The sequence below is a fragment of the Lepisma saccharinum genome, chromosome 3, assembly GCF_977018435.1.
Source record: "Lepisma saccharinum chromosome 3, izLepSacc3.1, whole genome shotgun sequence".
NCBI lineage: Eukaryota > Metazoa > Arthropoda > Insecta > Zygentoma > Lepismatidae > Lepisma > Lepisma saccharinum.
Genome location: NC_139231.1, coordinates 101,087,755 through 101,231,933, shown reverse-complemented (window position 1 = coordinate 101,231,933; position 144,179 = coordinate 101,087,755). Strand labels below are relative to the sequence as shown.

Sequence of the window (144,179 nt, the reverse complement as noted above, 5' to 3'; positions counted from 1 at the left end):
TCTTCATGAATTAAGTAATGATAATGGTATAAGGTTGATTACTTTTGCAACCACAAAGAATTTAATTGTGAAAAGTACCACTTTTAAACATAAAGATATCCATAAATATACCTGGTCTTTTCCAGATGGTAAAACTCATAATCAGATAGATCATATTCTCATTGATAAGAGACGGCATACTAGTATAATTGACGTTCGTACACATAGAGGTGCTGACTGTGCCAGTGACCATTATTTAGTAATTGCTAAATTAAGAGAAAGACTCTCAGTGATAAATCATAAGCAACAAAATCTAAAAGTTCTAAAATTTGATACAGGAAAGTTTACTGATGAAAGAATTAAGAAAGATTACCAAATTAAACTGTCAAATAGATTTGATGTTTTGCAGGATTTAAATGATGATGAAAATATAAATGAAACAGACGTAAATAAGAATTGGGAGCACATACGTAATGCAATAGAATCAGCAGCTAAAGAAAGTATAGGATACCATAAACCGAGAAAAAGTAAGCCATGGTTTGATAATGAATGTCATAATCTAATAGAAATAAGAAATCAGGCTAGACTTAGGTGGTTAAATAACTCTGATGATACAAATCTAAACAATTATAATAGAATAAAGCGAGAAGTTAACCGCATGTTTAGAAGTAAAAAAAGAGATTACTTGAAAAGCAAAATTAACGAAATTGAAACAAACAGCAAAAATAAAAATATCAGAGATTTATATAAAGGTGTAAATGAGTTTAGAAAGGGGTGGCAACCTAAAGTAAACTTGATAAAAGATAAAGACGGTGATTTTCTAGCTGACCCAAGCGATATTCTAAATAGATGGAAGAACTACTTTAATGACCTTTTAAATGTCCATGTAGGAGATAAATCAGAAGTGAATGAAGTACACACAGCAGAACCTTTAGTTCCAGAACCTAACTTGACTGAAGTTAAAGATGCTATTAAAAGGCTAAAGAATAACAAAGCACCTGGCATTGATTTAATACCAGCTGAGTTAATTAAATATGGTGGAAATTCATTAATATGTCAAATCCATAAATTAATTTGTTTAATATGGAATAAAGAAGAAATCCCTCAACAATGGAAAGAATCCATAATTGTTCCTGTGTTTAAAAAAGGTGATAAAATGAACTGCAATAATTACCGTGGAATTTCTCTACTCTGGAGAAGGTTACATAATTTAGAAGTACATAATTTGTATTCATGTCCAGATATTATTAGAATAATTAAATCAAGAAGACTTAGGTGGGCAGGCCATGTGGCACGAATGGGAGAGGAAAGAGGAGTTTACAGGATTCTTGTTGGGAAACCTGATGGTAAGAGACCAGTAGGAAGGCCAAGACGAAGATGGAGGGACAACGTTGAGATGGACCTAAGGGAAATCGGTAGGGATGGAAAAGAGTATATAGATCTTGCTCAAGATAGGGACAGATGGAAGGCCTGTGTTGCTCCAGCCATGAACCTTCGGGTTTAAGAAGGCTAGAGAGTTAGTTAGTTAGTTAGTCATAGGATGCAGACTCGAGGAGCCAGGGGATGCTGCATTCCTGGAACACGAGTCCATTCATATCCAACTATTAGAGTAAGATCAATCCAATCTTTTCTTTTAGGTCCATCTGAACATTATTCCTCCATCTTCGTCTTGGCCTTGCCTTCAGGTTTCCAAACAAGAATCTTTTAAACTCTTCTTTCGTCTCCCGTTAGTGCTACATGGCCCGCCCAAAATTATCATTGTTATTAAAATTATTTTTTATATAATTTTGTGTTAAAATATATATTCTAGGACAGTTCTACTAAAAGCATTAAGGTAACACCACTATGATAATGCATGTCTCAAAATTAGTGACATTACTAGTGGGATGTAATATGAAACGTTAAGATTTGCTTTCACAGAATATAGTACTGTAATTATTCATTCCCTACTTAATGTTTGCTCTCGTATTAATATAATAGGCTATAGACTACTTAGAAATTTGAATTGACACTTACTTATATTATGATAATTCTTCTAGCTTCTAAGAAAGGTTTTTGCTTGTTGTAAGCCTGCCAACTCTGGACAAAACTGGAGATATAACTTTGGAAATAATGTCAAGATCTAGGTCGCACTTCGTTGCGTGCTTAAAATTTACATATCTTCCGCTATCATGCAGCCGAATTTAGCCTGATATTATTCAAGTTTATAACGAAGCCAGTATTTGAAGTCAGCGTTCAGCTGGTAGTTGTCATCATAACAAGATACACCATCTGGTCCTGGTGTATAAATACGCACACTTACGTGCAGTTGTCTTGATTTGTGTGGGAAGAGACAAGGATCACAAAGGTGCGTGACTTATTGCCAGAATCCGCTCGTGAGGAGTTCGGAGAAATGACCCCTCCCGTACTCGCTATTTTGTTGGAAGAGAAGAAATGAACTCGAGTTAAGAACCCGTTAGAAAACGGCTTACGTCACGATTCGTGGTGAATGGAATGCCACCTGATTTCACTTGTCAGTTATCGGATTTTTTTAAAAGCCTAGGTTTATGTATGTACAGATACAAGGGTACCAACTTTTGAAAAACATTGGGTAGGCTCAAAACACTTGAGTTACGAATTCACACACAAAATAAATCATCAACCCTCCCTTCCCAACACTAGGAGAGTATTATTTCCGACACTAGGAGGTTTCAGGGGAACTGAATTTTCTTAAAAAACATGTTTCCAGTTGGAAAAGCCATAAGATATTAAACAAGGGTCCCCTTTTTTGGTGAAGAAAAAACTTGATAGTTGTTTACCATTAGCTTCCTTGCATACTTTACATAACACCCCATTTTTTATTTCCATCGTAAAAAATAATCTACAGATGTTTGCCCTGACTTCCATGAATTTTGAGAAGTTCTCTCACCAGGATTCTTTGTTTCCTGTTCATATTATAGAATCAGATCCCCCGAATTATTTTAAGACGAACTTGAAAATCAGTAATAGCAACTTCCGAACCGAATATATGTAGATCTACAGTATCGGAACACTAGGCGAGGGTATTGTCCACCTGCGGGAGTTTGATTACAAATGTATACGTGATAAGAAACATTAAGGAAACTATTACCTTATTACACTCTGCCAATGTTCACGCAAACCAATACTTTCTAAAACTATTTCATTCCATGTGAGTTGTGTTTGATAAAATCCACCACTGCTTCCTCACACAAGAAAATCGACAGTTGCTCATTGTTGCCGTCTCGCCTCAGATCAACTGGGCCGACGAAAACGACGAACGCAATGAATCAAGTGCACACCAAAAATACATCCTTACTTTTTTAAAAAAACAATGTTATTTACTGATTTCAATGGCAATCCATGAATCACGATACCAAATATATTTTAATAATAATAATAATAATAACACGATAAATTATTGAGTGGACTTGTGACCAGGGACGGCGACAGGGGTGGGCAGGGGTGGGCAAGCGCCCACCCAAAAATTCCTGTGCCCACCTGATTGCCCACCCAATCAAATTCAATAAGTACATATACTTGGGGATATATGAATGATTCAATAAATTAGTGTATTTTGGTGTTCAAAACATGTATATTTTACTTGTGAATATTATCTATGCCGAAATGTTCACATGTTATCAACCCATAAAAAGCCAATTTTGTCATTAAAAAGTGAAAGTAATTACTAGAGCTATTGAAACAAAAACTGTGATCAAATGAATACTTCCATGATTAAAAGCCGCTAGTAGGCTTAGGAGGCTCAAAATCATGCAGGGTATGATCAAAATTAGATCAGAATTTAGGGTGAACTTGAGGACTGCAGCTCCGGGCCTCCACATACGTATATAAATCCCGGCCTGGGTTAGGTTTATAAATCTCCAAATAAACAAATAAAAACATCATCTTAGCGTTACTGCCTTCAGCAACACAATAAATAATTTCGACTTTTTAATTATTATTAGAATAATTTAATCAAGAAGGCTTAGATGGGCAGGCCATGTGACGTGAATGGCAGAGGAAAGAATAGTTTACAGGATTCTTGTTGGGAAACCTGATGATAAGAGACCAGCAGGAAGGCCAAGACGAGGATGGAGGGATAACGTTGAGATGGACCTGAAAGAAATCGGTAAGGATGGGAAAGATTAGATTGATATTGCCTCGGATAGGGACAGATGGAAGGCTTGTGTTGCTGCAGCCATAAACCTTTGGGTTTAAGTATGCTAGAGAGTATAATAAAAAAGTAATGTAAAGTGCTCCCCTGTGCTCTGCATCACACCATGAAGGCGTATAGGGGATGTGGAGTAAGGGCCCATACTTTCTTGTTCTCGGACGAATCTGGAGGTGATGTGATCAGAGTATAATATAGTTTTAATTAGCTTTGCATTTAAATTCCAGAAGTGTCCATTTTTTTATTTCATTACAATTTTTATATACCTGTCATCTTCATATATCAATATGGTATGCGAAACATCAACTTTATATTCGTTCTACTAATAAGTAGGAATCACAATAATCACTACAATACCTAAGTAAATAAATTTTAATAAACCAATTATGTGTGGAAAAAGCTATAGAATTATTCAATTGCTAATGAGTGGTTTATCTTATTTAGAAATCCTCGTTCCACACATAAATTTTGCCATATGAATGAGCCGAAAATGTCGACAGAATCTGTATATGCAGCTGAAGTAAAGAAAAAAGTTATGTCACGAAGTATCCAGAAGACGTTTTTGTGAGTTTGTTTTTAAGCCCACTTTTATGCTCAGATAGGCTAATCAGGACTAAGCCTACAGTTTAACGTGTAGTCCGAACCAGTGTGCATTGTGCTTCCACCAGAGGAGGGGGAGTCGAACACAGGACCTCTGTATTATAACGACAGCGTTATGCAATTGGGAAAAAATATATACAGAAAGAATTCGCACCAAACGTGTCATTTTATCACCACAGAAGATGTGTCCATTTTAAGAGGGTGATTGCCTGAGACAAATATTTGAGACTTTAGGAAAACAATGTAATTGTTCACGTAATTAGCTGCCTTGATCCACTAATGAAACGCTGTGCAATTGAAACTACCACCTCAACTTTCTAAGAGCTATGGAATAATGAAACTCAATTTTTTGAATAGTAAGTTGTGGTTGATTTGTTTTATTTTAAGTCATTTTTCTGCTAATTTTGATAATGACGACGGTAAGGTTCAATGGTGATTAGATGAAAGTAACGAAGGGGCGAAAACAAACACACGCTGACACCCAAAATACAAACCCTCATAATATATTACTTTGACAGTGGTTTCAGGCGCCAGGGACTCGTTGCCCTGAAAGAATAAAGTTTCCAGGGTATGCTGCACAGGATAGAGGTTGACATTCTAGTGGGTTCGAAATGGTCATGCCATTCAACCCAAGACATCTATGAAAAATAGATGAATTATTACTGGTACGGTGATCAACTTCGATGAATTCCTTGTGTCCTAAATCATTTTGTTACCTCAAAAAATATGTTCATGTAACCATACGTGTATTGTTTCTCCCACATTAGTAACATGACTGTTCAGAAAACGAATAGCAACTTAGCTAATAATCTCTTCAATTCTGAACAGATTTTTCAATCTTACATGTTTATTACTTGAGTGATATTTTGTCAAAATAGCCTTTCATTAGCCTAGGAATACTTCATGGACAATGAACAAAGAATTGGTTTTCCGTGTGTGTTTTAAATCATTCCTAATAAAACGTTCATTTTAATCCAAACCTTCAGTGGCGGCGATTAGGAGGACCGGGATGTGGGGGATGTAGTTCCCCAGCCACATTTTGCCACTTTTTGCCTCAGCACTATGGCCTCTTTATGCTACCAAGAAAACGTATATTGTCCTTGCCCCTCAAATGTTGGCACCCAATCGCCGCTACTACAAACATTCAGATAGATTTGTCAGTTGTACAAACCTTGTATGCTAAGAAAAGTGACCTCCAAGGAGTAAGAAAACTCTTTCAGTCAAAAACGCATACGATGCTCAGGAACATGCATTTAAATTACGAGAAACTTCACGATTGTCTATCATCACACTTTCTATCACTTTCGCCGAATAGATAAAATCAAGTATGTGCCTTGTATTTGCAACACAAGCTTAATCCTAATTCACATTTATTTCACTGTATTAACATCCATGAAGGAATGTGATTAAAATGTATGGGTAAACACGTCCTTGAAATAATTGTGTCCATCAGAGACAAAGCGAAAGGAAATGGAACAAGATCAGAGAATAGATTAGAAAATAATAAATAGGAAAACAAGAAAAGGAAGGAAAAAGAAGTAAGAGGAAAATCGGGAGTGTAAGAGAGAGGAGATACATACATACGTCTTACATACACATGCGTATATACTATGTATGGTCATACATTTGTACTGCCCACCCTAATTTATCAATGTGGAGCTTCTGCCCACCCGGTCGAAAATTTCTGGCGCTGGCGCTGCCCCTGCTTGTGACTGACCAAAACATGTTCATTTATTTCATTTATTACACTGGGGAACAGTGCAATTGCGGCACAGTGTTTGAGAGCTAATTTAGGGCGATTTCATGCTGCTGAATAAAAAAAGTAAAGTAAAAAGTAAAGTATTTCCCTGTGCATAGCACCACGCCATGAAGGCGTATAGGGGGTGTGGGGGTAATGTGCTGCTGAATAATGATATAATAATATATTTCCTGAATTGGCTCTAATTTATGAAATAAATGCAACTAAACCAAAATGGCGGAAACATAAGACATACATATAAATGAACTTCCAACAACAATTTAATATTTATTTTTGTGATTACAATTATTATTATAAAAATAAATTTATATAGGCCTATGATCATAATAATTAAGAAAATATGTACACAATGAAGTAACAAACTATGTGAAACGTTTTCTATACGATTTCATGCTGTATTACTTTTTAGGACAATCCCTCTGTAAGCTCCAACAGTAGTCGGCCATCATGTGGCGATCCCACCGTCCCTGGTACCTTTCATCCATTATCCTTATATCCTGATGGAACCTTTCTCCCTGTTCTTCACTAAAATCACCAAAGTTCTCAGGGAATGTGTCAATGTGGCTATGTAGAAAATGTATCTTCACACTCATATTAGCTCCCAATTTCTCAAAAATTTTCAACATATTTCCAACTATATCGCGGTAGTTTTCTGCTCTGTGATTCCCCAAAAAGTTTTTGACGACGGACACACAGCTCAGCAAGGCCTCAGATTCGATGTAAGACATGTAAGTTGTAAAATTGTCATAATTTATAAGTGTACGAATTTGTGGTCCGTCAAAGATTCCTGCCTTCAATTTTTCAATACTTAGTCCTGGAAAAGTGTGGCATATATATTTGAAAAAATCACCACTTGTATCTAAGGCCTTGACAAACTGTTTTATCAACCCAAGTTTAATATGCAGTGGCGGAAGGATGATTTTATCCCTATCTATCAGCGGTTCATGAATGATATTAGCTTTCCCACTGTAATATTTTTCCTTGGGGGCCAAACTTTTATCGTCCAATGCTTTTCTCTAGCACGACTACCCCACAAACATAAGAAACAGGGATGTTTTGTGTACCCACTTTGCTGTCCTAGTAAAAAATTCACCATCTTCAAATCCACGCACACGAGCCACTTATGTTCAGCATATTCATTTTTTTCTAAAACCATTTTTATGTTTTGGTATTCTTCCTCAAGCTTTGTTGAGTGTCCGATAGGAACTGAAGGATGTTTATTACCATTGTGTAGTAAAACACATTTCAAACTTCTTTTAAAACCGTCCAGAAATAAACGCCAATCCTCTGGGCGATATGTTGATAGACCTAACAGCAGCAAAATCTCAGGAATATTGTTACAATACACAAGATCATTGTCTTCGCTAAAGTAAGGAAGAATATTGTGTTCTCTTGTTCTATATGATGTTACAGTAACACCAGGCTGAAGACAGTGTTTTTCTCTTAGTCGCGATGCTAGAATCTGAGATGATTTTTTGATAAATTTAGGTCACGAATCAAATCATTCAGTTCGCTTTGGAGAATGCTTGCGGTGTAGAACTACATCCTTCAAAATCACTTTCGTTTTTATTGTCACTAGCACTGTCATCTGATATCTCAACGTCATCGTCGATATTTTGCGAAAAGGTACATACTGGTAAAGGTAAATTTTCACTGTGCAGTATTGGCGGCTTTGCTGACTCTACATTAGGGTACACCCAATTACGCTTTTTAAATCTATTCATGCCTTTAACATTCACAACACAAAAATAGTAATCATTAACATGATTTTTTGGTTCACTCCATGTCATGGGCACTCCAAAATTGAGTCCCTTTCCTCCGCCTTGGCCCCAATAACGAAGTGATTCCAAACAAGTTTTGCAAACTATATGTGGGACCCATTTTTTATTCTGTTGTCCCAGATTTTTGGCAAAATAAGCCTGCTACAAATCTCTCACTACATCCGTGATATTTCTTCTCTGTGATGGTAGACAATATATTCCACATACGTAGCAAAAAACATTTGGGTTATTGAAACACTTACTACGTGAGGAACTCATATTTCCAATGTATTCACATTAAACGCATTTCGATTAGTTATACTAATCTGTGTTTATCTGTACTACAAAATTCAACATTAAAGAGATATATTGCCTAGCAATGCTTCATAAGTTGCCTAGCAATAATTTACAAATAAATAAATAAGTTTCTATGGGAATTTCAGCCCATATCAAATTTTGATATTACCGAGAAAAGCGTGGAGTAATTTTACCTCCTACATTTTCCATGGTGTGTTTATTTTTATAACTGGAGTCAATTCAACTGAACCAATCATACAATTGGCAATCCCAGCTGTTTTGTGTGCTGAAACTGTTATTAAACTTTACGCCACAAAACAAAATCTTTTTTTTCCCCCCAGTGTTACTTATTGTTTCATTTTGTGTTTCATATAATTAATTATTGATAATGTGAAATTGCGATGTATAAATTTCTATACACATTTTGAGCATAGCTACGAAAAAAAGACAGTAGATCAATAAGTGATAAAATATATGGAGATTTGAAATATTGACGTCCGAGTTTCATTGAAGTTATAAAAATCCTAATTGCTATTTCGTAAAGTGAATACTAGGATGCTTCGTTGAAGTTCAAGTAAAAGGTTTGCTTCAATAATTTGGCGCCTACAGCCAGGATTGAACAAAGAAAGGACAATCTTCTGATGCGTGGTTTGAAGTTTGCGCAATGGTAGTTATAGACTTTTAAATTTTATTTTGACTTGGATTTGCAATTTGTTGAACATGTTGCGAAGACAAAATTGGCGACCCTAAATATTTTTTTTCTTAAGTTTATTATTATTCTGTGCAATCATGGCAGATAAATCTAAAGAAACGAAGTCTAGACATTCACGTAGGCTAAAATCTAATGTTGCTTATGAAGGAACCTATTTAAATAGTAGTAATTTGTGATGTACAGTCAGGTAATATTGAAGGAGTGGCGTGTTGTGATAAGCTAGATAATGACCTGAGGTATGTGCAATGTTTTGATTGTCATTCGTGGTTTCATGTTTCATGTTTGAAGCTTTCCGTCACACATTGGACAATATATTCTACCACTAAGGAAAAATACTGTTGTAACAAATGTGATTCCAGTTACGATCCTTACCAATTGCCGGTGTATTTGGAAAGTATAAATCCTAATTTAAATGACATACTAAACAGCATTAGAAGCATACAATTAGCTGTTGTAAGTACTAACCAAGAACTTAAGACTCAGTTTGAACAGTCTAATCAGGAATTTAAACAATCTAATCAAGAACTCGAACAGTCTAATCAGGAACTTAGATCAGAATTAAATCTGTCTAATGAAAATATTCAGGTTAAACTTGACGTTATATCTTTAAAACAAGCTGAATTATCTAGTGCACATACACAGTTATCTTCACAGCTTGATGTTAAATTTGAAGCTGTTAATAATGATATTAGTCATGTTAACAATCGGCTCAATATTTTAATGTCTGAATTTAAGGACAAAATATACGCGGTTAGTACAGCATGTTTACAAACAACTGAATCTGTATTTGATAATAAATGTCTTAATGTTGATAACAAACTATCTGAATTTGAAAATGTGCAAGGATCATTGAAAGAACACGTTCTTGATTGTGACGAACGTCTAAAGGATGTTAATAACAAGTTTAATGATTATGATCAAAGTTTAGATAATATCAAATCAAATTATAATGACTGCTCTTCTAACATTGTTGATCTTATGTCTAGAGTCACTATTTTAGAAAGTAAAAGCAATGTTAATGCTGATATACATAAGCATATTTCTGATTGTACAGAAAAGTTCCAACAGTTTAATTCCAGAATTGAAGGTATGGAACAAAGTAGCATAAACCTTTAATCTGATGGCAAATATTTAACAGCCGAAGTTAATTAATTTAAAAATATTCTGGAATATATGTGATGTATGTGATCACGTACCTGTTGAATATCGAACGAGGCTTCCCCAGCATGTTGTGCAACTTGCTAATTCTAATGCTCGTATATTTAATATTATATTTTCGGGAAACTTGTCACTTAACAAAAATTACATTAAATATTGGATTACAATCATATAAAATTAAGGGTCTTGTCGATTGCGTAGTGTAAACGCTGTCACCTTGTTTATCCTTGGGTCCGTGGTGGACGCACATTGTATACAATTGTAGTGGATTTTTTTTAATTTCCAAAATAGAGTCCAATAACCACTTTGGCGCAGGAGGAAAAAGTTGGTGAAACCACCCTGGCAGTTAACGTGTTTTAAAGTAACCCTAAATATTGGAAATCTCTACTATTCAAATTTACAAGACCAAAAATCATTAATAATAATACTATTATTATTAATAATAATAATTAGGAAAAATCCTTAATATTACGATAATATGTTACACGACATCTAGTACTTAAGTGTTCAATGCATAATAATTGAGTTGGTGTTTTAAGTCTACTTTATGCACAGTAAGGCTAATCGGGACTGGACCTACAATTTAAAGTGGGTTCCGAACCACTTGTGCCTTCACCGGGTATCGAACCCGGGACCCCTTGATTACAAGGCAATGACGCTACCACTGCTCCATGGGGGAGGCCAAAATGCATAATAATAAGTGTTCAATGCATAATAAACAATATTAGCTCATTTACTTCCTTGGACTTCATAAAACAATAAAACGTAGTCTATTTAATAACCTTCGCTGCTTCATTTCTCGTGAAATTCTAGCCTGATTTGATATATCACATCACTCCCCTTCCTTTGAAATTTTTGCGTTGAATTCAATATGGCAGTCAACAATATGCCGGACCTGCGCTTGACACACAGAGCTAGGGATCTTCCTGTGCACAACCTATTTCTTTCATGACCAGGATAACTCCTTCATATTTTGTAGGGGGTGTTAAAGGACTTTTGACTCGTCATAGCTCATGTAATGAGGCTTTTATCAGTCACATAGTTACACATATTATTTTGTATCTTCTAATCCCATTGCAGTCCCAGAATGATTTTTTGATATGTTTTATAGTATGGCATGAGGGACCAAATATGTTTTTTTCACGATTTTTGGTGATGACATTTTTTGAGATATTCAAGGTCAAAGGTCAAGTCAAGCGACAAAATTATATTTTTATCCAAAGGTAGACTTGTTATATATCACTGGAAAGCTTGTTCAATTCCCTGTACAATAAGCTTTATTTGAGCTTCCTAGGCGAAATAGGGGCGGAGTTACAGCAGATTTAGTATAGCTAAGCGGGCTCAAAAAAGGCAATTTCTGCAAACTTTGACCTTGAATAATTTAACAATTACAAAACGCACGAAACTAAAAATTTTCATAGTTACTAAGTTCCATTCATAGTTTCAACTCCCCAAATTTCATGAAAATCGGAGATGGTCAGGTTGGAAATTGCATATATCTGTGTTGATTTGGCATGGAATGACTCTTATATTACATGGTCAAGTGGAAGAAAATACTCCACAGTCTTAACTTCGCCATGTAAAAGAAGACGAAATAAATAAATAAATTGCCATCCTTGATGTGTTTCTACCTTCTTGTGTTTTAACACTTATTCTATGCAAAAGAAAAAAATACAATATCTCTTACAACATAGGCAATATTACATGTAGTTATATTTTGCACTGAAATTGGACTTATTTCTAATTTGATCAAATCTATTCCCATATTTCCAATCTTATTGGTATAATAGGAATGGCTCGACTCAATCAGATTCAAGAAAAAAATATTTACATTTTAGAAAAATACGAATGCTTTAATAAATAAATAAATGTAGATCGTATTATGTGTTGACTCTCCACATATTTTATTGTGAATATTTAGATACTTCTTCTTATTCTTGAGGCGCTACAACTTCATGTATTGAAAGTTTTGGCCTTCTCAACAACATCTCTCTACTTTTTCCTATCCTGGATGCTCTTCGTCCAATTCTTTACTTTCATGTCTTTCAGATCTTGAATTATTTCATCTTCCCATCCTTTCTTTGGCCTGCCTAAGGCTCGTGTCCGAAGTGGTTCCCATTTATATATTTCTCTTACTAATCTTTCACAGACATTCTATTTACGTGCCCAAACCATCTTAGTCTTTGTGATTCTATGAAATTTATGATACGTATTTTCATTCCTGATTAACTTGTTGAGTTCTTCGTTAATTTGTATTCTCCAGTTCATCAGGTTCTTTCAGAGGTCCATACATTCTTCTTAGGATTTTCCTTTCAAATATTGAGAGTCTCTGTTTACAGGAGTCTTTGAGGGTCCAAGTTTCGCATGCATATGTGGTTACGGGTCTTAAAGTCTCAGTTTCGCAGATTTCGATATTAGTTTGCTCTTAAATAGAGCTAAGTTGGCGAAATATGCTTTATTACCCAGAATAATTCTCTTCTTAATTTCTTCTTCAATAGATATTTAGATACTAGACTTTCACAGATTACTCTCTATGTTCCTTGGTCCTAAATTAATTACTGAACAAGAATACAAAAATTCAGCAAAAATCGTAACACTTTAACACCCTTCAAATGAAATGAAGCTTCTATTTCCACTTTCTTTATTGTGTTCTTGGAAAGTGGTAAAGTGCTCTCCAGAGCACCAGAAACATCAGAATTGCAATATTTCCATGATTAAAGTAATGCAATTTCAGGCAATGTACTGAGTCAAGATCATGCATGGTATGAGAAAAATAAACAATCGTACAAATGAACGAAACATTTTTGCGTACAATAACATCATGTAGATACGCACGAAATTATTGTTCCAGTATTAGAATACCAGGCAAAACGTGGATATTTTGATGTGCCCCTTCCTTCATTTCATCACAAATAGATAGCTATAATTAGTTGGCGTCATCCTTAGATAACGAAAGGGTTGAAATATAGTATGGAAACCAACTTAGATCAGTGAAAGATTTTAACGTTTAGAGTGAATTTACTTTGTTCGCGAGCCAATTGTCACGCACAGTCCTGTGTCTACTATTTTCCTTCTAAAACTAAATTTCGTTCTGTGATTTCTATTCTAATTCCATTTCTTAAGGTGCAACTATAACACTTGAAAGTGACTAATTTTGAGATGGCCAGGGACGTACGTAGAGGAATCAAAAAGTAATGCCTCCTTGTATAATTTTTTGTAATGTGTAGCACGTTGTTTATGTGTTATTACTATGTTATATATTAGACCTTGACTAACACTTGTGTACTCTATGTTTCAGATTGACTGAAGGAAACCATGGATTTGAGGCATAAACAAAGAGCTCTGATTGAGTTCTTGGCAAAAGAGGGTTGCACCCCTGTAAAAATTCATAGGTTAACAAATGTATATGGGGACATTGTAGTGGACGTGAGGAATGTAAGACGTTGGGTGATGAGGTTCAACGAAGGAGAGATCGATATTGCACATAAACAGCCCAGCGGACGTCCATCAACATCACTGACGGAGGACAAGAAACGCCGGTCAGATGAATTGATTCTTGAGGCGTTAATCTATGACTTAGGATACCACAACGTGTGTGCTAAGTGGGTTCCCAAAGAACTGACCGCAGACATGCGCACTAGGCGTGAGGAAGTGTCGCAAGAGCTCCTGGCCGCGTTTGAAGCACATCAGAACGACTTTTTGAAAGATTGGGTAACTGGAGATGAAACATGGGCGTATATGTATGACCCAGAGAGTAAAGTGAAATCGATGCAATGGCGCCATAGTGGTTCTCCACATCCCAAAAAATTCAAGTCTGGAAGATCAACACAGAAAGTGATGACAACAATCTTCTGGGACACGCAGGGTGTTCTTCTTATTGACTTCTTAGAATGGCGTGGCACAGTCAAGAGCGAATCCTACATCGCAACACTAAAGAAACTGAAGAAGGCAATCAGGAAGAAGCGACCCAGTAAGACTTTCATTCCATTCAACTGCATCACGATAATGCACGACCACACACGTCATTTGCAACAACACAGGCAATTGACAAGATGGGCTAGTCCGTGGTTCCACATCTACCATACAGTCCCGATTTGCCACCATCTGACTTTTACCTCCTTGGGCCTCTGAAGGACCACCTCCGTGGAACAAGGTTCGACGATGTGGATGGGGTGAAATCAGCTGTCAAGACATGGTGCAGACAACAAACTCCAGAGTTTTGCCAACATGGATTTGACACTTGGGTTCAAGCCAGCGGCGTATACTCTGGGTCATCTAGGTAATCGGAGATGACCCGGCTATAAAGTTTAAAAAAAGTTGTTTTTTTTTTATTTCTTCGCCGCAATATTCTTCCGAACCAATCTTTGATTCATACATTTATTTGCTTCTTTCCTTTTCAACCGTTTGCCGCTGAATGTCCGACAGGCTTTCTCTAGCTGGTGGAATCTCGGCAGGGTGAGATTCCACCGGCTCCCTTTAAATTACTTGGCGAGGAGGGAGGGGAGAGGGGAAGGAAACACTGCTTTTGAAACGCGGTGAATCCGTGGCCAGGGTAACCTCCTTCTGGAGAGAGTCCACCGGTCGCACTCTCCACCCCAGAGCCTTTGTCGTTTCCTATTCCGTATCCGTGCCATTCTTCACCGATGCCCTTTGTGTCGTAGGAGCTGTGTTGTCTACGACAAGGATATTTCTCAAGAACGGGAATTCTGGGTTCACAAACAACGTGCTGAAAAGTGAAATAGGGAAAATATATGTGAAAGTGCTCGAGAAACAGGGAAATCTGAATAACATTTGTAAACCAATTCCTTTACATTTGCTTCTTTCGGTCTTCCTCAACTCTGCTATTTCAACAGAATTGGTCAAAGCGAAAGGATTAAATATTGAAGATGAAGATAATTAAAGAAATTAAAATTTAAAATAAGAATTCGAGAAATTACACCGACCTCCGTGGCGGAGTGGTTAGCACAGCTCCCTACGACGCCAGAGGTCCATGGTTCGAATACCGGCCTGGGCGTTCTTTGTAAATGTCCCTTCATCAATTACATAATATCATCACTCATCGCGATTAGCCAAAAGTGGCAGAAAAGCGACGTAAAATAACCTAACTCAATCAATCCAACAGCGTGGATTATTTCACTAGCACATTCCTTTCATATTTCATGTTACAGGTTGTTTTCTTATAGGTTTATTATTTGAAATTCTAAACATAGATTAACTGCAATCACAACAATTAATTGATAGTGATCTCAACAATAACGTAAAATTTTCCACACATATATTCATAAATCCTGCTGAGGTAAATTTGCAGGGAGACTTCAAGAGTGGCTGGATGAATCAAGGGTCGGAGATTACCCACTCGATAAAACCGGAATACCTCACTGGTTTTAACGTTGGCGTAGATGCATTGAACTGAACGGTGGTTATGTGGAACAGTAGGCATATGTACGTAGAAGAGGCTTGAGGCTTCACTATGATGTATAGTTTATCTTGATTGATGCATTATTAAAGATGTGGGATGGCAGCAGGCATTACTTTTTGATACCCCGTAGTACATATTTAGCATGGGATCATTTAACAAAACATTAAAATAGTAACTCATCTTTCTCAACCGTTCTAATTTTTTATTATCTTTTAGGGACTGTTACTGTACTTGAAATTTTTGTTCCAGAATAACTTTACTGTTTTTGTAGAAGCAACGTTTAGATTAACTTAACATTTGTTGTATCTCTATATATGAATTACCAAGCTCACAAGCTCCATCTTCTTGCATAAGCATTTAATGTGGGAATGACGAAATGGAAAGTTTTGCGATTATGTTCATTTTCTAGTTGTTTTTTTTTTATAAAATAAACTTATTACATTTATTTATCATGTTTTTAGCCAACGGTAGTAAATACTTGAAATATTATTGGATATTTATTGATTATAATCTGAGTACACATTGTCAGGTTCACAATAGTCAGTTGTGGTGTAGGCGAATCACACTAATGACATTTGAACTTACGAAACGATACTCGCTTCATAAAGAGTAGAGCAGTGTCCCGGGTTCGCAAACCGAAAATGGGGCTCGGTGGGGCTCGCAGTGTTGCCAAACTTTTACTCGAAAAAATCACCAAAGTTTTTCTTTTTCGATCTAACCTAACCTCAAACAAGAAGCTGGCAACACTGCTTGAGGCTTTTCTCGCAGTGTTGCCAGCCGAAAATGGGGCTCGGTGAGGCTCGCAGTGTTGCCAACCTCTTACTCGAAAAATATCACCAAGGTTTTTTTTTGGGTCTAACCTAACCTCAAGCAAGGAGCTGGCAACACTGCTTGAGGCTTGTTTTAATGGTCTGCTCTTGTAAGGCATAAGCTCTATTTTCTCGCAGTGTGACCAATATCTTACTCGAAAAAATCACCAAGGTTTTTTGGTCTAATCTAACCTAAAGCAAGGAGCTGGCACTTGTGTGCTCGCAGTGTTGCCAACATTTTACTCGAAAAGTCACCAAGGTTTTTTATTTTGGTCTAACCTAACCTAAAGCAAGGAGCTGGCAATACTGCTTGAGGCCTTACAGTGCATAAAGCAATTTGCCAACCTACTGGTTTGCCATAGTTTTTTACAAAAAAAAAAAGAGGAGAAAAAGAGAGAGAGGGAATAGTTAAACAACCGACAGTATTACCAACACCTATCTTCAGCTTTTTTTTTCTTATTTGACAAGGGTTATCTTGCTTGAGACTTAACTAATTTATATACTGACGTAACATACATACACTGGGCAATAGAGCCGACAACAAACACACACAACCGTAAAAGAGAGAGAGGGGTGGATGGATGGATGGTAACATAGTATGTGTGTGCGTGTATAATATGTAGCATTATTAACTAGAGTGTGTTGGCAACCCACCTCCAACTAAAAAAATAGAGATACTAATACTGCTGTAAGATGAAGAGAGAGACTAAGCTGGCAACAGTGGTGAGCGAATATGCATTATTTCCAAGTCCCCGGCGCCAATGTATCTAACCTAACCTAACCTAACCTAACCTAACCGACAACAAACACACACTGCCGTAAAAGAGAGAGAGGGGTGGATGGATGGATGGTAACATAGTATGTGTGTGCGTGTATAATATGTAGCATTATTAACTAGAGTGTGTTGGCAACCCACCTCCAACTAAAAAAATAGAGATACTAATACTGCTGTAAGATGAAGAGAGAGACTAAGCTGGCAACAGTGGTGAGCGAATATGCATTATTTCCAAGTCCCCGGCACCAATGTATCTAACCTAACCTAACCTAACCTAACCTAACCGACAACAAACACACACTGCCATAAAAGAGAGAGAGGGGTGGATGGATGGATGGTAACATAGTATGTGTGTGCGTGTATAATATGTAGCATTATTAACTAGAGTGTGTTGGCAACCCACCTCCAACTAAAAAAATAGAGATACCAATATTGCTGTAAGATGAAGAGAGAGACTAAGCTGACAATAGTGGTGAGCGAATATGCCTTATTTCCAAGTCCTCGGTGCCAATGTATCTAACCTAACCTAACCTAACCTAACCTAACCTAACCTAACCTAACCTAACCGACAACAAACACACACTGCCGTAAAAGAGAGAGAGGGGTGGATGGATGGATGGCAACATAGTATGTGTGTGCATGTATAATATGTAGCATTATTAACTAGAGTGTGTTGGCAACCCACCTGCAACTAAAAAAATAGAGATGCCAATATTGCTGTAAGATAAAGAGAGAGACTAAGCTGACAATAGTGGTGAGCAAATATGCCTTATTTCCAAGTCCCCGGCGCCAATGTATCTAACCTAACCTAACCTAACCTAACCTAACCTAACCTAACCTAACCGACAACAAACACACACTGCCGTAAAAGAGAGAGAGATGGATGGATGGCAACACAGTATGTGTGTGCGTGTGTGTGTATAATATGTAGCATTATTAACTAGAGTGTGTTGGCAACCCACCTGCAACTAAAAAAATAGAGATGTCAATATTGCTGTAAGATAAAGAGAGAGACTAAGCTGACAATAGTGGTGAGCAAATATGTCTTATTTCCAAGTCCCCGGCGCCAATATATCTAACCTAACCTAACCTAACCTAACCTAACCTAACCTAACCGACAACAAACACACACTGCCGTAAAAGAGAGAGATGGATGGATGGCAACACAGTATGTGTGTGCGTGTGTGTGTATAATATGTAGCATTATTAACTAGAGTGTGTTGGCAACCCACCTGCAACTAAAAAAATAGAGATACCAATATTGCTGTAAGATAAAGAGGGAGAGACCTAGGCCACGTCCGAATCGGCAGCAGATGTCACCTAGAGCACTGTTCTATCTGGGGACTTAGCCAACCTCTGTTGTCCGAATTCGCGACAGACGTGGAGTCGGAGGGGAGAGCAGAGAGGCACGACAGATGCACGCTTAAACTCGCTGTGGCCCTGCGCTTGGCAGCCATATTCTAACTTTCACTTTGTACAGACAATATTTACTGATTAGACGATGTAAAACTCAGTGATACTTTAACATTTTATCGATAATACTGAATGTAGAAAAATTGTAAATGATGAAATAGCATGTTATATTTTTAATATGAGTAGTAAATAGGTGGAAATCATTGTGATGTTTGTTTGGCGTTTGCCTTCTGCTTCTGTGCAGTGCGCCTGCGCCCCCAGAGCGCGGTGGGTGAAGTTTGGGCTGACACCTGGCGGGAAAAGTGACAACCGTACTACAAGGGGACATGTAGATTCGGACGACTTGGACGTGACTTCGACGGCACGCGAGAGCAACGGGAGAGAACGGGACGGAGCTCTTGCCAATCCGGACACAACCCTAGAGCTGGCAACAGTAGTGAGCGAATACACATTATTTCCAAGTCCCGGGTGCCAATGTAAACCTCTCTCGGGGGAACACGATGTGCCACACGCGCGCGCGTGCCTCTCATTATTTCCGTATTGTGACGCAAGCAAACAAATAATAATTGTTTTTTTTTTTTAGGATTTCTTAGGTTGTATGCTTTGTTCTGGCGCAGTTTTTTTGACAAACTTTTTATTTTACGACGTTTTACGGAATAAACTAACCTACAATGAGAGAAAAGTGGACAGAAAAAAAAGCTCTGGCATTACTTTTTAAGCTAATTTTTTACCTCCTGCAAAATTTTGCTCTTATGCTAACTTGTTTTTTGACCTACACTTTTGAAATGACTTACGACATTTTTCTATAAGGAGGCTGTCTTCTCTCACTGTAAGGTCTCTTAGTGTAATCTACTACGACCTGCTAATATAGGCTTTTGCTCTCAGTGTAATCTGTTTTACGGACTAAACTAACCTACAATGAGAGAAAAGTGGACAGAAGAAAAGCTTTGGCATCACTTTTTAAGCTATTTTTTACTTCCTGCAAAATTTTGCTCTTATGCTAACTTGTTTTTTTTTTACCTACACTTTTGAAATGACTTACGATATTTTCTTATAAGGAGGCTGTCTCCTCTTACTGTAAGGTTTCTCAGTGTAATCTACCACGATCTTGTGCTCTCAGCGTAATTTGCCACAACCTAATACGATGTTTTTTAAACTCATGTGTGATCTTCTACAATGTGTGGCCCCTTGCTACGACCTAACGGGACCTCTTCTACGATGTTTTGGGCCCTCTGCTACGATGTTTTTTTTCTTCTTATGATGCAAAAATTGTATTGTAGCGGTATTTGAAATCGACTGTGCTGTGTAATAGACCAATCAACCCGGTTCTATGCCCGAAAGTGGGGCCCAGTGGGGCTCAACCCACCCTAAGAAAATTTTACTATGTGATTTTTTACAGGCGAAGCTAACCTACCAATAGGAGTTGGCAACACTGACTAGTTGCTTCACAAACCTCTTGTTTTTTAAACATATGATATTTTCACAGGCGAGGCTAACCTACAAGTTACAAGTTGACGGCGTAACCTTCTATAAGATGAAGAAGATGCTAACTGGCAATAGCGGTGTTAATGTTTCTAGCTCTCTACCCCTACCCCATATGGTGCAGTGGTATTCAAGGGTTTGATACTTGCACAAGTGGTTCTTGAAACTGTAGGTCTAGCCAATATTTTGAATTTACGGCTTAATTAATCTGCATGAATGCTTAATATTTGATTTTTTTATTATTTTCTAGTTCGACATGAGATACACACAATTTTATTTTTGAAGTACAGTTAATATTACCTAGTTTGGGTTAAGCTGTAACATACAACTAGCGATCGACACGACACACAGACAGAGAGAGTGTGAGCAAATTCAAAGTGTGATCTATTGTGAACTAAACTAACCTCACTCACCCACCGACTTATAGTTTTACAGCTAACTCAAAAAGCAGAAAGTAGTACATAGCATGACAGGTCGATCTATCGTAAACTAAACTAACCTCACTCGCCCACCCATATATAGCCTTACAGGTGACTCAAAGGCAGAAAGGCAGCTATATCACTTGTAAGGGTCAACACACAAGATCTATTGCAAACTAAATTAACCTACGACATAAGCTATGGACACATCTTCTAGATAGGGTATAAGCAACTCACCTCTTGCAATTGTATAACGGGGAAAATTAACCTACAGCTGGCAACACTGTTTGAGTTGCTTTCGACGAGCAAAACTTACACTTACTTTGCAAATAGGCCCTACAGCTAGAAGCTTGAAACATATACCCTCGCAGAGTATGCCAACTTACCTCATGTAAAAATATTACCTAGTACGGTTAAGCTGTGACATACAACTAACGATCGACACGACCACCTGACACACATACGGAGAGAGTGAGACAGCTTATACGTATTATATTCCTACACATGTACTGGGTTTAAAAGGTAACTTGTAACAACTATTTCACTCACTCCCTATCAAAATCTCCTAATCACATGTTTTTGATACTTGTTGCATGATGCTTGCATTTGGAATATTTAATTCTTGGCATACGGTATTTTTGCATGCTCCAGTAACCTTGTGCTCGATTCACGGAAGCTATGACGTGTATTTCCTGTTTCGCGAACATGCGAGAATTTTTCACAATAGATAATATATTGCAAGAGCGAGTTGTTTGTGTATATAAATCTAGTTTTGGAAATAGACATGAATATAATGTCAAAAATTATTGCACAACTTAAAAATATTGATATTTATTGCACTAGCAAAGGTAAATGTGGAATGCCCTGGCCCCTCAGCTGTTAGGTTAAACAGCATAAAAATTTCATTACTGATAGCAAGCATTGTCATATGGACAAAACAGATCTAGTAATGAGCTGTCTTGCAAGTTTCTCGAGTGAAGGAATATGATGCCACTATAAACTGTAAACAAGATATGCAGTCGCTGGCATGAGATGCACGAGGCTAATGAACCTCAACCTATAGAGTTGTACAATGGATGTTTTTTTTTTTTTTTTTAAGCATAGCGGTGTGTTTTCGCTTATTTCAATGTCATCGAGTGTGTATGTAAAGAAGGGGAGAGAAAAAAAAAGAGGAGGAGGGGTTATAACGGATAATTTATATTTCGATTTCAATACTTTTGCTAGTCACGATTTACCTGCTATCTAGAAGGACACTGGACGATGGCTAAAAGCGGGGGAAGGAGAGAAATGTTATTTTTTATTTTTTTGATTGTGTGTGATGAAATAGTTTTAGATAATAACAGCAGGCTAATAGAATTGTAGAAAACGGTTGTATTGTGATGCGAGGCTGAAAGCAATTTCGAAAGCAGTCTCGGGCATCTTCGCGTTCAGCCAACAAGGAAAATGCACATGGAGGGCGCAACGGTATTGTCTATGGATAGTTTTTCTGAATAAACATACATATAAGTTTTTGCAGTCTCCAGATGGGACCGGAGCTTTTGTTTTGCTTGGACAAGGGGGTTCGGATAAATGCATGGACATCAAAATAAAAGAAAAAAAATTACTCCACTGCTCACATGTATTGAGTCTTTCAATAACACACCTCGCGGGGCGTACCTACATGTATGCAAAATATAGTTAATGTTTTATTTCTCGAACCTGTGGTCTGTAGATTTGCTTTTGTTGGCAACAGAAACAGAAAAATGGCACTATGTTATTGTATACTGATATGGGTGTACTGTAATCATAACAATTTTCTAGTTAAAAATCTATGTCGAAAAGCAAATGTTGGGGTGTCTTGTCTGTGTTGGGTCTTATTAACAACTTCACAGCTGTACCTGCACAACTCATTGACTACAAGGCAACAATGTTAGGAAATGTGTGCATGGCTCCGAGAATACAATTTAAAATCACTAATGTGGCATGAACCCCCTTCACTTGTGTGTATTTGAATATGCGAAAATTAGACACTTTGAATAATCGAGGAGAACAATCACAAAAACAGCTTGCACCGGTATGACGTGTTCAAACTTCAGACAATTTTTGTTAATTTACAAAAGCCAAGTGCGAACGGAGATCACTACGAAAATTGTGAAAAAAAAAAAGAAGCTAGGCTATTTTGGCTAATGGCAACGATGAGAATGAATAATAGTTGTTTTGATAAAATTGACGAAGTGGGGCACGTTGAATATGCCTAGCCTAATATAAAATTCAACAATTAATGTTAAACATTTGCCACTCTGAAATGGCGACGGCTATTATCATAACATCACTTGTTTCTAACCTGTCCATATTGACCCTCTCTCTACCCCTCCATAAATTTGATTCGAAAGGCACAATTATTCCAATTCTTGAATAAGACTTGCATATGCCCTCAGAAAAAAAAAGAGAAAAAATAAATAAATCAAGTCATGTATATTCTTCATCCCCGAACTTTCTTCCACAACATCGCACAAAGCCTCGAGTTTCGGATATGTTGTTGTGCGACAGGATAGGATAGATGAACCGTATGTTTACCGAGGACCAGAACGTTTCAACGTTTTTAAACGTATAAGAACGTTTACCGAAACGTTGAAACGTTAAACGATAAAAAACGTACTGTGATACTCACCTTCACGATTAGTCAAACGTAGTATTCATTCGCAGTTCATATTTTCCGTCCTTAAATTCTAATAGTAACAAAAGCCTTCCATCTCTCATTTCTATATTTAATTCTGTGCAAATCACATGCCTGGAAGCTTGCGTGTATCACCCTCACTGTTTATTCAGATTTTGACCTTAACTATTGATCATGCATTTTTTTATTGCATATTTCCCATGTCAACACAAAATATATATTTTCTCTTGGATTAATTTTAACTATGATGATGAAAATTAGAGAAAAAGTAGAGAGAGAGAGAGAGTCCTCCTCGTAGCTGAACAAGTTACGGCGTTCACTCGTCTTGAGATTGTTCGCTGCGAGACGGCATAGGTTCGAATCCGACTCTGGTCGGAATTTATTCGGCCTACGTATAGGGCCGGTAGCAACCCACCATCGTGAGAAAATTGGGGGAGCTACGAGTGACTGGTGTAAGCTGGTTTCAGATATCTTCTATAACGGCTGAGGGTTCATCGTGCTGACCAAGGTCACCTCGTTGCCAGTTAAAAATAAACCCTTCGAGGTTTTAAAAATATAAAAACTATTTATTCCACAAAATCTAAAATTTCTCGTCATTGTCACGTGAGATTTCTTTTCAATATGACTTCTACAATACTAACTAGTTCCTAAGTAGGATAATAAGATGGACAGAGAAATATTAAAATATGAAACCAAGTGGTAATGTATCAACGTCTTGTAATCAGTGTGTTCTATTCCGAGTTCCAGTCAGGTCGCATAATGTTTCAGATTCCATTTTTTAAACATATCCCGAGTCGTGATTAGCCTATGTGTGCAAAAAAAATAATGTTAAAACAAACTTTTGACCTCAATAATACAAGTTGTGTATTTTCTTTCAGCTGTGGTTCTCTTTTTGCGAGAAATAACAAATTAACCTAATCATTAACTCAACAAATAAAAATGCATCTCTAAATTAATTAATAAAAACTGTTATTACACCCAAAACCTCTATTTTATCGTAAATGTAAATAAAATATCATCTCACGTAGTGAAAACAATATGAAAATTGTTCTAATAAGTGATATATGATTGTCAAACACATACATGAATACATTATGTTACAGATTCCACCTATGTAGTTTCCGGTGAAGTGATTATAGTGAAATAATTTTCCGGTTCTCGTCAGTGAAATTTTTGATCGCACACCAGACACGTTTCAATGTTATTGCGAGATTGAAGTTCATCGCTGGATAATAGAAGCATTTGGTTTCGATTTGCGTAAGAGGCTGCCAATGGTTTCAACCTCTTCAACTATCTTTTCAAAAAAATGTTTGATTACGTCTGGTCCTCGGTAAACATACGGTTCATCTATCCTATCCTGTCGCACAACAACATATCCGAAACTCGAGGCTTTGTGCGATGTTGTGGAAGAAAGTTCGGGGATGAAGAATATACATGACTTGATTTATTTATTTTTTCTCTTTTTTTTCTGAGGGCATATGCAAGTCTTATTCAAGAATTGGAATAATTGTGCCTTTCGAATCAAATTTATGGAGGGGTAGAGAGAGGGTCAATATGGACAGGTTAGAAACAAGTGGTTATGATAATAGCCGTCGCCATTTCAGAGTGGCAAATGTTTAACATTAATTGTTGAATTTTATATTAGGCTAGGCATATTCAACGTGCCCCACTTCGTCAATTTTATCAAAACAACTATTATTCATTCTCATCGTTGCCATTAGCCAAAATAGCCTAGCTTCTTTTTTTTTTCACAATTTTCGTAGTGATCTCCGTTCGCACTTGGCTTTTGTAAATTAACAAAAATTGTCTGAAGTTTGAACACGTCATACCGGTGCAAGCTGTTTTTGTGATTGTTCTCCTCGATTATTCAAAGTGTCTAATTTTCGCATATTCAAATACACACAAGTGAAGGGGGTTCATGCCACATTAGTGATTTTAAATTGTATTCTCGGAGCCATGCACACATTTCCTAACATTGTTGCCTTGTAGTCAATGAGTTGTGCAGGTACAGCTGTGAAGTTGTTAATAAGACCCAACACAGACAAGACACCCCAACATTTGCTTTTCGACATAGATTTTTAACTAGAAAATTGTTATGATTACAGTACACCCATATCAGTATACAATAACATAGTGCCATTTTTCTGTTTCTGTTGCCAACAAAAGCAAATCTACAGACCACAGGTTCGAGAAATAAAACATTAACTATATTTTGCATACATGTAGGTACGCCCCGCGAGGTGTGTTATTGAAAGACTCAATACATGTGAGCAGTGGAGTAATTTTTTTTCTTTTATTTTGATGTCCATGCATTTATCCGAACCCCCTTGTCCAAGCAAAACAAAAGCTCCGGTCCCATCTGGAGACTGCAAAAACTTATATGTATGTTTATTCAGAAAAACTATCCATAGACAATACCGTTGCGCCCTCCATGTGCATTTTCCTTGTTGGCTGAACGCGAAGATGCCCGAGACTGCTTTCGAAATTGCTTTCAGCCTCGCATCACAATACAACCGTTTTCTACAATTCTATTAGCCTGCTGTTATTATCTAAAACTATTTCATCACACACAATCAAAAAAATAAAAAATAACATTTCTCTCCTTCCCCCGCTTTTAGCCATCGTCCAGTGTCCTTCTAGATAGCAGGTAAATCGTGACTAGCAAAAGTATTGAAATCGAAATATAAATTATCCGTTATAACCCCTCCTCCTCTTTTTTTTCTCTCCCCTTCTTTACATACACACTCGATGACATTGAAATAAGCGAAAACACACCGCTATGCTTAAAAAAAAAAAAAAAACATCCATTGTACAACTCTATAGGTTGAGGTTCATTAGCCTCGTGCATCTCATGCCAGCGACTGCATATCTTGTTTACAGTTTATAGTGGCATCATATTCCTTCACTCGAGAAACTTGCAAGACAGCTCATTACTAGATCTGTTTTGTCCATATGACAATGCTTGCTATCAGTAATGAAATTTTTATGCTGTTTAACCTAACAGCTGAGGGGCCAGGGCATTCCACATTTACCTTTGCTAGTGCAATAAATATCAATATTTTTAAGTTGTGCAATAATTTTTGACATTATATTCATGTCTATTTCCAAAACTAGATTTATATACACAAACAACTCGCTCTTGCAATATATTATCTATTGTGAAAAATTCTCGCATGTTCGCGAAACAGGAAATACACGTCATAGCTTCCGTGAATCGAGCACAAGGTTACTGGAGCATGCAAAAATACCGTATGCCAAGAATTAAATATTCCAAATGCAAGCATCATGCAACAAGTATCAAAAACATGTGATTAGGAGATTTTGATAGGGAGTGAGTGAAATAGTTGTTACAAGTTACCTTTTAAACCCAGTACATGTGTAGGAATATAATACGTATAAGCTGTCTCACTCTCTCCGTATGTGTGTCAGGTGGTCGTGTCGATCGTTAGTTGTATGTCACAGCTTAACCGTACTAGGTAATATTTTTACATGAGGTAAGTTGGCATACTCTGCGAGGGTATATGTTTCAAGCTTCTAGCTGTAGAGCCTATTTGCAAAGTAAGTGTAAGTTTTGCTCGTCGAAAGCAACTCAAACAGTGTTGCCAGCTGTAGGTTAATTTTCCCCGTTATACAATTGCAAGAGGTGAGTTGCTTATACCCTATCTAGAAGATGTGTCCATAGCTTATGTCGTAGGTTAATTTAGTTTGCAATAGATCTTGTGTGTTGACCCTTACAAGTGATATAGCTGCCTTTCTGCCTTTGAGTCACCTGTAAGGCTATATATGGGTGGGCGAGTGAGGTTAGTTTAGTTTACGATAGATCGACCTGTCATGCTATGTACTACTTTCTGCTTTTTGAGTTAGCTGTAAAACTATAAGTCGGTGGGTGAGTGAGGTTAGTTTAGTTCACAATAGATCACACTTTGAATTTGCTCACACTCTCTCTGTCTGTGTGTCGTGTCGATCGCTAGTTGTATGTTACAGCTTAACCCAAACTAGGTAATATTAACTGTACTTCAAAAATAAAATTGTGTGTATCTCATGTCGAACTAGAAAATAATAAAAAAATCAAATATTAAGCATTCATGCAGATTAATTAAGCCGTAAATTCAAAATATTGGCTAGACCTACAGTTTCAAGAACCACTTGTGCAAGTATCAAACCCTTGAATACCACTGCACCATATGGGGTAGGGGTAGAGAGCTAGAAACATTAACACCGCTATTGCCAGTTAGCATCTTCTTCATCTTATAGAAGGTTACGCCGTCAACTTGTAACTTGTAGGTTAGCCTCGCCTGTGAAAATATCATATGTTTAAAAAACAAGAGGTTTGTGAAGCAACTAGTCAGTGTTGCCAACTCCTATTGGTAGGTTAGCTTCGCCTGTAAAAAATCACATAGTAAAATTTTCTTAGGGTGGGTTGAGCCCCACTGGGCCCCACTTTCGGGCATAGAACCGGGTTGATTGGTCTATTACACAGCACAGTCGATTTCAAATACCGCTACAATACAATTTTTGCATCATAAGAAGAAAAAAAACATCGTAGCAGAGGGCCCAAAACATCGTAGAAGAGGTCCCGTTAGGTCGTAGCAAGGGGCCACACATTGTAGAAGATCACACATGAGTTTAAAAAACATCGTATTAGGTTGTGGCAAATTACGCTGAGAGCACAAGATCGTGGTAGATTACACTGAGAAACCTTACAGTAAGAGGAGACAGCCTCCTTATAAGAAAATATCGTAAGTCATTTCAAAAGTGTAGGTAAAAAAAAAAACAAGTTAGCATAAGAGCAAAATTTTGCAGGAAGTAAAAAATAGCTTAAAAAGTGATGCCAAAGCTTTTCTTCTGTCCACTTTTCTCTCATTGTAGGTTAGTTTAGTCCGTAAAACAGATTACACTGAGAGCAAAAGCCTATATTAGCAGGTCGTAGTAGATTACACTAAGAGACCTTACAGTGAGAGAAGACAGCCTCCTTATAGAAAAATGTCGTAAGTCATTTCAAAAGTGTAGGTCAAAAAACAAGTTAGCATAAGAGCAAAATTTTGCAGGAGGTAAAAAATTAGCTTAAAAAGTAATGCCAGAGCTTTTTTTTCTGTCCACTTTTCTCTCATTGTAGGTTAGTTTATTCCGTAAAACGTCGTAAAATAAAAAGTTTGTCAAAAAAACTGCGCCAGAACAAAGCATACAACCTAAGAAATCCTAAAAAAAAAAAACAATTATTATTTGTTTGCTTGCGTCACAATACGGAAATAATGAGAGGCACGCGCGCGCGTGTGGCACATCGTGTTCCCCCGAGAGAGGTTTACATTGGCACCCGGGACTTGGAAATAATGTGTATTCGCTCACTACTGTTGCCAGCTCTAGGGTTGTGTCCGGATTGGCAAGAGCTCCGTCCCGTTCTCTCCCGTTGCTCTCGCGTGCCGTCGAAGTCACGTCCAAGTCGTCCGAATCTACATGTCCCCTTGTAGTACGGTTGTCACTTTTCCCGCCAGGTGTCAGCCCAAACTTCACCCACCGCGCTCTGGGGGCGCAGGCGCACTGCACAGAAGCAGAAGGCAAACGCCAAACAAACATCACAATGATTTCCACCTATTTACTACTCATATTAAAAATATAACATGCTATTTCATCATTTACAATTTTTCTACATTCAGTATTATCGATAAAATGTTAAAGTATCACTGAGTTTTACATCGTCTAATCAGTAAATATTGTCTGTACAAAGTGAAAGTTAGAATATGGCTGCCAAGCGCAGGGCCACAGCGAGTTTAAGCGTGCATCTGTCGTGCCTCTCTGCTCTCCCCTCCGACTCCACGTCTGTCGCGAATTCGGACAACAGAGGTTGGCTAAGTCCCCAGATAGAACAGTGCTCTAGGTGACATCTGCTGCCGATTCGGACGTGGCCTAGGTCTCTCCCTCTTTATCTTACAGCAATATTGGTATCTCTATTTTTTTAGTTGCAGGTGGGTTGCCAACACACTCTAGTTAATAATGCTACATATTATACACACACACGCACACACATACTGTGTTGCCATCCATCCATCTCTCTCTTTTACGGCAGTGTGTGTTTGTTGTCGGTTAGGTTAGGTTAGGTTAGGTTAGGTTAGGTTAGGTTAGATATATTGGCGCCGGGGACTTGGAAATAAGACATATTTGCTCACCACTATTGTCAGCTTAGTCTCTCTCTTTATCTTACAGCAATATTGACATCTCTATTTTTTTAGTTGCAGGTGGGTTGCCAACACACTCTAGTTAATAATGCTACATATTATACACACACACGCACACACATACTGTGTTGCCATCCATCCATCTCTCTCTCTTTTACGGCAGTGTGTGTTTGTTGTCGGTTAGGTTAGGTTAGGTTAGGTTAGGTTAGGTTAGGTTAGGTTAGGTTAGATACATTGGCGCCGGGGACTTGGAAATAAGGCATATTTGCTCACCACTATTGTCAGCTTAGTCTATCTCTTTATCTTACAGCAATATTGGCATCTCTATTTTTTTAGTTGCAGGTGGGTTGCCAACACACTCTAGTTAATAATGCTACATATTATACATGCACACACATACTATGTTGCCATCCATCCATCCACCCCTCTCTCTCTTTTACGGCAGTGTGTGTTTGTTGTCGGTTAGGTTAGGTTAGGTTAGGTTAGGTTAGATACATTGGCACCGAGGACTTGGAAATAAGGCATATTCGCTCACCACTATTGTCAGCTTAGTCTCTCTCTTCATCTTACAGCAATATTGGTATCTCTATTTTTTTAGTTGGAGGTGGGTTGCCAACACACTCTAGTTAATAATGCTACATATTATACACGCACACACATACTATGTTACCATCCATCCATCCACCCCTCTCTCTCTTTTATGGCAGTGTGTGTTTGTTGTCGGTTAGGTTAGGTTAGGTTAGGTTAGGTTAGATACATTGGTGCCGGGGACTTGGAAATAATGCATATTCGCTCACCACTGTTGCCAGCTTAGTCTCTCTCTTCATCTTACAGCAGTATTAGTATCTCTATTTTTTTAGTTGGAGGTGGGTTGCCAACACACTCTAGTTAATAATGCTACATATTATACACGCACACACATACTATGTTACCATCCATCCATCCACCCCTCTCTCTCTTTTACGGCAGTGTGTGTTTGTTGTCGGTTAGGTTAGGTTAGGTTAGGTTAGGTTAGGTTAGGTTAGATACATTGGCGCCGGGGACTTGGAAATAATGCATATTCGCTCACCACTGTTGCCAGCTTAGTCTCTCTCTTCATCTTACAGCAGTATTAGTATCTCTATTTTTTTAGTTGGAGGTGGGTTGCCAACACACTCTAGTTAATAATGCTACATATTATACACGCACACACATACTATGTTACCATCCATCCATCCACCCCTCTCTCTCTTTTACGGTTGTGTGTGTTTGTTGTCGGCTCTATTGCCCAGTGTATGTATGTTACGTCAGTATATAAATTAGTTAAGTCTCAAGCAAGATAACCCTTGTCAAATAAGAAAAAAAAAGCTGAAGATAGGTGTTGGTAATACTGTCGGTTGTTTAACTATTCCCTCTCTCTCTTTTTCTCCTCTTTTTTTTTTGTAAAAAACTATGGCAAACCAGTAGGTTGGCAAATTGCTTTATGCACTGTAAGGCCTCAAGCAGTATTGCCAGCTCCTTGCTTTAGGTTAGGTTAGACCAAAATAAAAAACCTTGGTGACTTTTCGAGTAAAATGTTGGCAACACTGCGAGCACACAAGTGCCAGCTCCTTGCTTTAGGTTAGATTAGACCAAAAAACCTTGGTGATTTTTTCGAGTAAGATATTGGTCACACTGCGAGAAAATAGAGCTTATGCCTTACAAGAGCAGACCATTAAAACAAGCCTCAAGCAGTGTTGCCAGCTCCTTGCTTGAGGTTAGGTTAGACCAAAAAAAAAAACCTTGGTGATTTTTTTCGAGTAAGAGGTTGGCAACACTGCGAGCCTCACCGAGCCCCATTTTCGGCTGGCAACACTGCGAGAAAAGCCTCAAGCAGTGTTGCCAGCTTCTTGTTTGAGGTTAGGTTAGATCGAAAAAGAAAAACTTTGGTGATTTTTTCGAGTAAAAGGTTGGCAACACTGCGAGCCCCACCGAGCCCCATTTTCGGTTTGCGAACCCGGGACACTGCTCTACTATAAAGAAACTTGCTTGGATTTTTTGGGGAGGGTGGGGGAGTTGATTTCCTCATCCTCCCCATCATGCTCGACGCCAAATAGTACTGCTATCTTTCCTTCTCATAAGACTAAAATTAAAATAGACCTAATAACTTTATCTGGAAACGGGAATATTTACTGAAATCCGAGTAAAAATAATTAGTTTAATTTACTTATTCATAGTTGCATTCAAAATGTTTTCCAATAGTTTAACTCTCCTTTAAAAAAATCCTGGGTGTGGTAATGATTAGGGTCCTGGTTCTTGCATTCTTGGTTACAACGAAAAGGGAAAAAATGAAACTTCGTTTTTGGATATATAGTTATTTTTTTCAAAACTGGCAAGATATATCTGTCAGAACAACAAAAACTTACATTCAGAATGTCATACAAATAAATATACAAATACAGAAATACAGACGAACTAGATACTAAATCAGTAGACACAACATAATTTAATTTCATAATTGCTGTATGAATTTTACATGGACGCTGCGCTAAAACAGAGATAAAATTGGATTCCAGTACAAATAATCCAGACAATTGCCAGTGTAGTAAATTACAAATTGACTGAAAGTACACAATATTATTTGTTATATTTTCTTTAATTTTATTGTGCGTAAACAAACATAATTTCATTACACAGGCAGTTCAATCTGAACTGATTTTGCATCATGGTCATTGGATATAAAAGATCATGATCATAGGATATAACAAATGGTCAGGCCTCAAAGCCCCCTCCCCCCAAGAAAAAATAATTAAATATAGAAATAATTATTAGAAAAGACTTGCTTGTGGCAGAACGAGATAATTCTCATTTCGTTTCGGACTTCAACTAAAAAAGATAAATATTAAAAGTGTACAAATATTTTAATCAATGCTGAATGGTATCCATTAGCCACAGTGTCTCAAAGAAGAATATTTGATTTCCAAAAGCATTTTAATTTCGATTATCTTATTTGTCATTTCCAAAAATATGTATCAACTTCCAACATTCATAGAATGTATTTCGTATTCGAATTACGTGGACCAATGAAAAATATACGTTCTGACATCCAGTGCGATTTATGATATAAAGTAGTAAAATATAAAATGAATTACAATTTTATTTTCATAATAGTACATTTTTAATAATAAACTTTAGCAAATTGTGAATGAAGTAGTTTTTCTTTCTAAAATGGCAATTTACTCGTATATCCTTTTGTGATCTTAGGTCTTATATTTTTTTTCCATGCTTTTGAGAATTAAAGGATGTTTTGAAGACATGCACATACATACAAACTGAATCAATCACGTGATGGAATGAATACTGCATCTTCCTGCCTCTCTTGCTTTCTGTATGTTTATATATTATAGTACTGTAGTTCATAGAGGCATCCAGGTTTTTGTAATTTATAATCTTCTTACAGCAAATATTCTACTTTGTGGTCGAATTTGTTCCTTAATTGGCTGATATGTGACTATTATTATTTTTTATTAATATCACAACTATTGACCATGAATGAAGCAGAAATTTAGAAAGTATCCTTGGAATCTCACTATCTCGTAAATTTACAATTCTACAAACTTAAGAAAATGCAATGTTGAAATAAGCAGGGCGCAGTTACAATTCTGATTAATACGTACACTTCAAAATGAAAGAAGAAAATTTTCACGTCAATAATACTACAAAAACATGCATTAATTTTCCCCGTTGCACTGAAAACAGACCCGGTCAGAATTGTTCGTTGGATCAGATGTACTAACTTAGAGATATCATCTATCCTTGCTCTCGTAGCATACCCTTATGAGTGTTCGGTTGGCAGTGGGTCTACTTCAGGGCGACAAGAAAGCACCTGAGCTTGTGGCGAATAGGGGAAATGCCCCAATACTGGTTACCCTGTCGATAATGAAGATACACTCTTATGTGGAGTGAATTAAGTTCATCCATTTGCAGGGAAGACGCACAAATTCTATGTCAAACAAAGTATACTATATAATTGTATATTTTGTCAAAAATACTGATATTTCCTTCGTGAGGAATTAAAAGTAGAAATTGATGCAATTTCTACATGCAAAGCAATGTCATGTTAGTTCCGAGGAACTATTTCTTGTTAAGGTACTCGAAGATGTAGTTTTACTACTCATACAGCTACAATAGGTTTTCCTCCGCACCATTCTGGTGTGCTTTCATTAGTTCTTCAGATTCTCTTTTCCTCTCTATTATTGGAATAAACACCCAAATCGCAGCTCCGCACAATAATGTTACTCCTAGCGTGGAAAATATAGGCACGTAAGATTCCAATTCTTGCAGCAACAGACCGCATATGGGAGGTCCAAATAGCTGAAGAATTCCGTTAACAAAAAGTGAAATCCCGAAGGATGAAGCTAGCCTCTCAATTCCCAGCATATCAGCCATGATGACAGCCGTGATTCCGACGTAGGTGCCCGAGGACAAACCAAAGATGATGCAGCACACGATCAGCTCGTAGTAGGTTTGTGCGATGGGCAAGAGGGCCAGGGTCACTCCTGAGACGGCCAGGCCTCCTATGTAGTAATACTTCCTGGGCATGAGTTGCAAATCCGACAGAGCAGATCCACCGATTCTACCAACCAGGTCGGCTCCGGCGACGAAAGACAGCAAGAGGGACGCCTTGGACTTGTCGAACCCCATGGATTTGGCATAGGCTGGCAGAAGAATCACGAAATTCGTGTACCCGATGGCGTTGGTGGAATTGGAGATGAGGATGATCAAGTAGAGTGAATCGGTGAGTAGGGAGAGGTCGAACAGCTTCTTCTTCTCCGGTGACTTCTGCTTCTCCTTGCAGAATATGGAAGAAGATTTGACTTTGCTCCAACAGGCCGAGAACCAGCTGACGGTGCGATTCACGGACCGGATGGTGAGGGTCGATGCGAACTCTGGGACGCTGGCCGTGTGCTGCAGGGTGGTGAAGGTGTTACCGTGGTGAACGCTGCTCACGTAGCGGAAAGAGGAGTTGGACATGTTTGATGCGGAGCTGAAGGTGCGCGAGATCTTCTGGTTGCTGGGCTGCTGCAGTGACATCCTTAGCAACCGCTGCTTAGCTGGTGGGAGTGTGTTGAAGAAATCCCAGTCCACCTTCTTTGGCTTACCCGAAAGTTTTGTTTCAGAAGGGACAACCTTCAAATTCAACCTACTCTGCAGGAGACTCTCGGTTCCCTCCGCCTCGTTGGAGACCACCACGACCTGCGATCGATCCCTTCCCTCGACGTTCTGCAGCTCCTCTCTCTGGAACTGGACGGCCAAGGGACTCAAGTTCTCCACCGAGCTCTTGTCTATGGACGGCCCCATGAAGGACGAACTCTGAGCCAAGTACCATCTTTCGTCTTCCGGGATGGACGCCACGATGGAGTCCTGCTCGGGACTCTTTCCCAGGTACCAGAGAACCTTCTTCTCCGCGCTCGGGATCGATATTGGCAGTGATTGGTTGGGGCAATTGTTAATGGAGGATTTTCTGGACGGAACGTGCTCCATTATCTTCATGGCGGGAGACGCGATTCTGTCGTCTTGCTCCTCAGCCTCCTCCTCTGGTTCTTTCGGCACTTTCTTCATGTGTCGCTGGACCGGATGGTAGAACAAGGCTCCAACGCAGACATGCAACGTTATTCCCCCCATCAGCAGCACAGCGCCTCTGTAAATATACACAAGTAATTTCCTCTATTACATTTCGCCAAAAATAAAGTTTAAAATTAATAAATACATAGTAAGGAATAAAACTTATTTTCTCCTATTTTGAAAAGTTGCTGATATAAGTTGTCAAATGATACATTCTGTTTCTGCTATCGGTGGAGGTTACACCATGATTGAAGTAACTTCTGACTGACTGCTCCTAGCATTGAGGCAAGAAGCCAGTAGCGAAATAGAACATGATCGAGTTGCCAAACTCAGCGTCCCAGCGTATCGCAAGGAAAGAATTTCAAGCCAGATAACTAGTCCAGTGGCCAGAAAGTTGATCTAGTAGGAAATCTAGCTCCGTGGGATACGGGCTAAAGATACTAACTGTCAGTCTGCACATGGTATTTAATAAGATCATATTGTGCAATATTTTGAGCTTCACACATGGGACGCTTTGGTGCAAAGAGAGGAAGACAAAGCACAACAGAAATGGAAAAAGTCTGTCTGTTCTTGTAAGGTCAATAACCTTCAGTGGAAAATGGTCCAAGCATTCAGTTTGCTCTAGACTCTTAAGCCAAGACACACCTAGCAGTTAATGTGCATAATATGCTTTGTGTGTAAATAAATTACGTGGCATAAACCCTTCAAACGACCTGCACAAATATGTACTGTAATTAGCATACAATTCACAACACTTGTACAACATTAGCGTCTTCTACAAGCTGTTGCGAAACAGAGGATTGGCACAGACAACTAGATAGACTCCTTTGATTTAATCTCCAACAATGTAACGTGGGGGCTTATCAGTCCAATTTTTTGAGGTTGTGTGTGCACTGTGCATGGAATGCACAGTCAAAGAATTAAAACGCATGTGCACCCGCAGAAAACATTCCAATAGGTGGTCGATCACATTTAAGATTCCATTTTGAATTTAAATGTATCGGAGTCCGCATGATTGTATGTTCAAAGAGTTGACCCTGGACTGCATTTTGCAGACTAGCGAGGCTCTGGCTCACGGCCAGTATAATTCTTAGTGGGTCTTCTGTTGTGTGTTGTCCTTGTGTGTTTGTGATTGTCCCTTCATCCCTTTCATCTTATCACCATTCATCTTCATGTTGGTGATTAGCCAAAACTGGCAGAAAAGAAAATAAAATGAAACAAATCAATCAATTCATGCTGTTACCAGTTGGGCCTTTTTAAAAATGCCACTTTGGCAAAATAATTACAATATTATATTAATTAATAACTTAAATTTATTTTAAATTCATGATTCATGGCTTTCTTAGATCATATTTGCCAAAAGAAAGAAGCTGGCTCCTGGGACTGACGCCTGGAGTAGTTCTGGTCTTTCTACCCCTGTATATATCATTTCAATCTCACCTCCAAAATGTTCAAAGTTTGCGCAACTGCTTAATCACTAAGCAAAAATTCACGCGTAATTTTAATAAAATACACGTTGAAACATATATTGATCCTTGCTCCAACATAGTATAGTTGCTCGTATAGTTCTGTTATTTTGTAACTGTAGAAACGGTAAACTTTGAAGACCTCTATATCTAAGGATTCTGCGGTTTTCCAAGACAATCGATGGAGACTCTTGTTTGCTTACTCTCATGCATATTTGAAGACAGTCCAGTAATAAAAAATAATATTATAGTTATCTTTCTTTCTTTTGGAATACATTCCCAAACTAACTAATGTTTTGCACTTCACAGTAATATTTTCATGCTTGTTTCTAAAGTTAATAATTGTTATACCTGCAGTAACTAAGCAATACTTCCTTCTAGTACCAAAGATGTGAGCTTGAGTCATATAATTTCTTCCCAGTGTAAAAAAATCTTGTAAAACTTATAAAAATTCACACAGAGAAACTATGATAATTATTACAAGTATACAAGGAGGATATTTTTTTTACTTTATAATTGCTATTCATCATAGTACTATTTTGTATCTATGAAGCTTTTTATATATATTTAATTGCGACTGGACCTACAGTCCAGTGGGGTGCGCACGACTGTGCAATGTGACTCCACAGATATAGAACTCAAGACCACTTGATTACAAGGCGAGAGTGTTGCAACTACGCCATAGATATAATTTGTACCTAGAATTACTTTCGTAAGAATATATTCTTCATCCTGATAGAAGTAATTTAAGGGAAGCATTAAGTGGGACCAAATTAACAGGCTTCCTCTAATCATTGGCGTCATGTAGAGAAAATCTTTGGGTGTTCGTGGCCGGCCTAAATCCACAAACACAAATATACGTGGGCGCGAGCTGATAATTAATACAGCAAACAAGAATGCGAAATTTTAGTCAAGAACTGCTGGTTCTACAGTGTCCTACACTAACAAATAGATAATAGAAATTGTTGTAATCGACACACTAGTAGTTATCCCGAATATTCTTGTGGAATATTAGGAACATGACAAAGGAACAAATATGCGAGAAACTAATTGTGATCCAGTATAAACCACGAAAAGTGTGGCGATCTTTCCTAATCATATACTGAAAGTGATCTGAATAAGTGGTTCTTGCGAGGAATCGAAAAAAACAAACACTTATCTAAAAGACATATCTTGAAATGTAGTGTTTTACTGTGCTGAAAAACAAACAAACATAATTTGACTTTTGTGTTTTTCAGTAGGGGGTTCGTGTGCTCCAGTGAACCCCTTTAGTACTGTATAATGTGCTACATATTAAGAATGATCAGAGCAAAATAACAAAACCAAAAAAACATGATTTATAAATATTCACCTGTATCCATATTCGGAGAGAAGATATCTCAGGAAAGGTGGCAGTATGATGGAGCCAATGGCACTGCCGGAAATGCAGAGCCCGTTCGCCAATCCCCTCCGTCGATCGAAGTACGTGGCCACTATGAAGACTCCTGGGGGAAAGGCGAGCCCCGCGCCCATTCCGAACAGAAGGCCGTAACTGCAAAAGAGAGAGAAATCCATACTTAGATGCTGGAGTTACAGATAACAGCGAGCAAGAACACTCGAGGAATCCTCGAAGTAAAGTTTTTATACAACTCCATCACAGGGTTAGAAGTCCGCTTCTAAAAAGATATGCTCCACCATAAGTTATAGCACAGCAGTTTCTTAAGATAAGAACCATAGATGCCAACTTAACCAAGAAATCTCTAAATTTGGCTGATTTGTAATGTCTGTTGTGACCAAATACATGAAAAGGCGACGAGCAACTTTTGTACCTACTTCAGATGTTCGTGAGCGGCCAATCTGAATATAATTTACATATCTTTCCAGATGTATGTACATGTATATTATCACGTGCATATACGTGTCTAAAGGGCTGCTCAGACCATTGCAACTTTTGTTTGGATGCACTGAAGACATGTGCATAGTAATCGGTTTCTTTCACACGATGAAAATAACTCTCACCTACTTAAATTACGAAGAAGAATGCCCACAATGCTTACATCACATTTCAACGTGAAATGTCTTGGTAAACGTGAGGCAAAATATCACTATAGCGGGAATGATGAGGAGTAGCATCGTCTAAAATATTTGCTATAATATTAATATTTTCTTATTCTTTACGTTGTCAGAACATGCTAATTTGAAATAAACTATACTATAAATTTTCAGGAGAGTGATTGCCATATTGTAACACTTTCCTTGTCTGAAGCTAGAACGTTGAAATTAACCATGTAGAAAATGAATCTTAGATCAAATAGTAGATATTTTTACAGCATGAAGATGATACTGCTTTGAGGATATCTACAAATATGTTTGAGACATTAGTTCTCAAATGCACGAAAACCTATCCAGCGTTCATCTATCGATACCACCAGAAAATCTGTATCATCGGGCCCTAGGAATGATTTGAGACGTATCTATCATATATTTTTCCGATATTATATCATCCTAGCATACGCATAACGTTTCCAGTACGTGAATAATATTTCTATCAAGATGACAAGAATCCATCGTATTTGAAGATATATATGTTACAAAAATGGCATGTGATGGTATTTGTATTTTTGTTATTTTTACGTCACTTTTGGCTAATTGCGACGAGGCATGCGACGACGGACTATCGTCTACGACTTCAATCACTAACTCTTCAAAATAAAATTAGAATATTATATATTCGTAGGGAAATTACATGGATAATAGATTAGAAAATGTATGCATATAGCTTTATATATATATATATATTTATATTTATATCCAATGATACTACATGACGAAATTTATTACTGTAAAATAGAAAACGCTTTTTAAAGTACAAGTATGTTACTTTACATAAAAAAATAATTGAAGATCAAAATAAAATAAATGTAAATAAGTTATATAAGTTTAAAACCTATCAAAAACTACCCATATTATCTAATCCAGCAATACTTTTGGGGAATATGTAATGTCGTTATAATTATTATGGAGACAGATTTAGAAGTAACATGTACCCTTTTATTGGCCTTTGTATTGGTATCGATGCGTACATTTTGGGGACCAAATGCTATCAGACAATTGGAAAAATATGCATTAGGCTGTGTAGCATCGATTAAACATATAATGAGTATATTAGGTAATCGTCAATGTTCAAAGAGTGGTGATATGTATGTATTAATAGAAACGGATTTTACCATTGTGCTACACACGGATGCTGTTTCTCTAAAGATTTGCTGCAACTCTTTCAAATTGCAATTGAAGCATGCTTCAAGATATCTAATGTTCTTTCCAAGAAATATGAAAAATATCTGGAATGCAAGTTATTTCTGTGTAGTTAAATCTCATATATATTGCAAATGCTGTGTGCATTTACTCGATACATATACAGGGCAGAAATCCAAGGTATAATGTTTCAATTTTCTGGTGCCCTCCTTGTTGAGTTGAAAAATGGAATGCAGAAAGGAGTCGAGTGACACGCCGTTCAAGAGATATCTTAATTTCCTCTGTTTTTTCAGGAAATGTCTTTTGATTTGGCCGAACGTATTGGAATAGACGCCTCAAAACTAACCTTCAGTTTCAGAATGCGATTTCGTTGAACAGTAATGTTACTGAAACAGGAAACAAAGTGGACAAACATTCAACGTCGATGCATTCAAGTGCGTTAAGCCTATGCTGTGTATGGTGCAAATGGTGTCTAATTGGGTGCTACTTCACTCGGTAAAAGTAAATGTAAGCTATTATCCTTGCAGGTAATTCAAGGAATAGCTTACTTTCACCATTATTTATTTATAGGCTGCGTGAACCCTTAGAGATGCTCATGCAGAGAAATCAGGAGAGAAATTCACAGAGATCACCGATCCCGGAAGTTCGTCAGAGGCGTAACCACGAATTTTTGTCTGGCGGGGGGGCAAGTACCAGGATAAACGTACCAATAATAATAATAAGTTTAATAATAATAATGTTAATAAAAATAATGTTAATAATAATAACGTTACTAATAATGTTATTATAACGTTATTATTGTTATTGTTATTATTGACTTGCTTTATTTTACTTCGCTTCTTGTGCCAGTTTTGGCAATTTGCGAAGATGGGGATGAGTGATGACATGATGAAAATGATGAATGGATACTCGCAAACATCCATGCCCAAGCCTGGATTCGAACCCAGGAGAAACATTATTATTATTACTATTAGTAGTGGTAGTATCAAAGACGTTATTATCCTCGTAAATTACGCAAAAGGGGTAGAAGTTTGTGCTAAAGCATTTGTGTTCGAACAAACGATTTGAATATTTTTAACACGTTCAATTTCACATTAATAACGGAAAACAAGCACATAAACTATTTTTGAAAGACAGAAAAAGTTTGATAAATGCATTCCAACTATAGTTCTTTTTTACATTATCATAACTTTCATGCACGATATATGTTTCACATATATGCAACGCGGAGTGACGTGGACACTAAATTGTGTACGTATTCAAAGTTTCTTTAATAAATATTATATAGCCTACAGCATATATTATTTAAATACATTGCACAACCAATTCATCCATCTCACAATAAACCAACAGCAAAAAATATATAAATTGTCTCTCAAATGTGCATGCTCCCTTTCCTGAAAACATTGTTTATGTATTTAAAACAAATCAATTAAGAGGTTATATTATCTGTCTGGTAACTTACAATGCATTACAGAGAATAATGATGCATTGCAAGCGAAGCGAACAAGAAAATTTTTGGATCCAATTTCCTTGCAGGCTAAAATCAACATTAATTTAATAGGGCGCAAACAATTTCACGGAACGCCATGGCATTATATCATTTACAACTTTTGTGCCTCCCCGATGGTGTAGTGGTAACATCGTCGCCTTGTGATCAAGGGGTCCCGGATTCGATAACCGGTGGAGGCACATAGTGGTTCGGAACCCACTTTTAAGCTATAGGCCCAATCTAAATTAGCCTTCCTGTGCATAAAGTAGAGTTTAAAAAAAACACATCAATCAATCAATTTTACAACCTTTTTTTTTCATTTAGATCGTTCGGCGGACGGTTCTGAACTTAATAAGACTAAGCAAAGGAGACACTGCGAGCGAAGTGAGCAAGAAAATTTTACGAAAAGTATTTTCATTTGCATAAAATGTGAAGTTCTGGGCGGTAATTGTCCCCTGCAGGTACACTTGGCCGTCAATGTTTGCCCCCACCCCTAGAACTAATTTCCGATCAAGGTTGGGGGCAATGCCCCCCTGTGGTTGCGCCACTGAGTTTGGTTAATATCAAACTATTCTTGTTTCAATCTGTGTAACTGAATGCTAGTAGGCCATCAGCTGTGCATTCGTGTATGCGAAATTTTGTTCAGTTTGTATAATCTGAACAGCTGTTTCGTTACGGCTGGGCCGTCCTCTTACATCAGCACCAGAGCAAGTGGAACCACATTGTGAACGCAGGTGTAAGTCTTGACTTGTGACATGTCTGTTAACTTGTCTGGACAGGAATAAATTGCGCATTTGCTTAGTTTGGAGAAGCGGTGGGTTGGGGGAGTTAAAGCAGTCTGCTACCGCCTACTGACAGATAAGCGTCACATTTTTTTCCACAAGAAATGTTTTTTTGCGTGTGATATGTTGAGTTTCAATGGTAGGGTGACCAGATATTTGTTGACCAAAAAGAGTATAGTCTATACGTTGAAGGTGCCCAGTCACAAAACATAAAAATAAAACTAAAATAAGGGTAGCTATTTGTTATTGCTTCCATTATAGCCGCTATAAAAAAGGATTACACTTTACAGATTCAAATTACTTATGGGTCTAATGTAATTAAATTATGATTAAATCGTCCTTTATTGCCAGTCCAAACTCTTCACAGGTCATGTCCACACTGAATTTCACTTTCATTACTTGTTCGAGTGTTGACACCAGGAGTATACTTTTTTCCTCTCGGCAATAAGTTTTTATAACACTGAAGAGTCTTTCACAATCAACATTTGTACCAGGCAGAGTAAACAAGATTTTTATAAGAGGCACAACCACTTTTAAATTTGACCCAGCCTGTACTGACCTCCACTTACCCATCATTATTTCTTTTCTTTCTGTGGATTTTAACGCATTTTTAAGAGTAAAATAATGAATTAAATTAAATAGTAAGGAGAAGAGTATATTTGGGGATTTTTGCAAATTGAAAAGAGTATAGAGTATATGAACCTCTAAAAGAGTATAATACTCTTAAAAAGAGTATGTCTGGTCACCCTATTCAATGGCCTTTCCTGCCTCGTAACTTACTCTTCACTAGGAGCGACGTAAAATTGGAGGCGGACAGTTGAGCATATCAGTCCTGCCAGATGGAACAGGAAAAGCATAACTGGGATTCCAGATATGCAGAAGGGTAAAAATAAGAACTGCAGGCAGAACGTAGATTAACAAACAAAGCCGCCACAGAGCTTTTGGCTCTCGCCGCCGTGGCTAATGAAGTGAACGCACAGGCTGGCTGAAGGTCGTTCCTCTCCCTGAGGAGACCCTTCTGTTGCCATGCCAACGTACGCATCGCATCAAATGGGAAAATACAAAGGGTAGGAAGAGAGCTTTCAGTCGCACACAACTATGAAAGCCCCTTTCAGAAATCCGAGAAGATGGCAAAATCAAGTGTTACAGGAAGGGAAAAAACGTGAACAAGTGAAAAGTATTGGGAACAGTTCATAAACTACACGAAATGAATGACGTTTCGCATGATATTTGTAACGACATCAATTTATAGAGCTGTGCACAATATCTATGGCATGCCCAGGAAGTGTGATTAGGAGTTAGAAAATCCTCCGTTAGGGATGCCCATAAAAATGTTACAGGTATAACAATGTTCGCCTAAAAAGGCACCCATTACCTCACATCGCTCTTACAAAATTCCTGGGCACGTCACTGAGCTACTTGCCATTCTTTTTACAATTAAAACCCACAATTCCAGGTTAGATGGGACGTTGGATTATTAACCTCTTGTTATCGAAAAGTTCCCCCTTGTTATCACATTAATACAATTATAAATGATTTGCCCTTGTACAGTCACGGACACTGCCGGCTTTTAACGATTCCATTGAAAGTCACTGTATTCATTACAAGCCGACAGTGTCCGTGACTGTACAAGCATTGTGTTTTAATGTTCAACTTATTCCTGGGTAGAATCTAAGTCCTAACATTATTTCTAATCTAGCGTAACATGTTATCAATCCAAGTCATGAGCTCAAAGACTTGTTAAAACAATCACATTTCTTTGGGTGTATTCCATAACGTATTTCAACAATTCGTCCCCGTTCTCAAATTTACGTAAACGCAACGTAAACGAACAACGTAAAAATAACAACAAATAAAGGAATGTTCTTAAAATATTCGAAAACATATTTTTGAAATTGCTGCTCCGAAGAAATACACTTTTGGTCTGTGAGAAATCTAGAAATCCAAACTTGATTAGTCTGATAATTTCATCATCTTATTTCTATTCTTTCCACAGAACGGAAATTTTGAAATAATGCATAAAGCAGGTCATTATATTTAGGCAGATACAGTTCATGGAAATATCATTTTGATATTATCAAATAGTGTTTCGAGACGTGAGAACTATAAAGCAGTTGGCAAAGGCCTTGACATAATACAGAAGAGACTTTGCGTGAACTTCCCTTCTGGTGCATCCTGCTTTCTAGGCCAAAGAGGTTTCTGGAACTAATCAATGGCCTCATAAAGAACACGATTGGCGTGAGGGCGGCTTGCAGTATACACAGTCTGGAATTGCAGTCTTGCATGTGAGATCATGATTCACCTTTCCCTTCAAATGAATTTTTCAGTTTTATTCGGTGCTAATTTTTTATTCAGATTGTCGTCCCTATTTCTCTCTCTCCTTTATCTCTTGGTCTCTTCCTCTCTTTCCTCTTCTCCCTCTGACTCTCTCCCCTCTCTGTATCTTCCTTTCCACTGTCTCTCTCACATTTTCTCTGCACCGCCATCTCTCCGTCTCCTCTCCCATTTTATCTTTCTCTCATTCCATTATCTCTCTCCTCTTTTTATTTCTTCTTCATTGTGCTTTCAACCTCATCTCTCTCTCTCTCTCTCTTTCCCCTTCCTCTCTCGGCTTCTTTCATTTTCTCTCTGTATAAAGTTCACTAATTCCCCCATATTTTTTTTCTGTGTTTCATTATCTCTCATTTTATTTTCTCTGTTCATATCTCCTTATCTCCTCTTCCCATCTCCGTTAATACGATTATCTTCTCTCCCCTTCTATGAGAAAGAGAGAGAGGGAGAGAGAGAGAGATGGATGGAGAACAGAATAGAAACATACATGGATAAAAAAGAGAGAAAAAAGACTCCCCCTTCTCTCTCTCTCTTTCTCTCTCTCCTTTATTCTTTCCCTTTCTTCCTCTCTCTCTCTCTCCTTTATTCCTCCCCTTTTACCTTTCTTCCTCTCTCTCTCCTTCATTCCTCCCCTTTTCCCTTTCTTTCTCCCTCTCATTGTCTCTTTGTTGCTCGTGAATGTGAAGACCAAAAATGTGATCTGATACAGTCAGAAATCGTTGCGAAGGGAAAATAAAGGACTGATGACTAGGGTAAAACGGATGAACTGTGTTTCAAACGCTTCATAACAATCAAAATGTTTCTTTATCGTCGAGAACGTTCTAGCAGACAGTTCTTTACTGTTGGCTCGCGTCGCGGGTTGGATTGTTTTGTGTGCGTTTGTACGTAGAATAAGCATGGTGAAGAAGCATACATGTAGATTCAATACGGACATGTAAAAATAATTCAAAGTCCTGCGTCTTGCAAACTCAAAAGACAAATCTCGTGTTGTATGTCAGAAAAGTGGGGTATATCTTACGGGAAGTTTTATGAACAGTTGGTTGCTGTTCTCAAGAACAAGTTCTGACAAATACATCTGGTATTCTTCAACTTCAGTGTAGGACTAACATCAAAGGTTAATCGGAAGAGAGAGAGAACATAAATACGTAATATGTAAGATATGCCGAGATTATATTAATTATTACCTTCTTATTTAATTTATGTTTATAATGCATCATTCATTAATACTAATAATAATGATGATGATTATTATAACAGTATTGTTACAATCAGACCTAACCGTATTTTAAGAAGGGGTAAACTAAACTTGTGATGTCCCACTTTCGGGCCAGGATATTACGATCGCCTTACTGATGACGTAATATCAAATAACCCGTAACGACGCACAATGTGTTTGTTCTGTTTATCAAATGAGTAACAAAATTTCTTAGCTCGATTCCTTTGTTCCTTAATATTGCAGCTTTTTTTTTTCTTTCAGGACTCTAATTTCATGTTTATAAACAAAGAAGCATTCTCGGGAGAAGCATAAAGTTCAGGATACTCTGCAAAACACGCCACAGCCGAAGGCACGCAACTGGAATATTCCGCTCTGAGAAATGCTTAGTCATCATTTCCACTTTGAAACAAATACTTTGCCACTGGTACGCGTACTTCAAGTGCGGTTTTGGGAATCCACATTCCTCGGAAGCAAAGCCACAATATTTTCGCGAAACGATGGCCGGAGGGGGCGATTGCCTCGCGCGACAAGGGTAAAACTTGCAAAAAGTGGCCAATTAACATGAAACGAACTACGACTGCCCTCGCCTCTTCAAATTAAGCCATCTTAGACGTCTAAAACCAGCGTAAGAATAAATGGTTATCGCCCCATTTTGATGTCTAAAAGGGATGGTACCGAGACAAGACAAAACTTGGCACAATCTCGTCTCTTCTCGAGTTAATCGCGATTATCCAAAAGTGGAAAAAGCAAAATAAATAAACTAAATCAAATCTTCTTGTGTTGTAAATGCCTGTATCCTTTTCTACCTCCTTACGATTCGCATTGTCGGATGGTTGCAGGGGAACATTGTAGCCACCTATTTTTTTTGGAAGAAGGTACAGGTACTATTTTGTTACTAAATTGGATCGTCGACAGATCCGTTTCCTCCGAGAGTGTTCTAATTTGAAAAACCCATGTCCAGTCCTTCGGACAAACTCTAGCCGGGACGATTTTATCAATTTGCTTTTTGATAAATTACAACAGCGTTAAATATTGCCAATAGCATTAACAGTTTATGGCTGCCAAATATTTCCCATAGTTCAAACTCTTAACTATACTTGGTGCCTTTGGTGAAGCTAAATAAAAATAGCGTTTTCGTTCACTTCACTTCACTTCACGAAAGATCAACACTTTATACTTGAAAAAGTGATTCGTATATTATAATCCACACTATTGAAAAGTAATGCAACTGCGTAGCTCATTTACGCAGCCGTGGTGGTTATACAGTTCATTGCTGACTTCAGTGGTACCAGGGGACTCTGGTTTTGAATCTTGGACAAAGCATGGATGTTTGTGTTTGTCGTAAATATATGTGCAGAATAAAATGAAGAATTGAGAAAGTGGCATGAAGAAAAAGACAATAGAGATTCTCAGAAAATATTTCTAAAAATGGTTTTGTGAAAGCTCCGGGATTAAATCCTGGGACGGGTGAACTCAGATATGAGCTCTCTGTCGATGCTCTTGCGTAAACGGCTCTGGGGTTCACACTGCATCTCTTTAATTGGTACCTTGAGGGTAACGCAGTGGCGCAACCACAGGGGGCATTACCCTCCCCCAACCTTGAACGGAAATCGATTCTACGGGGCATATTAGCAATTAGCAATATTAGTGTTGGTATATTACACACGTATTTTTTTTTTAATTTTACGTCGCTCCATGTTGAGTATGTGTAAAGCACATGTTGTACGTGCAAGTTATACATGTTATGTGTAAAAAATAATTTTATTCGGAATGCATTTATCATGCATTTTCTGTCTTTCAAAAACACAGTTTGTGTGCTTGTTTTCCATTATTAATGTAAAATTGAATGTTTTGAAAATAAAATTCATATCCTTTGTGCCAACAGAAATGCTTTAGCACCGACTTCTACCCCTTTTTACGTGATTTACGAGGACAATAACGTATTTGATACTACTACTGCTACTACTACAATAATAATAATAATAATAATAACAATGTTATTATTATTATTGGTACATTCATCCTGGAATCCCCCCCCCCCGACAAAAATTCGTGGTTGCGCCTCTGGGGTAACTGCGATCGGAACGCGGTGTTAACTCCGCTAAAGCCGGGATCGAGGAACTGTGAAGTCCTACGGCTATACTCCTTATGCGCCTTCATGGTGATACACAGATAATAATTTTCCTTTTCTAAGCGAGTCATTTAACTTTTAATGAACATGTTTTTCAACCCCCAAAAATCAATATTATGCTGGCGAAAATTAGCAACTATGGCCATTTCAGCCCATGTCTGATCCTTTGCTTTGCAGCAGCACATAAAGATACTCTTGTTGATTGTCTAACTTCTGTTGCTTGCATTTCCACTGGCTTGAGAGAGAGTCCCGCTGGACAATATGTAGGTGACCACGATAAAGTGGAGTAGGACCATGCGCGCCGACTACGTGGGTGCTCCGGGGCTCGAGCACCCACATAAATAATCTTGTGGGTGCGCCGCACCCACAAGATTTTTAGTTTGATATAAACAAAATAAAATAAATATTTCTCACTTGCCATTATCAAAAAATAGTAAGCAATTAAACATTGAGATGGAAGTTAAAATTTCTAACCTCTAAAACATAATTGTTTCAAATGTGTTTGTGCAAAGACAACCAAGCAACACATTCCCCCCTTCCTTGCCTGTCTCTGGCCAAGTCAAAGGCAGTCCCCACAATAACAATGGAAGTATATTGTATTGTGAATAGAATCCCGTCTTTTCGACTTGCTTTGATGTTTCCTTACAAGTGACACACTACAATACGCCCACTCCATTCGTCAACAATTGTTTTAAAATAACTACTTGCCGATATTGAGCACTAATAAAGAATACACCGAATGGTGATTCTTCGTGAATTAATATAATTTGGAAGACATTCGCCAGAGAGGCTAGCAGTGTTTCAATCGCTACAAGAAGACAACGAAGATGGTGTTGTAAAAAACATTCCCAGACTGACTTTGCGACCATTCGGTCCCACAAGGTGGTGTGTGAGGGTAAAATCACTACAATCGTTGGAAAGTAATTATGACGTTCTCTTGAAATTTTTGGAAGGCTAGTGGATATTTTTCAAACCTACATCAATTCAGATTTCTTATTTTCCTGAAAATGTTAATTTCAGTTTTCAGCAGGATTGAACAACTTCATTCTTCTTTTCAGAAGAAATCATTGTCATACCGAGAAATCAAAACTTTGGTGGAAACTTTGTCTGCAAGTTTAGCTTCACAAAGGGATATATTTTTTGAGTTGTGGAATGAAACCATGAGGAAAGGGAAGGAATTGAACATTGATAAACCAGTTTTGCCAAGAAAAAGCAAGATGCTAGAACGCTACGACGAAGGTAGTGATCCTTATACGTATCAAACGCCGGAGGAAATGTACAGACAAATATTTTTTTAAATAATTGGCTGTGGATTTGTAAAATCGTAGATTTCAAACAAAGGTTTTGGAACTTATTTCACAACTTGAAGCTTTTGCTATCGGTCAAATTGGTGCTGATCGAATTCTGCAGTTCTATTGGACAGACTCTGATAAAGACAAGCTAACATTGCACAGGGACATGTTTCTAGATGTGTGCAGAACGAACAAAGAAAAAGTGGCCAACTTGTCAGACATTACAAATATTTTAAGTAGAGAAAACAGTGCTCGTATGCGTGAAATGCTCACAGAATTTGTGAAGTTTGTACGGGTGATTTTAACTATACCTGTTACTTCTTGTACTTCTAATCGGTCATTTTCAGCACTTAGACGATTGAAAACGTTTTTGCGGTCAACAATGACCCAAAAAAGATTGAATGATTTGGCAATTTTGCATGTTCATAAAGAAATGACTAAAAATATTGACATTACCAAAAATGCAAACAAATTCATTACCAAAATTGCAAACAAATTCATAAGTGCAAATGACGTAAGAAGGAATGTGTTTTATATTGAAAGTTAACATGTCATTATTATTATTATTATTATTATTTGGTACATAAAATTAGTCATTTTGTAGTTTCTGTTCACAACAAAATCCTTGCATAGTTCTTTCTGCAATACAATTAAAATTATTTGCATTTATGAAGTTTTTTTTCATTTTAATTTGTATGAATGTGGTATTTTCTTTTAGTAACGTGTTGATAATATCATTGCATCTTGCAATCATTGTGCATGTAAGTTGTTTAAAGTATAAAATACTTGATAATTGCAGATCTAACCGCCATTGATATGCACCCACAGAAATTTTGGAAAGTCGGCGCCCTTGAAACAGTGGTCGAATGCGTGAAATGCTCACAGAATTTGTGAAGTTTGTACGGGTGATTTTAACTATACCTGTTACTTCTTGTACTTCTAATCGGTCATTTTCAGCACTTAGACGATTGAAAACGTTTTTGCGGTCAACAATGACCCAAAAAAGATTGAATGATTTGGCAATTTTGCATGTTCATAAAGAAATGACTAAAAATATTGACATTACCAAAAATGCAAACAAATTCATTACCAAAATTGCAAACAAATTCATAAGTGCAAATGACGTAAGAAGGAATGTGTTTTATATTGAAAGTTAACATGTCATTATTATTATTATTATTATTTGGTACATAAAATTAGTCATTTTGTAGTTTCTGTTCACAACAAAATCCTTGCATAGTTCTTTCTGCAATACAATTAAAATTATTTGCATTTATGACGTTTTTTTTCATTTTAATTTGTATGAATGTGGTATTTTCTTTTAGTAACGTGTTGATAATATCATTGCATCTTGCAATCATTGTGCATGTAAGTTGTTTAAAGTATAAAATACTTGATAATTGCAGATCTAACCGCCATTGATATGCACCCACAGAAATTTTGGAAAGTCGGCGCCCTTGAGTAGGACCCACATTCCCCAGACTTGTGCCCTCCTATGCACTTCCTCATCTGGGGATAAGTGACACAGATGAGGCAAGCAAGACACATACTCCACAATAGGGCGGTAATGCTACTTAGGTTGCCAGTACGCATGTACTTTCACAGGAGACTCCAGAAATGATTGAATTCTAATGTGCAACACATTGGGAATTTATAATAGTTTGATCCTATAGAGGTGCTGGCAAGTAGAGAGATACATCAGATACAGAGAGCGGAAATGAAATATTTAAGAGTAGTTGGAAAACCAGGAAAAGATCAAATTAGGAATCAAACAATCAAGATAATACTAAACTCCAAACCAGTGGAACAAAATGTCATAGATGCACAACTGAGATGGTTTGGCCATCTAAATAGAATGAAGTATGGAAGAATACCAAAAGAAATATGGGAGGCAGGAGCAAGAGGAATGGGAAAGAAAAGGCCCCAAGAAAGACCACGGCAAACATGGAACAAGAACATTGAAAAGACCCTGACCAGAAGGGCATTAAATGGGATAAAGCAAGGAAGATGGCAATGAATCGTGACCAATGGAGATCATGCAAAACCTCAACGTAAAAGAGGATCAGAGTAAGTAAGTTGATCCTATGGACCGACCTTTTGTGGTCACCCATTTATAAGGAAAAGAAAGATTAGAAGTGATTGTAAAGCGCTTTTCGGGAACAAAGCTGCAGAAACGAAAAAGTCATGTTCAATTTTCCTACTATCATACCATTTAGAATTGCACTTCTTAGCCCGCGTGTTTATTCCTTCTTCCTGTTTGACGCTGGCTCGAAGCTACAAAAACAAATCGCTGGCACATGTGGAACATACGATAAACCCAGTCAATCGCTGAAAGTGTACGTTTTGTTCCTGTGTTATCACATAATTGGTGCTGGTTTTCCTGACTGAAACAAAAGGTGACGCAATGAACTGAAGGCCACGGCGAAGTGCAAGGAATGTACTACTAGTTGTGTTCGTTTGACAAGCGATAAAGTGCCTAAGCAAAAGTACTACTCAGGATGTTAACGGGATGTTCATACCCATAAACTAAAATTTATTTCAGCCCTTTCAATGCAGGTTTGAGCCATATGTGACCGCAGGGATGGTGGTGCCCCCACCCCTTGACTTTGGAAATTGAAAAAATTGCTTTCTTCTTCTTCCTCGGTCCTTGTCTGTACCTCTTTTGTCTACTTTTACCTTATATCTTCCTCCTAGCTTTCAATGTTGTTTTCTTAGTTTAAGCTCCTCTCTCTCTCTCTCTCTCTCTCTCTCTCTCTGCTATTTTTTTCTGTTTTCTCTCTCATTTCCTGTTTTCTTTATTCTTTCTCTTTCTGTCTTTCTTCAATACTTCTCTTTTCTCTCCACCTCTCTCGCTTTCTATATCTTTCTTTCTTTCTCTCGCTTTCCCTTTTCTATCTCTCTCTCTCTTTTATATTTCTATCTACTCTCTGGCTTCCTTATTTTTTCATTGCCTCTGCCGTATCCCTTATTTTTTCCTTTCTCTCTCTCTCTCTGTGTGTGTGTGTGTGTGTGTGTGTGAGTGTGTTGCTTCTTTGTCTCTTCCTCAATTATCTTTCTCTTTTCTCTCTCTTTTTGCCTTGCTCTTCATTTCTATTCCTTTCGCACATTCTCTACGGCTTCTTTCGTCTTCTTTTTTTACCATCTGCCTTGTGTCTGTGATATGTGTTTTACAACTCTTAACTCCCCTTAACGTATTTTGCAAGCGTCGTTACTCTGTGTGACCTTCGCCCTACTTCCAAACAAGAAAGTCCTGGTAACTATTAAACATATATTTTTATATTTTTTCATATGATAAGTGTAAAGGATATAATAAATGCAACCGTCAAAATATTCCCCCTTCCTCCAATCTCTATAATGCTGAAGACATCACTGCCAGATGTCCTATGTTTTTCAATTTTTTTCAACACTCAATCCCGTTTTATTAAGACATTTGTTTCCACACTTGCATACTGTATGATGACGCAATGGACTACTAAATTACGCTAGGATATGAACACGTTATTGCCTTCTGTGGTTGTTTTGCCACGCAGTAAAATGTTTCCCACTTGCAACTGTGTGGCTCTTTGACGTCTCCTAGCAACCGGTTTGTGGGACTGTCTGAACGTCAGCAATGCACACTGTATAATTTACTTCGTTGTCATAACCAGTATACAATTAAATACTCTAATAATTGAAGTTTTGATGTAAGACTCAAGGAATGGACTAAAAAGTGGGTAAAAACATTTGCGAGTGAATTATTTACACATGACAAAATAGCAAATGTTTGCGATAAAATTGCCGTAATAATGGAAATAAAATGAATGAAAAATAAAAATACATGTTGCTTAAAATTAAAACAAAAGTGCAATAACGATACATAAACAATAATTTTTATTATTTACACTCTTCATTTTGTTAGGGTGTAAATAACAATGAATAATTGAATTAAAGTCCGTGTAAATGAAATACGATTGTAACACCAATTACGGCATTTCATATATATCATGATGTTATTCGAAATAATGTTAATTTAAATATCCACCATTTAGTATTTTGTGAAGTCCTTGAGTAATTCTCTATGTAGATTAATGCTAATTTATGTCAATACAAGGTGCTGTAATTTAATTATGCCTGGTAACTTTTAAGTCCAGTGAGAAACTGGGGTCTCCTTCATACCTTTTGAATTTTAATAATGCATAATACGCCATTTACATTCTTGGCTTGTCGACCGAACCTTTGCTTTAAACTGTCTTCAGAATACGAAATTCAAACAGAAAGTAGGTATTTTATAAAATAAAGTGTGTATTCGGAGGAGAACAGATTGTTGTGTTTTTTCATCAGGAATATATGTTTTACCCGTCGGTTCTAGGCATTCCTACATAATGGCACATTTCCCATTATAGCATTTTTTTAAAGTTAACTAACTTCGACATTGAAACATTATAGAAATAAGATAGGCTTTTGAGATGTGGTCATGAGAAAATGAACATGAGATAGAAATTCAAAAAGTGCCCAAAACTATTAAGAAAAATTATTTGAATGCGTCACAGTAATATTTAAGAAGAATGGAACATGTAAAAAATGATAGTTCATTGAGAGGATACTTCGGAATTGAGCAAAGATAAAAGGCATAAGAATTAAACAAGATGGAGGATGTGAAATACAGGTGGTTGCAAATATGAAGAGACTAACACGTTAGAAAAAATGGAAAATGTATTTGAATAAAGATGTCGATGTCAATGAGCACCAAAACCTAGGGTCTGTACACGTTGAAAAGTGTTACTCGTTTGACGTGAATAGAAACCAATTTTGTTAATTTTGATTGCATGATAACTTGCTCTGTAAATACTTTAATCTTTAGACTGATGTATAAGTTTTAATGTAAATTCAATCTTATATAAAAAACACAGACTTTAAAGTCGTCAATATCAAATTAAAACACAACAACAGTAGAATATATAAAATGAATTATTTCAGACACAAATCAAAATAATATCTCTAAGTTTCACTTATACATAAATGCCAATTAGATGTTACATATAAGTAAGAGAGTACATTACATTGCATCTGAAGCTTACCTGATGTACAGATATGTAATAGAATCAGCAAAGTAACTAAGCATCATGCCCACGGACGCAGAAACTCCTCCCAAAATGGTGACTGTTCGGAAGGAGAACTTGTTTGACAAAATACTTGCCACAGGACCTGAGAAAGAAGAACTTAGCTACCAAAACATACGTACAGTACAAGCAGGTACACGGCACATCAACCTCATGATTGCTTTGACGCATGAAACAGAAAAATCAATTAAATACATGTTTACCTGCAAGTAAATGGAATAAATAGATCAAAATCTGACATTTTTCCCATGTGCAACAAATCAATACTTATCGCCTATTTTAGCAATTTATCTATAAATTCAAAAAGTTATCTCACAACATTAAAAAGGAAGAAATAAAAATCAGCTATTCTCCTCTGGGTCGTAGTTTAAAAAGTATATTCATCTTGGCCGTGTTTGGCTGATTTGAAATTTAAATCGTCATCTTGCATAATATTATGCACGTTAAAGACCATAAATCTTATGTAAAATATATATATGTTATACAATGACACTTATTAAATAATATAATATTTGCTGCACATACCTTAAAACTCTAAACCTTTATGATCTTTAACGTACAAAAACTTAAATCAAATGATATAATGCCACAAAAACTTAACCATTTACTACAATTTAGGATTACTACGCGCAACGTCATTGAACATAGGATAAATGTCTTTACATATTTTCCACATGCCTCTAGGTGCCTGAGATAAAGAACTAAGTTCTCCCTTGGTGTTTAAAATGCTCTCAAATGATCCATTGTATGATATTCAAAGCAACACTTTCTAAATTAGAAGTATTTTGTTTTGTAATCGTCTTTCGTGCTAATTTACTAACCGCGCCGAACAATGTGAACTATCGCAAGGGGGAAAGCGATAACAAATAAAGTAATCGAAACAAAATTTACAGTCCAGACATATTTTAAAATGTTTTTCAAATCCAAGTAAATTCATGAATGAATATCCACTTTTGTTTACAAAATATTTTAATAAAAGTTCCTATTTGAATATCACAGACAAATTAAAGCAATGTTAGAATAACATTATAATTATGACAAATTTGTACAAGCAATATTCAAGTTTCAAGTAAAAAAAAAAAAATGAATATTTCATTTCACTCCATTTGAATTTAAATACTACTTTAAAGAACAATGTATGCATATTAAATGGTGCTGTAACTATTATAAATTATGAGAATTGTGTGAAAATGAAAATTTATTTAGTAATTTCATGTTAAAATTGTTTGTTATTTCCACTAATAGAAATCTGGACTCTAAACTCGGTATAGCATACGAATCATAAATGTATGCAACCACGGTGTCCAGGCTCACAGTCTGCGTTTTTGTTTTTAGTCAGTTTATGTGCAGTAAGGCTAATGGGGAGTGGACCTACAGTTTAACGTGGGATCTGAACGACTATGTGTCTCCATCGGGTGTCAAAACCGGGACTCCTTCATTACAAGGCGACGACGTTACCGCTGCACCACCGGAGATGCATGTCCACAGTCTGAATAAATAGCAGAGTATTTTTGGTACATACTGTAGCTTACGAAAGTCTCCAACGTGAAGGAAAGAGAGTCTCAGACACTAAGAGCCATTTCGTCTCTACTTTACGGAAGTCTGTTTCGTTCTCGATCTCGTCACCACAAGTCTCGAAGGGACTGGTCTCGTTCTCGTCTCGATTATCGAAAAGGTAGTCTCGGTCCCAGTGCCATCCCCAATTGACTGGAAGAGTACAATTGCAAGTACTTATGTATAGGGTCAACGCATTCAGTAATAAGGTGTGTTTTACAGCGTATATTGATATGCTTGTAGATTGAATTGTATCTTCTACAAATATGCTGTATAAAGAAACAAACTGCCGGAGTACTAAGTGAGCTGAGTGTACGTAAGTAGAGCGAAAGTGCTAAGACCTAAGGCCTTTTAGTTGCAGGTGTCACATCTGGAAAATAGCCTGCAAACAATCAACCATGATGAAAACGGTTTCTTGGCTCAACGGTGTCAAGGCAGACCTTATTCCAGTTTCACAGAAACCCTCTCCTGTCAAGTCACGAATCAGGAGGACATGTTGCTGCCTTCCCACCGCTTCGAGCGACGAAATCGACCGATTCACGTCACCAGCAATTATTATTGCCAGTTTGTTACCTCAGATGTCCCGTTGCTACTTTCAGGACCTAAGGCATCGAAGTCAGTGGGGAGGCGGTGGCGGGGAATGTTTTTTTTAGTTTCTGAAACCTGGTGTCTTCATTTAAAAACGGAACTGATTGATGACATATTCAATTCGGTCATAGTCAAAGTACAGTTTCTTTCCTCGAGCTCCTGCGTAGCCAAATGGTTCACGCTCTCGCCTTTAGTGATAGCGACCCCGCGTTCGATTTCCCGTGGGAGCACCCGAAATATCGGCGTTGACCCAACGTCTTGAGGACAATTGGGAAAGGACGAAGTAGCGGGCTCCGATCTTGAAAGTCATGGGAGTCGATGCTCAGACCACGCGTCACCCAATGAAAGGTCCTTCTGGCAGGCCATGGCACTTACAGCAGTGTTTCTCAACCGCCGTGCCCTGGCGTCAATTATGCCGGGCCGCGAGAAGTTCCCCTGAAGTTTGCAAGATACGGTCCGAGCTGGCAACTACCCGGAAACATGACTTTTCTTCAGGTTTCCACTGTGATTGATAGATAACACAGAATTCTTCCTCGTCACTGCTGGTGAGAATTGAGAGCAGCTGAGAGATGACTGTCACCCGTGCAGCATCCAAACTTGAATTACAACATGGGGCTGCTCTCGAGTTTGGATTGGAAGCAGTGCCGGATCTACAAATCTTGCTCCCCCCCCAATTTTACCAAAGGCCCCCTCTACCTACCTTCACACACACACACACACACACCCACACACATTATATATATATATTTATATATATATATATATATATATATATATATATATATATATATATTACACATATATAATGTCTGTGTGTAATTCTTGATCTCATGTTGACAAACTCACATACGAGGGTCTACAGGGTGTTTCAAAAGTCCGTTAACACCCCGTGTAAAAGGTAAAGGAGTTAGGCTGGGTACAATTGATAGAAACAAGTTAGGCTTAGGGGGAACCACGTTGATGTGTTCCAAGTAGATGTCCACAATATTAGTGGCCGCCATATTGAATTCAACTCAATTTTTTTTTAAAATGGGAAGGGGGTGATGTGCATAGGCGCCGATTTGTTAAGAGATTTGGGGGGTAAAGCTAAGTAAAGCATACATACTGATTTCTTTCTGTTTGCGGGAAGAGGGACATTTTTCGTAAGGGGGGTGTAAATGCGGCCGGAGCGTGGTGCTGATCACATCACCTCCAAGATGTCCGGCATCGAAAATATGTGGGGTCCTGCCCCCACATATCCTAAACGTGCCTTCATGGCACGGTGCTACATGCACAGGGAACTTTAACTTTAGCTGTGGTATTGTACTCGTTTCTGTACCTCTGAGTAACTACGTTTATTTTTTATATGCGCATGTACGAACCCTCTACTATGTCAATGGCTGAGGGCCCCCTAAAGGCTTACTTGTCTCCGCCCCCCCCCCCCACCCACTGCGGAGTTTTGCGGGTTGTAGCTCCGGCACTGATTGGAAGGATGGAGCGACTTGTTACCCGAGCAGGATTTTTATTCGGGTTTCCACTGCGATAAAAGAAAATTCTTTCTCGCCAGTGCTGGTGAGAAATTATACAATATAACAGGGGGGCGGGGGGAGGGCGCCTTTGTTTCCCGCCTCCAAATTTGGAGGTTTGCGGACGGGCACCGTGGTTAATTTAGATTGCGCAGCCATTTTCATTAGCAAATACATTTTAAGTGGAAATATTTTGATTAGTTTGAATTTTTCGGTGTCCGAAATGGAACATGCCAACGAAAATAAGCACTTACTAAATTAATTTAATGATATTAGCCAGAGGAAACTAAAATATTCTATTAGATCCAGTCGTTGTCAAATAATTTAATCCAAATTTTATATTTAACTTTTATTGATTTGAATTGTTGTTTTAAGTTCACTTTATGCACAGAAAGACTAATCGGGACTGGACCTACAGTTTAAAGTGGGATCCGAACCACTGTGCCATGTGCCTCCACCGGGTATCGAACCCGGACCCCTTGATTACAAGGCGACGACGCTACCACTGCGCCATCGGGGAGGCCCCATATATAACTTTTTATTTTATATTGTTGTTGTACGTTCAGGGTCAATAAAGTTAGTAATAAGTTGTATTTTATACAGCGTATATTCATACCCTTGTATGTTGAATTGTATCTTCTGCAAATATGCTGTATAATGAAACAAACTACCGGAGTACTAATTGAGGCGAGTGTACATAAAATTTGAACAGCATGTTATCGTTTTCCTATATAACCTCATATTAGATTAGGTTAGGTATGATTAAGTTAGGATAGGATAGTTTAGGTTAGGTTACTTTTAGGTTGGGTTAATTTATGTTGGATCAACATTGTTTTGTTAAAAGAAAATCCATGACCCCATCATGGTCATCATATTAATAGATGAAGATACAGTGTAATTTTGCAATGATTGCGGATATGGCGTACACACTTCAAGAAACTGAAATGTTCCAAAACGTTTTCCACCAAGAGGAAACAGAGTATTTTATCTCTGGCAGTGAGAGAACCCCTAATGCAGAAAAAGAAAATATTTTTATCAGAGTCAAGCGCCTTACCTCATAGCTGCTCCTGTGTGTGGTTGTACACTGATAAATGATTCGTGTTGCAATCACCTGACTCACAGTTGTTTCCTTTGCTGATGCCGTTAGTCATCGACTGAAAGGTTTTTATATGAGACTTTATTATTATGGGTGTAAAAGTTGCAACGCTTGGTATCTATCAAGAAGAATACACTATAAACACAAAGACAAGCATGCGCAATGTATTAATGACTGACTCAATTATGTTCATTACTAAAATACTCACAAGAAAAAACTTACATCATTTATGTGACTGAAATGCATAACAAAACATTTTTCAAGTTACCCATAACTAATTTTACTGTAATGTTAGTTCAAAGTACTGTAAAAAACTAGATAAAAATAAGTTGGTCAATGACTAATTGAATTGTTTTACCGGATTTTTAACTTGAGTGCAAGAAAACATGTCACAATGTGGTGAACAGTCAGTTTCCAGTTAAAGTTTTGTTAGTAATTTGCACGTGCTAAATATCCAATCCGCTTGGACTGAATAGGATTAAATTGCAAAGGACGTGAAGAACAAAATTTATTTGACGCGAAGTGGTAGTTTCACTTTGTTACAAGCGATATATTACAGTTTCAGGGCACAGCTTTTCTCCACGACCAGTCAACTGTTTAAATGACGCAGTGCCTGCAGCGAATGTCTTCTTTTTTGAAGTTATTGCTCTCCGCAACCCAGAACCCCCAAAGCAAAACAGGAGAAAAAGTATCGCAAATTTGCCAACATAACTTGTTCCTCCAGACATGCAAATTTAAAACTTGCTAGGTTTCTTAAAACGACTGCAAAAAAAGGACACGTTCTCATGAACTACAGAGATTGATCTGCGAGATAACAGCTCGACTAAACGTTAACGACCAGAATGATCGAGTGCGTGTCTCCTTCCCGCTTCTGCCGTTAATTTTGGGACTAAAGAGAAATTGTGACACAATTCTCACACTCTCGCATTGAAGTTAAGTGCAGCTAAGAACAAGTGGACTCTGAAAGACGCTACCTAGTGAACTGTAGAGGAAGTAGCAGAGGGCAGGAATCCACGAAGCCTCCACGAGCGTTGCGTCGAACACTTCCAGGAACTCGACGAAGAGCACCCCAAAGGACTTCACCATTCCAGGAACCAGGACGTTCACTAGCATGCTGCCCGCCAGCACCAGCCAGCCCCAGCCACCATCAGGAGGCACCAGCATGTAGTCGTCACCTAGAAGAGAACAAACCCTTGTTAATGCTCATGTTCCATATCAGTATAGTCCAGTAATAATAATAATAATAATAATAATAATAATAATAATAATAATTAGGAACGAGGTTCAACTTATGGATGGACAGCTGCAGAACTTTTTATTCCAGGGGGGGGGGGGGGAGAAGAAATAAGGAAGACATTCTAAGGCATGGTTCACATGAAGCAATAACTTTCATTCACGAGAACAAAATATTCTTGTAGATTTGTAGCTGAATTTTAATTGAAGATTATGATGTAATTTAATATTTGTCACCTGCGTTTGTGTTTTATTAATATTGTTGAATGATTAATAAAAATTACAAGATGCAAAAGGGGTATGTTACAGCGGCAGGATCTTCTCATCGGTTTGGATTGCAGACCTTACAAATTCCATTAACTTGCTGCTGATTGTATTAAAGGAGAAATAATGTTGAAAAGTTTTTAACTACATCCGGTGGAAAGGTACCAGCCTGGACAGCCGGATCTGAAGTGGCAAGTGCAGGAATTTGTATGTCCAAGCAGGCAAACAATCTCAGGAGATCCAAATGAATATTGACGGTTATTTCTTCTTTGAGGATTGGGGCATCTAGCCACGGTGAAGAAGCACATAGTATGTACCTGGATTTTGAACGTGTGTCTCTGAGGTGCCCGGTCTGACTCGGTCACATATCAACCTCTAGCTGCTCCTCTTTTATTTATTCTTCTTCCAATATCGATATCCCACAAAGGGAGAATTCAATTTATAACGGTCAAATATTGAGTAACAGGTAATTAACCTAATTGCCCGTTATTAAGAATTAATTACAATTGGTAATATTAAACTCCGTCGCGAATAAAGGTGTCTAGCGACTGCCTTAGCCAACACTAACTTGCTCAACCACCGTTTTTCGCCCGAATCCGGATTTACATGCATTCATATGGGGAATAGCAGGAAAACAGCAACTTCTAAACCAATGGACCGAATTGGATGAGATTTTAACCAGCGGAAGACCACATCATGAAAGTACTGATTCCAAGATTTGAGCCTAATCAGAACAGAACTACGGGAGTTATGAATTATTAAAGATCCATCGCTGGATACAATGAAGACGATACTCTACTGAGATAGCGCTCTCTGTCCGTGCCTGACACAATAGCGGAGGATTTAGCCTAATCTCTGCACGAGGGGCTGCTACCAGAGGTTAAGGACCGGACTGAGCGTTGACCAGGATAGGAGGACAACGGTCAAAGCACCAGAAACAATAAATAGACACTTAAACACAGAGGCTAGAGCGTCACCACGTTCAAATCTTGAATAAAAGGGATGATTTGGAATAGCGAGAAACAGTTTGCCTAGAATCGCCACCGGAGTGTGAGCTACGCGCAACCTAGCTGCGAGTCGCAATCGGACCCGAGATCTGGATTTGTTTTTCCTCGAGTGAGTGTTTTAGAGCCATGGAGTAGAACAGAGTAGAACCAGGGGGTCGTTTTCCCCCCTCGCCGTCAACGCATCCGTGCACATACGTGTGGTTATGTGAGGATAACGCCAGACACGTCCACCTGTATCAATCGTCCGAAGTAGCAGAAGTTAATAACAATTGATAGAAAAGTTAATACCGAAGTGCATAACAGTCAATACTAAAGTTAATAACATTTAATATCCATGTGTGTCCATGTGAAACCGCGAATGGCTCATTGCGTATGTTCGTCTCATCGCCCAAGCCACGTATCTCTACTTACGAGTGACCGCGAAGGACTGACCTATTACTGCGCTAGTTGTCGTATGGAGTCGACAGTGTACGTGTACCGTTATGGACGTCCCTGCGAAGTGAACGAGTGAAGCCAGGATCCGATGATGCCAGATGGAGCTGCTGACTGATCCACTTTCGTCAACCAGGATAATCGCGAAGTACAACACTGGAGTGCGGACGTCTTCCAAAACTGTAGGACCACTTTCACCCGACCCAGGTCAGAGGGAATGCAGCGAAGATAAGATCCAACCATGTGCGTGTGTGAGAGAGATGACGCCAATCTACGGCGAATCTGCGTAAATCAAATCATTACTTAACTTAAATCAGTGCTATGGTATACCTAGACATCGTTATTCCGGCGGACTAATCAATGTTATAGATCAGAGTTTATGTTAATAGCAAACAATAGTTCATTGAAATATATTTATACCTTCAGAAAAGATAAAAGGGGGTTCTCACAAGGAACAATTATTCACGTTATACTTAAAACCATCAACGGTAAATTGTAAAGGGCAATGTAGCCAAGAAATAGCATGAGTATAGTCAAAGTATTAATTAATCTAACCTTTGTAATTGTCATATTGTCGCAATATGCCATGGAATGTGTGTATGAATGAGAGAGAGAGAGAGAGAATGAGGGCAAGATGTACTGTTTATTTATCTGTGCTTTAATATAGTATGTGTATATTCTGAACCACCGTAGTATTATGTAACGTCATTTCAGGTACTTAAAATCAAATCCTCCTAGGTTTATTCTCGGTAACTCCGACTGTAGGCACTTATCCTGACCGTATTATAATTCATGTAATGTTTAATCCGCGTGACAGGTGTCACGGGGAGCGATTCTGCGTTGTTGCGTTGCTTTGTCGTCGTTGCTTAGTTCAGTTGAGTTAATTTTTGTTTTTTAAAAAGCACGCGTAACAAATTTGTAAAGTAGAAATAAACAAGATTGTTGTATGCAAACAGCAATTTTTCCAACAATGCAAATATCAAATTTAAGAAGCCAACGAAATTATTCAGAAAATTGTTAGTCCATCCTCGTGTCCATGTTAATCGACAATCACCATTATGTTGCCTTCATTTTCGTGGGATGAACACAGTCGCAAATTCATGGAAGATGTCTCTAAAAGCGAAACCTAAGGCAGGGCAGGATATCAAATTGAGTCAACAATTGCTGAAGTTCTGAGCAACCGACAGAAATTTAGACAATCAAAATTAATGGACGTTTTCGTTCTTTTGATACATATGACGCAATGTCACAAAAAAAAAGAGGCAGTTCAGTGCAAAAAATCGTTAAACACGGCAACTTCAGAAACAGACTAGAGCACTGGAAGCAAAAAACCAATGAGTTCAGATTATCTACGACAAAGGGAATAAATGGGGAAGATAATATATTTACGTCTTTCCTGGATGTGAACCAAGAGTTTCGGAGCGTAGCTCGTTAATTGCAACCCACGTCATGGAGTTCAGCATGGCCGGTTGGGAATGTGGAGTGTCGCCACGTTGTCCAGAGAAGGTCAAACTTCCAGACAAAGAGGCATCTGGATAATATTTATTGACGTGCGTCTAGGCGTAAACAACGATAAGTCTCTATCCAATTGTAGACATTGCGACTAGCGTAGGTGTGAACAGAGGACGTTGTAGTATTCAAGTAGAATTGTCCTGCACTTCAATCGTTGAGGAATTGGGCGCTCTTCTGATCAACAATTTTTTACTAATTGTGTACAACACAATACATAAAATATTACCGTGATTGATGGGGAAGTACAGTACACTTGTGTCATGATTGTAGCTGTTTTTATCCATCTTTTACCTTTTCCTAATAGTTGATGCAAGAAAGGGAGTGCGATAATTTTGGTTACCAACATGGTAAATTCCCGTAAAAACAGCGTTGCAAATTAAATTTTGGAACAGTTTACATTGTATATGTGCATGGGCATCCGGAAGGGGGGCAACGGGGAGCCACGCCCTTCCTGAAAAAATGAATGTGAACTTAATATTGAATATTTCACGCATATACTAACTGTGTGCATTTTAAAGCACAAGTGTTCCAAGGATAAAAGTCACGCACAATCAAGAAGCTCGGAAACAACGAACCCAAGAAGAGACAGCTTTGGATATGCTTCCTACACACACTAGAGGTTTACAATGTGTGGCGCCCCGATTTCTGAGCAGCGCCTTGTCCATGCGAGTCGTTTGCAACAATAGACACCGGCCTTCAAAAAGGTCTTTTTACTTGCTCATAAACAGTATAATTGTTTAAACAAATCGGTGTCATGCATTATCAGCAAGTTAGAAGTAGAGACGGGTGCGTGGCACATGCATAGTGTTGGGAGGAAACAGATGGGTTTCTCTTATTGCACAACGCGATTCCAACCTTGCGTTCTGACGTCACCGCGGAATACTTTCATTGTTAGGCTAAATGCCTAAGTTGTTAGGTTAGGCTTGTTAGTTTTAGTTTCATGCTAAGAGAGACAAACCTAACGCACCTGGCCTAACAACGTAGGCATCCACGCTGACGTCAGAACACGAAGTTGGAATCGTGTGCGATAAAGGAGACCCGAAACGAGCACCAAAAATATGGCGAACAAGGAATCAAATCTGGAGATTGTGCTTGATATAGCGAAGTCTTTACTTACAAGGAAATCTCCAAAACCTCCCACCAGAGTCGCCATGAAACTTGCAGAATAGGACGACAATGGGACCAAGTGTGCAGCCGGACATTTCGCAACTTTCCAGAATCACTTGAACTTGGTAAATATATTATTTATTATAGGAGCCGTGCCTGCAATGTATGCAACAACATACAGACAAAGACAATGATCAGCGAAGTGTATGCACCCAGATATCTACAGAAAACAAGGAAGCAAGGTGTAGAAATATAATTATATACACGACGATAAATCTATATATCATTTGTCACCTGTCGTGAGAAAATTTAAAATGCTGCGTACTTAATGAGGAGAGGGACAATTTCAGCTGGGTCCTTCTCTCTACGGCAGCTGCCGAGCCCTGTTGCCAACTTTGATCTTTTGGAGCCAGATCTGGCTCTTTCGTGCACTCGTTTGGCTGTGAACTGTGGCACTCGCCCCTGCCCCACTATGATGTCTACGGTAGGGATGGCCAAACGGATCCGGATCCGGATCCAAAACTTACGGATCTGGATCCGGGTCTGAAAGTTTCGGATCTGGATCCGGATCCGAGAGTTCCGGATCCGGGTCTGAAAGTTTCGGATCTGGATCCGGATCCGAGAGTTTCGTATCTCAATCCCATTATAATATTACCACACCTTAAAAGGTATTATGATCTTCGATTACAAAGAAATTTTTCGTTAGTCCTACAAGATTTTGAAAAAAATTCTTGTAGTTGTTCCTAAAATACTTTGCTACGCATCGGCTAACACACTCGTGCACAAAAATAATCTTACTTGTTTAACATAAAATGTTAGAAGAGGTGATTTTGTAAATGCCATTGAAACGAATATGTATTCATTATCATTCGAATGTATTGGAAATGAAAACAAACATAAATGTGAGACATTCCATTCCAGGATGAAACCTTTAACACATATAACAAGAGAGAATTGTTATACAAAAATTATACAATTGTTCTACAGTTACAGTTCTACAAATTAAAATAAAACATTATAATATATGCAGTGTTAAATAATTACGAAGTGTAAGACTAACAAGGGAGGTTATCTAAGTATCCCCCCCCCCTCCGATTTCCATGAAACATGGCAGTATAGTGGGGCCCAAAGGAAGAATTACGTGTTTTTTTGTTTCAGCTAAAAAACAGTTTTAGGGGGCAAAACCCCCTCAAAGGTCAAGATGAAGACAAATTGAAGTGAGGATCTGACCCCTGTGTCCCCCTCCGATTTCCATGATACTTGGCAGGTGTATAGTGGGGCCCAATGGAAGAAATACGTGTTTTTTTGTTTCAGCTAAAAAACAGTTTCAGGAGGCAAAACCCCCTCAAATGTCAAGATGAGGACGCCCGACCCTGTGGCCGAGTGGTTAGCACATCGCGCTGCGACGCCAAGGGTCCCGGGTTCGAATCCCGGTCGGGCTTGGTTGTTTGTGAATGTCCATTCATCAATTTCATCATTTCATCATTCATCCCCATCTTCGCAAATTAGCCAAGAGGCACAAAACGCGAAGTAAAATAAACTAAATCAATCAATCAATCAAGTCAAGATGAGGACAAATTGAAGTGAGGATCTGACCCCTGTGTCCCCCTCCGATTTCCATGATACTTGGCAGGTGTGTGTATAAACAGGCCCAAATGAAGAAATACGTGTTTTTTATGTTTCAACTAAAAAACTGTTTTAGGGGGCAAAACTCCCTCAAATGTCAAGATGAGGACAAATTGAAGTGAGGATCTGACCCCTGTGTCCCTCCGATTTCCATAAAACTTGACAGGTGTATAGTAGGGCCCAATGAAAGAAATACGTGTTTTTTTGTTTCAGCTAAAAAACGGGTTTAGGGGGCAAAACCCCCTCAAATGTCAAGATGAGGACAAATTGAAGTGAGGATCGGACCCCTGTGTCCCCCTCCGATTTCTATTAAACTTGGTGGGTGTATAGTGGGGCCCAAAGGAAGCCATACGTGTTTTTTTTTGTTTCAGCTAAAAACGGTTTTACCGGGCGAAACCCACTCAATTGTCAAGATGAGGACAAATTGAAGTGGGGATCTGACCCCTGTGTTCCCCTCCGATTTCCATGAAACGTGGCAGGTGTATAGAGGGGCCCAAAGGAAGAATTACGTGTTTTTTGTTTCGGCTAAAAAACTGTTTTAGGGGGCAAAACCCGCCTCAAATGTCACGATGAGGACAAATTGACGTGAGGATCATCTGACCCGTGTGTCCCCCTCCGATTCTCATGAAATTTGATAGGTGTATAGAGAGGCCGTATGTCCCCTGTTTCTTTCTATGCCATATTTACGTGGTTTCGGGGTCAGATTCCCACTTCAATTTCTCCTCACCTTGACATTTGAGGGGGGGGGGTGGAATGAAAACACACATAAATGTGAGACATTCCATTCCAGGATGAAACCTTTAACATATATAACAAGATAGAAATGTTATACAAAAAATATACAATTGTTCTACAGTTACAGTTCTACAAATTAAAATTAAAGAGTTCTGGATCTGGATTTCGGATCCGCTAGGATCCAGATCTGGCCATCCCTACTATACACCTGCCACGTTTCATGGAAATCGGAGGGGAACACAGCGGTCAGATCTCCACTTCAATTTGTCCTCATCTTGACATTTGAGAGGTAGTTGCCCCCTAGAACAATTTTTTTGTCGAAACAAGAAAACACGTATTTCTTCATTTGGGCCCTGCAAGTTTCATGGAAATCGAAGGGGGAGACTTAGACCTCCCTTGTAAGTGTATTAATTAATTACAAATCGCGCACACGCGTGTGTATGTATATTATATATATATGTATATTAGCAGGTAACAATATGTTATAAGCACTTTCTTACTTTCCAAAGAAGCGCATGTGGGATGGCAAAACGGATCCGGATCCGAAAATTCCGGATCCGGATCCAAAAGTACCGGATCCGGATCCGAAAGTACCGGATCCGGATCCGAAAATTCTGGATACGGATCCGAAAGTTCTGGATCCGGATCCGAAAATTCTGGATCCGGATCCGAAAGTTCTAGATCTGGATCCGAAAGTTCTGGATCCGGATCCGAAAGTACCGGATCCGGATCCGGATCTGAAAATTCCGGATCCGGATCCAGAACTTTCGGATCCGGATCCTTAGGGAACCAACCGGATCCGGATTTTGGATCCGCTATGATCCGTATCTGGCTATCCCTAGTCTACGGCCCACAAAGACCATCTTTTGCCATGAGTATATATTTTGCACGTGATGTGATATTGTTATATTGCCTGCGTCGCTCCACCCCCTCCTATATCTCCTCAGCTGCCTTTTTATAGCTCCGTAGCTGACGTGAAGATGACATAATACTGTCATATGGGATTCCTTTATTTCCAATGTAACCATTAGTGGATTATTGAGATGGGTGATGCCGCCAGATCTAGACGGTGAAAACTAAGAATAAATTATTATCACATTAAAGTTAAAGGTTACATCAGTGCCCCCACCCCTCTGACACCTAAAATTACCCTAGGAGGCACTTTATGCATCCTTCTTTAATCTAACTCCTTGAAAGTCGACTTTAGCTCTATTTAAGGTGAAATTTAGTTCGTTTATGCACATCAGGTTTGGCAACACTGCCAGGATGGCCGTAGGAGGCAAGGAGAAAGCATTACGCTTATGGGAGCATTATTTTATTCGTTCTCTCGGAAATCTGGAGACAAACATTCTGTAAAATCTTATCGACCAATCTCTCTTTTGTCACCTCTCTCTATCATCTGTGAGAAAATAATCAAGGACAGATTGCTGAAGTTCAGATCTCCCCTTATAAATACTGCTCAGCATGGTTTCCTTCCAGGCAGCTCTTGCTTGACCAATCTATAGGTATTACTTTCTCATGCTACTCAGTCTATCTCAAACAATTCCCAGCTTGATGTTATATATTTGGACATTCCAAAAGCTTTCGATAAAATTAACCATAATCTCCTTCTTCATAAATTACAATCCAGATTTCACATCCACGCTAAACTTCTATCTTTGCTAACAGACTATCTGAATGCACGAGAGCAGCTTGTTACACTCTCTGGCTCCTCTTCCAGCTTCCTATCCGTCCTGTCCGGTGTCCCCCAGGGGAGTGTCTTAGGCCCACTTTTGTTCCTTCTTTCCGACAGACTGTCTTTTCTTCCCATAAGTGTACTTCTCTTTGCCGATGACTGTAAACTCTTCATCGGAACTCGATTCACTAATCCTACAACAAGCTCTCTTACAGAACTACTTGTGTGGTGTCGCCAGTGGAAACTTGAATTAAATCCTCAGAAATGCTCCTGCCTCACCATTTCCTTACAAAGGAACAAACTGATCTTTCCTTATACTCTCGAAAACTCTCCCATCAAAAATGTATCCTCTCGAAAAGATATTGGTGTTATCATCGATGAAAAGCTAAACTTCAATGATCACATTACATATACTACTAAACGAGCCATGCGTCTCCTTGGTATTCTGTACAGGTTCCCTGAAATCCAAAACCAATCAGCCATTAGCATATTTTTCAAATCCTTTATCTCTCCCATTCTTGAATACTGCTCCCCCATCTGGACTATGGCTTCTAAAACTAATCTTTCCAGGATTGATTCTGTCCTCAGCTTTTTCCTCGCAATTGCTCGCCATAGAATTCCTTCTCTCAGACACCTCCATAAAACAGATATTATGTCCATTTTGAAGATCCAGTCACCACACACTCGTCACGAACTAGCAGACATGAATTTTTTGCATAAAATCATTAATGGCAAAATTTAAAACCGAATTCCTTGTTAACCAATTTCATCTACGAGTACCCGCACGGCCAACCCGCAACGTAAAGCTCTTTCACATTCCCTCTACAAGGCTCTCTCTCCTACAGTGGTCTCTTTACTATAGGCTCCCACACTTATATAATAACCTGCCTGTAAATACCGATATTTTCTTGTCAGAACACAGTTTCCGACAATCGCTAAGAATGTAAGTGTAACAATTTCTTTTTTTTTCGTCTGCCATCTTGTATTGTCTTGTTTTGTTGTTGTAATTTTTATTATTGTTTTTATTTTCTTCTTGTTGCTACAGTTTCAGTATAAAATGGTCTTTCAGTACTGTATCTGAAACTTTAATTAAATAAATAAATATCAAACATCCAATAACATAGAATAGTACAGGATGTAAAAAGAACACGTTGAACTATGTCTTAGTCGTAGGAAAAGTCGAAACTCCCATTCATTAGCAGTAACTTGAAGTTGAAGTTGATTTCCCATAAGGAATACATAGGATTCTGTAAATACTTATTGATCATATTTTTCAAATATCGTGTCTAGCTTAATAATCACCTTAAAAACCCGCTTTCACGTGTAACATGGAGAGAAATTCATACTCTCTTGTATAGTCAAGGATTTTTTTTAGTAGTAGTGCCCATTCCGACGATATTGAAATAAATGCACAACTGGTGCGTAATTGTCACTCTTCCCCTTAAGCCATGCTACTTCATGGTAACGTATTGTGAGAAGACAGTGAAAGAAACACAGCTGTATCTCGCACCAGAAGCAGATAACAGCAGCACTCAGATTACAGTCAGCAACATTGCAAACTTCACATTGTGTAAAATTTACATATTCGTATTTCCAGCACACTACGGAACGAAATAAGCTTGTCTCGTGGCACTTAATATACTGATGAGTTCCATGCATAACACATCATAGGTTGATCTTGATGATATGATGCATTCAACTGTGTCGTATGTACTCTTCCATATTTCGTGCAGTTTGTGTTGTCGAAAGAAGTGGACATCAAGAAGCTTTGAATTTGAATTTGATTGATGATTAAATTCCAAAATAGGCTAATCGGGACTGGACCTACAGTTTAAAGTGGGGTCCGAACCACTGTGCAATGTGCTTCCACCACATATCTTATGGACATCAAGAAGCTGGAATAACTTGGTGGCTTTAGACGGTATGATTTTTGCATTTCTGTTTGTTTCCAAAGGCTTTGGCAGGCAAATTAATGTCGGTTTGACATTAATGAATCATGTAACAGAATCAAGTAACAGATCATTAATCAGACCATGAATTAAGTAACAGAAGGTATGGTCCTGTTACTTTCCCTTCCAGTACTTAATGCAGTGGACGGACATCTTATTCCACTGCTGTCATATTCTATATTTGAAGGTTTGCTACGCTCCAATGTTTCGGAAACACGCTTGTTCAACTTACTACCACTTCGGTGGAAATTGTCATTGTCTATATGTGGTTGCATACATGATAGGCGCGCCCTAAATATAGTCTACTGACCAATTTTAAGGGGTTCCGCTAGTTGTGAAATGTCGCAGTGCACACTTGTAACTTTGGTCTGATTACCATCCTATTCGAAAAGTTTCATGTCGATTCTCGTTGGGAGATTTGGGATTTTGGGATCTTTCTATTTTAGATCAATTAGGATTTCGAGAGAAGAGGGGGGAGGGACCGTTCCCGAATGGTGGCGCACTTGAAATTGTTTGAATACTCCATGAAAAATAAAACAATTCAATATACTGGTTCTGTGAACGCGCATGCGTACATATTTTAATCAAACCTACCAGAGAAGATAAGCGATTTTCCGCTCCGCTTACAAATTATACATGAACCATTCACGTGAATTACTCGACTACCAACAAAAACGCATCACACGCACAGTTCAATATACAGAGAAGATCCAAAGCACACATACTTAAGAAAACAAATAAAAATCACGAAATAAAAATTTACGGCATATATCGTTGAACAAACAATTGCATATGCACACTGGCACTCAGCGTACTCGAAACTCTCTGATATCAATTCACCGTCGACTTACTTTAGATGATAAATTGCTTAACAGGTGGAATGTTTGTCTCAATGAAGAAACAACTCCGTATTGACGGATGTACTTGAACTGCCAATAGACTCTCTTTATCAACTGTGAAACACCTGGCTACTCTTTACACTATCAAAAAAATAAGCAAAAAAAATATGAGGAAAAGCGAGTGCCATATTTAGAAGGAAATAATAATGATAGTCAGTGGCAGCGATTGGGTTCCAAAATTGGGGGGGAAGCAAGGTGCCAAAACTGAAGGGGGGGGCAAGGACAGTTAACTTTCCCTTGGTCGATAAGGTTTAGCATAGTGCATGGTGATATTGATATAAAAGTAATGCAAATTTGACTAGCATTATTAAAAAACTCTATTCCCCTTGTGCGCTTAGTCGCAGAATATGCTTCTGTAATATGGGAACAGCCCCTACATAAAAGTAGAAATTATTAACTCAAAATTTCTGAGATACCTTAAGTATTACAAACAAGATGCACTGAACTCTATATACACCCCATATTCTGAACTTTTGTCTTGCTTTGATTTAGAAAAGCTGGAGCATACATGTATGTGATTGGGATAGGGACGTTGCTGCGGCAATCAACCGTCGGGTTTAGGAATGCTAGAGCGTAAGTAATTATAAAATTTGTCGATGCGGGTAAAGTGGATTTGGATCTTCTCTAACTTGACACGGTCGTGCCAGGTTCAACTGTAGAATATTAATAACCATAAGAATAGATTTATCTCAATACAAATTGAGATTGACTAACATGAGACTGTATATCGGTATACACGTGATACCTCCCAGGGCACGGGAAAACATTAAGATTTGCAGTAAATTAACAAACTCAGGACTTACGTGTTAACATCTAGGTTCAGAATATATTTATCTTGATTATGCAATTAAGAACAACATTTTACATCATAACGAAAATGCACTAAAAATCATAGTAACAGCAGCACAAAAATTATCACATGAACCTCCATTAATCTCGTAACTTCTATTCCAAGATTCATATCTATCAGGCGGGATGATGTACTTCAGCAGACTGTTCATACGTCCGGGAAGGACATGTCAATCGCCCCCTCCATTGAGAAACAAAATCGACGACGACTCGTGGAAGCACTCACAGTCTAGGAGATTTTGGATTCAACCTTCTAAAAGTATTTTCCTCATGTCTGGAGAACAATTAAAAATCTTCAGGTTGTCGAAATTTACCTTGCACACTTCCTTACGAGTTTTTGTGTCCAATAACACTGCCGTGTTGAATTTCACTTGGGTAGCTATGAACGGTCCTGTCCACAAATAAAACAACTTGGAAATGGTTCGGTTAACAGCTGAACTTTGACGATGACTTCTTAGCAGCACCAGGTCATCCTCCTTCAACTGCAAAGCATGGCACTTCTGCTTCAGTTTCCGCCTCTGCACAGCATATCGTTCCCTTAACTGCACTTGAACAACCTTACTCTGCCAGTCTTTCTCACCGTCTTCGGATTCGAGCTGGAAATTTAGTACAATCTTGGATAGAACTGCACGTACAAAACAATTTGTAATTGTTATCAACCAATGAGACAATGTTGAAGAGCATTTTGAACAATATCAGGTAGACACACTGCCAATACACGTGAAGAAAACGTAAGAATATCTGCAAATCAACTGGATAGAATCTTTGACTCGCTGGAACGGTACTGGATAAATGAATACCACAGACTAAGATCTTGGCAGTGCCAGGCCTCTCTGAAAACACCTCACTATGTGCAATAAATATCTCGAACAATTCGGCTCTTTGTTCCTTAGCCAATAATTCACTGGAGTCAATCTTCTCCCTTATATCCTCTAGCGGTGTAGCCCATTTATCGTAGCTAGCTTCAATCCTCCGGACGCTCATCTGCTTATCAACGGAATCATCATCATCTAGCTTTTGCTCAATTGGCTCTCCATCCACCATTAGATACAACTTCTTATGCTTGAGATTGATCTCTGCTTCATATTTCTGCAGGAACGAATAACCCAATAATAAGTCTGAAGGCAAATCCTTCACAACAAAAATTTCTAAAGGTATGGTGCTCTCAGCAATTTCCAGCACGATTCTGCGCTTTCCCACAACTCGAGTTCGACTTTTTCCAGCGAAATCAATAAGTCGCACCTCTGGAGTAGCTTGTAACATAGCCCCTGGCAAATTTTGCTTTATTTTCTTCCAAATCTCTAGACTCAGAACAGATATTTCAGCTGCAGTGTCCACTATACAAGTTACATCAACATTTGCTACACGTGCCTTGAACTCAGGCGCTCTTCCAAAGTTTTTAGACTGACTAGCCTGACACAAATTGTAAAGAAACTCACTCTCTTCATGATTAATAACAAACACCAGCTTCAGATCATTACTTACAGACTGGGAATTATTTTCTGCAGGCCCCAGTTCTATCCGAGACCGCCCGACATCAGAAGGAGACGTTTCTATGCCAGGCGTGGGGTAAAATCCCGCACCTGGTCGAGATTTGCTCCATTCTCCCAGCAAAAATTTCTGGTCAGCTCAACGCTCTGTTGCTGCTCGTTACTAGGGTACGACACTGCAGCATCTGTTTGTAAGCCACTGCTCGCCGCTTGGAATCGTGGAGAGCTACGACCTTCCCTCAAAGGTTCACTGTGCTCCGGTGAAGATACACGGTTCTCATTTCGTGGTCTCTCACAAGGTTCGTATCTGGGAGCAGCATACTCACGTCTCTGCCTATTTTGGATTTGTTGACGATAACGATTGCCGTTTCTATATGGACCTGCAGGGCGATTTTCCCGGTAATTATTCTGCCTCTGGACCATACAAACCCTCGGGTTTCTGTTTGCCGAGTTGCCTGGACTATCTCTGTTGTTCTGGTGAGTAGGATTCTCCTTCCTCCACGCAGTTCGCCAAGCATCCTGCTCTTCCGCTTGCTCGTATCTCTTAACAAAATCTGCAAGCAAATCAACAGTTACGGGAGCGTGGGCCATACACAATTGCTTCACTCTATAAGACAATTGGCCGATTATGAGGTTTACAACCTCCTGCTCTGTGTAGTGGCTACTCAGGTTTCTGTAAGCAGAGTATACAGACCAAACATATTCTTCCAAACTGTTGTCATTGTTTTTATTGTACCGTTTGGCCCTAACAGATGCCAACTCCCTTTCTTTTGCCTCTGAAGATGCAAAACGCCTCTTAAACGCCCTACGGAAATCTGAATATGTGTGGAAATCATTCTTATGAGAGTAGAACCAATGATAAGCCATGCCCGTTAGCAAACGAGGAATAATCTCCAGCCTGTATCTATGCGGGATCTGAAGGATCTCAAGGTTGGTATCTAATTCTTTGAGATAAATCTCAGCCGAAGTGGCTATAATATTTCCGTCGAATTTCCGCATGGAATTCAGGTCAGCCATCCGGGGAGTCATCCCACCACGCGTAGCATTGGTTCGAGATTTTCTTTCTTTTCTCTTTTCCGATAAAGTCGACTCGCTGCCTGAAGAACTGGAAACGATCTCTCTGTGGCGTCTTTTTTTAAAATGTGTACGGTTTCGTTGCCCCGAAGAGACCTCAGAACGACTAGGAGACAGTAACCTTCGAAAAGGCGCGCCCAGCTGGTCCACCCGCGGTAACTCTGGTTCACCGGAGAGTGGCAACTTGCTTAAAGTGGTTGAAATTTGAGCCACTTCTTCACAAAGATTACGCATGTCTGAAGAAAGCTTCCCTTGTTTGGATTCCATATCATTTTTCCACTCTTCAGCATTCTCTCTAGGACCCTCAGTGCCTTTCAGTTTTTCCGCCACAGTCTCTTCAACTCGCAAATTCAGGTTTTCTCTCAGCTGATATGCCATATTGGTCACCTGGTTGTCCAACTCTCTGGATATTTCTTCTCTGAAACCGCTCTGCGTTTCACTGATTTCCTTTCGGAACTCCTCCTTGGTCTGCTCAGCTTCTTCCCTCAACAGAACAACTGTTTCATCGAGTTTAGATTCCAGCTGCTGGGAATTTGACTGACATGCTTGACGTAAGCTCATCATCTCAATTTCAAGGCTTTCCTTCAATTTCTGCTGTCCCTCAGACATTTGCAAAGTCAGTTGTTCGATCCTCCGTCCCATCTCTGAATTGGACGCAGCGAGTTGTGAACAACTATGGGCCAGTTTCTCCTCCATCCTTGCTTCTAGCCGGCACTCAAGAGTTCTACTACTTTCTTCTAGTCTTAGTTGTAAACTGTGCTCCAAGATATTCATATTTTCCTGAAGTTTATCCTCTAACCTCCTAGAGTTCTCATGTAACTTAGCCTCCAAGCTATCAGAATGTTCCTGCATTCTAGATTCTAGATTATTAGAATTTTCAGTAATTCTTTCCTGTATTCTAAGTTCTAGATTACTAGAATTTTCTGCCATTTTAGCTTCCAGATTGCTGGAATTTGCCGCCAGCATTCGCTGCAATGACGCGAGCAAATCAGTAGTAACAGGAACAACAGGAACTGCAAGTTTTTCTTTGCATGCGAGACATGTTAATTCACAAGGAGAATTACTTTCCTTTGGTGACTTTAGCTTTGCACAATTTAAATGAAAAGTATTGTGACACTCAGTGCAAACAAACGTATCATCAAGCCTTGATGTAGTCTCACAGCAAAACACATGAACTGTGCTTTCATCAACATTTAACGCTTTGCTTCCACTTCTTAATATTTTCTTTTCCATTGTTGCGCATCAAAAGTTCTGAGTCAACTGCAAATCTAAAACACGTTACCAAAGATTTACGTAACTAATGCACAATGTGTTCGTGGCCCCACGTTCTGTCCGCCAAATTATTGACACGGTCGTGCCAGGTTCAACTGTAGAATATTAATAACCATAAGAATAGATTTATCTCAATACAAATTGAGATTGACTAACATGAGACTGTATATCGGTATACACGTGATACCTCCCAGGGCACGGGAAAACATTAAGATTTGCAGTAAATTAACAAACTCAGGACTTACGTGTTAACATCTAGGTTCAGAATATATTTATCTTGATTATGCAATTAAGAACAACATTTTACATCATAACGAAAATGCACTAAAAATCATAGTAACAGCAGCACAAAAATTATCACATGAACCTCCATTAATCTCGTAACTTCTATTCCAAGATTCATATCTATCAGGCGGGATGATGTACTTCAGCAGACTGTTCATACGTCCGGGAAGGACATGTCAAACTGGACGGAGAATATTAATATTTCACAAACTGCAACATAGGCGGTGTGAGCATCTCAGCTGGAGACAAGACCTTCAGATAAGAAGTACGGTTGGGGCGGAATTTTCAAACTGGGCTAGGGCGCTGCGATATTTTAATTGATTGATTTGCTTTATTTTACTTCGCTTTTTGTGCCACTTTTGGCTAATTTGCGAAGATGAGGATGAGTGATGAAATTGATGAACGGACACTCACAAACATCCATGCCCAGGCCACGATTCGAACCCGGAACCCCTGGCGTCGTAGCGCGATGTGATAACCACTCCGCCACGGGGACCGGCTGCGACATTTTAAATCTGGGAGTGATAAGAAAGAACTACCCTGGAGGCATGTTTGGTGCGTGACATACAGACAACCGCAATGGTGGGGTCAAGAAATGTGACTGTATATAAATGAGTGGAATTAATCACGTACTGCAAAAACAGCACCTGATGTTTACTAGTCGTGTGATCGTCCTTTCCAATCAGAAGGAGACAGTGTGATGAAACCAAGCAGTGAATCTTTCAGCAAACATCACAGACTATTGGTTGCAATCACATTTTTTGTTTCCAGTGCCAGTGGAACATGATTTATCTCTTACGCTTAGTAGTCTCAATATGACACGTAACTCATTACGTCAAATTAATTGATTTTTGCCAGTAGAATGTTTTTAAATAAAGTTAACACATAAAATCAACAACAATAGGAGTTAAATCAAGGGTTGAAATCGACCCTTCATGATTTCGTATTCGGAAGCATTCCCAAAATTGCATTAGAGGACGGTTGTGACTTTTATTATTATTATTATTATTATTATTATTATTATACTTTTAATGGCAGGTTAAAATTAACCTTATAATATTCCTTTTTAAACAATGTAAATAAATTGGCCTATACCCTCAAACAATGCAGTTACTCAACTTAAAACTAAGGAGAGGAGGGCCTCCCCGTTGACGTAGTGGTTACCTCGTTCCCTTATAATAAAGGGGTCCCGGGTTCGATCCCCGTTGGAAACTCACAGTGGTTCGGATCTCAGTTTAAACTGATCGTCCAGTCCCGCGGTCACCAACGCGGCTGGATCAGACCATGAGAAGTTTACCTATCTACAAGTTAATAAACTATGAACTATTGAAAAGATATCCTTTCCTAATTAATTCATATCGCAGTCTTGTAGAGTCACTGACACTTCTCAGTTGTAACGATTCCATTGAAAGGCAATGGGATCGTTACAATCCAGAAGTGTCCCTAACTGTACCCAAGAGGATTGAATATGTGCACAGGGTTGGCGTCGTGTTTCCTCCATTTGGATACATTCAAAGGCGCCCGCATGATTTTTTTCTCGGGGGAATAATCAGTGCTCGAAGTGGAGGGTGCTATCCCCCCCTTAAGAAAATTCTCATAAAGCATCCCCCCACTAGGATAATTTGCATAGCCATCTCCCATCCGCTGCATTTTCTCCACCAAGCATTCCCCCCACCTTTCCTCAAACTTGGCAAAGCATGCTTGTCCTTGTCCTTCAATCAAAAAGACTCATATATCAAGTTCTGAGGCCTCCCCCATGGCGCAGTAGCCGCGTCATTGCCTTGTAATCAAGGTGTCCCGGGTTCGATACCCGGTGGAGGCACAAGTGGTTCGGATCCCACTTTAAACTGTAGGTCCAGTCCCGATTAGCCTTACTGTGCATAAAGTGGACTTAAAACAGCAACTCAAACCAAATCAAGTTCTGACTTGAGTCACTATTTAAATGGAAACTGGATTCGCCTTGTTTCCTTTTCATAAACATCTATCACTTTGTTGATAAACAGTTCTTGGTCTTTTTCAAACAGAGACCACTTAATTTCCTGTCTTTCATGGCACCCCTCATTCATGTTTTCATGCTACAACTTTATCACTTGAATCATGTGAAGTTTTTTCCCCCTGATATCTCAGGGAGAGCAAGTGCACCTCTGCCCCCTCTGCGGGCGCCTTTGGATACATTCATCTAACAAAAACTCAATATGCTGACCAAGGCAGAATTTATTTTATTTTAAAACATAAACGTAACGTTTAGTTTATGTTTTATAATAAAATAAATTCTGCCTTGGTCAGCATATTGAGTTTTTGGTTATCATGGAAACAAGGCTTAATGGTGTTATTTATCGCTACGGCGATACTAGCATTTGGACCTCATTACAGAAGTTACTTAGAATTTATAAATTGAGTTTCATAGAATCTCGACTCCATTATTTCAAAAATTGTATCTTTTTAATACACAACGTTACCGTAAATGATGTTCACGATATAAAACATACTCACGTTTAGTGGAATGCAAGTGCACAAAATGGAAACGGTTTTGTGCCACGTATGCACTGTTCTCCAGGAGCAACATTAGAGAAAATGGCTTCCGTCGAAGACAGAAGGGCTCGTTAACTCGGGCAAAAATCCATCCTGTAGTCGAATTTCTGCCATTGCACAGTGCAGCATATTATAATCGATTGTTATGATGGTTGCTCTGATATGCACTCTCATATCAAACATAGCTTGTGAGGGTGAATCTTCCGGGCTAGCTAAACCACAGAGTCGCTCCACTGTTTCCACCTCTACTTGCGTCAGTCTGTTAATTTGTTCCCTGAAATTCGATGTACCACTTATGCATTGGATTCCCACTGGATGGATATTCAGCAAACGTGGTACGAAAATGTTGTACACGAATAACAGATTTGTGAATGTGGAAGCCATTTTCTCTAATGGCCCTCGTGGCCATACTATATGGCTGCAAGGTAAACGAACAAATACGTTTTGAGTCTATCTTTCCATCCGCATCAATATTGTGCACCTGGATTTCATTAAACGTTTCAAATCTGAAACTTCATTGTGGTAACCCTCTATATCGTACTACCAATAGTTAAAGCAAAGGGTTCGTTATGACTGGGATACGGAACCAACTGTTTTGGGAGGCACTGCGAAGTTTACGGGACTCTTATTGTCACCACTTCATAGCCGTCATATGGAGATACTGAGATTATTGTGCACTTATGGCCGAGTAGTGAAGGATAGCTCTTTTCGTTTCGAATTTGAAGCTCAACGAGCTGAGCTACGAGACTGCTTGGCATTCGCGAACGTCTCCAATTTTAGATCGGTTCTCGTGCCAATGGGTGCCGACAGAAGAAGCTCATTATGAAGGAAAGATCAACGAAGCTATTTATAACAAAGAACTGAAGGAGCACATCACTTTCGTTACCTGTTCCGCATAGGTCAGCGGCAATGGCCTTCGAAATCGTTCAATCTTAGTTGGGCGATGGCCTATCGCAGCGGCGGATTTACGTTTCACCAACCCTAGGCCTGTAAAAATGCCACCCCCCCCAAAAAAAAAACATAATATTTTTGCTGTGAATTGTGCACGAGATACGTTATTAACCATAGTTTTTCTTTCAGTCCACGTCTCTCTCAGATAGTCTAATAGGGAGTGGATCTACAGTATAATCATGGTGCAATGTACCCCTACTGGTGTGGCAGCATTACCACTACCAAATGCCCACGTTATTAGTAAGGGGATGAATCCATCCATCCTTATCTTGGATCATTGCTAGATGCATTTTTTTACAAACATTGAAACATTTTGAAATAATTTCCACGGCTGTTAAGAAATTACTATTGCAATCTATTTGAAAATTCAATTCAATCATAAAATTATATATGCAGACAATATAGCGCCCTCTTTCAAATGCTGTATTTCTCGCATATATCTGATATTCTTTCTTTTAATTTTGTTTTTAATGCAAACTGTCTACTTGTACAGTATCAGAATATTAGAAAGAGAAAATTATCAGGCTCAGGCTGGGCAATACGTGATAAGTTCTTGTAGAACACACTTCTTGCAATATCTTGGTTGGTTGGAGAGAATTTCTTGGGATATCGATTTCCAGAACTGAGAATGAGCAGCCACGACTACCAAAGCAGACGTTGCGTCATACGATTGTCCACACTCTCGCCCCCAAAATCTCTATGTGAACATACTGAGACTTTTGTGATAACACAGTAAGTAAATTACAGAATCTTCATGAAAAGTAACAAGAAAATAAACACGTCACTTGTTATCTATGCACGTAGGTGTTTCCGTATCAAGCATGTTTGAAGATGTCATATATTTGGCGGAAAATCAGCAAGTCGTAAGATATCTTCCAAAAACAAATTTCAGATAAAGCTGCAAGATCTTTCCTTGTTCCTGCCGTGTAAACATTTGGTATGCGTGATTCGAATGTAAACGTTAAACAATGAGCCTTACATAAAGTTATCAGAGAAGATATACTGAAGCAGAAGAGGAATAAAGAGTTGCGTACATCGTGTGACGCATGTGGATGTTTGTAAAACCTTCACAAGATCTAGGAAGATGTTTTATAGATGTAGCGATGACGAGGAATGGAGCTCTAAATTTGGCAAGGACAAACACTTTTTGAAAATCACGAAAGGAGAAAAATGAATATAACTTTTACATACAATCTACATTCCACAAAAAAAGCTACATAGAGTATATTTATAATTAACAATCAGTGACAAAACGTTAACAATGCCTTATGAAAATGTATAAACTAAAATAAAATAATACTTGATAACATTCTGGTTTTCCAGGGTTCGTATCGTCAACACGAGGTGCCAAACAGAAAAAAAGGTATTACGAAGAGTTATTTGTATTAATGAACTCCATACGCTATAGACGTTTGTACAGTGACACTGCATATGTTCCATTTAAAATATACGTATTTATATTTCGGCACTCGAGACATAACCGAGACTACAACGAGACGGATATATATAAATCGTGGCGAGACCGAGAGAGGCATTACAATCTTAGACGAGTTGTAAACCTGCTTTCTGATCAGAAATTGAAATTATGTCAAATTTTTAGTTTACCATATGCGGTGGACCATTGTCAAAAATTATAGGGTGGGGGAGAGCGAGAGAGAATGTGAATGAAAGAGACAGAAATAAAGATATAAATTAATAGAGAAAGAAGGAAGACAAAAGGAAAGACAGAAAGACGTAAACAGATAGGGAAAAGGAAATGGAGAGAAACAGAAGTATGAATAAAGAGAGAAAAAAGGATACAAAGAAAGAGATATAAGAGCAGAGTAACAAGAAGAGGAAACGCACTATTTTATACAACATTACGTTTGTTACAAATCGTAAATTTGTAACAATGTAACGCTATTCATAATTAAGGAAATTACATTATAAATAAACTCACAGGCACTTCTGTGTTTCGTATTCAGTAATTTTTAAATCAAAAATGCGTGCTTTGATTCTGGAGCCGATATTTGACAGAAAAATGATCCCATTATATTCGACTAAATGCGGCAAATCTTAATTTCTCAATGGAACACTGGAAATATTTTTAAAATACACCCCGGACCGTACGAAATGATTTCTGCCTACAACACTGCAACACATGAAGAAAGAATGTTCAAGGGCAAATCAGTTGCGCTTCAATCTTATAAACATCCGAGCAAGCAGTGACAGCAATAAATTGGATGTTACCGATTTGCATGCAGACAAAAATCGCTGACCCGCTGCGCTGGAAAGCTGTTGACCTGCTTTGGTCTCGTTGGAATATGACGTGGAATAATAGCTTCCATTGACTGTTCCCCAAGTCCAAGGACAAGTTCTGGAAGTACAATAGTATGCCTTGGGTTTGATGCATGAATGCAGCAACAGAAAACACGCTAAGTAGATCAACACTTGTTGCACTGAGTGCATACGTTTGATTGTTGCACGAGCAGTTCACGCCGTTTGACCGTTTTATTGCCCATAATTTAAATTCAAAGTTTAACGACTTCCAATTTGAAAGAAAGAAGATGAAACTACGTTTATTGCGTCATCATGACAAGACCAAATAAACTAATCGGTATTGACAACATGGATGGGCGCCAGGAGAAAATTTTCTAGGGATATCAATTCCGAAAAATTGTATATTGACGTCATGTTTACATGTTACGATAACTATTTGTTTTTCTTATTTAGCATAGCTTTTTTTCCCACTTTTGACTAATCGTGACGATGAGGATGAATGGTGATCACATGAAATTGAAAGAATCACCAATGTGCAAGTCAGAACTCGAATCTAGGACTGTCAATAGAGATTGATTGATTGACTGATTTACTTTATTTTACTTCGCTTCTTGCGCCACTTTTGGCTAATTTGTGAAGATAGGGATGAGTGGTGATATGATGAAATTGATGAATGGATACTCACAAACATTCATACCCAGGCCAGGATTCGAACCCGGGACCCCTGGCGTCGTAGCGCGATGTGCTAACCACTCCGCAAAAGGGACCAGCTGTGAATAGAGAGGTCGTGACACTAAGCACCGAGACGACTTGTTGTAAGAGGAGAGATAAAATTAAATAAACCATACTCAGAAAGAGGGGGTGGGGAGAGGAGAAAGAGAGAGAGAGAAATAAAAGAGTGAAATACAGAGAAAGGAAGAAAGAAAAGAAAGAGATCAAAGACAACGAAACGACACACTAATCCGGCAACGATCCCATCATTTCTAACTAGATTAATACAATATTAACAAATGAGGCGCTTGCAAAACATGTAGGGTCACAATGAAAAATTGGGATATTTATTGAAAAGTGTCTGACGTCATGTTTATCGGGGTAAAATAGAATTATTGAAATTCAGTGAGGAGAAAAATAAAAGAAGAGAGAGAGAGAAACAAGATGAAAGAAGCGATGTGCAGAGAAAAGGAGAAAAGGAAATACAAAAAAGGAGAGTAAGAAAAGAAAGAAAAAGAAGCAGAGAGGGAAACAAAATAACTTTTTTTATCAAATTAGGGAAGCAACATGACGAGTTTCACTTTGGTTACAGTTATGCAGAAAAGTTACATTTACATACAAATTTTGATAAGGCATCACATGATAACAATATTAGCACAATGAGGCAATGATAACATTAAGATAAATTTCAGTTTCAAGTGGTACGCGGAAGATGTAAAAAGAACATGAATTCATTCATAGTGATATTTGTAAATTATCAGTCGTTAGCTTTGTTCGTGCAATTTCCTGATGGCTTTGCTTAATGAAGAAGCTGCGGAGCTAACTGGACTTATTGTAATAACAAATGTAGAGTGGTAGGAAATAAAACTAAAAGCGTGGGAATTTGATAGTGGATACATTTCTCGAGAAAGTTCTGTTTTTTGTTGGATTACAGTTTGCTTTTTCTCACAAACTCTGCGATTTCCCATGGGATTTTATACACTTCTTTTCCTACACGATGTTTTTACTCAGTTATCAGTTTACGTCCGCTGAAAATAAAAGTAGTCCCTGTATGCACTTGTAACATATAAGTATACTGCTGCACTTGTATTTTTCTTATTTTAACTCGATTTTCTTCTTTACGAAAATCCCAACGAACAGATTGAGTGATGATGCGCTGAAATCCATGAAGAGACGCTGACAAAGACAGAGCCGGATTAAGGTGGCTGCTATTGATGCTGCAGCATTAGGCCCATTCCTGAAATAGGCCCAGATGAAAACAGACGAGAATTTTCCGAAATCTGAACAGTTTGACTCAACGCGTTGAACCACCAAGACAGCTCCAAGTATTACTTTCCTTTCCATTTCAACTCGAACTAGAATTAACCCTTTCTCCCCGATGGCGTAGTGGTAGCGTCGTCGCCTTGTAATCAAGGGTTCGATACCCGGTGGAGGCAAAAGTGGTTCGGATCCCACTTTAAAACTGTAGGTCCAGTCCCGATTAGCCTTACTGTGCATAAAGTGGACTTAAAATACCAACTCAACAATTCTATGTAACAGTAGACTTTCAATTTCTACCTAACGTTTAGTTATATCGCCTTGTAAGAAAAAGGCTCCATGTTCGATTCCCAGTGGGCGGATATATCGATGGTAAAGACCAAACTTAAACTGATTGTCCAGTTCCAATTTGCCTATCGGAGCATAAGGTGGACTTAAAGCAATTTTCACCAACCTATCTCAATGGAATACATTCATCACCTACATTTATTTAAGACATCCTTCGTATGATAGAGAGCCGCAGTATTCCTGTCGGCATGGCGTCTGTCATGTGGAACCCCGGGGACGGTGATTCAGGTGCGATTTTTTCCAGCAATCTCCGTTCACAGAGCGGCTCTGGGGTTCACCTAACCTCTAATAAAAAATGTACCTGGGGATAATCCTAGGAGAGGGGGCTTAAAGGCGGCCCGAGCGTGGTGCTGATCACGCCATTTCCACAAATGGTCGAGAAGCGAATGTGTAGGGCCTTACCATCTGCATTTACAGCTTGTTGCTACATGTAGCGTTACCTGTCTGCAGGGACGGCGACAGGGGTGGGCACGGGTGGGCAAGCGCCCACCCAAAAATTCCTGTGCCCACCCGATTGCCCACCCAATCAAATTCAATAAGTACATATACTTGGGGACATATGAATGATTCAATAAATGAGTGTATTCTGGTGTTCATAACATGTATATTTTACTTGTGAATATTATCTTTGCTGAAATGTTCACATATTATCAACCCATAAAAAGTAAATTTTGTCATTTAGAAAGTGAAAGTAATTACTAGAGCTATTTAAACAAAAACTGTGATCAAATGAATACTTCTATGATTAAAAGCAGTTAGTTGTCTTAGGAGGCTCAAAATTATTCAGGGTATGATCAAGATTATATCAGAATTTAGGGTGAACTTGAGGACTGCAGCTCCGGGCCTCCACATACGTATATAAATCCCGGCCTGGGTATGGTTAATAAATCTCCAAATAAACAAATAAAAACATCATCTTAGCGTCACTTCCTCTGGAACACAATAAATTATTTCGACTTTTTAATTATTATTAGAATAATTTAATCAAGAAGACTTAGATGGGCAGGCCACCATGTGGCGTGAATGACAGAGGAAAGAATAGTTTACAGGATTCTTGTTGGGAAACCTGATGGTAAGAGACCAGTAGGAAGGCCAAGACGAGGATGGAAGGATAACGTTGAGATGGACCTAAAAGAAACCGGTAAGGATGGGAAAGATTAGATTGATGTTGCCCCGGATAGGGACAGATGGAAGGTTTGTGTTGCTGCAGCTATAAAACTTCGGGTTTAAGTATGCTAGAGAGTATAATAAAAAAAGTAATGTAAAGTGCTCCCCTGTGCTTGCACCACGCCATGAAGGCGTATAGGGGGTGTGGGGTTAGGGCCCATACTTTCTTGATCTCGGCCGAAGCTGGAGGTGATGTGATCAGAGTATAATATAGTTTTAATTAGCTTTGCATTGAAATTCCAGAAGTGTCCCTTTTTTATTTCATTACAATTTTTATATGCCTGTCATCTTCAAATATCAATATGGTATGCGAAATATCAATTTTATATTCGTTCTACTAATAAGTAGGAATCACAATAATCACTACAATACCAAAAAAAAAATAATTTAATAAACCAGTTATGTATGGGAAAGCTACAGAATTATTCAACTGCTAATGTGGCTTATCCTATTTAGAAATCCTCGTTCCACACATAAATTTTGCCACATGAATCAGCCGAAAATGTCAACAGAATCTGTAGATGCAGCTGAAATAAATAAAAAAAAGTTATGTCACGAAGCATCCAGAAGACGATTTTGTTAAGTTTGTTTTTAAGCCCACTTTTATGCTCAGATAGGCTAATCGGGACTAAGCCTACACTTTAACGTGTAGTCCGAACCAGTGTGCATTGTGCTTCCACCAGAGGGGGGGGGGGGAGTCGAACACAGGACCTCTTCATTTTTAATGCTACAACGTTATGCCATTGGGGAATAAATATACAGAAAGAACTCGCACCAAACGTGTAATTTTATCACCACAGAAGATGCGTCCATTTTAAGAGGGTGATTGCCTGAGACAAATCTTTGAGACTTTCGAAAAACAATGTCATTGTTCACGTAATTAGCTGCCTTGATACACTAGTGAACGCTGTGCAATTGAAACAACCACCTCAACTTTCTAAGAGGTATGAAGTAATGAAACTCCATTTTTGGAAGAGTAAGTTGTGGATGATTTGTTTTATTTTAAGTCATTTCTCTGCTAATTTTGATAATGACGACGTTATAAGGTTCAATGGTGATTAGATGAAAGTAACGAAGGGGCGAAAACAAACACATGCTGACACTCAAAATACGAACCCTCATAAATTTTTACTTTGACAGTGGTTCCAGGTGCCAGGGACTCGTTGCCCTGAAAGAATAAAGTTTCCAGGGTATGTTGCATAGGATAGAGGTTGACATTGTAGTGTGTTCGAAATGGTCATGCCATACGACCCATGACATCTATGAAAAATAGATGAATTATTACTGGTACGGTGATCAACTTCAATGAATTCCTTGTGTCCTAAATCATTTTGTTACCTCAAAAAATATGTTCGTGTAACCATACGTGTATTGTTTCTCCCGCATTAGTAACATGACTGTTCAGAAAAAATCTTACTTGTTTATTACTTATGAGTGATATTTTGTCAAAGTAGCCTTTCATTAGCCTAGGAATACTTCATGGACAAGGAACAAAGAATTGGTTTTCCGCGTGTGTTTTAAATTATTCCTAATAAGACGTTTATTTTAATCCAAACATTCAGTGGCGGTGATTAGGAGGAGCGGGAAGTAGGGGATGCAGTTCCCCCCGCCACATTTTGCCACTTTTTGCCCCCGCACTATGGCGTCTTTATGCTAAGCCTTTTCTACCAAGAAAAAGTATATTGTCCCTGCCCCGCAAATGTTGGCACCCAATCGCCCCTACTGCAAACATTCAGATAGACTTGTCAAACCTTGAATGCTAAGAAAAGTGACCCCCAAGGAGTAAGAAAACTCTTTCAGTCAAAAACTCATACGATGAAAATACTATGCTCAGGAACATGCATTTAAATTACGAGAAACTTCACGATTGTCTACCATCGCACTATCTATCACTGTCGCCGAATACTTAAAATCAAGAATGTGCCTTGTATTTGCAACACAAGCTTAAACCTAATTCACATTTATTTCACTGTATTAATATCCATGAAGGAATGTGATTAGAATGTATGGCTGCGCATGTGTAAACACTCCCTTGAAATAATTGTGTCCATCAGAGACAAAGCAAAAGGAAATGGAACAAGATGCGACAATATATTAGAAAATAATAAAGAGGAAAGCAAGAAAAGGAAAGGAAAAAGAAGTAAGAGGAAAATCGGGAGTGTAAGAGAGAGGAGATACATACCTCTTACATACACATACGTAACGTATATACTATATATGGTCTTACATTTATACTGCCCACCCTAATCTATCAATATGGAGCTTCTGCCCACCCGGTCGAAAATTTCTGGCGCCGCCCCTGCCTGTCTGCATATTATACGACATATTCAGCTAACGCAAGAAGCATATTAATTCCATCCCCCACTCCAACACGCTTTATGAACTTGATCTTACGTAAGTCTTTGTCCTCTTTCGTTTGTGCATAATATCAAGGCTGTGCTTCTCCTCAACCATTTCACTGTCGTGACGTGACACAATTTCTCGCACTTTCTTGCTGTTCCAACCTTCCTGGATTTACATATTTGTAGGATTGATTATTCACGTACATGTTACTTTCTATGGTATAAGCCACGGTACCCGAGTGTGGTCAGTACTCATGATCTCGCAAGCCAAGGTTTCGGGTTAGAGTTCCGGCCTGGTTTTCGACTAACTTAAACAGGCAAAAAAGACACAATTTTTTTAAAAAAAATCAGTTCTTTATGGCATTCTCCCGAAGGCGAAGGAAAGGCAGGGGGAAATTATTTACAAATTATCGGAAATACTTTTCAAGAACTTTAAGGTTTAGTTCGCCACCTACCCTTAAAATATTGTGCGTCCAATTTAGTCTCCTAATAAAATAAAGTATAAAGTTACCCAATGAAGCAAGAAGCAGAAATTTCCCTTCCCACATATCAAGTGAGGTAATTACTACCAAAATGTAGTATAATATGGTCACGTGGTTTTGATTATTTTGGACAGGAAGATGATGTATACAAAACAAACTTTTTTTTCGTTGAACTACTACAAACGAGATTCTTTTAATGGCAGCATCTTGCATCTCTATAATTGTTTGGAGAGGGGTACTTAAATGGAATACCAATATTATTCGGATCAAAGGATTTAGCAAGGTAATATTCCCTTCCCAAAAATATGTGAGGGGGTACAATGTAGGCCAGTACCTGCGTCACAGGCGATAACAAGTATAGTAATAGAAATAATAGTTCTAGGCAAATTATTGGGTGGGTTCGAGCCCATGTAAGTGGGCTGCACTGAACACAGATGTTATTTAACAAAGTAAGTGTATTTTACTCCCGGGTTCGAATCCCGGCCTGAGAATGGATGTTCCTTGTGAGTCTCCCTTAATCAACTTCCATCATATCATCACTCATCCGAATCTTCACAATTAGCCGGGGTGGAAGAGAGGCGAAATACTATAAACCAAATCAATCGAGCAATTGTTCATTTTACTTCGCATTACTGCCAATTTTGGATAATCGCGAAGATGAGGATGAGTGATGGTATGATGAAATTTATGAAGACACACTCACAAAGACCACCCATGCACAGGTCGGGATTCGAACTCGAGACCCCGGCGTCGCAGCGCGCTGTGCTAACAACTCCGCCACAGAAAGTCTGCTACATTGGAAAAGTACAGCAGAATGTGAATTCTACATTCTCTCTCTCTCTCTTCTATCACAGTTCATTAACCAGGAAAATCGATATCTTGTGCAGAAGTCTGCCACTGCGACTGTTTTGAACACAACGCACTCGACAAAGGTCGATAAAATGCGAATCACCTGTTAACCGATTGAGGAGCATGTGTCATGCAAGCACGACGTGTAGCGAGAAAAGCGCAACTCCGCTCGGTCAATGACCTTACGGGTTTTACCAAGGAACCTCCCCCACTTCCAAATGTACGTATTCCCAGTAACCCAATGGCGCAGAGAGTAGTTTCAGTGTTATGACTGCATGCTACTTAATCGCGTGTTTGGATTATGAGATTGTGTTTTGTTTTCGTGTTTTCTACATCGTGCAAGTACACGTTTTGTTGCTTTTCTTGCTTCTTGCCAGCTGCAAATCATAAACGTATAGTAGACTAAGTTGTAGTAAGTTGCAAGAGGTGTGATATTTCCGTCATGAACTATACTATCCACACGAAAAGCAAATGCACTGTGGGGTTAAAGAATACCAGCAGCTTCAAATGCTCCATTCCACTCATGTTCGTAGTCGTAACACAGAGGAGAAAGGAATTCTGAGGAAAGAAACCCTGTTCTAGGTATTGCACGTGTGTGTGATTCTTTTTGCCTCACCATTTTCTTCTTTGACAACACTGGCTACACGATTTTATTTTTCCGGGAGGGCTGCAAATATAAAGGTGGATAGCACTGTAGCTAAGTTCTAGGTGGACGAGGTACACAATAAGATATTTCCTATATTTAGAACTTTCCACTCTCAAAAATTATAATCGTCCCCCCCCCCCCCCGAGTTCTTTACAGCTTTCATTTGAAAATGTTGATTTTCTCAAAATTTCGTAGAAGGCTGCAGCCCTATCAGCCCCCCTCCCTCTGCGCACTCCAGTGCTTGACAACAGTGATTATATTGTACTTACGAATTATACCGGGACGACAGCGACATCGAGAGAAGATGGAAACTCTCGGTCATGTTCACTACTTTGGTATAAATTTGGAAAAAAAATTCTAAAGAAATTTCCAGTGCTATACGCTTTACTGATATGCAAAGTGGACTAGTTATTTTTTGTATGAAGTCATATATTTTGTCAAGGGCGCCAGAAAGGGGGGGGCATAGGGGGCAAAGCACCCCCCCCCCCCCGAGATAACGAGAGAATTATTTTACCAGACCTTAGAATCATGTTGGCTGACCTACCTAGGGGTGTGAAGGATGGGAAATTTTATAACCCCTATGTTCGGAACTGAAAAATTTCGCCATTTCCCAACTAGGTCGGGAAATTTTCGGGACGGGAAATGTGTAAAAATATGACCTACTTCCAAGGGTGTGCCGAGAGGGGATTGTGGATTCCAGCTCACAAAATATACTTTTTAAAATATATAACAAAGCATGAAAAATTAACGTTCTTTCTCCATTCTTTTTTATACAATATTTTTTGCATCTGAGCACACCTCTGTCTACTTTGTAACGACCGCCATGTTAGGCAGATTTAAGTTGTATATTGGCATTTATCTTATTCGTATACTTTCAAGTTAAGAACTTTTATTAAATTATTTATACTTAATTGTTTTTATAATTCATCTTATGTTATAATATTATTCGCGTATTTTTGCAACATTTATTCAGAATTTATAGGCTAATAATTAGAAAACACTGATTTATTGATAGGCTCAAAGAAGCAAACCTATAAGTATGTCAAATGAAGATTGTGCTCTTTATAAAAACTAGGTCAAATAACAATGACCAGAAAGGAACATAAATTTTGGATGAAAGAATTGTCAGACCTGTAAAATGTTTTGTTACACCAAGCTTATATTTACGAAGGTATATCTTATATTATCCAAGTCGATTGTTCATGTACATGCATATTAATTGAAATTTATTGTAACTTTCGATGATTATATGTAACCTAAAAGTCTATCTCAGTTATATGTGTCAGAAATTATTGTGTTTGGAAGAAAACTTGAATCTGTTATCAAGTAGTTCTTTCAGTGTAATCTGAGTGTATAATTTTATAATTGTTTTAATCGAATATTATTTGTGTTATGCGATAGTAAGCATCTATTTAAAAAAAAAATACTTCGATACACTCAACCATTTTTTTATGCCGACAAGGGGGGAAATTGTAACGACCGCCATGTTAGGCAGATTTAAGTTGTATATTGGCATTTATCTTATTCGTATACTTTCAAGTTAAGAACTTTTATTAAATTATTTATACTTAATTGTTTTTATAATTCATGTATATATTCACGATTCATCTTATAATATTATTCGCGTATTTTTGCAACATTTATTCAGAATTTATAGGCTAATAATTATCCCAAATAATATATGCAACGTTTTCATTGTTCAAGCACAAGTTAAATACATCTCTTCTTAATATCGATTTTTGTTCAACAATGTACAAGATTGAAGTAATTTGTCTTCGTTATAAACTAAATCTTTATTTAATCATTTTTTTATGTGCAAGGGCAAATATGATTTATTTGATAAAATCAGTTTAGTTATTTCTATATAGTTTAATATTGTAATATTATAGCAAAGTATTTCTCTCTCGTTTTCAATAAAATATCGTATTCCTATTGGCTGCTTATGTTAGGAGTGGGGGAACCACGCTTCGTGTTCTTGGCGATGTAAAAACTTCCACGTTGGCATTTTTAATTGTTGCCAACCTGAACTTTAGCTTACTATCGCTACATTGATGTGTTATATAAATTATCAGTTTTTCTTGTCCTATTTTATGTTATGAGTTTGTATTGTAAGTTAGAACAATCTGTTATGCTGCGCCTCGCGCTTGAGGTAGCAGTTGAGGTCTTGCTATTAACTGTGAAGGCGGTGCGCGGACTTTCGTGTTAAATAAATTGCTTGTCACTGCCTACGAGCGTGCATGACCCAACAAATTATAACTCTTAAATTGTGCGAATCAGTATGTACGCGCGCGATTCGTGATTAAAGATTTTGGACATTTTAATTATAAAGTATTTGGAATTTTATTTACTGTCACGTGTCGCAATTCGGTGGTTTCCTTCCTGGAGGAAGGGTGGATCGTCTTAATCCCGATCCCTGGGTGAGAACTGGTGCTCCCAACTGACCAGCCGGAGCAAGGAGCGGTGTGTTGCCAATTCGCAACTCCATACCCTGGAGTTACTTACGAGTGGTGGCACGTTGCAACTTCTACGTTGCCTACACGGCACGTTGAATTCGGATCTCTGCGCTACACTGAACACTCAGTGATGGCCGTGTGCACGAACGAAGATCAAATTTTAAACTCGGATCGGGAAAGGATCACTGGAAAATTCCATTGCACGAAGACGGTTCAACACTTGATCGCGATCTAGGAACATCAAAACGAGTTTATCTTCTGAACGGCCATTCGCCACCGTTTTGGTGGCCGATCATGGTTCACGATACTGACGCTTCGACTGCAGGCAGTTGTTTTTGAATATAAAAAGAGCGGAAAGTGATATCGAGGGCGTGCAAACGCTAGAGATGTTGGGTGTACAATGCTGATAATTCGAGAGTTGTGTAAAGTAAACTAAAAACTGCCAAAATAATAATAATAATTTGTGGTTCTGTGGTGCAAAGTCGAAATGTTTCTAAATACTGTACTTTCTATCCCAGAACACAAAACATGTGCAAGTCCAAGGTAAATTAGAACAGAGCAATGTTACGATATTGCTACATGCTGTTGCTACACATGACAATATAAATATATAAGAATTAAGAAATGAAAAATTCAAATACTTACCACAATACAGTAATAATAATAATAAAATATCTTTATTGAGCGGGCGAGTTTCAGCGTACGCTGTTCTCTCGCGAATGCATTTCGTAAGGCATTGAAGTCCCGTAGAAGAAGGTTCCATGCTTTCTCCTTATTCTTTTGTCTTATGCCGTCAGTTCTTTTTTAAGATTATTATTTCTTTACACCCTACTACATCCTTGTACTCGTCGACAAGGTTGATCAGTACATTTCTCAAATTCAGATAAGTTTGCGGCCCGAATTACTTTCTTCTCCTACACGTTGATACTTTAACACATCACACTATTCGGTGGGGTTCTTGATTGTCATTTGTTTTAGCCAACCAATCAGGTATAGCCTTACAAATTAATCTCGGATCATTTGAACGGAATCTCTTGAACGTCGTTTTTCGTTGGTGCAATGCAAATCTTTAAACCAAGTTCATTTAGAGTGGATCAAAAATGATCCCGCTCATCTGAACTTCGAAATAATCGGCGTTGGTGCACTCGGCCATGAGGAATGTAATGTAAAACCAGAGGCGTATTCTGGTCACATGCGATGCATGGGGCGCATGCGTCAATTGTGGGAAAAAAAAATATTGCTTTCTTTCACTTCAGATCCAAGAAATGTAATATAAGCTTAGTTGAGCGCTCTCGTATAAAATAAATACTTCTCCTATATGAAGAGGGCCTCCCCGATGGCGCAGTGGTAGCGTCGTTGCCTTGTAATCAAGGGGTCCCGGATTCGATACCGGGTGGAAGCACATAGTGGTTCGGATCCCACATTAAACTGTAGGTCCAGTCCCGATTAGCCTTAATGTGGACTTAAAACACCAAATCAATCCAATCCAATCCTATATGAAGAAATTAGAATGTAGAAATGCTCATTAATGTCGTCGCAGAGCAAGCTGTCGGATGGACCACATCAGCGAAGGAAGATTTTAACGTGGGCAAGCGCTGCTCGCGTGCTTCTTCCCTCCGCTTCCCCCCCCCCCCCCACAATGCGTGCATGCGGTGAGGTGACAGCTACAGAGAAGAGTATGCTTGTTGTTTCGTTGAACAAAGAGGTGCCAGCGATTGATTTTTTTCCTTGGAGGTACAGTGCAATGCACATTTAGTTTAGGCCTAAAATTTGGTTTATTTTTATTTCTGGGCCTCTTTCAAAGTTCCACATGGCTTAGTGCAGTATTTTCCCGGAATATTTTTAAAAAATGACGGAAAATGAAACAAAGGGTGTCATACATGATTATTATTATTATTTGACTTTGTAAAGCTAAAGAATGAGTTGATTGCTTTCTATTCTTCCCCAGAGTTTGTAAATGAACCTGTACATGAACTAGTACCATATATGAACACGAACAATATTCATAACATTATGAGTGAAACTTACAAGTTGGCTACACTCATTTTGTCAATACCAGCTTCAACTGAATCAGTGGAACGATCTTTTTCAGCATTAAGAAGAATTAATAATTATATTACAGCAACCCAATCGCAAGAAAGATTAAGTGCGCTTGGTATATTATACATTGAAAAAGAGCTGCTTCAGAAAATTAAAGCATTGTTCTCATTTTAGGAATATGTTATAAGAGAATTTACCACTCAAAACAGAAGAGCAGAATTTACATTTAAATTACTTTAATTAAGTCTGTTTTTTTGTTCCTGAATATCTTATTCTAATTTAGGCCTCTACTATAATGTTATTTGCATAAGCCAAACAAACCTAAATTGTGAATCTCCAATGTAAATATAAACTGTTTATAAATATCAAGTGATTTTATAATGTTATGAAGACTTCTACATCAGACATCAAACCTGGTGAGTTTTGAACTTTATTATCCATATTTCATTACTTTATACGTTATGCAATATGTAGTAATGTTAATGTGCAAATCGTCAACTACTGAATACGTATAATGCTATCCCCCATTTCATAATATATATGTTTTAAAAAAATTGTGTACAGCATGCCCTTTATGAAAATCTAGGATACGCCACTGTGTAAAACACGACTCGTATCGTACTGTGCTCATACAGATGCAAGGGGGAAGTGGAGTCAGCAGATTAAAAATATTAGTGACGATGACGAATTGTACGTACATCAACATCCTGCTGCCAAGACACGAATAACTGCGTTGTAAGGCTTTCAAAGTTCTCTCGACACAGGATGATTTTTTTAGGTCCCTCTTGAAACAAAAACTTCAATCTGTAACTTGTCGATCAAGTTTTGCGTAACTCCTTCCATTTTTCTCCTCTCTCTCTCTCTCTCTCTCTCTCTCTCTCCCTCCCTCCCTCCCCTCTCTCTATCTATATATTTATCTATCTCTATCACTATCCCTTTTATTACGTATGCATGTGTGTAAACGCAACCAGAAAGGAAGAACACAACCAGAAAGGAAGATTATGAGTGAGAGGTTCTGCTGCTGAAGAAATGTTTTTGTAGGCCTTTATGGGTAGGTGTAATTCAACGAAATAAAATAATTTGTTTCACAAAATTAAGTCGCCCTTCGAGTTGCCTACATGTAGACATATACATACATACATATTACACACACACACGCGCACGCACACAGGCACTCTCTCTCTCTCTCTCTCTCTCTCTTCTTTAGCACACACGCTGCGTATCCAGCCTTCCTACATGCCTGAAAGTAGGCTATGCCTATCTTTCATTCGAAATACTTGGTTAGTCAAAAAAGTACAATCCTTTCATTTAATCATAAGCCATGGCATTTTAAGTACACATTAAGCTAATTAACACTGAACCTACAGTTTAAACGGGATCCGATCAGAACCATTATACGTAAATTACGCCTCCACTGGGATTCAAACCCGGAACCTATTGATTACAGTGTTAGCCACTACGCCATTGTAAAGTCTCCTATGATGTAATCATATAATACTGATGAATTAAAAGAATATTTCATAAGCATTCATGTTATCAGCAACCACATTAAATACCATGAGTTGTGTTATCATTAAAAAAAAACAATTTTTCAATAATTCTCGTGGTAAATATTTCTTTATTTTGCGCAAAAGTTATTGTATATATATCATTACATAATCAATAATTCATTTTATAGGTACTACTTTAAAAATGCAAACTGATATTTCTTTTTTTTATTTTCGACAGTGTTATTTTTAATAGTATTTTGGAGTATCTCGGTGGATGTGAAGTCACTGTCTTCGTTATCTCTCCCACTATCACAGTACATTAACCTTCTCATCGTCAGAATTAGCTCTACAAAAAAAGTGAAAGCGACATAAAAAAAACGAAAATGGAAATATTCAGTCGTGTGTAACTTCAAGACAAACTCTCCCATTATGTAAAAAGAACGGTATAGTTTGGCCGTGTAAATACAGAGGGCAGCTAAATGTAAATTTGGATGATGAACGCTGTGTTACGTCGTGGCTATATTTGTAACAAAATTTGGAATGGAAATGAAATCCAATGTCACTGTGTCAAACGTGGAAGTTCTACATTCTGGCGTTAGAGGGCATCGGAGTCGGAATTGCAGTAAATCTTCTCGATCGTGAGATTTGTTTCCGATAGGATTGGACTGAAGAATTGCGGACTTGGGCGTTGACGTGGGGGATAGACAGGGGAACGGGTCTCTCAATAACATAAAAAGGTGTAATTATACGTGAAGGCTACGGCACAGTTGAGTGTTCAACTGCACCTGCTAACAAAATTTCAGTTTATTATAGACCAGGAACCCGCGGTACTGAGAAATTCGATTTTCATTCTGTCTTACAATATGTTAATCTATTTCACTCAAATGCAAGACTAGACCATTCTTCAAATTCAAAGCTTCTTATAAATCTAATTAAATTATGAGATTGGCTAATCGGGACTTGTCGAGAGTTGAAAGTGTGATCCGAACATGGACGTCGGGAAGGGGCCGTCCATCCTCCCTACCCTGGGAACTAACAGCGTTTATATCAAGTTACAAAAAAAGCAGAAAGCTTTGTTATTTTTATGCTTAATAACAGAAATAAAGTTCAGTTATCTATCGAACAGAATAGCCAAAGCAAAAATGCCTTAGATCGAAAACATTTAGATTTACAGGAACCAGGTTATGCTTTAATCAGTGAATACGCGTTTCCACAGTTTTCAAAAAAAAAATCCAAAAATAAGAGTTTTATGTGAGAGGTCAAACAACATACATTTTATGTCCAAAAATTTCCCCAACTTTTTAAAGCTTTTTTTGAACTAGGTTGTAAAAGTTAATAACAAAACATAATGCATTTCGACTAACTGTATGAACGGTAATGTTGGATATTCAGTCATGAACGGTTGTGTTGGATATTCACTCATCTCATCACAAAGAGTGGGGCACCGACTTAAACTCGAGAGGTACCAAAATGAGTCAAGACGAGACTTGGCAACGTGTAACACCTCGTCTCGAGTTGTAAATGCCAGTAGACAGTGCATACGCAAGTTTATATGTTTATCCATTTTTTTATTGAATGGAGTGTGTTTTAAATCCACTTTATGCAGGGATTAGCTAATCGAGAATGGGCCTACAATTTAAAGTGGAATCCGAACACCGGGTACCGCACCCGAGATCCCTTTATTACAAGGCGACGACGTGGAGGTCACCATTTTGTTAATGTTGTTGTTGAGCGACAGCCATCTTATAACTAGGATGATCAAAATATTTTGACCCAAAAACAGTACATCCCAAGGAGGTCACTTTTTCCCCTTCCCCCGTGTAAAATCGGTTAGGCCTAAATACAAAATTATTGTTATTATTAACGTATTGTTAATAACAGTTATTATTTATTAAAGTATGGATCGCATAAATGATACATCATAAACATTAAATGAAATATGATCTCCCGTTGTCAAGTGGTTATTAATTATTATAATCTCAGTATGACTTACACAGTGTTTTTGGTGTTTTTGATGTTCGTTCTACACTGAAGTTGAAGAGTGCCAGAAGTATTTATCAGAAGAACCAATCTTCTTGAGAACAACTTTATGCTTCACCAAGCGTTCATAAAACTCCCCACATAGCTGTCATATTTATCTTATGAGTTTGTGTCAACATGCAGGAAATTAAATTCTTGTTGCAGCTTCGTAGCGCTTCTTGTCCATGCTTGTTCATTGCTCTACAAATAACGGAACAACCCACACAAAACAATACAACTGCCTGCTGGAACATTCTCGACGGCCATAACGCTAGTTTAAAAATTCTATCAACATCTCTTTCATTTAGCATGAAATGTCTCTCACATTTAGATTTGGTTTTCAAGCTAACTCGCAGACTTTTATAAACTGGCGAAATAGTGATTTTAAAATAATATGGACGGGACGACCGGGACACGCCTCTGAAACGGGACTGTCCCGGTCCAAACGGGACGTATGGTAACCGTACTTATAACCCTTCATTTACTTATTTAATGTGATTTAAATGTCAACCTTAGTTCCACCTCTGGACTAACGAGGCTCTGGCGTCTGAATCAATATCCAGTATACTCCACTGTGGAGATTGTGTTGGGTTCTGTCCACATGTGTTTGTGATTGTTCTTTCATAACTTTCGTTTTAATCGTATTTCTCCCCCTTCTCCAAGAAGTGGCAGAAAAGGGGAAAAATCACGTCATTGTAATTTTAAAATAGCAAGAACAGCCTGGGAAACCCAGTACGCCATTGGAAACAGATATCAATAAAAAAAAAAAAGTATTAATAAACACTTCCAGGTTTACAACCTTCATAAAATACGAAAGCAATACTTCACACCAATGAAAAATTTCTTTCACAAGGAAGATCCTACCCTGTGTTGAATTCAAGCAAAATACCTTCCGCGTCCATAGACAGACTATACATTCAATGGCAACCAAAATAATTTGCTGCAAATGATGTTATTTCTTGCTTGTTATTGCTACTTCACTCAATGCTTTGAAATCTTGAACGGCGGACGCAATATTCTATGTAACTAAATGCAATCACATCCATCCCCTCCCCCTCTCTCTCTCTTTCTCTCATTCTCTCCCTCTCACACATAAAATAAATTCCTAGGTATGTATAGGGTTTTCCAATAAGAACGATATGATTTTACAATGAAATAAAATAAAAACTATTTCAGATACAACCAAACTTTTTGAAGTATAGTTTATTACATTATGTTTTGAATAACACATCATTTAAGTGTCCATCTCGACTTCGTGCACACGAGTGAATTCGATGAACCCAATTTTCGATGACTTTGTGCAATAACTCGGGCCTAATGTCACGAATGCTGCGTTCGATGTTCAATCTTAATGCATCAAGGGTTTGTGGTCTGTTTGCTTAGACTATACATTTCAAATAACCCCACAAAAAGCAATCTAAAGAAGTTAAATCACAACTTCTTGGAGGCCAACTAACAGTTGTATTTCTTGAAATTATCCTTTCACCAAACTGTTCTTGCAATACGTCGATAGTGGCATTACCAGTGTGACATGTGGCACCGTCTTGTTGGAACCACATGTCCTCCAAATCAATTTCATCTAAATTTGGCCACAAAAAATCTGTTAACATCAATCGGTACCGCTCACCAGTCACTGTAACTGCATCTCCTACCTCGTTTCGGAAAAAAAAAATGGTCCGATGGTGCCACCATGACATAAACCACACCATACAGTGACCTTTTGCGGATACAAGGGATTGTTTTCACACCAAAAACGACAATTTTGTTTGTTAACATATCCACTTAACCAGAAATTAGCTTCATCTGAGAAGATAATTTTTGCCCAAAATTATGATCCGTTTCAAGTTGCTCTAAAGCCCAAGAACCAAACGTTCTTGAAGCGTGTATTTAGCCAAGATGAATTGTCACAGTATAATAAACACAAATGACAACTAGTGACAGTTATAACATTTGAAGCCAGTTTCCAGTTCATTTCAAAATCATATCATTCTTATTGGAAAACTCTTTACAATTACTATTCATTCTCTCCCAACAGCAAATCAAAGCGAGAACAAGGTCAATGTGAAGTACCTATATAGTCAGTGGCGGATTACCAAATAGGCCCACTAGGCACGTGCCTAGGGGCGGCAACTCTTGGGGGCGGCAAATCTTTTTTCCAGAATATCAAGAATAATAAAAAGTGTCTTACGTACACAGTGACAATTTAGGTCTATGAAACCAATGTTTCAAATCAACGGATTCAACACTTTCGTTTCATACGAAAGAAACCTTGATGTATCGGATTTCCTATGTGTTATCAAGAAATGTTTCGTCTGATCTGCCTCCTCAGACGCCAATCAATTTGTTTTTAACCCGTGCTGTGGTTTTTATCGCTCACAATGACAATGCAAACCGCCCAGCCTTTGTTGGTTTGTTTTTGTAAATACATACCACTCCATCTTCCACTAAGCGTTTGTTAATGGCCAGGCAGGAAAGAAGACTGATTGTTTAAAACTCGCATCTGTAACAATGCCAGTCTTAAAAAAAATAAACACAAACACTGCTGATAAGTGAGTGAGTGAGTGCAGCTTTCGCGTGGACCGCATCTAGTTTTTGTCTTACTGTATTCTCTGGCTGGTGCATTCAGTTTGTTGCTAGTGCATTTGCGATTTGGTGTTTTTTTTATGCAGCAGGCAGCATGAAGCGAACAAAGTTAAGTAAACTTGCAAACGAAAAGCGTGAAAGAGAAGCAACCTTAAAGAAAAAGCTTGGTACAGTGGATACGTTTTTTAGGCGAAAGGAACAAGTGATTTCCGAAAGCAGTTCAAAAATTGAAGTGGAAGTGGCTACATCGAGTGAACTCTGTGAAACGCAAAATGTCGAAAATATTGTGGGTTTAGTGGAGGAAGAAAGTGCACCTGAGGTAGTGTCCCCTCAGTTCGTAGGAGTTCCTGATTGTGACAGTGACAGTGCAAATTTCGTTAGTGACGATCCTGCCGAGTGGTGTCGGAATGAGTCTACAATTGACATTCTTCTAAGACGTGGAATTAATCAGAATGCTGAAAACGAGTTTTCTAAATCGCATAGACTCATAGCAGGTAAGACAAGATTTTTAAATAATAGTGGTTTTTTTTTTCGTAAACTTGTAAATGGCGAATCAATTTTGCGGAATTATTTGGTATATTCGTGCAGCACTGGTGCCGTTTATTGTGCATCATGCAGGTTGTTCAAGGGCAAGACAAACATCTCAACTCACGGCATTTCAGACTGGAAAAACATTTCAAATATTCTAGCATCACACGAAAATTCTGAAGAACACAATAACTGCGAGTTGGCACTCTTAACAAGGCAGAAATCTGTTGGGACCTTGGAGAACCATTTTCGATCACATATTCAGACGGAACTTACGTACTGGGTCAGTGTCTTAAGTAGAGTTTTCGCTGTCGTAGAACTTATACACGAGTTTCCAGCAACCAAAGTGAGACGGAAGCGGCTTCATTTATGACTGGTGAGTGGTGAATTTAATTTCTCAATACATTACATAATTTTAGGTATAGCACATACAGAAAATGAATCGTTTGTTATTGATTTTTATCCTTTGTTTTTTATTTCAGTATGTTCACTAATTTTTATATTATCCTGTAAAAATACTCCAAATAAATTACTACTTTTCTTTTGAAAAGGGCGCACATTAAGTTTGTGCCTAGGGGTGGTGAGGAAGCTTAATCCGCCACTGTATATAGTATATATATATATATATATATATATATATATACTCTCATAATCAAGATAAGTAACCATTTATACTCTCATAATCAAGATAAGTAACCATTTATCTAATCTTTGTCTGTTTGTCAACTAAACGTGAAACTTCCTGTACCATTCCTGCTTTCTTTTCTTCCATTCCCTTCTCGAACAGAGCGAGTGGAAAATAAATTAATGAAAAGCACAAACACTAAATTCATCGTCAAAAAACTAATGCGAAATGGAAAGGAAATTCCATTACTCATCAGAAAATATTTTATGTGGCTTGCGATATAATATTGAATTGTTTTTATTTTAATGCACAATAGTTTCTTATTATTCTCGTTCGTTTCACAAATTACTGTTGTGCACGTTTCAGTCCTGGAATTACACCTAACTCCATACGCAACCCACTAATATATTGTGCTAATTGGGTTGTCGTTGCATGAGGGACTAATATTTTTCTCATCTTTGACTGCTGAGATTATGTAAAACAACACTTAAGATGGCACTGGTCTTGGCACTTCAAAAATTATCACGATTACATTTGAAACAGACACAGTCTTACACCATCTAATTCAAAATAAATTTATCTTTTAAATTTCTCCAATGCAAATGCCTGTTTAATAGTTGGGGAAACAGCTCTGTTTCGATATGATATTTAACAACCACATATCCTAAATAAGAGAGATAGTGAGTTTACGTTAACCGAACACAAACTCAAAAGAACCGTCAAAGCTTATTCCTGTAGCTGTCATACACAATTTATAATTTATGTGCATTTTCACAGATAGGATGGGTGCTGAAATAACCATTAAAAACTAGCACAGTTTTAGCAGATCATTTTGGACTTTTATGAAAACATTGGAGGGATCTGATGTTCTTTTTTGTAGGAAAGTTGTTCCAAAACCGGAAGGAGCAAGTTTCTCTGTAGGAAAGCTTAATTTTTTGTGATATAAAGTAGCATAACCACAACGAAAAAAACTTATACAAACAGGAAATGAATAATTGAAAAAAAGGTACATATAGAATGCTACTGAGAATAGCGGAAAGATAGAAATAGTCAAACCGAAAAAGGAAAAGGTAGAAATGGACAGAAAGAGAATGCAAGATAAAGAAAGAAACGATAAAAAGGGACAGAATATAAGGGCAGGGAATAAAGGATAGATACACACAGAGGAGAAAGAAAAGAGAAAGAGACACAATAAGGGAAAGTATAGAAGAGTAGAGAGAGTCAGGGAACTGTAGAAAGAGAAAGAAACGGCGGGAGAATGAAAGGACAGGGTAAGAAACACAAAAAGACAGAACAGAGAATAAGCGGAGGCTGATAAAAGGAGAGATACAGAAACAGAAACCGTGCGGTAGAAAGAAGGAAAGAAATAAACGAATGAAGAAACAATCAAAGGAAAGGAACAGAGAAAGAGGGGGAAAATATTTCGTCAACGAAATTATCTTCTATTTTTATAGAAGTGTCAGCAGTAAATTAGAGCTGCACGGTATAAGCGTAAGACAACAAACATGAATCTAGAATAGTAAAGCACCTTCATTTCTACAAATGAAAAACGTTACTTACTGCTGTGTTGTGATTGTGACAGAGCAATGTGAACCTCCTTTTCTTCATTACGACCACCGTCCTCTTTGTTGGCAGATATTGTTGCCCTTCCTCCGTCATGATTCCGATCATTGTTGTTAGCCTCTTGAGCTTTGCACTCATTGTTCACTTGCTTGGCGTGAGCGTTGTTGATGTAATTGTGCGATTGAGCTTCGTTCTTGGCATTTTCGTGACAATCGAACCTGGTCGTTTTGTTGTCGGTGACGACACTCCGAGGGAGGCTGTTGCAGCTATCGGAACCGTGAAATAAAGACTCGGTATCGTCGAATCCGGGAATTATGGGAATATCGCGCCCGGGGTGGAAGCCCACCTTCCCCCCGACGTCGCTATCCGATGGCTTGCACCCGAGGTGGTCGCCCTCTTCCAGATCGGCGGCGCTGTTGTCTTTTTTCTCCAGCATTTCGACGGAGTCTCTTCACCTGCTGAAGCGACGATCACACGCAACCCTTTGGTCTCCTGGTCCGCAGACGTTGTGGAACACTGACCTTGGCCGTTGCAAGAGCATGAGCTAGGAAATGTGGCAGCACGAAGTTCATCCCAACCCTTTGTGAGACTGGACCACGCTCAACACTGACTGCAATTCGCGAGTCAGCTGACAGTTGCCAGGTGACAGTGTTGCAAACTCCATGTGCGATAAGTCACTGCTGCTCGCGCGAAGTTTTGTCGCGGCTGGAAGTCGCCCTACTTGCCGTGGGGTGTTGCTAAACAGAGAAAGAGAGATTGGGAAACAACGGAGGGAAGAAAGACACAACGATGAAATGAGGGAAGCAGAGGAGAAGAAACAAATAAAGATAGAAAGAGATAGAGAAGCAGGATAAGAAGGAAACAAGGAAGGAAATAGAGAAACAAGTAAAACAAAGCTAGAAAGGCATAGAAGAACACAATAAACAAAGATAGAAAGTGATAGGGAACAGAATAACAAACAAAGGTAGAAAAAGGTAGAGAAACAGGAAGAAAACAAAGGAAGAGATAAAAACAGAATAAAAAACCAACAAAGGTAAGATAGAGAAACAGAAGAAGATAGAGAGGAAGATAGCAAGGAACAGAGGAGAAAAGAATGTAAAGATAAACAGAAGGTATAAAGAGGAAAAAGTTAAAAATAAACACAGGAAAAAAGAGAAAGGAAGAAAGAAGAAGAGGCGAAACTGTTACTTGGGTGATTTCCTAGTCTTGAAGTAATGCAGTAGCGCAGCAGCCTTGGATAGATAGATAAGCACAAATAATCCGAGAGAGGGGAGTAGATGTGGTTTTCCAAAAAATTCAACCAAAAGGGAGGAATGTTAAAATTTCTGTAAACAAAGCTAGTTTGGCATTTTAAATATATATATATTCCTAAACCTCCTGCGGAATTCTTAGGCATGTTAGATATCATTTACAGTCAATGAAATTCTCCATACATCCAACGAGAGCGGAAGTATCTATTCGTAAAACTTTGATGTATCATTTTTGTCTGTGTTCCATTATCCATTTTATCAATTAATTTTCCGTCCCATCGCCGCGATTACCCCATGAGGTAGAAAAGTGGCGTAATACAAGACACAGAATAGAATAAACACAAATCTTGTAGCCGAATACTTAAATAAAGGTGTATAGTCCACTACACTTCTGCACGAGCGACTCTCTCTTCCATTTTAGATTTTGTAGTTCCGCCTACCATCTATGCAACCTGGTTTAACAGAAATGTAAAATTGGCTGCATAACATCCGTTTACATTTTTTTCAAAACTTTCCAACATAGTGCTCTCTCTTCCATGTAGTCAATTTATCATTCACCTTCATGATAATAATTACGGTCCCTGCAGCAACAACCTTTCACGGCAAATTCACACACACACACACTGTGTGTTTGACACGAAAGAATTGTGTTTTAGGCCACGAAAAGCAGTGGTCGATTAAAGGCATCTGGTTGTGGACGAATTACGTTTTGCAGCTGTTTTAGTCATCATCTTCAGAATTGATTGTTTGGACGTCAAGGGGTGGGATTCGATATCCACTCATTTGTTAATAAACTATTTAAAGTGAGTTTTAGGCATGTCGGGAGGTTATCTCAGTTGAGATGCCAAAATTTCGCTTCTTGTGGAAGCCAGCGCCTTCACCGGCAAACACTGCAAATAAGTAGTTCTCAGCCTGAAATTCTTTATTCTTTCAGTGGTCAATTGACTAACTCAACTCTGAAACTTCCGAGTTCGAAAAAGGACTGGACGCTGATGTTACTTTCTAAGTGTCCCTTTATCATCACTCACCTTCATAGCCAGGGTCCGGGCCCCGTCCGAAATTTTGCCATGTTCTACAGCTCTACAGTGCAATTTGTACAGATGTTGGGCGCAGAATTCGAAAATGACATTACTTGTTGTTGATTGGCTCTTATGTGTTTTCGCGTTTTGCAGAGGGGACGCAACTAAAAGTAATCGCGAAATGTCGTATCGTATGACCTATATATAGGGAACGTATAAACTAGCTGAACGTTAATTCTTGCCGGAAATTACTTATAATGTAATAATTGGCATGCTAAACATTTTTTAAATTCATGCTAAGCTGCGATGTATCGCAATTCAGTCTGCATGATTTTTAGTGCTTCACGCGAATTTTACTACATTTTGCAGAATTTGTGAAGAATGCCATGAAAAGCGTAATTTCCTGAGTGTAATATTTTGCATAAGAATTTGGCAAAAGCATTCACAAATTTGTTTACATATTAACAGATTCACACAGAGCTGTTATTTCAGTGCTATTTTTCTCTAATACTTTTCCAATTCATTTGTTAAAAAAAAATCTGGCTACCCCTTTGGCCGTGATTAACCAGACGTAGTGTAGAAAAGTGACTCGAATTTAGAAAGAAAAGTACCACCAACTTGTTGAATGAGTCTCTCAGCTTCCAATGCTCTGAAGTACAACAGTAACTGAAATCATTAGAATTCTGTACTTTTTGTCTAGTTTTTACAAAGGTCAAAAAATATTATTCTCCTTCCTGGTTCTACGCTACATGGATTACAGGTACTGTACATCGATCGTCTCTTTATTACGAATGTTTACGTTTGGGAATGAATCTCAATCCAGGCTTTGTCAAATAAAAAAACTTTCCAACCCTTCCAGGAATCATTTTTACGATTGGTGTTAGATAAATATATTGGGAATTTTTAACCGATAGTTCTTCGATAGCGAGATCACAAAATTTTAGAAGTAGAACCACAATTCTCATAAGTTCGAAACTTTATACAGAATATTGCAGATGGTATTTATAATGCCCAGTGGCGTGCCCAAGGGGGGGTTATAACCCCCCCCCCATTAGCCCAACATTCCTAAAAAAAAGAACACCAAAGGTAGGAAAAGATCGCAAAATGAGAGCCAACTACCAGGAAAAGTGTACATAACCCCTCCCTTTCAAAAATCCTGGGCACGCCACTGATAATGCCAATATATAGATTCGTAGACAAAGTATTTTCTTCAAAAACCTTTTAACCTTCTTACTTACAGGGTCGTTGAGGCAAGTCGCAAAACAAATTTAATCATCGGAAAATTTCCAGCCACTCCGTGGAGAGTTTTCTTGACGGATGGCAACGCTGATCCACATGCTCGGGATCAATAGTAGACGTTGCGTGCGCACTTTCTTAACAGCTGACTCTCACCTAGCAACAGCCCGTCTCTGGCGCAAAATTCGCGACGGCAAGGCAAATTGGCATGACGTATGAGGAAGGGGCGCGGCGAAGAAGAAAGTTCGCTGGGTCCCGCGTTTCCTCCATTCGTAAAAGGCGCGATTTCGCACAACGTGCAGCTGGTTCTATTTACAGACACAGTGAAACTAACAATACAAGGCAATAACATATTTTCCTATTAGGCTGAAGACTTTAGAGCTTCGAATAATAATAATAATCTAAGGGCCATGTTGGTCCAATCGGTAAAGATTGGGGAAGGGAAATATAAGCCTCCGGAGCGTGGTGATGATCGCATCACTTTCACTGTAGTATATATCGAGAATGTGTGTGCAGTATGGGTAGAACTGTTTAGAAGAAGTGGACTTCCACGTGTAGCTCAGTTTCGGACACACTGAACTGAGCAGAAATAAGCTTGAGATCTTCATTAGGTCTAAATGTAAAGCAAGGAACGGATTTTTATGTAGTAAAATGTGCTAAATATATGTAAATACATATTTAGTTATTTTCACCAAAATATGGAGACAATTATGGACTTAAAATTGTCAAAATTTACGGGCTACATAAAGTACAGTTTCGGCATTATATAGGGTGGTCAGATTTTCTGAAACGAAAAGCAGGACATCCATGGATGCGTACGAGGGCGGGATTGCAGCTATAACGAAAAGAGCACAGGGTCAAGTGCACCCTCCGTCTCCTCTTTGACAAAGGAAAAGTCATGCTGCTTACATGTCTCCTGAAATATTACACAATTCTCTTTAATTTTATCTTTTCTTGATTTTTGGTATTTAACGTCGCCTTCCTCTCACTCTTGGCTAATTGCATCAATAAATATGAGTGATGGTAATTATGCTTAAATTTATGAATGGACACTCACAAAGAACGTCCATGCCCAGGCTGGGATTCGACCCCAGGGCCCCTGGCGTCCTAACGTTCAACCACTCCGCCACGAAGGTCTTCCCTTCTTATATATTTCCCTTTTCATTTCTCTCTTTTTCGTTTCTCCTCTTGCTTACCTTTTTAATTTTACAGATTAAGCTTCCTATCTCTCCCGTTCTTACTGTTTGTTTTTATTGTTTCTATGTTACCATAAATGAATAATACATTGTGAAATAATATTAAAATATCAATCAACACTGAGAATATATTTGTATCTTGCCACAGCTGTAGTAATCATCTTATCAATGCATAAAACATGCAAATCCCCAGATTTGGGCTATTTTCAATAATCAAAGCGCTCCTGCATATACTTTTGGTAAGTCATCACTCGGTACCTTGCATATCATATCATAAACAGACTGTATGCAATATCTACTTCTAAGCAATAAATATTTACAGTAAGAATAAGGTCGCGAACTCGATTTTTTTTTATATCTCCAAGTATTACTTTGCTAACTAACAATACTATTAATTTATAAGACACTATCAGTTTCACAGAGGTCAACAATTCGTCCGGATGTTTTGCATGACATTTCGCAAGACGGTATTGAAAAATAGGATATATTTGGTTTTTTGGAGTAGCTTTGCAGAGCGCAAGACATGACTTTAAAAAAAGGACTGTCCTGTGAAAATCAGAACGTCTGGTCACCCTAGCATTGTAACTATTACCGTGACTGTCTTGCAGAGAAACGTCGCTTCGAATTTTGTCAGTTATTCGCAAGAAATTCATTCAACTATTTCGGTCACACGGGGACATGTAGTTATGGCGCGAATAATGGAGTATATGTTGAGAAATGTTCTGAAATAAAGAAATAATGTGTAAAAATAACTAAAATATGTAAAATATAAGCCAAAACTTAATAATATAGGTATTTATTTAATTTATTTATTTATTACGTCCTGTTTATCATAGAGAAGTTAAGGCTTTGTAGCCTATTCTACCACTTAACCATGTTAACATCGAAATTTTAGTGCATGAAAATTAGAAAACAATTTAAACAATTACATGAAAAGGGAAATATTGAACTGTATGTGCAAATATGGAAAATTGAAACTGAAGTTTTCGAATCTAAATGACACGATGCGCAAAAATAATACAAAATATAACTGATTTGAACTTCATACATAAATATGTATTTACATACAAATCCGGTCCCTGGTAATAAGCCTACGCACTGCATTCACCACATTTACAGTTTCCTGACTGGAACGTACATCGGCGCCACTGATGAGGTTGTCATGGAGGGTGTAAAATGTGGTACTGAGTTGAACTCGACTTCATTTTGCCACATATCGCCTAGTAGATTAAACACTTTTTGGCTTTATTGTCCTTATTTAAGTCACTTTCTGCCTCCCTGTGGTAATCGCGACGATGAAGATAAATTACCGAAACAAAGGAGGAAAGAAGTTGAAGGAAACGTCTAAATTTTACCCAGGATTCGAACTCAAGATGCGAAGAACTAGTTAAGAGGCAAACGTTCTTTCACGGAGGACGGCATTCATGATCGTAATGCCCAACTGTTTACTAGAATTTCATTATTATCCAACGACGAAAAATGAACAAGCACAAAATGTTTATTACTCTTCCTTGAAGAAACGGAGTACCTTAATGAAGCCTCGTCCTTCTTGTGAGCACACAACCACTTCTGGAAAACTGATCGATTTCCTTATATCCGACGCGTTGTAATTTCCTAATGACATGCATATCGAGATGCTGTTCTCGGAAATAATGGGGACGAAATGCTAACCAACATCGGTGCCATTTTTAACTCTCTTCTGTATTGGAGAAGAATATCCTGTCAGCAGAATTCATTCTATGCCCCATTGTCGTAGTTTTTCAGGCCACGAAATAACGAGGTCGTTATAAGGTGCTCATCGTATGCATGCAAACTGACAGGACTATTGGTTGCGCTGAAGACATTTCAGAAATAGCCGATGTTTCGAAGAACGGGCAGGTCAAGCGCCCAGTTGTTGTTTATGAGTGTTAAGCCATCTTCTTCGCTCTCTCCCAAGAAATAATTAAAACAGTAAAATTGACTTTCGATCCCTTTACCGAAGTTACGAGGTTTGAGTCACGACCTGGGCATGTACTTTGTGAATATCCCTTCATCAACTTCATCCAACCCCCACTCATCCAGCGACAACAAACACAAAATAAAGTTTGAAAGTTTTGAAGAAATATTTACACATGTTATGCAACCAACCTTACATTTATGTCACACGAGGTTGACAGAAACCAGGCGTTACTACAATAACAGAGACTGTTACCACAGAAACGTTGCTCATACACACCATCGTTTGTGTTTGAATTTCTTTTGTTTTAGGCCCACCTTTATGCACAGATAGGCTAATTTGGACTGGACCTACAGTTTAAAGTAGAATCAGAAGCACTGTATGCCTCCACCGGGACTCCTTGATTGCAGAGCGACAAACGCTCATTTGGGGTTTCCCTTTGTTCTAATAATACGACACTTTCTACTTTTAGTGTATTTTCCTGCAGGAAAAATCAAGTCCTCACTTGTTTCCAAATGTTGACTTTACATCAGTCTTGCGCTTTCCTGTTTGTATTTCAAGCTACACACGCAGACCTCTTCGTCCAAATGAATTATGACTGAACGAACAGAATTGCCATGTGCTGCACGTCGCAAGGTTCTCTGTTCACACTTTCAATTCCTTGCTTGAAACAAAGACCGCGGCCATGACGCTGTTTATCGTGTCATAAAACGATTCCCCTGAAACCGCAGCAAGAGGTTGATTTGAAATGTTATAACAGGATGACGGAACAGACTCGAACAGTTTATAAATTTTGTTATTAGTATTGTTTGAACCATACGCTGTGCAACATTCACCTCACGGAAAACAAAATTTAACTAACGGCGTATCGTCTAATTTCACAGCACTTAAAGCACATCAGTAGGTACATGATTTCTTCTTTTCAGTTCACTTTCTGCAAAGATAGGCTAATCGAGACTGGATCTACAGTTTAAAGTGAGCAAGCTACTACAATTATGTTCTCTCAATCGGCATCGAACTCGGGACCCCTTCCTTATTAACATTCTCGTTCACACCTTATTAAAAAAAACAAAAAAAAACGGCATTTTCATTGTATGTGATAAAGGGGTATAGATTCAGGTTTGCCCGTAGTATTTAATTTTTCTGTAGAGTAACATACTAAGAAGTGATAATATGCTATGTAAACAATGTAATATCATCACCTCAAATTATATTAATTCTTCTTACAATATGCATTGGAACTAAGGAAAAGGTTCGTAAGCATTATCCAGAAGTGTTCGCACTCCAGAGGATAGCCTTGCCTAGAAGAGCATCACAGTCTGTAAATCAGAAAAAATCAATGCCGGATGCAATCGTGAATGTGTGTCACGTTGTTGCATACGTTTACACTGTGAAATTCTCTCAGTTTGTACCGGCCTCAGCGACGCTGTAATGCTCACACTTTCGCTTTGTAACTCAATGGCGTTGGGTTTCGTCCTCGTTAGAGCAACATTGCACAGATTAAACTGTATATTTGGTCTCAATTAGCCTATCATGACATAAAGTTTACATTAAATAAACTTGGACAAACTTTTAACACACACATACACGCACATCGAACCTGTGGCTGCTTTCAGGGAAGGTGTGCCGGATATCAGTTTAATTCCAACATTTATGTTACGAGAAAATTGTGACCATAATTAACTTAGGCTCATTTGGACTGTACCCCTCGGTTAAATTTACGTATTTCGCATTCGTTCAAGATTCAGCGAGACGCGAATTGCCAGAAATTGGTTTGGGTTTAATTGACCTGCTCGTTTGTTATTTGGCCATTCGCAGAACGCATGGAGGTAGGCCAGGTTTAATGAGAAGGCTTGTAGTACCAGGAATAGGCGGAGACCTCAGACAGCTTGTTTCCATAGCTTTCAAGGCATGTCCGGGATGAAAAGTGGCTTGTAATCACAACACAATGATAAATGTGAAACCCGCAACTCGAGAAGACACAGCCGTTAGTCACGTCACCCAATGATTATGTTGTTCTTTGCAAAGAATATAATAGGTGTCACTTTCGGACACAATGCGCTTGATTTATATCTTGCACTATTGTCCTGTTGTATGCAAATATCACATAAATATAAAGATAGAGTTTAAGTGAGTAGTTAACCCGGTAGACTCGCAATCCTGGAGTTCGCAGGTTCAAATACAACTGTCGGATATTCTGAGACAGATTTTTATGTGATTTCCTCATTGATGACAGTGTGATGGTGGGATGAAAGTGAGAATCAGAAAGAGAAACATTGTGAGATAGAAAAGGAGACAGAAAGAGAGAGAGAGAGAGAGAGAGAGAGAGAGAGAGAGGAAGGGAGGGAGGGAGGGAGAAAAGAAATGCCGAAATAGAAGAGAGAGAAACCTGGAGAGGGACAAATAGAGATAGAGATAAAGAAAGAGACAGAAAGATAGAAAAGGAGAGTAAGAGAACATCTGGAGAGGGAGGCGAGAGAAAGAGAGACAGACAGACTCAGAGAAAGAAAGAAAGATTTGTCCACACTTATGCCCACCCGAACTAAACTCTCTGATGACTGCCATGCTACTTGGTTTTGTGAACCGATACATAAGAAGCTCTTCTTTCTTTTCACTTCGTTTGCTGGTTGCTGCCCTCGCAAAGTATTTAATGTAACAAGATTTGGAAGACTTCAAAGTCAGCAGCATTGCCCACCCAGCGCCACTGCAGCAGGTGTGGTGAAAAATCGAATCTCTTCGAAGTCGTTGAACTCTGGGTACATGCTGGCCGTGACCTTCACAGTATTCGCATTATGCAATGGAAGAATGGAAGAACGCCAGACTGCTGGTCTCTGCCAATCGCCGGAAGATGGCTCTCGGCACGTTGGCTTGGTTCATGGTGGAAAGGCTAAAAAGGTGGATGCAAGCCGATCCTGAAAACTCTCCCTTCCGGCGCATGACGTCATCATCGTTCCCGGAGCGTCCGCTCGCTCTACAGTGAAGCGTTCTTCTTGAAACAAATTTCAACTACAGACTCAATATAACTTCAAAACAAGCGGAATAACCATATAATGGTGTACTGAGCGGAGGCCGTGATGGGGTTGCACCCCCCAAAGGCACGAGCCAAAAAATTGAGAAAAAATTAAAGGAAAAGTTAAGAATGTGGGTATCTTGCAAATATCAAACACAATGTTGCGAAAAAGTGTCGTTTAGTAATAAATCTCTTTTTAGCCTTACTGGTCAGCATGAGCCTAGTGCATAGCTTTCTTCTGTGTTTTCAATTAGTCTTACACACACAGGGACCTTCGTGTTCAAGCATGTTGAGTGTCAGACTTAGCGAAGGCTCCGACATCCAGTCCAGACTTGGGCACTCCTGGTTCTCTCATGGATTTCATGTATCATAATTAATTCTCGTCGTCATGATAGTCTTACCTTTATTTCTTTGGAAAATGCAAATTCAAATTTTAACCATACACTGTCACAATTCTGACTATCTCTCTTACATTTGAAAAGTAGTTTTAATTCTTTCATATTAGCGCATTGAATCCCATTAAATTTGTTTTCTGATTTTCTAAGGACTAGAATACACACAGAAAGAGGCAGACAGAGAGGATGGGGAAATTTATTCCTATTTGATAATTTTACAAGCGTTTCCTACAGGCAAAATATTCTCCAGCTTCAGCTTCCCCCAAAATATTCGGTACGCTATTGCAACCACACGAGTAGAATCGAAGGAGAAAGTATTAGAAATTACAATGGAAAAGCAATATGTAAATGGAAAATTAAGCTTTTAAATTTATTTTTCTGAAGAATTTGTTATTGTTACATTTGTTGCTTGTTCGAACAAATGTAGTGCAGAAATTTTATGGGAAATTGAGAAGCTTTTACAAATCTTTAACAGTACAAAATAACATTAGAGCCCTTTAACATTATTTACATAGCAAGAAAATATGTACAGTATCATACAAGTTTCTTTCATTTTCTTCATAAATTTGCACCTACTGACCTCCGTGGAGGAGTGATTTGCCCAGGGCGCTGTGGCGCCAAAGGTCACGGGTTTGAATTCCGGCCTGGGCATGGATGTTCTTTGTTAGTTATCCTTCATCAACTTCATCCAATTATCACTCATCCATGTCGTTGCGATTAGCCAAAAGTAACAGATAAGCAACGCTAAATAGCAACAATAAAGAATCACATTTGTATCTAAACAGAAATCAAGCACTGAAAATCTATTTTCGTGTAGTGTTACTCTCATTACAGCTGCACAAGCTGGTTGTCGACAGTAAAAGTGAGTAAAGTAAAGGCGAAAAAAAATACTATAGTCTTCACTTCACAGGCAAGAAACAGCCATAATTCGGATGGTCAAGTTGGTAGTTTCCATACGGAAAGTGGGTTCGATCCTCTTGTTACATTATCTGAACCTATGGTGGTGATCACTGCACCAAGATATGAAATAGTGGAGTCCACCTCCTGAGCATTTCTATGTGCATAATGTGCAGAATCAGTTTTTCATTTGGGGGAGTGGAAGTTGTTGCGTATCTTCGTGTACCTTATTTTCTCCATGGGGAACACAGATTATACAATATGTTTTAATAGTCGGTATGAAATCTGACTGGTACGCGGGAGACCCGGGTTTGATTCCCAGGGTGAGTGATCTAAGTTCAGAATATTTCCGGCCTTGTACCCTCATAAAGCTGCTCTGGAGCTCACCCAGCATTAAATAATGGGTACTTGGGGACAACCATGGGGGATAAAGGCGGCCGGAGCATGGTACTGATTACATCACCTCCTACATGGCCGAGATCGAGAATGTGTGGGTACCTACACCTAAAACCTCTAAAATGTGCCTTCATGGTACGGTACTATATACACGGGGAACTTGGAAATAAATTTGAGGCACGAAAGAGCATATAACACAAGTAGAAGTTGAATGAGATAAGGACGGTCGCTATTTAATATTCGCAATTAATTTGCGCGTACTTAGAACTAATTTGCACGGGTTTTAATTAATTCGCATGTACTTAGAACTAATTAGCAAGTACTTAGAGTACTTTACATTTATGTATTTGCTTATTTATAACTTTTTATGAATATATAATTATTTATTTTATGAAAAATATGTATATAGAAGGTAATTAGAGGTACTAAATGCTATGCATATGGTTTTATATTCATTACTGCAAAGTATGTAATGTATAAATCGATAATAATTAATGTTTATAATATTGAAAATAAGTTTTTATGGTTTATGAACCGCTATGAACGGTGGTAATGGGTGTAGGTACAGGTCCAATTACGAAAGAAGACGGTCCCGGTACTCGAACCCGCGATATGCAATATTATTAATTAGTACTATGTAATAATGTATGTTATTATGGTATGAAACACGATGGTCTCACACGCTAGACAGAATACTGTCTCCGAATCTCGACTCCGCTCTGAGGGTAGACGAGAAAGGAATTTGGGAGATGAGCGGTCAAGGTCAAATGACGTCACATCGACAGAACAAAGGAAGAATCTGATTCACCAATGAGAGAACGCGTCGGTAGGTTTTCAGAACCGGTTTTTCCAAGGTTAACCAGTACGCAAGAACAGGGGAAAGCTATGCAATACTGTAGGGCAGGGGAGGGATTCAACCAGACAACAAAGGATGTCTGGAAATGCGCAGCAAGGGTCAAATTTTTGAAACTGCGCGTCGCTTGCATGCTACGACATGTTTCTGTCAAAGTATGCCAAGGTTACCGAGAACACTAGAACAAAGGATGATGGGAAGGAGTTCAAGGTGAACTAGAACGCAAGAACAAAGAAAGCGTCGGTTTTATTTCAACCAATCAGAAAACGCGTCGGTTTTATTTCAACCAATCAGAGAACGCGTCGGTTTTGTTTATGAAGTATAAAAAACGCGTAAAAGCGAGAAGATGTTAGTTTGAGAAGAATTTCTGAACCATTTAGTCAGAAAAGATATCAACTTGTGATTATTGTCTGAGATTTGAAGACAAAGAACTCAAAAGAAGCTATAATTAAGGTAAGTGAATTGTTACATATATGTATGGTGCTTTTAAATAATGCGTAAATGCAAATAATGAACCGAAGCAAGAAACAAATATGCGTAATGTGAACTAGTACTACAACTATTTTTCTATTTTCTTTTACAGGTGATTCTATTGACTCTGTGCGTGCGACTGGAAGGATCTATTACTGAAAATGGCGTCTACAAGCTCCACAAACGAGGCTAACCACACTGCGGTGAGTACTTCGAACGAAATTATACATAATTTTCATTCTGGAAAGTATATTTCCCCACTAGAACTTGTTAATGCATACTATGATATGTGTGACAGAGTTATTTTCCACGACGATATCCCTTCATGTGATCCGACTTTTTTCTGCGAGACAGTGCAAACAGCAATGTGTCAATTGGGGGTGGGGACAAGTCAGTTTTCTATTGTGGATGAAAGAGAAAGATATTTTAGACGATTTGGAATGCTAGGGCGGGAGGTATCCATTGAAATGCCTAATCAGGTTGTGGGGGACCCTGAATATTTGGTTGGGTCTATGTTTCAATTTCTAATGAAAAAGATTTTTTTTGATGTGGCACCGGACAGTCAGGTTGGTTTGATTATTTTCGGCAATGAAACCAATAAGGATATTTATATCCCTTGGCGCCGCCTTTCGGCATTAAATCCCAAGATTATTCAACACTATGTAACCAAAGTGCTGAACAGCAATGAATCTTTTTTTGTAGATAACTCTTTGAAATGCATGGCGCATATTGTCGAACCCAAGCGCGGTAGAGGGAAGAACAAATACCCTCTGTACAGAAAGTACGCCCCTTTACTATCAATAAACAATGCTAACCAGAGACAGCGGGCTATCACTGTTCTGACTAACGATGACAATTTGTGCTTGCCGCGCGCTATTGTATTTGCCCAAGCTAAAGTTGAGAAGAACACAAACAAAATCAAATCCTTTCAAAGATTTGATAACAAATTGAAAGAAGCTGCTATGCGCTTATGCCATGAAGCACGCGTTGATCCATCCAATGGATGCACTGTAGAGGACATTGTTAAATTTCAGAATCATTTGGGACCAGAGTACCAAATTGTAGTGTTTTCAATGAAAGAGGGGGAAAGGGAGTATGAAGTTATTAGGTCAACACCATTCGCCCCTAAACAGATTAATTTACTGTATTACGATCAACATTTTGATATAGTCAACTCTGTCCCCACACTTTTTGTGAAAAATTATTACTGCCCCAAATGCCAAGTCGGGTTCGCTCACAAGTATCAACATACTGAATGCACTAGGTATTGTTCATTGTGTGAATACACTCATAGTGATGAATCAACTAATACTATCCCCAGAAAATGCACTGCATGTAATAGGAAGTTTCTGTCCCCGGAATGTTATGAAAATCATTTGCGTACAGAAGGGCGGAAATCAAGTGTTTGCCAAACTATACACCAATGTAACGTATGTTACAAAGTAGTGAACAAGAGAAAGCGCAAAACACCACACAAATGCGATGAATTCTTTTGTAAAAGCTGTAATGCCTTTGTTGAGCCAGCTCACAAATGCTATATTCAGCCTGTTAAGCCCGAACCAAGTGCAAAGTTTCTTTATATTTTTTATGACTTTGAGTGTATGCTGGTAGAAAGAGAAAATGACCAGAAACACGAAGTCAATCTGGCTGTTGCTAAGCAAGCCTGTCATGTCTGTAAAGACACTGATGCTGATTTCTGCGAGACGTGTGGTCCCCGTGTCCATATTTTCCCCAATACTCAAGAATTTATGCAATATATACAAACTCCGAGGGAAGGGTTTGATAAAATTGTGTGTATTGCACATAATGCAGGAAGATATGATTCACATTTTGTTTTAAATTACCTGATTACTAAAGAGAATATTACCCCCTCCGTAATTATGCAGGGCAGAAAAATAATAGAGATGTCTATTACCAAGAAAATAGTGTTCAGGGACTCGTTGAATTTCATGCTCATGAAATTGAAGGACTTGCCAGCAAGTCTGGGACTAGCGGAAGATTTGCAGAAAGGCGATTTTCCGTATTTGTTTTCAACCCCTGCAAATCAGAATTATGTAGGTCCATTCCCTGATATTCAATATTATGATATAGATTCCAAGTCCCCCAAAGAAAGAGAAGAGATGCTAAAATGGCACGAGGAAACGGTCCAAGCAGGGAAAATTTTTGATTTTCAAAAAGAGTTGCGCGAATACTGTATTAAAGATGTGGAAATTCTTGCTGCTGCATGTATTAAATTCTCTAATCTGATCGAAGATCTGAGTGGAATACAGTGCTTTGTTCGCTGCGCGACTCTTGCGTCGTTAGCGTCTTTGATATTTAGAAGTAAATATCTGAAAGAAAACACTCTTATTAAAGTTCCGCCATTTGGATTTCGGGAACAAGACCAACAGTCTCTAATTGCCTTAAAGTGGTTAAAGTGGGTAGAAAATACTGAAAAGATCACTCTAAGACACGCAGGGAATCTGGGGGAGGCTAAAATAGGACGTTATAAGTTGGACGGGCTCCATGAAGAAAGCAAAACTGTTTATAGTTTCCAAGGCTGCTACTACCATGCTTGCCCGATTTGTCTTCCTGAAAACAGAGATAAGCCTGTTAACTAGACTGGCGAGACCCTAGATCATAGGTACGAACTTACTGTTACCCGTAAAGAAATATTAGAGCAAATGGGGTACAAGGTTGTAGAAAAATGGGAATGTGAATTCAATGAGGAAATTAAAAAAGATCCAGAATTACGCAAATTTATTGCTGAGAATTGTTATTCCCTGAATAACCCACTTATCCCAAAACAAGCTTTTAATGGGGGACGCACAGAACTTTTCAGGGCAGTTTATGAAAAACAAGAGAATGAAAATACGAGCAAGAAACTGCTAGATGTAGTTTCCCTTTACCCTGCAATGATGAAGCAAAGAAAAATGCCTACAGGGAAACCAGTGATTTACACGTCAGAGTTTCCTACCTTGGATAATGTGTTTGGGGTTGTAAAATGTGATATTCTCCCCCCTAAAGATTTATATTTACCAGTACTGGGCATGTCGTGCAATAACAAATTAATGTTTGCTTTATGCAGAACTTGTGCACAAAGCGAGAATCAAGAACAATGTTCACACGCAGATAAAGAAAGATACTTACATGGCACCTGGGTATCGGAAGAACTGAAACTGGCTGCAAAAAAAGGGTACAAAATACTCAAAATATATGAAATTTGGGATTTTCCTTCGGCTCACCAGAATGATAATGTGTTCAAAGACTATGTAGACACATTTCTTAGACTGAAACAACAGTCTTCAGGATATCCTTCCGGCCGCAGTTCAGAAAATGACAAAGACAAGTATATTCAAGATTATTTCGATCGTGAGGGAATTCAACTTGTAAAAGATGAAATTGCACCTAACCCTGGACTTCGTTTTATTTCCAAAATTCTGCTGAATTCAATTTTCGGGAAATTCGCCCAAAATCCTTTAAAAACTAAGTCTATTTTTGTAAATACAGAACAGAAATTCCATGATATAGTGTTTAATCCACAGTATGAAATCAGTAATGTTGTCCCTATTTCCGAATCTTGTTTATTAGTGAATTATATTGATCTGGAAAGCAAAAATGAACCGTTAGTACTTTCAAATGTACTTGTCTCTGCGTTTATTACTGCTTATGGAAGAATGCACTTATATTCTTTTATGGACAAAGTCAAGGAAAGTATTCACTACGTGGATACGGACCCTGTGTTCTATGTAGAAAGAGAACATGAAAAACTTATTCCTACAGGCTCATTTCTTGGTGAAATGACGGATGAGATTAAAGAGCCCTACCAAATTACATGCTTTTTGGGTGGTGGTCCCAAAAACTATGCATATAAAATGGTGAACAAACATGATCCTCAGGATGAGAAACATGTTATTAAAGTAAGGGGCATTACCATGAATTACAGAACTCGACTCCAGATTAATTTTGATTATTTTAAGCAACTGGTCAAAGGGGAAATTGAAAAGCGAGTTGTTGAGAACCCCCGTAAAATTAAACGAAAAGCCAATTTTGAAATTGTTTCTGAATCTGAGCAGAAAACACACCAAGCAGTCCACACAAAACGAAGAAAAATTGAAAATTTTGAGACCGTCCCATATGGAATCTAAATAAAAAACGAGTGTTTTGTTTTATTTTTTATTGTCTTTTTACAGTCCTAAAAGCGTCTGCAAAATCTCAATTTGGCGTTCTATCCAGGGGCACTCCCCGTTGACGCGCCGCCTGGCGCAGACACTACATCTGTCAGATGTTCTTCGCCTCCGGCGCGACAGGGGAGGGGACACCGGGCGAAGGCGGTGAGCAGTTCTGACGTGGTCCATGAGGGCCTTCTTCCCCCTGAACCCAACCTCCCAGCAGATATCACATTCCCCCTTGATTTCATCCTGAAAAGAAAAGATAAAATTAATTTGTGGTATATATATGGGCCATTGTGTGTCTGCGCTTCAAGCAGAGAACGTGTGTTGTTCAACATGGAATTGCGTTTTACACACCCGTTTGCAATGATGGTTTGTGGGCCCTCACAAAGTGGAAAAACCACTTTTGTGGATAAGCTTCTATTTTATAAACATAAAATGTTTACACAAGTTCCAAAAACAGTAATATGGGCGTATGGTGCGGTTTCTCCCAGATTAAAATTAAGCCAAAATACAAATATTCAGTTTATTGAAGGAATCCCTGATGTAGCAAATATGAATATTGAAACTCCTGGATTAATTGTCATTGATGATCTAATGAATGAAAGCAGCAAAGATTCCGCTGTTGCAGATATATTTACGAAATATTCTCATCACAAAAATATAAGTGTTATTTTTATAGTACAAAATTTATTTCACAAAGGTGCTAAAATGAGAGACATAAGCCTCAATTCACACTATCTTGTGATATTCAAAAATCCACGTGACAAACACCAAATATACCATTTAGCACGACAATTCAAACCTGACAATAGTAAAAGTGTTTTGGAAGCTTTTCAAGATGCAACTGAAACACCACACAGTTATTTAATGTTTGATTTAACACAAAATACACCTGAAATTTTACGTATGAGGGCGCATATTTTCCCCGATGAACAAATGGCTATTTATGCCACTGGAAAGCATGTAAATAAACCATTTCTTGTGCGAACGTCAGAATGACATCACAACTAAAAGAACATGCTCCGGCACTTAAATTATTGTGTAAATTAAAACCTATTCAACGGAAACGCCTTTTGCAACGAGCAACACCAGGACTAGTTCGTGTACTAGGACAATGTGCAGCCAATACAGTACGCGGTAATATTCCGCTTTCAGGGGTACAAAAAACTAAGCTTCAAAAGTATAAGGCCAGTTTGCGTAAACTAGCGGCGAAGGGCACTTCGCTCAAAAATAAAAAGAAAATATTAATTCAAAAAGGCGCCGGCTTTTTGCCATTTTTAATCGGTCCGATTATATCAGCGTTAGGTAGTGCATTGTTTTCACAATGAGCGTGAGAAAAATGATTCTTGTTCCCGAGGACTTTGCCACTAATATGCATGCCTCCGTTGAGAAAGCTCAGAGACACGAATCAAGATTAGATTCTAATATTCGTACAATATTAGCACGTGAAGATATAGGGGAAAGTGAAAACTGGAAACTTTACCAACAGGCACTTCGACTATTTGTTAATTTTACTAAGCCTATTCCCACACACCTACCATTGATCGAAGAAGAAAATAAGCTGCCACAAATAAGTGAACCAGTGCAACAAGACGACCCCCCTCCTAGTGTTACTCTCAGGGAAGAAATTCTTGCTTCAGTACCGAAAACTGTTCAGAAGAAAACAGAACTTTTACTTAAAAGACTATTCTCTTCTCAATATATAAATTGGGACGCATATGGAACAGTGTACATAAATGGAAAAAGAATTCAGGGTTCAAATATCATAGATCTGATAAATGATTCTGTTCGCCCGCGTAAGAAAAGTAGAGATCCTGTCGGGAGAGATCAGTTCCAATCTATCCTTCATTCTCTAAACATACCCAAAGAATATATAGTTACACGCACGCCCCCACCCCCTTCAAGAAATAGGAAAGCTGAGTTTATATGGGAAGATATATAAAGTATGGATCTTAAAACATTGTATTATACACATGAACTACCGACTTCATTTTCCAATACTGAAAAATTATCCAAACATTCTACGCAATCACGAAAGAATATTTCTGAGTGGCTATCAAAACAAGATGCATATACTTTATATGTTCCAGTTAGAAAAAAATTCCCACGTAAACGTTACGAAACCACTTTTCCCCTGGAACTTATGCAAATGGATTTGGCAGATATGCAGAATATCGCCAAGTACAATGACGGTATGCGCTATATACTTTGTGCAATTGACGTGTTTTCAAGGCAAGCGTTCTGTATACCAGTGAAAAGCAAAACGGGTGAAATTATGGCAAAAGCAATCACTAAGATTATAAACATGTTAGAATATCCTCCTGTTTACTGCCAGACAGATCAAGGAAAAGAGTTTTATAACGCCCAAGTGAAAAAAGTGTTTGACAAGTACAATATTATTCATTATAGCGTTTATTCAGAACTAAAGGCAGCAGTAGTGGAACGATTTATTCGTACTTTAAAATCAAAATTGTATAAACACTTCTCAGCCAATAATACATATCGTTATGTAGATATTCTCCCCCTTGTAGTAAAATCATGTAATCACTCGTATCACGGTTCTATAAAAATGGCTCCTGTTGAAGTGAGCGAAAATAATGCGCTGCAGGTCTGGTCTCAGTCTAGAAACAATACAAGTCAAAAAACCAATAATATCAAATTTAAATTTAATATCGGTAACTACGTAAGGATAAGTAAAGCCAAAATGAAATTCGAGAAAGGATATCTACCTAGTTGGACAGAGGAAATTTTTATAATTAGCGATCGTATGAGTACTGATCCCCCTACATATCGTATAAAAGACTGGAGTAACGATCCTGTCAAAGGCATTTTCTATGAACCAGAATTACAAAAAATTACACTTGATCCAGACAAGCCATTTACTATCGAGAAAATTCTAAAACGAAAGGGAGACTTTGTCCTAGTAAAATGGAAAAACTACCCCCTCGCATGTGCAAGTTACGTACATAAATCAGATATTACGCGTGTTTAGGTTAGTTGCCATTATGCCGCTGGACGAATTCTATGTTACATTACCTTCCAATGTAAACTTGAACTTGTTTCCTGATAATAAAATAGCACATTACCGTACTAAGCTGAGCGAACCAATAGAATTAAATGAACAATGGGTGGTGGCGGCCACAGAGCTTCATTTAACTTGGAGTTTTTATAATATTGTTTCCGATACAAATAGCATTTCATATCAATTTAAACCGAAAAAGAAGGACCAGATTTTTTATAGTGAAAGTATAGTTCCTAAAGGTTACTACTCCAATATTCAATTATTATTAAACAATATTCCCCCTTCAAAAAGAAAACTGCTTGCTCAACATGTCCGATTTGGCTATACTTTGTCCACGCATAGTATGTATACACAAACAACACTAGAGGAAGATGAAATTGTATATATCTCCACAATTAGCTCCAGTGTTTGGTTTTTCGTTGGATACTCCTAAGTCAGAAATATCTATACATTCGGTTATTGGTCCAGGTACGGCAAAATCAAGTTCTATTTATCCTTGTAATTTAGATTATCATATCCCCCGTGAAATCAACATATGCACAGATATTGTCAAATATCAAGCAAATATAGGTCCCGTAATACGAACGGTTAGTGTGGTTGATTATGAATATGGAGCAATAAAAAGTTATATATTTGAGCCCAGGCAGTATCTAAAAGTAGAGAAGCGTTACTTTGAAACAATTGAAATTATATTAAAAACAGAGCATGGAACTTTGCTTCCATTTGAGTTTGGAGCGTCAAGCGTTACATTACATTTTAAAAAAGTGGAATAATGATTTCTGAAGGCAGTGATAATGATTACTATGTAACTTTGGTTTCAAATGCATCCAAAAATATTTTTCCGACTAATACACCTTCTCATTTTTTAACTAAACTTTCTAATGCTGTTAAGCTCGAGTATGGAGGCTGGTTAGTGGGTCTGTCTGAAATTCATTTCACAAACAGTCTGTTTAATATTCAAAAAGGACAAAATGAAATTATGTGGACTTATTATAACCAAGACTCGGATCAATCAAGTAAACAGAGCGGTAAAACAATCGTTCCCCCTGGATATTATTCAAGTGTGGACTCTGTTTTACAAGTTTTAAATCAAGATCATATTGGAGAAGGGCTTTTTCGATTCGGTTATAACCCGTCCAGCAATATTGTTAAGGGAAAATACAATGCACAATTATCTACACTGAACTTCTCTGATATTTTGGCTCTGCAGTTAGGATTCGAACCAAATAGAAATCTTGTTAAACAACAGCATAGTTCGAAACAAACCAACCTAAATATTGGTTATCCCCAGCAGGTTTTAGTATACACTAATGTACTCAGTTACCAGTTTGTAGGAGATACAAAGGCACCTCTTTTAAGAATGTTTACATTTTCTTCTGTCCCTTATGGAAGGTCATAATCTATAATATTTAACCCCGTTCATTATATGCCTGTATCGAAATATTTATTTGATACAATAGAAATAGTTTTAAGAGACAACACAGGTCGTAAACTCTCATTTGCCTTCGGAGATCTGAGTGTTAAACTACATTTCAAGCGACAATGAGATACGATAGACGTCAGTTATATCGAGATTATTATCTCAACCAGGCGGGAACAGGTTTACCTTATTTTTCCGGTCCTCCCTATCAAAAAGGCCACGGAGCCCTCGGTTCAATATTTAAAAGCTTGTTTCGTTTTGCGGCCCCTTTATTAAAACAGGGTGCTAAAGCAATTGGCCATCAAGCTTTACAATCGGGAATGGAATTTGTTGGGGATGTTTTACAAAACAGGCCTCTCAAACAATCTTTCAAAGATCGTGTAAATCAGGCGGGACAAGCTCTTCGTGAAAAAGGTGAGAGAAAAATTTCTCAGATTCTTTCAGGAAAGGGGAGACAAAAACGAAAGGCTAAAACTATAAAATTCGAACCTCCATTTATTACCTGCCAGTCACGCAAAAAGAGGCGAAGGGTACACAGAGATATATTCGCTAATTAACTACCATGTCGTTAGTAAACTGTAACTCATCGGAATGCACAAATACAGAATTGGATTTGTTTTCTCTGCCATTAACTCAAACTAGCATTGAAAATTCTTGTTTAGTGGAGTATCGTCCCATTTCATCTTTAACTAGTAAAAGTCCAGTCGAGTTTGCCATTACTGGAGACAGTGGGGAATACATTGATCCAGCACACATTTATCTGTACCTAAAATGTAAAATAACTAAACCAGATGGTACGGCCTTAGCTGCCGATAACCTGGTTGCCCCCGGAAACAATTTTCTACATACAGCATTCAGTCAGGTCGACGTTTCGTTAAATGACAAATTGATTTCGTCCTCTGCAGGGTGTTACGCTTACAGGGCATACATTGAAACATTACTCAACTATTCTAATGAGGCTAAAAAATCTCATCTCACTGCTGCTCTCTGGTATCGCGATACGCCTGGAAAATTAGAAAATCTAACTGAAAATAAAGGAATTGAAAAACGAATGAGTCTTGCTGCGCAAAGTCGGTCATTCGACATGTACGGGCGACTGTATTCTGATTTTATGTGCCAACCTCGTCTTCTCTTGAACAATGTGTCCATGAGAATTAAATTACATAGATCAAACGATGCATTTTCATTGATGGCCGCCGAAAATTCTTCTTATCGTGTAGAAATACAGGACATTTCTCTTTATGTAAAAAGAGTTACTGTATCTCCAGATATAGGTCTTGCTCATGCAAATGCTCTTGAAACTACTACAGCTAAATACCCAATTACACGCGTGGAAGTAAAATCAATAACTATCCCTCAAAATATTACTTCTTATAATCTAGATAATATATTTTTAGGTACTGTTCCTAAACGTGTAATATTAGGTTTTGTTGAAAATTCAGCTTTCAATGGTCAAATACATAAAAACCCCTTTAATTTCCATCATTTCGGAGTGAATAAAATTCAACTCCAAGTTGGAACTAGAACCATTCCAAACCAACCTCTCTGCCCCAGCTTCACAGACAAAAATATTATCCAAGCATATTACAATTTATTCTCTGGAACGGGAATACATTACCAGGATACAGGAAATAGTCTCTCCCGAGAAGATTTTGATAATGGATTTGCTTTGTATCCCTTTATTCTTTCACCCACAATGGAAATTGACTCTACTTGGGACATATTACGCGATGGGAGTGTAAGTGCTAAACTGTCATTCTCTGCGCCGTTGCCTACGGCGGTCACATGCATTATTTATGGAGAGTTCGACTCTCTGCTCCAAATAGACAAACATAGAGGTATTTTCCCAGATAATACAAAATAATAATCAGTTGAGTACCAGCCAGAAAGGAGTACGGATCACAATATGAGGGCTGTCGTTGATTTTCAAGGATTCCGAGACAATTCTGGCAACTTTATTCCTAAAGAACTAGCTATTGTCGATGCAGACTCAGATAGTATGCAATCATGGATATTTCTACCACCTTACGAATGGGATACTTTAGATATTGGAGCAAAAAACGAAAATATGTGGCAAACACAAAACAAGCATTCTCTCGAATGGCCTATCGGTGAACTTTGCTATTCGAAATTGGTTTCTGTACTTTCCCAGTACACCAAAAACGCATCAGTTATTTATTCTTTTGGAGCTGACAAATGCAAGTTTCTGATTAAAGTACTTCACCGCACTGTGGTTAACCTCGAGGACCTAGGATGCCCTAAAGCGTCACTGTTAGCCTTCCCTGCACAAAATTGCTGTCGCAATTATCACAGATTAAGAACAATCAAATGTGCTCTTAGAGACGCACATTTATACGCATCTTATCTCCGTAGCTTCATGCTTCAACAGCATATTATAGGAGAAGCCACAAGGACTGCACCTAAACAGAACACCTCAACATCGGACAGTGGATATTCTTCATTAGCTTCGTTTTACAACGACGCTTCAAGTGTGTATTACTTATCCGAGCAAGGTTGCTGTTCCAAGGATAGTGCATTTTCGGATAGTGAACAATGAATAACATTGAAATTGAAAAAACCGTTCAATCAGACAAATGTCTGTCTTTTATTTTTCGAGGTGTTTTTGCTAATAATACATTGCCAAAAAGTGTGCAATTGCCTGCTGCATTGATTATTAACACCGACAATGAATCGGGACCAGGGATATACTGGACAAGTTTGTTTATAAACAGTGATAAGGAGGCCATGTACTTTGATAGTTTTGGTCAGCCTCCTAGTGCAAATGTACTAAAATTTATAAAAAAGAACTGTATTTCATGGTGCATCAGTGAAACGGTGGTTCAAAACCCAAACTCATCCATGTGTGGAATTTGTTGTATTATGTTTTTACATTATATGTGCCGTGAGTTACCCCTAACCTATTTTCTGTCATTGTTTGGAACAAACTTAAAAAGAAATGACAGAATTGTATGGACAAAATTCTCAAGTGCCTTTAATTAATTTACAGTGTGCCTGCAGTGAACACTGCATCGAAGACCAGTGTCTTATTTTCTCTATTGCACAAGCAATAGTAGAAAATTATCCCAAACCTACATGTTCTGAATGTGAACTTGGTGTGAAAAAAAATGAAAAACTTCTGGCGTGTCAAGCTTGACACGCCATAGAAAAAACTTTCTATAAAACTAACACTGTCATTTGAATATGGTTTACATGTGCGGGTACATAACAAAATAATTGAGAAAATGAAAAGCGTTGTGTGAACGCTATGTTTACAACATGTGTACAAAATGACTTATAAAAAACTGTAAAGCGTTGTGTAAACGCTATGTGTAACCTTTTGTAAAATTAATTTGACTCTGTATTTATTTTGTAGTAGATTAGTTTTAGAACAATAAACTTGTGTGTAGTAGACTTGTGAGTTTTATTTCTTTTTAAAAAATAAAAGGTTTATAGTTATATGTAAAGTAAAAAAAAAGGCTAATATTGTTGGTGCAAAGGGTTCTAGGTTCGATCCTTGTTAGGGATCTTGCACAAATCTCAAATACATTAATCGCGACTGTTACTAGAATTCACTTTTATTCCGTCTCGCCACGCTAAACACTTTGCCGCTAAAACAAAAAAACACAACCGAGATAGAACTTGACAAGTTAGTTTGTATTTCGGATAAAACACTAGTCAAATTCCATTCTCGTATAACGCTTGTACTTAGATAAAAAAATGCAATACTTACAATATGAATCATCATCTTGAAAAACAGAAAACTCAGCAGACACCAGCAAACACAGTAGAAAAAAGTAGAAATCTGAGGACAAATTCGGATTCCCAAGTTTAAATACCCCAAAATCGGGCGGAAAATTCAATGCCTTTTCCAACCACCCCTATTTTCCATACTGGAAACTAACATTCCCTTTAAATTCACGCTGCCTTGTTAACTCTAGACGTCCAAATTTAAAACCCACAGCCTCTTTTTCCATTAGATAAATTCCTTACGTCCACCCGCCTTGAATTATATCACCTTCAACTCATGTCCTTTTAACTTAAAATCCTTTTTTCGTCCAAATTCTGTACCTGCCTTGGCGATTACTATTTTACTGCCCGCATCGCCCCAACACACCCACACAGAGAGGGATTTTCCGCTTAGAGGGAGACTTTTAAAATTAGCATTTTACAATCTTTTGTCTTTTTTCACGGGACACAATCACCCCGTGATACATTTTCTTTTTCCACCTGAAATCGAAGCGGATCGTATCTCTAACCAATTTATTTTCCCCAAAATGACTTGTTGTGTATTTGTCCCGTCACAACAACATCCCGTCTCGTCCACAACCCTTTCGCCTTGAACGCTCTTCCCCCAAATTCCTTTCTCCTCTACCTGCGCTGAATATTAATTCATTCTCTCTGTCTATCCTCTCCGCAGAGCGGAGTCGAGATTCGGAGACCGTATTCTGTCTAGCGTGTTGCACCACCGTGTTTCATAATATAATGCAATTATTGCATAGTACTAATTATTACCGTTGCATATCGTGGGTTCGAGTACCGGGACCGTCCCCAATCGTAATTGGACCTGTACCTACACCCATTACCACCGTTCATAGCGGTTCATAAACCATAAACTCTTATTTTCAATATTATAAACATTAATATTAACATTTTATACATTACATACTTTGCAGTAATGAATATAAAAACATATGCATAGCGTTTAGTACCTCTAATTACCTTCTATATACATATTTTTCATAAAATAAATAATTATATATTCATATAAAGTTATAAACATGCAAATACATAAATGTAAAGTATTCTAAGTACATGCAAATGAATTCTAAGTACATGCAAATTAATTAAAACCCGTGCAAATTAGTTCTAAGTACATACAAATTAATTGCGAATATTAAATAGCGACAGCCACTATCGCGTTCCTCAACTACTAACACAGACTGCATTAATAACACTATATATACACATATGTATAGTACGTATACATACATATACGTAAATTACACGCACCTAAGACTGCATATATACATATAGGTGAGTCGCTTCGGTGACTGAGGGCGCCGGGTTCTTGACTCGCGGTATTGCCACGGAAGTTACCGGGTTCGAATACTGAACTGGGTAAGAGTATTTGTGTTTGTCCCTTGATAAAATTTCATATGATCATCAAGTCTTATCGCCGCAATCAGCTCAAGTAGGCAGAAAAGCAACGTAAAATGTGATGCGTGAAATTGATGAAATTGTTTATTTTGACCTTCCGCCTGCAAGCCAATACCCATTTGTAACAAAATTATTCTTCTTCAACAGGAAATCCAAAATACTTGATATTCGTTCCTTTCGTCTTGTTGTAACGATTGCTACAGCCGTAAATAGCACAGTTAGGCATATTTTCTTTCGCAATGCACTTAGATTCTACTCACAACAAAAAAGAAACACTCAGTTCAATGGTCTACAGAAAAGAACAAAACCGGAAACTCCACTTGTCACCCTCTGAAAAGCACCCCCTCTCCTGGCTGTGGCCACTATGTTGACGTCAGAGCTCTGACGTATGGCTGAGAGCCATGCGCGTACATCCACCTGTTTGTCATTCCACCATGGGCTTGGTTAAATACCGTCTTTTGGATTAAGAATCTCGTTCAGGGCCATATTTTGGTCCAGGTGCGCTTGATTTTGAGGCGGCAAAATTACTCTATGGCATAATCTAATTCGGACACTTCTTTTTCCTTATTTTATTTTCATTGGAAGCTATTCTCGTAAATAGTTGCAATTGCAGCGACTTTGGGAAAATTATATGGTTAAGAACAATATTAGTGAACATAACAGCTTATAACTATTAGACGTGGATTTTAGTATATTATTCTTAGCTTTGCTTCTAATTACAGTTTGATCAAGATAAACTAATATCTAGTATTATTATACTTCTAATACATGAAGGAAAACAATAACAGGTTATCTTTTCTTATTTTTAATTACGGTAGAAAACTAAGAAACAATTTCACTAAAAAATAAAGGTTTTCCCTGATACGCTAGCGTTTTTTGATTAACATGAGAAAACTCAATACAAAAAGTTAACACTAGTCTGAATTTTCTTGTTCATTTGTTTATAAACAATATTAAACAGATTAACATGTAGGCCTACTTACGGACAACTCGCTGGCTTTTAGATTTTTGGTTAGCGCTATATTGATCAAACTTTATAGGGGATTTTCTTTCACAACTAGCCTTGGGAGGGGGGGGGGGGTTAACACACGAGAGCTCTCAAATCTTCGTTGTTCACTGAATGTTCCGTCTTCTTTTCCTCGTGGTTCCTCGGTGTCTCGAAGTTGAAGAAATTCTTGTCTTTGCAACCTCGGTTTCACGATCAGCCCTGGGGTGCTTCGCTGCGACTGACGGTTTCTTCCTCCGCGGATACAATTAAGAATGTCAATGTAGGGTCGCACTGGCTGAGCCGTTTTCCATAGTTGTTACGATAACGAGTCAGGAAACACAAGTTCTGTTCACATTTTCAGTCTTTGCTGATCACTCGCGTACTTGGCGTTTTAACGTCAGAAACTTAACGATAAAAAAATAATGTCTTCGAAGGTCTGCTATAACTAAACAGACCAAGCACACTAGTGCGAGCACCTCTCAGTCTAAATCTCCGCGCCAACTGCCATAACTTCTCTGCGCGAAAAAATGCACGATCGCTTATTCCCCTTTGTCTTTGGGACAGTATATTTTTTTCAGAAGGGGTGTCTTGGTTCCTTTCTCTTTTTGTAAACAATCGATTACAGATGCCCCCTCCCCGAAGAAACATTAGATGGACTGGTCAAAGAGAACTAATGTCTCTTAGAGTCTTTTCTTCTCCTTGAATATTTGCCCAACCCTCGTATATACAATTTTCCTTTCAAGATTCAGGTTATAATTTCAAAATATCTTTTAACACAGTAAACACATATAGATTTTCCTTCAACTTCACATAATAGTTTTGTTCAATCGTTTATTTTAACCACATAGTAAGAATAATCTCAAGATAGTATACACAATCACAATTTGTAAACATTGAAGCATATTAAACATATTACTCAATTTCTTTTCATTACATATATAACTTCATACATTACATAAAATCAACTTTGAATCATTACTACATAATTTATCAATCTACTACAAGTAACTTCAATCATTCACATACTGTTTTGCAGGTTTCTGAATTGTTTTAAAGCAATGTGAATCGATTAAATAATCGATTCACATAAATTTCTATTTTACTGTTACTGCGTTTCCATAATTTTATATTTTATACAGGTTGTGATTCAAAATATTTACTAGACCTGGTTCAGGCGGGAAGTGTAGAATATGACAAAAATATTTTGATTTCTATCTTTACAAAATATCATCATACTTCATGAATTAATCTAATAGTAAACCTCCTTCCTCTTGCCATGATCTTTGCCTTTCTTTTCTTCTTTCTTCTTTAAGGTATCAGCATGCTCAAATTACTAATTTCAGGAAATTACATCTACATTACCATACGTCGCTTATCTTTTTAACAAACTATTTCTTAAGTTGCAACAGAATTCTGGACATAATCTTTCACTTAAATACACTAGGGAACAAATGAAATATTTTTTTTGCCTCCAGAGCGAAATAAGTTGCCTCTTATGGAAACAAATGTGCTGAATTAAAAAATAACAAAGAAAATGCTCTAACACGCAAGATTTTATTTTTACAGGTAGATTTCAGTATACATGGAAATATGCGTAACAAATGTACAGAGCCATGAATTGCACATCATGTAAATACATGTAAATAATATAAAGTATCATTTTATAAGGAAATTAGTAATCAACCACTAGTCAAAAGTAATTAGCTTGCTACAGATAAGGACATTTGAACAATACAAAAGCATACGTTTACTTGAGAATAGGTAAAAAATGTCTACCTTTCAATGAACGTCTCTTATATTCAGTGCTACATTCTCGTTTCTTATTCCAACAGTAATCCCCTAACATGTCTGGGTCCCATCGTCCTTGGTAACGACGTTCCATGTCAGAAATGTCCTGATGGAACCTTTTCCCCTGCTTATCACTTACATCACCTAAATTCTGTGGAAAATATTCAAGATATTCAAGATGAGAATGTAGAAGATGAATTTTTAAAGACATTCGGCAACCCATTTCTTTGTAACACCTCAGTAGCTCTGAAACTAGAAATTCATAGTTCTCTTCTTTTTTTGTTTCCCAGGAATCCATTCACCACAGCTTTGAAGAAATGCCACGCTGTCAGCTCGGCGACTTGGAGCTTTGATTCAAAAATTTTGTCTTTCAGGAGTGTTCTAATTTGTGGTCTCACAAAAATACTTTCCTTCAATTTTGCTTGTTGTCTAGTTGAAGAAAAGGTCTTGGAGGTAACGAAATCCACTGCCATCTTTATTCAAGGCTTTCACGAAGTTCTTCATCAATCCTAATTTAATATGTAGTGGTGGGAGAAGAATCTTCTTTGGATCAACAAGCGCCACATATTTCACATTTTTTCTCCAATTTGGTATTCATCCCTCATTTCCCAATCTTTAACTACAAAATGACGACTTGTGTGGCGACTGTCCCACAAACACAAAAAGCAGCAATGTTTCGTAAAACCTCCCTGTAATCCCGTGAGCAAGGCAATAACCTTGAGATCAGCACAGATTTCCCATTCATATTTATTATAATTTACAGCTGCTAACAAAGCAGACATTGTTTCGTATGTTACCTTCGTATTTAGAGCATGGGATGAAGGAATTGATGGTAAAACATTGCCATTATGCAGCAGCAATACAGCTTTCATACTTAATTTTGAGGAGTATATGAACAGTCTCCAATCGGGTACTGAATGTCGAACACCAAACTCATTCATTAAGGAAACGATATCTACACAGAAGCACATATTTTCTTTCATTGTGAAATACTTGGAAAACTGTTCGTGACGGTTTCAATAAAGGGAAATTTTTGTGTATTTCGCAAGGAGTTTCCACTGCTGAAGCCTTGAACCAAGAATCTCTGCTTCTTTTTTTCCCAAATTTAAATCGCGTATACAATCACTTAGCTCATCAAGCATAATGAGGTGCACACCATCATCTTGTTCGTCACAATGGTATTCTACGTCGATTGATGTTGACGGCTCGTCTGCGGTATCTTCATCTGGTGCTTGCACAACCTATGTGCGTGGGGTTTTTGGAAGTGGTAGTTCCTCGCTGTGGTGTACCGATCTCTTACATATAAATTTACATAACAACTTTTCGAATGAAGTAATTCTTTCCCTTTCTTTTCCAGGTAAACATCTAGCCTTATTTTCCAATGTTCGTATACCTTATACCTTAAATTTTATTTTATTAAAAATTGACATTATGAAAAAGTTTTACGTGTAGGAGAATTTTGAGAATTAGTTTCGCTTACTACACTACAAAACACATTAGAAACAGTCATTACTTTCACGGGGGCAAAAATCATGTTCCCTAGTGATATCAGCATGTTCTTTATTACGTAACTACAATAATTTTAGGTTCGCCTTCGACCTTATATTTTTCAACATTTCCGGTCCGCCTTCGACCTTCTCGTATTTGTGTGCCTCTCTTGCACTTTCATTTTATCTTAATACACACTGACTTTTATCTTATACATATCCAAGAACTCTCATCACTTCATCATTCTATTAATGCCATTTAACCTTGCATTCTGAAGAATTTCCTCAAATAACTTTCTTCTGAGCATGACTGTTCTATCTTCTTTCTCATTCGTTCTTCATTATTCTTAAGGATTTTGAGGCTTACTTCCAATTTTTCTATCTTATTACTCCTTTTTTTCTCAAAGCTATTTTCAAATTGACATTTTCATTACTACCCGCACATTGACAAATAATATTTACCAGCACTTCTACCAAAACCATCAATACATTTTTTTTCATCGAACCACAAGTAGTTTTCACAAAACCTATACAAAACAACTGACATTAAATAACTTTTTCTTTTTCATTTTCTCAATTTTTAATATACTTGGCTCATAACAACATATACACTTTTTTTAAACAGCTTATTTACATTTGAACAATTTCCATCATTTTATTAAAATTTACATTAACTAGTAATTTTCAAAATGTTCATCAAAAGAAATGGAAAATTAGAAATTTCTCTAAAATTTACTAACTTAATAATTACATTTTATTATATTACCCAACAAATTAGAATGTCTCTCATCTATAGATCTATCAGTCCTTGTTGTTTCTTCAGTTTCCGAATATTCCTGTTTGTCGTCACTATCATGTATCTTTTTCATATTCCTCTTCTTCTCTTTCCTCTACTTCTTTTCCCTCTTCTTTTTCTTTTCTCTGCTTTTAAAATTTCTTCTTCCTCCTCTTCCAACTTTCTTCATGTAGAGAAACTATTAGTTTGCCAAAACTATTTGTATTTTCTCTTATCTCTAAAGTCCTTTCATTTCGTTTAAAATTTCATTATTACATTTCAAGTTTTCAAGTTCGAGATTTTCATACTCCCGTACATCTACTTCACAAATATATACACGTTGCAATTCTAAAATATTCAAAAATTCCTTCATTGCCATTTCATGCCAGTGAACTAAATCTTCACGTCTGCCTTCTCTCTTTAGTAGGTAACGTTCATATTTGTTTTAATCTATCTCTCCATTCTCCATATAAAACATCTTTTCTAGATCAATAACTTTCACTTTATCACACTCTTGATTTTTGATTACTCTATTAAAATACAACATTTTTTCCAATGTCCATATTCCGAAATATGAGCCACAGCCGGAATAGGTGGAACAGTACACAAAATAATTTCATTGCTTCACTCTTTCAAATACAATACTAAGTATGAATACATTTCTTCAAAATGTTCCTTTTCAGTGAATCTCATCACGTCATTGGTTCCTACAAGAACTAGAACTTTTTCCCCATTTACAACTTATGCCTTTCTTTCTTTCTTTTTCTTTCAAAGTATGAATAAGCTCAGAGACTCTACTTCCACTAATACACAATTATTCCCAGTCGCTTTCTTTGCATTTCAATTCATGAAATTGCCTTCTGCAATATGACACTAATCTCTTTAACAAACTATCCCCCATCAACATATAATTCTTGAGACTAGCCACAGAATTCTGTAAGTCTGCATTTATTTCAACATCAGTATGCTTTTTATCAGCATCAAAAACATTCTTACGATCCACCTTCGACCCTATTTTTGATCCTCGTGCCTCACTCGCACTTCCATTTTTCTTCTCTGCATACTGCCTTCTGTTGCTTATTCGTTCAAGAGTACTAATTATTTCATCCTTTTGTTTCTTCAGATAATTTGCGCTATTTATTTCACATTTCATAGAATTCCCCAAATGTATTTCTTCTGAATTTATCTATCCAAGCTTATCTTACATTCGTTCTTCATCCTTTCTTGCAGGTTCAATAATACTTCTGAGATTCATTTTAATATTTACATTTTGTTTTTCGGTCCGCCCACTCTTTAGTGGTGGAACGGTAACTCGTTCTTTCGATCCTCCTGGTTATGTACTTCGGCGGCGACGATCTCATCTTCGCTTCTATTCCACCTAGGAGGCGGACTAGAACTTTCATAATTTTCACCCTGCCAGATTTTTCTCTCAAAACTATGTGAATAGTTGCTTCTTGTTCGTTCATCCCACGGAGGCACATCAGATCTTTCATTTCTCTCCAAATTTTGGTTTCCTCCTCTTCCAAACTGCAAATTCCGACGATAGAATCTTGAATCGTTCCTCCCTTCCTCATGATTCTCGAAACTTTCCCTCGATTTCTGTCTATAGTTATCCTTTCTTGGTGATATAGGAGTAACACAGACGTTACCAGCATTATATCGTCGCTCCTCTCTTCCTCCAACGTTTTTCTCATTTGTCTGGCCTCTAAAAGAATCTCGACTCTTCTGTCCCATCCACAATAATTCACGACTCCTTATCAGATCAGCAACTGAAGACAAGGTTTTACTTTTGATGGTTAACAACATTTCTCGAAGCCTAAAAGGGAGTAAGTTTGCTATTAGGCTGACACATTTTTCTTCCGATAAGACAGGTTCGAGCAGCTTCAGTTGCCTCGCCTTCTAGAACTCTTCTACACTTGTTCCCTGGCCTGGCACAAATTTCTGTGTTAGAACTTGATCTAAACGGGCAGACTTAACATTTTCTGACTCAAAAGCATCCAAAAATTCCTTCTTAAATACTTCATAGTTCGTAAACGTTTGCTTATTTTCTATATACCACATTTTAGCAGTCTTTACCAACACAAAATGTATCACATTCAGGTACTGATGCTTGCTCAGGGCCATCAGATTCAAGCTGTCTTCCACATGCTAAAGAAATTCAGTGGGTAACATTTCGTCTGTCTCTCCTGTAAACTTGGTTAACTTCGACACTTCAGTGTACCTCTACTTCCTGCCTGCTAAGAATAGTCACACCATCTCTCTTTACTTCCTCTCCATCATCAGTATTTTCTTCATTCCTAACAAAATCTTTAAAAGGGTTAAGGTCACAACACTTTCTAGAATCCTCAGTTTCCCTGAATCTGACAAACTCATGCTCTAATACGTCGACCCTATTCTTTATAACCTGTATTTCAACATCAGTTTCCTTGAACTTGCTTTTATTACCATTTCGTTCCTGAATCAAACTAACTACCAAACTTTCAACGTTCCCTTGAATGATATTACAATCATATTTTAACTTTTAAATTCCTGTCTGACATGATACTTTATTTTCCTTCATAACGTCCTCCATTTTTCTATCCTAGTGACTTGCACCTCCAAAACGCCTAGTCTTTCCTCCATCTTGTCATTTATTTTTTTACATGGAAGCATTTATTATTTCCTTGAATTCCAATTTATTCTGTTCCTGTTTCTGCTCCAATTTTCTGTATAAGTCTTCCTGCACGAGCCTATCTTTTTCCTCTTTCCGTCTCCGTTCTAACCTATCTTGCTCTCTATCTTGTTCCATTTTTCTTATAATCTCTCCCATTTTGGCTTATCTTGTTCCTTATTTTCTTCCCATTTTAGGCATAAGTTCTCCTGCGCTAGCCTACTCTGTTCCATAAATGACAAAATTGAATTCAACACACCATTTTCCTTCCCCCACCAACGTCAACGTGAGATACAGTTTTGTCATTTCGAAACACCCTGTTCTTTTTCATTTACTTATACCCCAACGGAAGGTTCTTTCTCAATTCGATTCTTGCATTTTGTGCACGAAAAAAACATTCTCAACTTCAGCTTGACTTTCGGTAGTTTCTTCCTTTCTTATATATAGACAATGCTTATGAAACCATTGTTTACACACAGAGCATTCTAAAGTATCGTTTGAAGTCGACAATTCGCCGCACGAAGGGACTCTTCGTATCGTAAGCGATATGCTGCCGATACACTGGATAGTTAGAACACAACTTACAAAAGACAATCAATGTTTACATAAGAACTCACTCGACAGAGCACAAACAATGCTCGCTATTTTTCCTTTTAACCAAGCCAATCCAAAAGTATTTCCCGGGTTTCGGGCACCATATAAGGATTAGACGTGGATTTTAGTATATTATTCTTAGCTTTGCTTCAAATTACAGTTTGATCAAGATAAACTAATATCTAGTATTATTATACTTCTAATACATGAAGGAAAACAATAACAGGTTAACTTTTCTTATTTTTAATTACGGTAGAAAACTAAGAAACAATTTCACTAAAAAATAAAGGTTTTCCCTCATACGCTAGCGGTTTTTGATTAACATGAGAAAATTCAATACAAAAAGTTAACACTAGTACTTTGAATTTTCTTGGCGAAAGGAAAACAAGGAAAATATATTTTCATTCGTTTATAAACAATATTAAACAGATTAACATGTAGGCCTACTTACGGACAACTCACCGGTTTTAGATTTTGGGTTAGCGCTATATTCATCAAACTTTATAGGGGATTTTCTATCACAACTAGCCTTGGGGGGGGGGGGGGTAACACACGAGAGCTCTCAAATCTTCGTCGTTCACTGAATGTTCCGTCTTCTTTTCCTGGTGGTTCCTCGGTGTCTCGAAGTTGAAGAAATTCCTGTCTTTGCAACCTCGGCTTCACGATCAGCCCTGGGGTGCCTCGCTGCGACTGACGGTTTCTTCCTCCGCGGATACAATTAAGAATGTCAATGTAGGGTCGCACTGGCTGAGCTGCTTTCCATAGTTGTTACGATAACGAGTCAGGAAACACAAGTTCTGTTCACATTTTCAGTCTTTGCCAACTCACTTCGGCTGATCACTCGCGTACTTGGCGTTTTAACGTCAGAAACTTAATGGTAAAAGAATAATGTCTTCGAAGGTCTGCTATAACTAAACAGACCAAGCACGCTAGTGCGAGCACCTCTCAGTCTAAATCTCCGCGCCAACTGCCTTAACTTCTCCGCGCGAAAAATGCACGATCGCTTATTCCCCTTTGTCTTTGGGACAGTCTATTCTTTCAGAAGGGGTGTCTCCGTTCCTTTTTTTTTTGTTGTTGTAAACAATCGGTTACCAGTCTACCAAGATGAGGAAAACGCCGGCAAACTTGCGAACTAAAGTTGACAGTCATTTGTTTTTATCCTCTTGCTTCCCCTTCGCTCATGAGCGAATGCTTTCAAATTGCCATATTTACAACTTCCCTCTCTTGGTTGGTTGTCAAAATATTCAACAACGTTAAATATTACGTCTCTCTTTCGCTGTATACGGTTTTTCGCTTCTCGGTGATACAAACACTTGGCACTGAATCGATGTGTTGAAAATGCCACACAATTTGGTAACGCAAGGACATGAGCACAAGGTAAACAGCTGATTGCATCACCCACACTCCCTTCGTTCGCTTCTTGATAGAACTGTAGCTCTGGTCTTGCTCTTGGAAGGGCTGAATATTTATTGCTTTATTGCTAAGTATGTGTACCAAGTAGTGTTGCCCACGGGACGAGACGGGACAGGCTTTCAAAAATTCGAGACGAGACGAGATTGACCATGTGTCATAAGACAAACGAATATTTTCGAGACGGGACAGCATTTCCACGAGACTCCACGAGACGAGACAGGCCAAAGTCTCGTCTTGTGGGCAACACTAGTACCAAGAAATCCTTGTCGAGAAAGTAGACACTTTTTTAAACACTTTTTCGATTTCAGTTCATAATTCCTAGCTACACTTCCATGGACGTCCGGAAAAGGGGACAAGGGCGGCCATGGCCCCCCTGGAAAATGAAAGTCAACTAAAAATTGTATATTTCACACATACATATAATTTCATTTCAGCCACAACAATATATGTTAATTATTGCATGAACGTGATAAATTCAAATTCAAGCAATGTTTTTTGAGGGGGACAACTCTATTATGGGGTAAAAAGTGACTGGTTTGCCCCCCCTAGAAGAAATACCTTGCTTGTCCCTCCCTGGAAAAAATCCTGCGGACGTCCATGTACACATCGTGTAATTAGAACCAATTAGAATTGATTTCAATCGTGAGTTTCTTCCCCTTGTTTGAAGAATATAAAAATGCGTTTTAGGAGGAGTTCGGCGACTAAAAAAAAAACATGGAATTCTAGGTTGCATGAAATCTATGTTCAAAGATGACTTTTTCTCAATTCATCTTGGCTGAGGTTTTTTTTTCACATCCCGATAGTAACACGATTGTGTCCATGTCAGAAAGAACATTAAAGGTGCTCACTGAGGCTGTCTTTATTCTATAATAATAATTGTACATCTCGAGTATGATCTTGACATTTCTGTCCAACCTCATACCGCCGTAGGAGCCTTGAAATTTTAAAATACGAATGGTTGCTGACTCCCATTCCTTCTTTCTAGAAAGATGGGCCGAAATGCTATTTTTATCCTCTATTTTTTGTTTACTCAGATGAGCGATGGCACAATTCCCAAGGTTCGAGGAGGAATTTTTAGCTTCTTCCAGAGAATGATGCATGACTGAGAGAGAAAACGAGGTTGCGTCCTATCACTGCATTCCACATCCTAAGGCTTTACTCCACGTTGTTCTGCGAACCTACATCTCCAATGCTTCTGAATTAGTAGACACAATGTATATTAATGCGAAGTTAGAAAGATTAGAGAAATGAAATTGCAAATGATAGATGATCGTAAAGTTGTAATAAAGCTTCTGGCCATCATTGCAAATGACGTCATCACTATTACTTCAAAATCATTTGTGCCGATTTAAACTCACCAAGTTCTGTAAATTATTGCACATTTTGTCCCTCGTTGCCACGGACGTATAATCTCATTTTCTCATAACTTACGTAAATCCTCATTCACATGGTCGGCACAATACTTCAAATCTCAAGTCACTGGTAGAAAAAGCTTTCAACAGGGACGCTGTCAGTTAAAGCGAGGCTATTGCAACGTGCTGAAGGTGAAAACGCCCGTCCAGAATCTGTATTATTTGTTCAGATTTACAATATAACCACTATTATTGTTGATGATAAAGTTTCAAGCTGTTAGCTACGTGATGAATATACAATGAGCAGATTTGGCACACACACATATATTATTATTATTATGTGTGTATGTGTGTGTGTATGAGAGAGAGAGAGGGGGAGAGCATCCGGATGGAGTGCTCGTAACGTCGTAGCCTTGTAATGAAGTGGGCCTGGATGTGACTCCCGGTGGGGGCACATAGTGGTTCAGATCCCACTTTTAACTTCATTTCATTTTTTATATTTAACTTCGCTTTTCTGTGCTTTTGGATTATATTGACGATGACTGAATGATTTATTTTCTTTGTTTTACTTCGCTTTTTGAGCCACCACTTTTTGGCTAATTTGCGAAGATGGGAATGAGTGATGAAATGGTGAAATTTATGAATTGACACTCACAAACATCCATGCCCAGGCCGGGATTCGAACAAAGGATTCCTGGCGTCGTAGCGCGATGTGCTAACCACTCCGCCACGAGCGCCGGCTAATATTGACGATGAAGATGAGTGATATGATGAAATTGATGGAGGAACACTCACAGAAAATGCCCATGTTCAGGCCGGGATTCGAACCCGGGACCCCTGTCGTCGTAAACCACTGTTCTAACCTCTCCACCGCGGATGTAGGTCCACTTTAGACTGTATGTCTAGTCCTGATTAGCCTCAATTCATATACAGTGCGTTCGAAAAGTAACTATACACGTCCTATATAAACACGATTATAAGTGCGCTGCGAGTAATATTTTTTCTGCAAGTTGGTAATCCTGCGTTGTGTGCAGTTTGCTTCGGCTAGCCAGTCAGGCTGGTGCTTTGAGACGAGAAGGTGTGTCTGGTTCTTCCTTATGTATTGTTGTACTAGTGCATGACAGGTGTATAGTTACTTTTCGAACGCACTGTATGTATGTGTGTTATATATATATATATATATATGGAGGGGTGGTGTGTGTGTGTGTGTGTGTGTGTGTGTGTGCAGAACAACATACCTATTTACAAGACAGTGTAATACTGTTGTCCTGTACTCAAGAAGTTCGCATCTGATTTCCAGTATGGGAGAAGGGAGGCAGTGGTTAGAGTTCCATTTTATACTGGGCAAAATAGTGAACTTGGAATAAACCACTAAAATTACTCCCTCTCGGTTTACTTAGGATAGCTTTATGTTAGTGCATTTTAATATTTGGTTACGAAGATACAGGCTCACCCAGTACTTGGAAGTAGTAAGTCGCAAGATCATTAAATTATAACCAAACTAAGAAAATATTATTCTGACTTATTGTTTGGTATTTGGAAGGTAAGAACAAAGAAATAAGACATTCAAACACAATAGATGTTCAGATAATAAAATGATTATAGTAGTATATTATGAAATGTAACTTACTACGTAATATATGTATTAGTTTTAGATGAGTAATTACGTTCCTTATTGTTGTTTATAGGATTTCACCTATTCAGAAAGTTATCACATCATTTTCTACTTTCAAGTCAACTTGAAAAACTGGTCATAAGTTATTATGCAAAATATATTCCCTTTTACAACTCCTATGAGCCGTATCAGAGTTCACATTACAAAACAATATTTTACGTACAAAGTTTCACAATTATAGCTACTGCATATTTAAATTGACGTTGAATAATCAAATAGCATATAAATGCTTGTTATATAATCTTGCATTGAAAGCTAGATTATTCTATAATAATATAATTATGGAGGTTGCCGTAGTGAAATACTTTCACTACGTACGTAAATTGTTTGTACTTGTATAATTGAACTGATTAGTTACAATCAGAAGCTAGTGGTCAAGTACGGGGTGAAATATGTGAACAATTAGAACCGGCACGGAACTAATATTAAAACAAGCAACTATCAGCAAACGACAGGATCTTAACTTTTTTTTGTTTCAAGTGTCCTTGTGAATGAGGAAGTGATGGTCCCTGTTGACCTTCAGGTGCAGTGTTAATCACTATGTGTATAATGCGAACTCCTTGCACCCACTAACTAGTTTCTGCTTCACATCACGTATGCAGTTCGCGTCATGAATTTGATCCTCCAGATACTGCTGTAACACGTGACTGATGATTTTTCCACAACCGTTTTTCTTTTTTGTCCAATTTGAGCAATTATTTGCCTCTACCTCTTTTGGAAAGTTGCCTGTTAGTTGTGCAACACCACTCAGTTCAGGTTTTTGGCATATGATTTCCAGATTTCAAGCATGTCTAATGCAGTAGCTAGATTGTGAGACATCTATGATGTTATTATATCTTTGAATATAGATGATCTATTGTTTTGTTCATTTGGATTGTTAGCCATGTTGTATATTCTTAGTTATGGATTAAATTATTATTTTGTATAAAATCGAACCCACATGATTTATTATATCATATTACCGTGGTTGGTAATACAACATCTAACAATAATAAGTTCATTTTAGGTCGCCACTTTGAAGAATTCTCTAGTGATATACTACTGAAAAGCACACGGCGAATCTTATGTTCGTATTTCAAAGTATGTTGGGACCTTAAAAGGAGGATACTTGGAAAATTATAAACAGTAAAGGGCCAAGTGACATCTCGTGAAATAAATCTCTTAATTTCAAACAACTTTCATTTCAGATTTGGTTCATGGTTTACGAATAGGAGCCGAAAAAGCCATTTTACACATGCAGGTCAGGGCCTCCCTGATGGCTCAGTCGTAGCGTCGTTGCCTTGTAATCAAGGTGTCCCGGGTTCGATACCCGGTGGAGTCGCAAGTGGTTCGGTTCCCACTTTAAACTGTAGGTCCAGTCCCGATTAGCCTTTCTGTGCATAAAGTGGACTTAAAACAACAAATCAATCAATACACATGCAGGTCGAATAATGGTATTTTGAAAATTCCTGGTGGCCTTATAAGTGGAAGTACTCAAAGATATTTCCAAAATTTTACAGCATAAAGGGGCTCGAGTGACACCTTGTTGAATGGATTTCGGGATTTCAAGTAAATTTTATATATTTTTTTCTTTATTTTGCATGGGCCAACATATTCGATTGGGCGACAAGAAAAACTAAAGACACTGGTTCATGCGAAAGAGCGATGTAACAGTTAGTTTTGAACAGCGTCACAGAAGCTTTTGGGTAATTTGAGTTCTTGCTAACAATTGAAAAAAATGTTATATTCCAGCGTAATGCATTGAGAATAATTTGGCTTCTTTTTTAACTGTAAATTTGTGTGAATTATGGCCACGAGAGATGATCCGATAAATGAATCCCGTTCGTTAAGCATAACGTCAAGT

The 144,179-nt window shown here is 38.2% G+C and overlaps 1 protein-coding gene across 1 annotated transcript; it reads right to left on the bottom strand.

The window, feature by feature from the left end:
- Positions 1–31,866: 31,866 nt before the first annotated feature.
- Positions 31,867–103,786, bottom strand: hrm (solute carrier family 16 member hermes). Its single transcript, XM_083119042.1, has 5 exons — positions 103,200–103,786; positions 59,923–60,123; positions 54,164–54,290; positions 37,980–38,159; positions 31,867–35,238 (listed from the first exon to the last, which is right to left on the bottom strand). Exons 1-5 carry the CDS (start codon positions 103,636–103,638, stop codon positions 33,720–33,722), a joined length of 2,466 nt encoding a protein of 821 aa, XP_082975168.1. The 5' UTR covers positions 103,639–103,786; the 3' UTR covers positions 31,867–33,719.
- Positions 103,787–144,179: the final 40,393 nt, after the last annotated feature.

Excerpts from the sequence above, each read along its gene's own strand:
- hrm (XM_083119042.1), bottom strand. The coding sequence starts at position 103,638 with ATGCTGGAGAAAAAAGACAACAGCGCCGCCGATCTGGAAGAGGGCGAC. Across the intron at positions 60,124-103,199 it reads GTCACAATCACAACACAGCA|GTGACGACTACATGCTGGTG; the intron begins GTAAGTAACGTT and ends GTTCTCTTCTAG. Across the intron at positions 38,160-54,163 it reads ATTACATATCTGTACATCAG|TTACGGCCTTCTGTTCGGAA; the intron begins GTAAGCTTCAGA and ends TCTCTTTTGCAG.